Source organism: Podarcis pityusensis, assembly GCF_964106645.2.
Source record: "Podarcis pityusensis genome assembly, chromosome: 5".
Taxonomy (NCBI): Eukaryota; Metazoa; Chordata; class Lepidosauria; order Squamata; family Lacertidae; genus Podarcis; species Podarcis pityusensis.
This window is the reverse complement of record NC_138032.1, coordinates 20,260,164-20,367,158: the sequence shown is the minus strand read 5'-3', so window position 1 is coordinate 20,367,158 and position 106,995 is coordinate 20,260,164. Positions and strand designations below refer to the sequence as shown.

Below are 106,995 nucleotides of genomic sequence, written 5' to 3'. Positions count from 1 at the left end.
CTTGTGTCCTAGTTAATTTCAGCCAGTTTATAATGGTATTTGAATGAGTTTCTCACTACTTCCAAACAAAAAAACCCCTGTGGCTTAATTCCTCCCCCCTTAACTAACCAGGATATGGCTTTATATTCTACATAGTAAGCTAAGATAAAGGATCACCGTTTCCCATTCCAAATGTAACAGAGAACTGTGGTTAAAAGCAAGCTGGGTTATTATCGGTGCTAAAACCAGCATGCAGGAAGAGAGGTTAGCGGAGAACTTGTGGATCCAGTGCCCATTCTCAGCTTTAATAAAGCAGCTTTTATTAAGCAGAGTCATTTACGTTTTGAACTAGCCCTGTGCAAAGTATATGTGTGTGCACTTAGCCTACTGTGTTTCCCAAACTCTGGGTTTGTAATTCCGAGGAACGTGCTTGGAGTGAGAGAGATGATCGAAATTGGGTTTAGGTAGCCCAAGTCTAGCGCCTTGTTCTTGCAGCAGTCAACCCGCAGCTCAGACTAGCAGAGTGAGCAGAGTTTCACTCATGGGACCTCTGAATGTGGCTTGGATGCAATGTAGATTTCCTTAAATATGAAATAATCTCCTTCCCACCAAAATCTGTATCACATGCATTCTCCATTTGCCATCAGGTGCCGTTGAATAATATGTTTGGATATTCTAACGAACTGAGGTCGTGCACAGAGGTAAGTGAATATATAATTTCTGAGCTTATTTTTTAGAACAAACAAAACAAAACATAACATCTCTCTCTTGCAGAAAGCATTGTTGGCTTTTACTGTTTTTGGTGTTGTAGCCACATCCCTACTGCAGCGCGCTAAAGGTCCTTTGCGAGGATGGCGCTGTAGCCTTGGGCTACAGTGTTTGGCTGAGTTTTCTTAGCATCACAGAGCACCAAGGCAAGCAGCTCTAGAGAATGCGGGGTAGACTAAGTCTGGGAAGGAGACTGAAGGGGGAAGGCAAAGAATGTCTGGGAAAGCAATTCTGAGAAAGGAGGAGAAGAGGAAGAGACCAACGGAATCAAGAGAGGGGAAGGAAAATGGTGGAAGCAGCGGGAGAAAATGTGAAGAAAGAAAAGGTGCGGATGGGAAAGAAGCACAGAGGAAAGGGGGGTCTGAAGTGCTCATGCTGCAGGTTTGGAATAAACCACCAGATGTTAGATTGCAGCTGCATATCAAGAAAATGACAATGTTTGTGACACATGATAGGAGTAAGCCAACCACTACCTATGTTACATTTTCTGTCTGGAGGCTTTCTTAATCCATTATAATTAGCAACCCCCCCCCCATGTGTTCAATCCTTATCCCTCTAAACATAAGGTTACCAGATTTTTTTCCAATGAATCCGGGGACACTTTTCAACTTCAATGGATTTTGTATGGGGACTGATTTGTAAATCCGGGGACAGTCCCCGGGAAACGGGGATGCCTGGTAACCTTATGTTAACATTGTCCTGCATGTTTATCTTCCTGGTTTTAAACTGAGATGCTCTGAAGCTGACAGTGCCCTTGCTGCCTTTTATCGCCAGTAACTACGTACTGATCAGCACTGGTTTGTAAGCTCAGGCACCTGCTCAAGAGGCAGTTGACGGTTGCCGTGCCACTTCTGCATTTACTGGGTTTAGTTTCACGTGTTACATGGAAACGATGTCACGTTTTGCGTGATGCATAGAGTTGAGAATTTTTTTAATTTGTCTGTAATGTGGAGGTTCTCTTGTCTGCAGGGAAAAGGCGAATACACAATGGAATACGTCAAATACCAGGCCTGCTTATCCAGTACCCAGGAAGAATTAGTTAACAGATACCTAGAAGCAACAGGGCAACTTCCTGTGAAAAAGGGCAAGGCAAAGAGCTGATTCCCTGCATGTGAGCTGATCGTGAGGACCTGCCACCAAACATCTACTGCCGCTAAGCTCTATTGATTTAATGACTCTTTAATATTCAGAGCAGACTTCATCCTGGATTGATACATCGACTTTATTAAGTCACTAAAAGACTGTTGCTGAAATGTTCACATAGAAATTCCATTAATTAGTCACTGTCTTAATTTAATAAAATGTCTTTAGCTTTACTTTAAAAATTATATTGACTGCACATGTGAGCCCCATGATAGACAATGCCAGCTGTCCTGTTGCAGAGATACATGATATTTTTTAAATATGCTTGTCTTGATAAAAGAATTTAGAAAGGTATATATATCTCCAGCTAAAACTGAAGTAGATAATTACAAGATTGCTGGAGGCAGGTCAGTCTTTAGGAGCAAATTTATCATGCATCTCAGAAAGTGTCCCATGAAAAGCAGGTCATAATTTTAATCAGTTTTCACTTTCCCTGCATATTCAGTATCTTCTCCCTGCTACACAGAATAATTTTGAAATTGACCAATAAGACAGCATACACAAAATGTACCGGTATTCATTTTATTGGAGATGTTAAAAGTTAGCATCAACTGTTTTATTTTCAAAACTTAAAATATTTTATCAAATATTTATTTAAAATGGCAGTTTTAAGAACCTTAAAAGACATTTGTTTATATATTAAATTTGTCTCATACAAAGTTACCTCCTACCCGAAACTTGGTGACAAATCAGTAGTTTTTACATATATTCTTTTCTTTTAAAAAAAGTTTTCAGAAGTTTTAGCAAAAATATTTTTTTTCTTTTCAGAAATTACAAAGAAAAGAGGATATTTATGGAAGCTCAGAAGTGACTAGTGCAAAGCTTTGAAATATGCGGTAACAATTTATATAGAAGAATCACAACAGTGGTTTTGGAATATTAATGGAAGGTCATCTACACTTTCGCAAAAAAATGTTTACAGCTTTATAATGCAGGCGTTCTTCCTACTTAAAAATTACTTTCATCATATTTAAGTATGACCCCATTAGCAGATCCCTCTTCCACCCCAGAACCATCTGCAGATTCTGAAGAGTCGTTCTCTGAAGAGCAGTCATATTTCACTCGTGCCATCAAGCCAGGTCTCCAGGCAACACGGACGTGGCAGGAAAAGTTCTAGAGAAACATGCAAAAGTAATCAGTATTTATGTAGCACTGTTGAGTGCTTGAATGCCCAATTCTACACTTAAATACTCTGAAATCTTATATTCATTTATTTACTTAGATCCCACCTCCCCCCCCCCGACAGACAAAATAGAAAAAAAAACCCCAGTAATTAAAAAGCAATTAAATAGTAATGGAATTAAAACTAACTATTCAAGCATACAAATAATGGGCCGTAAACATTTCACAGCACAAACGCTTTGAATAAAACAGCCAATTCCTCAAAGCCTGTTGGCACAATAAAAGTCTTCACCTGCCAGTGGAAGGACTAGCTTCTTTTAAGCAGAAGTCCCAAAATCTGGGAGCAGCCACTGAGAAGGCCCTCTCCCACATCCCCACCAAGCCTGCCACTTATAAGTCCCGTTAAGTTTAGTGGAGATTACTCCCAAGTGAAAGGGTACAGGGTTGCAGCTTAAGATGATCATAGACACAGTCCCATTGAACACAAATAAGACTTGCTTCCAAGTAGATAAATAAGCCTGCTTACTAGGGAGCAAACCCTATTGAATTTAGGGGGACTGCTGAATAAACACATAGGATACTGAAGCTTTTTATTCTGTTAGTGGGTTACTGAGCCTGAGAGAGAGAGAACGACTTGACAGGCCACATAGTGAATTCATGGCTGATGCAGTTTAATTTCAGCTCAGTTTCTTAGCCACTTACTATGCTAGTTTTCAAAGTAGATTATTGCTGCACAATCACACTTATTACATGAGTGAGAAGCAAGCATATGTATTGTAGTATTCTTACCTCTGAGGAATCACTTGTCAGCTGAGCGGTGTAGTCAACTTCAAAGAAAGTGATGTACTTTCTTACCTGGGCAGGAAACTAAGTTAGAAAGAAGATGGTCAATCAAAAATTCCACTTTAAAAATGCAGTGATTTGCATTCAGTGAAATATGAAAGAATCTGTTATTTGATCCAGGGATGGTGGGGGTGGCTCTATGCAATTTTGTGTTTCACGTTACATCAGCAAAAACTACCTGTTTTTATTCCAAGTGCAGTCAAGAAGTACCATAGTATTTCTGGTATACACAACAAAGCTTCCTTAGGACATCCACACACCCCTCCACTGCTTTTGCAACTAGCTTGAAGCTACTGTTGTTTATCATTGCTTATTGCACTAAGGCTGTGCCCGATCTTGGAACTTACTGTATTTTTCACTCTATAAGGTGCACTTTTTCCCCTCCTAAAAAGTAAGGGGAAATGTGTGTGCGTCTTATGGAGCGAATGCAGGTGGGAGGCTCTGCTCAGCGCTCCCTTTAAAGAGCCGCGGGGAGCGTGTGTGCGGCTCTTGGGGGCTTTTCCCCGAGGAGGGAGAAGGGCTGCCCTTCTTGGGGGAGCCTTCCTCCCGCTGCCCGGGAGAGGCTGCGTGCGGCTATCCCATAAGCCAGAACAGCAAGAGGCTATCCCAGAAGTCAGATCCCTCTTGCTGTTCTGGCTTCTGGGATTCAGAATATTTTTTTTCTTGTTTTCCTCCTCCAAAAGCTTGGTGCGTCTTATGGTCTGGTGCGTCTTATAGAGCGAAAAATATGGTTCTTGATAGCATCGCATTTGTGTTGTTTGCATTTGATGGCAAAGAAAAGTGAATCACCCTTTTTTTTAAAAAAAGAAAAGCCCTACTGATTTGAAGCTTAAAACATACTTACCAGGGAGTAAGCACCACTCAACTGCGTCCAACCAGTCCATCACATACACACACACACACACACACACACACACACACACACACACACACCCTCCTCTGTACAAAGGTAACACCAAGACTAAGGAAGCTGACAGGTGCCGCACCCCTTAGACTGGCTGTAACTAAGGAGGCAGACAGATGGAAGGTTGTCCGAGGGCAGAATGAGCTTTGCCCCCACTGCTGCTGAGGCCTGCAAAATCTGCTGCACAAGGCCCGTTTTCCACTTGTGCAGGCGTAGAATTTCACCTACCCACGGCTTCAAATTCGTCACTTGTGTCACGGTGTAACTTCTGCGTTCAGATGATTTCTCCCATGAGATGTAACTGTTTCCAATGGCGGCCAAATTCTGCAGAAGATCCTGAGAGGGCTTTTTGCCATCTGCAGACAGAAAAGTAGTGGGGGTTTTGTGTGTGTGTGTGTGTGTGTGTGGATAATGAGATTCTTTCATGACAAGCAGACTGAGGCTTTCCTGGATGCTCAAGGCCTAGTTGCATATGTTGCAAGCTCCCCTCCCCCCCATGGGACTTTTAAGAACTAGGGTGAGAATAGTTGCCAATGTTAAGAATGGCAGAGCTGGCCTGATTGTGCTTCCATTTCTTGGAAAACAAAAATCCATTTATCTCGGGTGAACTTTGGAAAAACAGATTATGCGAGTTTTTGCCTCACTTTGGCTTCAGTGGGGGGAAGCTGACTGCAGAAAGCACCAATTTGACCACTATAGCTCAGTGGCAGAGCATCGTCTTTGCATTGAGAAGATACCCGTTTCAATTCCTGGCATATCCAGGATGGGATACATCCTTGTCTGAAAATCCTGGGAAGCGGCTGCTAGTCAATATAGACAATGCTGAGCTAGCTGGACCTCTAAATAATAATAATAATAAAATAATAATAATAATAATAATTTTATTTGTACCCCACCCATCTGGCTGGGTTTCCCCAGCCACTCTGGGCGGCTTCCAACAAAATATTAAAATACAATAGTCTATTAAACATTAAAAATTTCCCTAAACAGGGCTGCCTTCAGATGTCTTCTAAATGTTAGGTAGTTGTTTATCTCTTTGACATCTGATGGAAGGGCGTTCCACAGGGCGGGTGCCACTACCGAGAAGGCCCTCTGCCTGGTTCCTGTAACTTGGTTTCTTGCAGCGAGGGAACCACCAGAAGGCCCTTGGCGCTGGACATCAGTGTCCGGGCAGAACAATGGGGGTGGAGACGCTCCTTCAGGTATACTGGACCGAGGCCGTTTAGGGCTTTAAAGGTCAACACCAACACTTTGAATTGTGCTCAGAAACGTACTGGGAGCCAATGTAGGTCTTTCAAGACCAGTGTTATGTGGCGACTTCCAGAGTTCTTGAATTCTGCTAAAACATTTATCCCCCACCATGCCTTTTCCCAAATGTCAGGAGCTGATTTGCAACAGTCCCCCCCCCCTTTAAAAACGCTTTGAGTGTGGGAGAGGCGAAGGATGAACTTTTATACAAATGAACATATATGTGCTACTTAGAAAGGAAAGAAAGAGACAGACTGCTTCACGGACTCATAATCATCTTGCCAATATGCTTGTCTGTCATGCAAGCTGTGAACCTGAGGGAATGCCAGAGGTGAAGGACCTGCTGCGACTGCTCTTAACATCCTGCTTTTCTGCCCACAAAGACGCTTTGGCCAAGCACTGCGCTGGGCTGAAAGGAAGGAAATGGTTCCTCTTTGTGTGCAAATCACATAGAGGAACCGAGTTCCTTATTCATTGGGAACTCAAAAGGATTAAGCCTCAGCAACTTGGCTACCCTTCTGCCTTCTCCCACAGTCAGGAAAAGAAAGGGGAAATAGCTACTGATTACTAAAGAAGAAAACCTTCGTGTTACTGGACTTACAAACCACAGGCAGCTGTAACCAGTGCAAGATCACGGCATTCACCACTAGTTTTCCTGGCATCTCTTATCAGTCCAGGTTCATGCAACATTGATTAATTTTGCTAACTGGAATGAGAGATACCAGAGAGATCATTTGCAAGAGATATACCTCTGATGCTGTGGAACAAGGCGACGTCCTGTAGCATATTCTGCGGAACATGGCCTAGGCCCTCTGGGTCTTTGCTGTGTGGGCACACAATATCAACCTTCGGTTTAGGCTTTTCTCTCTGGTACCGAACAGTTGCAAGGCATGAGCCTAGATTTTGCTGAGGGGAAAAAACCAAAAGACAAAATTATGCTATTTACTTCCAATTGAAAGGCTTTTACATTACCACATGCCCGGTCCAGAGAACCCACTAGTGAGTCCAAGAAGCACATTCTGAGAATAAGTGCTGCGCAAGTAAATAATTTCTGGAGGCAAAAAGTAGGCTGGGTGTGTGTGCTGGGTCAGAAAACCCAGTGGGGGGGACATATTAACCCATCTTCCACATGCCAGAATGTCAATCGGGACCCCTAGTCTAAGGGCTTCTCTCCCTTAAAAGCACATGTGAAACAATCACTTTATTTAATTTAAGCTTGCAATCCTAGAGAACCATGACCAGTCAATGTGGACTACTGATCTTCAAATGGGTCACAACAGCAGCACACCTACCATACAAATACAGTGGTACCTCGAGTTAAGTACTTAATTCGTTCCGGAGGTCCGTTCTTAACCTGAAACTGTTTTTAACCTGAAGCACCACTTTAGCTAATGGGGCCTCCTGCCACTGTGCTGCCGGAGCATGATTTCTGTTCTCATGCTGAAGCAAAGTTCTTAACCTGAGGTAATATATCTGGGTTAGTGGAGTCTGTAACCTGAAGCGTATGTAACCTGAAGCGTCTGTAACCCGAGGTACCACTGTATAAAAAGAGAAGTGTATTAAGAAGGATATTGTTAAGCTGGAACATGTTCAGAGGAGGAGGACCAAGTCTTATGAGGAACAGTTGAGGGAATTGGGTGTGTTTAGCCTGGCAAAGAGAAGACTGAGAGCAACCTTCAACTATCTATTACATGGATGATAAAGCAAGCTTGTTTTTTGCTGCTCCAGACCTGAACCAATGGATTCAAATTACAAGAAAGGAGATCCCGACTAATTAGGAAGACCTTCCTGGTGGTAAGAGCTGTTTGACAGTGGAAAGACCCCCTTGGGAGGTTCTGGACTCTCCTTCCTTGGAGGTTTTTAAGCAGCGGTTGGCTGGCCATCTGTGATTCCTGCACGGCACTAGATATGACGCTTGAGGTCCCCTCCAACCTTACAATTTTATCCCAAAATGCATGTGTAGACTAAGGGTGGGCCCTTGCAGTGAAAAGATTGTAGACAATGTTAAGTTAGATGAACCAATGGTATTGGGCAGCTTCATGTGCGCTTTTATTTGTTGTTTAGTTGTTTATTCATGTCCGACTCTTCGTGACCCCATGAACCAGAGCACGCCAGGCACTCCTGTCTTCCACTGCCTCCTGCAGTTTGGTCAAACTCATGTTGGTAGCTTCGAGAACACTGTCCAACCATCTCGTCCTCTGTCGTCCCCTTCTCCTTGTGCCCTCCATCTTTCCCAGCATCAGGATCTTTTCCAGGGAGTCTTCTCTTCTCATGAGGTGGCCAAAGTATTGGAGCCTCAGCTTCAGGATCTGTCCTTCTAGTGAGCACTCAGAGCTGATTTCCTTAAGAATGGATAGGTTTGATCTTCTTGCAGTCCATGAGACTCTCAAGAGTCTCCTCCAGCACCATAATTCAAAAGCATCAATTCTTCGGCAATCAGCCTTCTTTATGGTCCAGCTCTCACTTCCATACATCACTACTGGGAAAACCATAGCTTTAACTATATGGACCTTTGTCGGCAAGGTGATGTCTCTGCTTTTTAAGATGCTGTCTAGGTTTGTCATTGCTTTTCTCCCAAGAAGCAGGCGTCTTTTAATTTCGTGACTGCTGTCACCATCTGCAGTGATCATGGAGCCCAAGAAAGTAAAATCTCTCAATGCCTCCATTTCTTCCCCTTCTATTGCCAGGAGGTGATGGGCCCAGTGGCCATGATCTTAGGTTTTTTGATGTTGAGCTTCAGACCATATTTTGCACTCTCCTCTTTCACCCTCATTAAAAGGTTCTTTAATTCCTTCTCACTTTCTGCCATGTGCACTTTTAAGGACATCACAAATCTGGGGTGCTGCCTTTCTTAAATCCAGACATGACCAGAGAAGTTGCACTTGCTGAATTGCAGGCACATGACACCTCCCCCCCCCCCAAATCTGGGACAAGAGATGGAGTCTTGCCTCTTTGCAGAATGTGGGAGGAAGATGCAGGAGGTGTGTTGTTGTGAAGAAGCACCAGGCAGTCTGTGCTTGGGTAGAAGTATTGGGGTGGGGGGTGGGGAGGAATCAGTTGAACCACCCAGGGAGTGTGTGCTATGTACTACTAGGAAGGTGGTGTTGAGCTATGACTAGTTGGAAGACCTACACATATCTTCCAGCACCACAGGGCAGCAAACGAATTCTTCTAGAACAAGCACCAGTGTTGGCCTGATTTATTTATATGCCATGTTTTAAGGCCCCCCCCCCCCCCCCCGTGGTGAACTTAATACATATCAATGCAAAAGTAATATACAATAAAGGTAAAAAAACATAAATTGCACCAAACAATATAAAAAATGTTTGGACTTTCAATGCCAGCACCATGACAAAAACAATAGTGATAGAAAATGGGTTCCCTTAGCTTAAGAACAGCATACACCATAGCTGTCAACTTTTCCCTTTTCTTGCGAGGAATCCTATTTGGAATAAGGGAATTTCCCTTAAAAAAAGGGAAACGTTGACAGCTATGGCATACACCTGCATGAAGCAGGGCAGAGGGGATGTGGGGGTGGGTGGGTTCCTGCATCTGAATTAACATTTATATCCTGTCCTTCCCCAAAAACAAACCTCTGCGATAGAAATACAACCAAAATTAAATTAAAAACATCCAAACAACAAATAAACTCAATGAAACGTGTTAAACATATTTAAAAACAGCTGCAACCAAGTCATATGTCTAGATAGGCCTGCTTATACAGAACAATTTTCAGCAGGTGTCGAGAAGGGAAAAGGGAATCCATTATAGCCAAGGGTTGCGCAGACCTTTGCTTGCAAATAGGTCAAGCACCAAGAAGCCGAGGCAGGTTTGTTGCTTTTGCTGTGGATAAGAGAAGTGACTTGGGCAGGAGCCAGTGATTAATCAAAGGAAGACTCAGCAAAAACATGTCTGGGAAGTACCACATGTGATACAAAGTTCCATTTTATTGTGCAAACTTACCCCAGACTTAGCATCTTTTGTAGCAAACTTCAGGGAGTACTTGCGCTCAACTCCTGGGATAACCTGGAAGATAAAGAAGCAACAGTTGCACTTCACAGCATTTTTAAAAAAAGAACAACAATGAACCCAGAGGCATAAAAAAGTCCCTTAGAAGCGTCACATTACAATAATACTTAGCATTCAAATAATGTCCTGCTGCAGGTTCAAAGTTGGAAACTTGTTTGAAAGAAATTGCTCAAATGACCCCCTTTGTGTGGCGATTTAAATCAAACCTTCCGAACAAATGTTGTGGGGTTTGTTTTTTAAAAAAGAATGATAAATATGTAGCGAACTTCTCCTTAATTTATACGTTGTAAGAACTTGTCTGCATGATCCAAAAGGAAAACTTCCTTTCCAACCCTCAGTAAAACTTTCAAATGGTCTTTTTTGGTTTCTTCTTGCCCAAGAGAGGCTGCATTCGTATGATTATATCTTGGCTTATGACTTCAAGGTATTCACAACCATTTTGTCTGCACACACAAACCCCTTCACATGAGCTGTGATTAGACCACAAAGTTTCTAACTGAACATCAGGAAGCACTGGCTGCAGTACCAGGCACAAGGGCAGAACGGGAGCTATCCAATTAATTGGCAGCTGTAGTCATCCAACTTCATAATGTGACTTGCCATATGTCTGTACAGGGCTTAATTTCCATGCATCTTCTCGGTTATTTAAAAATACCTGGTCATTTGGAAACAGTCCGGTGAACGACACTGGCCTGGTCCCTAAACTCTCGTCCAAAACTGCAGGTACATTTTCAAGCACCATTTCTGCATATCCCAAAAGGATGCAAGCTAGACAGATAAGGAAGGGTGAGGGAATTCCAAAACGGCTTGCTAGAGAGTTTAGACCTTGACAATGCAGCTTATAGGCTCCTCGCTAGCAAAGAAATGCACTGAGGAATCATTTTACCTCTGAAAGATTAATCTTTCAATACAGAAAAGAAGAAGAAGAAGAAAAAACACTGCTTCAAGAGTTATCTAGCTTCAGGCATTACATCTGGCCACTGAATACTGTTCAGGTTTTAATAAATGTCACTTATTCATGGATTTGTTTAACAGCATTTCTAGCCCTAGTAGCATCACATTGCTTAGACGCCCCTATCTGTAAAAATGATAGTAACATGGTGTTCTGTTAGGGCCGAACAAAGTAACCTGAGCAATCCTTATATAGCTTTTTCTAAGCCAAGACCCTGGTGTAGGGTTGCCATATATCCGGAATTTCTTGGACATATCCTGAACACTACATTTGGCAGCAGTGTCCAGGCAGAAATCATCCCCCCCCGAAAAAGCTGTCCGGATTTTCACTGTTTGAAACATGGCAACCCTACCCTGCTGGTTCAGATATAATGCTAAGTATGGTTAAATGCAGAAGGGACGCGGGTGGCACTGTGGGTTAAACCACAGAGCCTAGGACTTGCCGATCAGAAGGTTGGCGGTTCGAATCCCCGCGATGGAGTGAGCTCCCGTTGCTTGGTCCCTGCTCCTGCCAACCTAGCAGTTCAAAAGCACGTCAAAGTGCAAGTAGATAAATAGGTACCGCTCCAGTGGGAAGGTAAACGGCGTTTCCGTGTGCTGCTCTGGCTCGCCAGAAGCAGCTTAGTCATGCTGGCCACATGACCCAGAAGCTGTACGCTGGCTCCCTCGGCCAATAAAGCAAGATGAGTGCCGCAACCCCAGAGTCGGCCACAACTGGACCTAATGGTCAGGGGTCCCTTTACCTTTACCTTTTTATGGTTAAATGCAGAGGTAGTTTGAGGGTAGCACAACTGGTATGGCTGCACTGGGCATAGTTTTGCAGGGGGCACCAAAATAATGCTCTAGAACAGAGTGCAAGAGGCAGCAATGGGGGGAGGATTTTAGTGTTGCACAGGGTGCTGCTGAAATTTGAGAGCCCAATGTTAGCATCATGTGAGTCTCTGGCTTGTATACTCCTCCTCCAGCATCACTAGGAGAAGGCAATCAGAAGCCTTCATTTCCATTTCCAACCAACCATAGTTTGTCGGTGCATGCATTGGTATTCAGAGGTTCAGGGTCCCTTCCTGATACTCACGTCTCTGTCTAAAATTACCAGCTGAAAACCTAACTTTGTTTATATTAGTTAGAACAGGATGTTTAAACCTGCTGTGGTAAAACATAGTCAGCAGTCTTGATCAAATTTAGTGATAGGCTGATCATTAGAGAGATAAAAAGTCGTTCTAATAAAATCCTTTATAGAGCTGATGATCAGTGTAAGTAAAAACATACTATTGCTTTTTAAAGTAAATGCCTTGTCGTTATATACAACAGTTTTATAACAGTGATGTTTCTCAGGGCAGTTTATGTGATAAAATACAAGGTAAAAACACAACTAAATACTTAAAACAAAAACAACAAAACAATAAATGCACCACCACCTCAAAGACATTTAAAAGGTTGTAGAATATTAACCAGTCAAAAGGCCTGGTTGAAGAGGAACGTTCTATAAACAATATTATCCCCCAAAGTCCAGCCTCCTTTCAAAATTTAGAATATCAAGTCATACAGGAAGACAGACAAGTTTATGTATTATACACAGATGTTTGCCAGTTTCAAAAGATGTGTGCTGTTTAAAAACTACTTCTTTTTGTCAGTCTGTTACTAACAGCACATTATCCTCTGAGTGATAATGTATTGCTCATCCCTCAGTGACGATCCTGACTCACAAGCAAACCCCTACGACTGCATTACTATGTCTGACATTTTACATCAACAAGCAGACCACCTCTGGGTCAAACTAGACCTGACAAAGGAAATGGAAACGTGCGACTCTCTCTACGGTCTCATTAAAATGCCGTAAATAACAGCTGCTTTGGTAATGGGTGTGAAGTGAAACCCGCCAACTTTAGGACCACAGGGCTGCTTTCAAATTTTGTCATACTCAAAGCAGACCCACTGAAATCAGTGGATTTAATAGGAGCTATTCGCTGCTTCATAATAAACGATGGAAGCTAAGCACATCTCTTACAAGCCAGCCCTTATAAGGTACTGCCACATTAAAAAATACTCACCCTAAAGCAAGTTCCAGGAAATTAGCTTGTAAGAGCAGGATTGAGGTTGACGTTTGGGGAACTTGGTTTAAGGGACATTTTGTGGGGGGCGGGGTTGGGGGGAGGGGGAGTGAAAGTGGCAGGGCAGTCCCCCCCAAAATGCCCCTCTCCTCAGTACCTTCTTATATGGTAACCCTAGATACATTTGCATAGGAGGAATTCCCTTTGTGCCCAGTAGGGCTTTCTTCTGAATAGGAATGCCTAAGGCCGAGTTGTTAGTTGTGTTAGTCAATAAGGCCCACCGTTTACTTAATGGGACTTATTGCCTAATAAATATGTTATAGGACTGCAGCCTAAGTCAACTGAAATCAATGAAGTTTGCTTAAGACTTGTGTTGAATAATGCCCTAGGTTAGGGATCAGCAACCTTTTTCAACCATGGGCCGGCCCACTGTCCCTCAGACCTTGTAGGGAGGCCGGACTATATTTTGGGGAAAAAACTGAACGAATTCCTATGCCCCACAAATAACCCAGAGATGCATTTTAAATAAAAGCACACATTCTACTCATGTAAAAACATGCTGATTCCCGGACCGTCTGTAGGCTGGATTGGGCCGCATCCAGCCAACGGGCCTTAGGTTGCCTACCCCTGCCCTAGGTGTAGAACAGGAATTGGTAGAAGTCAGATTAAAAGCAGGGAGGTGGGGGGGGGGGAAGAGTTAAAAGACAGCCAAATTCTGTCCGGTATCAGATTCCTATCTTTTAAATAGCTGCTTACTAAGGGAAAGTTTGGCAAGCCCAGCTTCTAATATCACTGTGCTATGCTCTGCATCGGAGCACTCAAGGAATGGAAGTTCTGTCCAAGAGGAGATATGGCAGCTGGAGAGAAACAATAATGAATTTCACCACTGCAAAGCAAGCTGGATATCTGGGAAGTGAAGGAATCCCCATAATGAACCGTCTCCTTTTATATTTAAAAGCTATATCAAGGTTTTTACTGGAAGGGAAACTCAAAACATCCAAAAGGGAATCGTTTTCAAGATTGTTCCAGCATGAGAGAAAGAGATCAGTAATGGAGTCTACCGAGATGTGATTCGCACAGGTTTTTTCCATACAACCCAAGGATGGTTGTGCAAAACCTCCGCACAGCCAGTTGCCACTTCCTTTGTTTGCTGTTGGGTTAAGAGTTGTATACGATAAGATTGTGGGCATAAAACTAGGGCATTGCTTAGATCCGAATGGTATAGTTGATAGTGTATTGGATCTGGACTGATGAGGCTTGGGTTCAAGCTCAGTGACAAACTTATTTGTGTGATGTGGAGCAAGTCACACTCTTGAGTTATGAGGCTAATGTAATGTTAGAGCAACATGTCGGGTGAGGGTAATGTAGGTAAAATGGGAGGGGGAACAGAGCTATTTAGTAGAAGGGCAAGAGTTTAAAAAATGGTGGTGGCGGGATAAACTGATTTACCATGGCCACAAGGACATCCATGCTTGAAATACTCCCGCAGCAACATCCAGAAAATGGTGCCGACAAGCACTTGCAGGCTTGACGTTGCAACCCAGAGGGATCACATTGTAGACGGATCCTTCCTTCCATTGGGTATGTGAGCTGCAGGAACATTGTCTGAATCAAATGCAATTTCTATCAGAGGGGTTAGCTAGGTTGGTCTGTTGCATTAAAAAAAAAGAAGAAGGAGGGGGTAGCCGAAAGCCTTGTGGCATGTTGAGGACTTAACAGATTTATTGTGGCATAAATTTCCTGACGTGAAAGTGTAAAGAGTGAACACCCCTTAGGTTACAGGCTAGAAACTGCCAAATTCTAACCCCAACGAGGTCCATGCCTGTAAAAAGGATATGGTAGGTGGGCATAGGTTGGCAAGGTGTATGGGCAATCTTTTGTAGAAGATAATTGTAATTTCGAGGAGCTAGTGATCTAGCATGGTTATCTCTTCCTGCCTCGGTTTACTTCCCCTCTATCTCTTGTTCTGTTCTTTGATGGCTGAGAACAGCCTTTAATTTGTTGGAAAGAAGTGATAATGCAGGGTACCTTCTGACCTTCTTTGATGGTAGACATTGTTTGGAGGAATGTGCAGTATTGGAAGAGGGGACTAGCGAAATAATAATCTGCACTAGCTAGCAGAGCAAGGCACACAGGCTAACAAGTTAGCTATCTATAAATCAGATGCGTCTTGGGCATAGTTCTGAGAAGCTCATGCATGAACTGATGGCCAGTGGGTCGTGCAAACGAAGGCTACCTAGTCACTTTGCCACTTCTTGAAGGCTTCCCAGTGGCAGATCAAAGTCATTGCTTGGTAGTGTATATAATGCTTGCTGTTTAGAATAAGATCTTTAATCTTCTCACTCCCTTGTGTTTGTATTGCTTCTGAATCTCATTGAAAGAACCTCCTTGCATTTAGCAAGCCACAAGGTGACATCTACCATGCCAAGCAAGTATATATGGAGTCCCTGGAACTGGCAAGTATTTATGCCAAGCTGGAATCAAGGAGGTAGAATGTTCTGAATAGGTTCTTTGAGCACATGAAATTGTGCTGCGTCTTCCCCGCCCCCGCCCCCACCTGCCCTGCTCCCAAAGCAGTAGGTCTTTCCATAGAAGAATAGCTTCAGATCAAACTTCATCCAAAGAAACACACTTTTGATGAAGTCCAAAGGCTGGAAATGTTAACAAACACCCTTCTTCAATCCTGGCCAGACAGCTGGTTTGTTTTGTAAAACATTACAAAGAATGCTTACTCTTGTCTTTTTCTACCCAGCGAATACCTCTGAAATACAACAGAGGGTGGGGAGGAGAGAAAACATTGCCCCAGGCTTTTTGCTGCCTGCTTAAGAATATTTCTTCAGATTTTCAAAGGGATAGAATGAAATACAAGATTTATTATTCAAGTGGAGATTAGAGCCAGCAGCAGATCTTAGGAGAGCTTTGGTCTTAACCCACTTGGACTAGTTTTGCAGGCGGGTCTTTGAGATCTTCACAAGTGAGGCTGAATATGTTTATCCTCTGCTGTATACAGCCTCATCAGCACTTGGCTGTGCCAGAGATCCAAACAACAAGCCTGGTTTTTCATTAGCATGCTTGGATAGCACAACATACCCCTGGCTTTACAATTTTATTCATTAGCAAACATTGCCTGTTTGGATAACATAATTTTTTTGAAAATGTGTGAATGGCTTTCATCACGAATTCCCATTCTCTTTGCTGCTGACAACTGAGCCTTTGTATGGTTTTGAGTGGGTGGGGGAGGATGTAGACTTTATGCAAAGACCCTTCTAACTCCTGGATCCAGCAAGTGTTAAAATATAAGCCAGGCTAGTTTCCTGTGGCGATGGCCTAGGAGATGGGCCATTCCCTCCACAAAGGAAGGAGTCTCTGTGTGAGACGGCAGATGGGTGGGATCACCTTCCCAGCTAATGGTTAGTTAGAAAGAGGGTTTGGAAGTGATGTGACCTAGAAGGAAAGCAGCAAGCTAGAGAGAGTGAGAGCAGAGTTCGAGAGCAATGTTTGGTTTCTGTTTGAATCAAAGGTTGTGGCTATGGAAGAAATAAGACCCTTTTGGTGGTGTTAATACTGTGAACCCCTCCATCATAGGCTCAGGTTGTGTGTGTGTGCATCTTTAAATAAACCATATATGATAAAGACACCACAGTCTCCGCTGTGCCTCAAACCTGAAACCCCTGGAAACTCAAACCACTTAGATATTGGCACACAAGATCCTAAATTGAAAGTTCATTTAGGAAACATTGGGAAAGTGGCTACTCTCTCTTTGTGCCAAAAATAAATAAATTACTGTTAGCATTCTGAACCAGCTGTATCTCATTATGTGAGCATGGCTGTAAAATGTATGTTGTCAAATTCATATGCCTCTCATTATACTAGAAAACTCAGAGACATCCAATGGGAAGGAAATGCAAGACATACGAAAGGAGAGAATTTTACAAAGGAATTAATTAATTTATGAAATTCACTGCCACAAGATGTCGCAATGGACTTTAAAATATGATTAGGCTATCAAGGCCTTGTGGACTTCCCATAGGCATTTGACTGGATACTAAGGGGGAAAGATGCTGGTCTAGACAGGCCTCTGGCCTGACCCAGTCGGGACTATTCAATCACAAATGTACAAGGCAGTGCAAGAAGGAACCAATCACATTAAACCGATCCAGTTTTGCTTGGAAAAAGCCATTAGCTAACTTTGAATTATGGTTTTGTGCTAAACCCTGCCGTTCATACATGATCCAAAGTCATAACAATACCATTTTAATGCCATTATAACTGGGAGATGTTAGAACAATCAACAGCATCTCAAAATGTGTGACAAATGGCAGAGGGAATACCTGGTCCAATATGTCCTTCATCTCCCTTTTGTATGATGAGGAAGTGAGAACTTTGCCTGCATACTGCTGACTGGGAGTCTACCCAGATTAACTAAGGGGAGATTCATACTACAAGTTACTACAAGATTCATACTGCAAGTTAATTTATTCTGTAGGACAGAACGGACTGGTAACTTAACACCGGGTGAAACAGTATGTGATCAGGCTTAATAACAGGCCCCAATATGTGGCTCTTCTGGAATTTGTGATGGATGCGATTCATCTGCAAAACTGCCCCTTAAGAACCACTCATCAGGGTTTAAAGGGAGCACAGCAGCAGCCCAGTGTCATAAGTCAGAACAGCTGGGCGCTGCGGGGTGGGGGAACCTTCCTATTGATAGACCCTGCCCTGGTACCAGAATTTTTTTGCTGCTGAAGGCACTCAACAGACACACCTAAAGAGACCTAGATGCCTTGAAGAAGGAACTCCACCCACCCAGTAAAGTAGTTCCATCTGGCTGCTTGTAACCACTTCTGCATTTGATGGGGATGGGGCACTTCTGCTGAGGTTCACACATTCAATTGTCCCTTAGGGGAAGCTGCAAGCACCAGCCCTATTCCAGCCTGAAATATACTCAGAGTCGCAAAGTGATTTCATGCTCTTTATTCAGCTCATAGTGGTGAGGAGGAATGAATAAATGTCCCCTCACAGTATCTGCTTTATATACATTATTTACACAATGGGCTGCACATGATTGGCTAATTCTGGAATTCTACTGTAAGCCAATCAGGTTGTGGATTCACTTCTATCTGGAGCAGGATTGGGTGGTTCCTGCCAACCAATCATACTGCTGCATTGTTCTAGGACCAATCAGACTGCTGCATTCTGAATCCTATTGTTCTAGGACCAATCAGACTGCTGCCTTTTGGATCCTATTGTTCTAGGACCAATCAGACTGCTACAGTTTGGATCCTATTCAACTCAGTACATAACACCCCTCCCCTCTAAGTTCCAGTCCTGCCCGGGAGGTCGCATTCATAGTCCTCAAGGTATGCCGGCGGCCTACGTGTGCGTTGTGGCCTGGGGTGTTCCCTGGTCCGGGCTCCGGGTTCTGGCTCGTGTTCCAAGGATGCTGGCTGTGATGCGGCTGTTTGGTCTGGTGCAACCGGCTCGCTCAGTCGTGGTTCTGGTTCCGGTGTCCTTTCGGCCTCACGGGTCCTCTCTGTATTTACTGATTCTGCCTCTCCTGCTGGCCCCTCCTGCTCTATGGGCCTCACTGCCCCGCTGTTCCCTTGGGACTCCTCTGACCTGTCCTCCTCCTGGTTTTCTCCCGGGAATCGTCGCCGTATCTGGTCGCAGTGGCGGCGCCAGCATTGCCCCCCATCCGTTAGCACCTCGTACGACACGGGGCCAGTGACCCTGGTGATTGTGGCGGGTACCCATGCTGGGCCTGCCCCAAAATTCTTTGCGTACACTGGGTCCTGGGCCTCGAAGGTCCGGGGGTTCCTGCCTTCCCCCACCACTACCTCATCCTGAGCTCTATCGGGGTGAAGGCGGTCCAATCTGATTGCAAGGCGCCGACCCATTAGTAGTTCAGCGGGGCTCCGGCCAGTCGTTGAGCTGGGGGTGCTGTGCTGTGCTAGAAGGAATGTGGCAAGGCGGTACTCCCAGTCCCCTTGCGTCATGCGGCGAAGGGTGTCCTTGGTGGTCCGCACCATGCGTTCTGCTTGGCCATTGGTGGCAGGGTGGAACGGCGCCGAACGGATGTGGCGGATGGCGTTCTGCGCTGTGAAGGTTTGGAATTCTCCTGACGTAAATGCAGTCCCGTTGTCTGAGACGAGAGTGTCAGGGAGCCCGTGGGTTGCAAACAGCCTGCGTAGTACCCGGATGGCTGCGGACGTGGAAGTGGACGGTACCAGTGCGACTTCCAGCCATTTGGTGTAGGAGTCCACCACTATGAAGAATGTTTTCCCCTGAAAGGGGCCAGCGAAATCCACATGCAGGCGTGACCATGGTGCTCGGGCGGACTCCCAGGACTGGACTGGGGCCCTTGGGGGATCTGGGCGGGATTCTTGGCAGGCCTGGCAGTGTTTGACCCAGGCCTCTATCTCTCCATCGATCCCCGGCCACCACACATAACTCCTGGCAAGGGCCTTCATTCTTACTACCCCTGGATGTGTCTCGTGTAGGGCTGTGAGGACCCTTTTGCAGAGGGGCTGGGGAACAACGACTCTGCTTCCCCATAACAGGCACCCCTTGTGGGCCGACAGTTCATGTTTGCGGGTTGTGTAGCCGGCAAATTCTGGCCCGGGGCTGCTGCTGGGCCATCCCCTCCACACCCAGTCCAGGACCCGGGAGATGACCCTATCTTTCTTGGAATGGTGTGCAACTTCTTGTGCCTGAATGGGGCGGTCGGGAAGCAGCTCCAGGCTCATAACCTCTTGTGCAGGTGCTGGGTCAGGGCCTGTTTCCGGTAGTGGTAGCCTGCTGAGGGCGTCCGCATGGCCCATCGCCTTCCCAGGTCGGTGAATCAGTGCATACTGGTAGCTGGCAAGGAAAATTGACCACCTGAGGACGCGAGGAGACAGCACTTGGGGGGTCTGCTTTTCGGGGGCAAACAAGCCAAGCAACGGCTTGTGGTCAGTCACCACGGTGAAGGGCCGCCCGTACAAGAAATCATGGAATTTTTTTACTCCCTTTACGATTGCCAGACCCTCCTTGTCGATTTGCGAGTAGTTCCGCTCGGTTGTGTTGAGTGTCTGGGAAAAGTACGCCACCGGTACCTCTCTTCCATCCGGGAGTTGGTGCCCCAGGACAGCTCCAATGCCATAGGGTGAGGCGTCGCATGCTAGCACCACCGGCAGCCTCTCGTCGAAGTGTGCCAAGACCGAGTTTGAGACAAGCAAGTCCTTGACTGCCTGGAATGCGGCCTCCTGGCGCTGGCCCCACACCCAAGGGGCCCGCTTGTCCAGGAGTCTGTGTAGGGGCTCCGCTACCGCCGCCTTGTGGGGAAGGAAGGAATGGTAAAAGTTCAATAGTCCCAAGAAGGCCTGAAGTTCAGTCTTGCTCTTGGGCGCTGGGGCATCACAAATGGCCCGTACCTTGTCCCCAGTCGGGTGGACCCCTTCTGCGTCCACCATAAATCCCAGAAAGTCCACCTGAGGCACTCCTAGTAGACATTTTTCCCGCTTCACCTTGAGACCCGCCGTCTGGAAACGGTGCAGAACGGTGCGGAGGCGGTCCTCAAACTCCTCTGGTGTGGGGCCGGCAATCAACACATCATCGAAGAAGGGGGTGACGCCAGGAATCCCTTTAAGGAGAGAGTCCATTATATTCTGGAATATGCCTGGTGCCACGCTGACACCGAATTGCAGCCGCTTTACCCTGAACGCTCCTCTGTGCGTCACAATCGTCTGTGCCTCTGCTGTGGCCTCATCTACTGGCAGCTGTTGATATGCTTGGGCCAAGTCCAGCTTGCCAAAAATTTTCGACCCAGCCAGGGTGGCAAGGACATGGCTGACCACTGGCACTGGGTATGCGTGGGCCGTGAGGGCCTTGTTTATGGTACATTTGTAGTCTGCGCAGATGCGGACCGAACCATTAGGCTTGACGGGTGTGACGATTGGGGTTTCCCAGGGAGCATTAGGCACCGGCTCCAGCACTCCTTGCTCTACGAGTCGGTCCAATTCCTCGTCTATACGGGGTTTCAAGGCGAACGGGACCCGGCGGGCCTTGAGCCTGACCGGTCGTACTGCGGGGTCAAGCTGTAGCGCAATGGGGGGGCCCGTATACTGTCCCAATTTCCCATCGAAAACCCCTGGAAATTCCTTGCATATGGCGTCCACGTCCACTTGTAAGCTAGTGTGGTTCACCCCGGTGACAGCTAGCCCCAGTGGTCCAAACCATGCCAATCCCAGTAAGCTAATGTAGGGGCCCTTGACCACAAGCAAGTCCAGTTGCCGCGTCCGCCCTCGGTATTGCACCCTGAAGGTCCCCACCCCCATTGTGGGGACCTTACGTTTCTGGAAGTCCCGGAGGGTGAATGGGGCCGGCCTGAGTTTGGGACCCCCAGTGGGACACAGTTTCCTTAAGGTCCTTGCCGAGATTATGGATAGAGTTGAACCCGTGTCAAGCTCCATGCGGCATGGGGCCCCCTCTATCTGTACCTCTACATAAATTTTCTCTACGTTGGGGTGGGGCAACTGGTATACCTGGAAGTCCGTGAGCTCCGTCGAGTTGCCTTGGTGCGTTGGGCCCCGGGACCTGGGGCTCTTGGATTGGTCATCTGATGCCTGGTGTCGGGTGGGCCGAGCCCGACACACCCGGGCGATGTGTCCCGATTTTCTGCACTGCCTGCACTCTGCGTTGCGGAAACGGCAGGTCCTCCTCTCGTGACTCTCCCCGCAGCTTGCGCAGTTCCCTCCTTCTCGTCGAGGCAGCTGTGGTCTGTGCGCTGCTTGAGTGCGCTGCTGTACTCGGTGCACCTCCTCCCTGTCGGATCCTGAGTCGTCGGTGAGGTCTTCATGGTGGACCCTCGGTTGGGATGGCAGGCTCGGCCGTGCCTCTTGGGTCGACCTCTCGGCAGCTTCTGTTGCCAGGGCCTCCTCCAGAGCGACCTGGAACGTTAGGTCCTTCTTAGCGTAGAGGCGTCGTTGCAGCTTCTCATCCTTCAGGCCACCGACGAGGCGGTCACGAAGCATGTTCTCCAGCTCTGAGAAGTTGCAGAACCGGGCGGCTTGGCGGAGAGAGGTCACAAACCCAGTTATGGTTTCCCCAGGGGCTTGCCGCTTTGCGTAGAAGGCATTTCGACGAGCCACCACTGAGGGCTGTGGCGAAAAGTGCCCCTTCAGCTGTTCCATTATTGTTTTGTATGGAACAGTAGCGACGTCTTCAGGCGCAAGGAGAGCCCGGGCGATTTCAAACGTCTCCTCTCCGCAGACGCTGAAGAATATCGCCCTCTTCTTGGCGTCTTCTTCGTCGGTGACCCCTTTGGCTTCTAGGAGGAAGGTGAAACGGGAGGCGTACGCTTCCCAGTCTCCAGATGCTGGGTTGAATGGCGAGAAGCTGCTGTTGGCTGCCATTCTGAGTTCCTTGTGCCCCGGAGCTGAAGCCTGGATACACGGTGCGAGGCAGCGGTGCGGCAGTTGGCGGTGCTGCGGTGCTGTGTGTGGCAGTCAGCTCAGCGGGATCCCACCTTCGTCGCCAGTGAAATATACTCAGAGTCGCAAAGTGATTTCATGCTCTTTATTCAGCTCATAGTGGTGAGGAGGAATGAATAAATGTCCCCTCACAGTATCTGCTTTATATACATTATTTACACAATGGGCTGCACATGATTGGCTAATTCTGGAATCCTACTGTAAGCCAATCAGGTTGTGGATTCACTTCTATCTGGAGCAGGATTGGGTGGTTCCTGCCAACCAATCATACTGCTGCATTGTTCTAGGACCAATCAGACTGCTGCATTCTGAATCCTATTGTTCTAGGACCAATCAGACTGCTGCCTTTTGGATCCTATTGTTCTAGGACCAATCAGACTGCTACAGTTTGGATCCTATTCAACTCAGTACATAACACAGCCTCTTACCTCTTTTTTTTTTTATGAGTGTGGCTGTGCTCTGAGGGTTCTGGGGTTTTGTCAAACTAACTTTTGCCTCTCCATCCTTGAGAAGAAGAGAGTGCAGGATGAGAGTCACTTCCTTTTTCTTTCATCTCTTATCTGCAAAAGCCAAGGTATGACTCATGGTGCTAGGGCAGTGTCTTCCTCCGAAGACTCTCTCTTTTCATCTTTTATTTCAGATTAGACTGGGAGGTTGATCTTTTGAGGAGCGTAGGTGGTAGTTGTGGATTCTTTGGGAGTAGGATAACATCAGTTTGTCCATTGTCTGTTGGCCTAGGTATATCTTTTCGTAGAATCAAAGTTGGAAGGGAGCATGAGAATCACGTAGTCCAACCTCCTGCAATGCAGGAATCTTTTCACCACCCAACGTGGTGCCTGAACCCACAGCCCTGATATTGTGTCTCAAGCTCTGACTGAGCTATTTTACCTGCACTTGTAAATATAGTGTACTGATTGCTTAGATTACTAGAGTTGTATTTTTTTCTGCTTAGATCTTGACATTGGCATTATGTTAATTGCTATTTTAAGGCCATGAGGGTTTTGGTGGTTGTTCTTTTGCTTAGCTGCTTTAGGCCTTCTTTAGAAGAAAAAAGCAGGGTGCAAATTCTGAATAATATGTGATCTCCATCCCACAGTGTAGTATACGAACCTCAAATGTTATGGCTCCTCCACCCTAATGAAAAATGATTACAGAGTTCCAACATCAAGCATTGTGTTTGCAAAATACGGCATAATGGAAAAAGGAGGTCACCAAGATTTTCAACATAGAAAACTCATGTTATTTGAATTAAGCAATTTTCTTGCTAAGTATTCATTGTTTGACATAATAACTTAGCACTAAGGAAGCGGCTTCCACTAAGGTCTGCTAAATAAAACTGTAGCTCCTTCAAATCAAACACAGACACTGAAATATTTCACTGCCAAGGCAACACCAGGATAAAGCATCCCATCTGGAGCAGCTGTGTGTAACAGAAATTTTAGGACCCTGCCCCCTTGTCTTTCTAAATAGTTCACAAGTGCCCTCTTGGAAACATTCTTCAGGAACAATGCTAAAACTTGCAGTCTAGCAGCTTTGCCAATGACTCCTCAGAGTTGGGGGTACAAATTTCTGGTGAACTCATGATTCAAAATACCAATGAAAACAACATCTGGGTACTAGGAGTCATCAGTTCTCTGGAAATGTGCAGTTTCAGCCCAAGCTGTTCCCATCCTATCACAAGAACTTAAAGAGTCCTGCTAGTTCAGACCAAAGTTCTATTTAATCCTTCATTCTGCCTTCACAGTCCCTTTTTTTTTTTTAATGTAAAACATTTAATTTAAAAATGTTGACACTACAATATATGAAATAGCTATTAGAAATGCACATAGTGTATTCTATAGCTGCCAGGTTTACATTTTTAGGAAACTGTAAGTTACACTGTGGTTAAGACTTGTAGTTTTACCCTTCTGAAAGTCCACATTATATCACAGTGATGATGTATGGCCAGACTTAACAGCCCCAATTGTTAAACACTTGGATGAAGTTATAACCAGTTTTATTGCAAAAAGACCCTCTACACATTTACATCGATTCTAGTACCTTACAATTTTAGCTACCCAACAAGTCATTAACATACAGAAACATGCATGAAAAGCAAGAAAGATCACTCATCCCTTCTGCATATTAGCAACTTGTCACTGTTGAGCAACAAAGCTCACACCACTGAGTTTTTAGGTGAACAGTCCCTTCTATGGGAAGCTTGCAAGCAGGCCATGAGTGCAACATTACTCTCCCCAGCTGTGTCCTGAAGCAACTGGTGTCCATTTTCAACCATGTATAAGCTTATCCCGCATCCCTTTTAAAGCCCTTCAAGGCATTGCACACATATACTCCGCAACCAGTGTACTCCCACAGCTGATTTCAGAAGCAGCGTACACACAGCATTAGCCACAATCCATATCTCCCTGGGCACCTATCCTCTTGTTTCTTATGAAGTATTGTGTTTTGACGAGTTTTCCCCTAGGCCAGTTGGGATGGCTCACTCAGTAGAGAATGAGACTCTTAATCTCAGGGTCAAGGGTTCAAGCCCCATGGTGGGCAGAAGATTCCTGCATTGCAAAGGGTTGGATTAGATCTCTGACATTCCAGGATTCTAACCCAAATGGAGAAAAACGAACAATCTAGCTGCATTATAAGCCATTAATGTGAATACAGTTGGCGACCATCACTACAGCCTGCATTATGCCAGAGCATCACACATGTTGGTCACACTCCCAGCAGGCAGAGCAAACAAGTTGCCCTGGAGACCAACTGTGATGGCGAGACTTCTTTAAACTTTCCAGTTCCACTCTCACTAGCTTGAGGGTCTTCCTGCTACCTTGCACCAAGCAGCATTTTACTGCAAATCGAGTGCAGACGTCATGGACAGGACCCAGTGGGCTCATCGACATGGTAAACTTTTGCATGACAGCCTGCCTTTTCTTATGTTTACAAGAAAATTCCATAGTACTGTACATAGAGCAAGCAGAGTTGCCAACTTTTTTCCTAGCAAGTCAGACAGAAGTTTTACAGGTGGAACTTTCCCCAGAATGGACAGTCACACACAAACTGCCCACTATACATTTCTGCCACCTCAAAAGACACAATGGCTCTGCGGGGGGGGGGGCATTAACAGAGGATTTCCATAGGGGGAACCATTTCAGTCTGCTTTGCAGCAAAAGCTGTCTTGTGACGCCTTAAGGACTTGACACACTTATTAAGGAGTCAGAAGCTGCTTTCGTAGAATAGAGTCCACTCCATCTGCAAAGGACCACAAAAGGCTCTGTTCCAGACACTGCGCGTGGATTTTGGAGAAAGCCCCTCTCTTGGGTTTGGCCAGGATTGGGGGTGGGTGGGGGGCAGAACCTCAGCTAAGCATTTTGTACTGATTTAATTGATTTAGGGGGGCAGCCGCCCCTCCCTGCCCACGCCCATGGGCCCCACTCCCGGTACAAATGCTTACCCCACATGTTACTTAAGCCACGCCCCCTTGAACGATTCCCCCGGCGGCGTTCCAAAGCGCCGCGCCTCTGCCCATGTGCAGAGTGCGCTTCCCTGTCCCCCTAGACCATTCGGCCCAAGGATCCCTGCCCTGCCTTACCTTGGCGGACGCCTTCTTGACGTACGCCAGACTCCGCAGAGAGCTGGGCGAGCTCTGCAGGTAGTTGAAGAAGTCGAGGGCCGTCTGCGCGGGCCGGCGGGCCAGCGCGGTGTAAGGGTGCAGCGACAGCCGAAAGTGCAGCTGCTCCTTCCCGATTGCCTTCGGCGGCGCCGGGTCGCCTCCCGCGGGCCAGAACAGCGCGAGCAGCGCCGCCAAGACGAGGGTCGTCTCCGAGCGCAGCATCTTCTTCCCCGGCAGGAGGCGGCGAGCGAGTGACTGAGCCGGAGAGGCCGGCCAAGTACAAATAGTGCGGGCTTCCCTTCTCCGGAAGCCGGTCCCGCCTCCTCCCGCCGCCTGGCTCCGGCCCCAGACAGGAGGAGGCGCCCTTCGCAGCAGCGCCCACGCCCTGCGGCCTTCCGCTCGCCTCGACGGGGGCGTCGAGTAGGCCAGCGTGACCCGCGCCTGGGAGGGCTGGGGCGGATTCTCGGGAAAGGAGCCAGCGACCCCTTTCCCCGCAAAGGACAACGTGGTTTAACATCATCCTGCCTTTCTAGAGGAAGAGGCACCTGTTGGATTTGGTCATTTCCAATAGACATACACGCCAGGAGCGAGCAGCTGCTTTAAAAAGGCCTCAGTGCACCTTCCAATATTTATTTAACTGCTTCCTTTGTTTCTTGTTCACTTTTATATAATATAGGTAAAGGTAGAGGGACTCCTGACTATTAGGTCCAGTCATGGCCGACTCTGGAGTTGCGGCGCTCATCTCGCTTTATTGGCCGAGGGAGCCAGCGTACAGCTTCTGGGTCATGTGGCCAGCATGACTAAGCCACTTCTGGTGAATCAGAGCAGCGCACGGAAACACCATTTACCTTCCCGCCGGAGCGGTACCTATTTATCTACTTGCACTTTGATGTGCTTTTGAACTGCTAGGTTGGCAGGAGCAGGGACCGAGCAACGGGAGCTCACCCCATTCCAGGGATTCAAACCACTGACCTTCTGATCGGCAAGTCCTAGGCTCTGTGGTTTAACCCACAGCGACACCCACGTCCCTTTTATACAATATATATTACCCCTATTACACTATCAAGAGTCACCCCACTATAGGTTGCATCTGACACGCTCACTTAATTTGTAAATACAGCAAAAGAATAAAATTCATGAGTTTAAATAGTCTCAAGTGTAAAACAGTAGGCACTGGAAGTAGGTTAGGGTAACAGCCTAAACCGATTAGTCCTAATAAAGGTATTAACTTTTGCATTATAGTTTAGTTATTCTGTTTCATTTAGTCTTGATTTTTTTCAATGACTGCAGTTGTAACTTTTTATCAAACTTCACTGAACAACCTTTACAAAGTGGCATTTTTATATATATAAAAAATGACTTCAGCCTTGAGTAGTTTACATTTTAAATTACAATTCCCATCATTCACAAGCAATGTGTTCTAAATTTACAAAGCACGTGTAGTCACTCTCAAAGTACTATTAATTTGCCTTTAGTGATACGTATCCCTGCTTGAAAGCATAGCAAGAAAACAATATGGGCTCCTGCTGAGTGGTACTGAACAGGATGTTATTGGGACTCCAGCTCCCATCATCCCCAGCCAACAGGGATGATGGGACCTATAGTCCCAGGATTCCCCCCCCCCCATTGTTTTTATTAAATATTTTCTTGGGTTACAGAAGTACATACTATGTCTCTGGTTTCAGTTCATAGAGTCCTTTATAGAGATCTGTTATCAAAGTGAGACACTAATGTTTTTGACAGTATAAGATTGGGGGAGAAGAGAGGTGTGTGGGGGGGGGAGAGATCAGGGTTGGTATTGGTGGGAGAATAGGGCTGCCATCTTTGTTCTGGAAAAATACAAGACAGGTTGGCAGTGGGCAGGCCAGGAGCAAGGGGAAAGAGGGTGTTGGGGTGATTTTCTTTTCCACCTGGTGCCAAAATGACTTCAGAGTAATCCATTACAATCTAACCAGATGGCTCCTCTGGAAGTTGTCACACACACACACACACACACACACACTTGTAAAACTAACTGTTCTTTGCAACCCAGAGCTGAAATACATGACACACCCTTTCATACACAAGTACTATAATGCCATACATGCCGACTGGGGTAATAATAATAATAATAATAATAATAATAATAATAATATTAATATTATACATATTATAATTATATTATGATGAGGTGATGAGCTTTGTTCCGCATGCTAAATTTCTAAAGGGGGTGGGGAATATTAGGGGACAAGGGGAAAGGGCAAGCCCTGTGGGAAGCTACTTCTCCCCCACCCTCCTCTCTCAAATATCATGTAGATAACTCTGTTCAGAACTGGGGCTTCTGGGCTACACTGGCACAAAACCACTTGTCTCTAGAGCCTCAGGACCTGTTGCTCTTTGAGGGATGGGTCCCAGGCCAGCACTCCGGGGCTGCAGCTCTGCAGATGGCCACCTTAACCCAGCCAAAGCTTCGGGAAAGTGGAGGCGACAACAATGTCCAAAACGTTTGCCATTCTCCTGCCCTCTCCCATTAAATAAAAATGAAAATCCAGCATTTCTTATTATTTTTTATTGGTTGCAATCACTCTGCTAATAATTGCCAACATGTGTCTTTCTACTGTTGTGGAATTAATCTGGACAAAACCCAACGTTCTTGTTTTGTTCCCTGGCATTTCGCAACTAGATTTTACGAAACAAGCTGTTTTTAAAGCATCCTCAACTGTGCACACGATTTTCTTTTTTAAAGAGTCATTCAGAATTCCACCCTTTCCCCCAATCTCAGGATACAGTGGTGCCTCGCAAGACGAAAAGAATCCGTTCAGCGAGTCTCTTCGTCTTGCGGGTTTTTTCGTCTTGCGAAGCAAGCCCATTAGCTGTTTAGCGGATTAGTGCTACAGTATTAGCGGCTTAGCGGGCTTAGTGGATCATCTGATAAGCGGCTTAACGATAAGCTGATAAGCGGCTTAACGATCAGCTGATAAGCGGCTTAACGATAAGCTGATAAGCGGCTTAAGGATCAGCTGATAAGCGGCTTAGCATCAGCTGTTAAGCGGCTTAGCCATCAGCTGATAAGCGGTTTAGCGGCTTGGGAAAAAGGGGGGGGGGGAGGAAAAAAACCCCGCAGGAACTCGCAAGACATTTTCGTCTTGCGAAGCAAGCACATAGGAAATTCGTTTTGCGAAGCACCTCCAAAACGGAAAACCCTTTCGTCTAGCGGGTTTTCCGTCTTGCGAGGCATTCGTCTTGCGGGGCACCACTGTAATTGTTTTTCTTTCCATTTATTACACACCAAGCTTGACACCATGCCTGGTAAATGAGGAAGGGCCAAAGCTTTGTGGTAGGGGGGCATCTGCTTGGCATTTAGAAGATCTTAGGTTCAAACCCTGGTACCTCCAGGTAGTTAAAATGGAAAATCTATATTCAGAGGCAGTTATACCTGTGGATACTGAATCCTAGGAATAAGTAACAGAGTTTGTTTGTCAGCTTTTTGGAGAGCATATGGAAGGCACTTTTGAAAAGAGAGTGTTTAATCCGAAAAGTCATGACCAGAAGGAAAATAGCCACTTGCCCTGTTGCTCAAATGCTTGAACAAACAATGATATATTAAGACTTAGTTTCACTTTTCTTGTGCAACACTTGGGTGTGAGTTGCAAAACAGCCCTTCTCTAAGTGGAAGTTTTCACCCAAGCACAAAAACGTGCCTTTGATTGATAGAGCTGGATGTTGATATAACTGAACCTACTGTCTAATTCATCACAGTTTTTCTCATTGATTTACAATACATCTTGATGGCTGCCAACTAGGCACCACTCTGACACAAGGAATGATGGGCAAGGAAGAAAAGAGCTGATTTTCACAACCTTTTTTCTTTCTTTTTTTAAGTGGGCATGTTGCTATATGATTGGGCTTGTGTGTTTGAGAATTTTGGATTTTCCAGGATAGCAGATTTTACCATCAACTGTAATAGGGATGGACAATTTATGGATGGACAACCAACCACATTTGCAATTTTCCACAACTTTTACAGCAAAATATGGGTGATGTAAATGTGAATAGCGCGCAGTTGAGGGAACATGAAGAAATACATCATTTGCCTCATAATATGGTTGCAGAAGTTTGAAACAAAATAAACTACAGGTCATGAGAAAATAAATTGTATCTCTCTGCTTTAAAGCTCAAGCAGAAACTTAGCAGAGGAATTATCTTTATCCTCTTCTTCAATCTGCACTCTCCTACAATGTCCATTTAAGACAGGGGTCGGCAAACTAAGGCCCAGGGGCCGAATCCGGCCCAATTGCCTTCTCAATCCGGCCCGCAGACGTGTTTTTACATGAGTAGAATGTGTCCTTTTATTTAAAATGCATCTCTGGGGTATTTGTGGGGCATAGGAATTTGTTCATTTCCCTTTTTTCAAAATACAGTCTGGCCCCCCACCAAGGTCTGAGGGATGGTGGACCGGCCCACAGCTGAAAAAGGTTGCTAACCCCTGATTTAAGAGATACTTTGCCCAGATAGACACACTTACTGGATCAGTTCTGAATGATACATGAATTTATAAATGCTAGGGTCCCTCTTGAAATATGTGTGAGAAGAATCTAGCAAAGGGTTCCTGGTATGGATTAAATGAAAATGAATTTTGAATTGAAAAACTGGGATTTATCCCATGCACCTGCTTTGCATGCAGCAGGGACCAGGGCCAATTCCAGGGATCTCCAAATTGTACTGGGAATGACCTGTATGATATCCTGGAGAAACACTGGTTGGAACAGGCAATGCTAACCTAGATCATGGGTAGGCAAACTGAGGCCAGGGGGCCTGATCTGGCCCAATCGCCTTCTCAATCTGGTCCGCGGACGGTCCGGGAATCAGCGTGTTTTTACATGAGTAGAATGTGTCCTTTTATTTAAAATGCATCTCTGGGTTATTTGTGGGGCATAGTAATTCGTTCATTTCCCCCCCTTCAAAATATAGTCTGGCCCCCCACAAGGTCTGAGGGACAGTGGACCGGCCCCCTGCTGAAAAAGTTTGCTGACCCCTGACCTAGATAGTCCAATGATCTGACTCAGTATAAGGCAGCTTTCTATCTGCCTGGCCTTTCTTATTGACTCTGTACAAATGAATTTTGTATTTTGGACCCAGTGTGCATTGCATCAAAGGCCATGGCATTAAGATGAGAGGCAGGAAATCCAAGTTATAGATTCTGCCATGAAGCTCACTTGGGTAGACTGTGTCTCTTGGGCTATTTGCAGTGAGGCTAGAACATCACTCCAAGTCCTTGAATGGAATACAGGCGTAAAGATTCATTACATTGGAGTTCATTACTTTATCTTCGTTTCTTCTTTTTGCACTTTCAGAGGAAGTGTGCAGATTGCATCGCATCTAAATGAAACACCACGATTACTTTCCCAGAAATGTGGTTTTTACGCAGTTGCAAAATTATACATCGGTTAGCTGTGCGCTTCCTTCTGTCCAGACTAGCCCTGTTCCTCAGCCCCACTGCTGCTTTTGTACCCAGCTCAGTTTCTGTTCTCTCTTAAAGCCCTGGCAGGGTGGGGCTCAGTTTTATAGCAGTGGTGGAGGAGCTGATTAACCCTTCCCCTCCATTTTCTAGGTCTAAATTGCCCTCCTGAAAAACTACTAACAGTTTTTAAAATAAGTTGGTTTTGTAAAAAGAAGCGGAAGCAGCATATTTTTATTAAGCATTTTCAATATATGCAAATAAACAAGTATAAAGAACAATATGGTTTTTAAAAAAGAATACACGAACAACCCCCCACCCCACCCTTAGGCAACAGACAGCCTTGTTACAAAGAAACCCAAAGAACGGAGGACATACAGTACATGTGAAAAAGTTGACGAGAATGACTGAATTACATTATCAGATTATACCATGTCTTACTATTCCTTGTTTCCTGGCAAGAATGACTGCAGAAACATTCCCATGGAAGCAAGAAATCACAACCATTGATCCTTTGACCTTAGGACAGTAGGCTAAGTTCTACACAAACTCCTCCTCTCTATCTTTCATGCAGACAAGCAAGGTAAAGGTAAAGGGACCCCTGACTGTATAGTTAAAGCTATGGTTTTCCCAGTAGTGATGTATGGAAGTGAGAGCTGGACCATAAAGAAGGCTGATCGCCAAAGAATTGACGCTTTTGAATTATGGTGCTGGAGGAGACTCTTGAGAGTCCCATGGACTGCAAGAAGATCAAACCTCTCCATTCTGAAGGAAATCAGCCCTGACTGCTCACTGGAAGGACAGATCCTGAAGCTGAGGCTCCAGTACTTTGGCCACCTCATGAGAAGAGAAGACTCCCTGGAAAAGACCCTGATGCTGGGAAAGATGGAGGGTACGAGGAGAAGGGGACGACAGAGGATGAGATGGCTGGACAGTGTTCTCGAAGCTACCAACATGAGTTTGACCAAGCTGCGGGATGCAGTGGAAGACAGGAGTGCCTGGTGTGCTCTGGTCCATGGGTCACGAAAAGTTGGACACGACTAAATGACTAAACAACAACCCCTGACAGTTAAGTGCAGTTGTGGACGACTCTGGGGTTGCACACTCATCTCGCTCTATAGGCGGAGGGAGCCGACATTTGTCCGCAGACAGCTTTCGGGTCATGTGGCAGCATGACTAAGCCACTTCTGGTGAACCAGAGCAGTGCATGGAAATGCCGTTTACCTTCCCGCCGGAGCAGTACCTATTTATCTACTTGCACTGGCTTGCTTTCAAACTGCTAGGTTGGCAGAAGCGGGGACAGAGCAACGGGAGCTCACCCCATTGCGGGGATTCGAACCGCCATCCTTCTGATCAGACACTTCAGCTAGACAAAAACACTCATGGGATGAAGCGCAGCCTGGGAAGGATGTGGTCCGAGGACAGTTATGAGACTCCCCATCCTTGAATCAAAGAATTGTAGCGTTGGAAGGGACCAAGAGGCTCATTTAGTCCAATCCCCAGCAATGCAGGAATCTCTTGCTCAACATGGGGCTCGGACCCATGACCCAAAGATTAAGAGTCTCGTGCTCTACCAACTGAGCTACATCCATGTTGGTCAAAGGGGATTTGTGGAAGGACAGGCAAAGCTTGAGCAGAACTCAGCAGACATTCCCTGCCACGTCTCCATTTGTGCACAATATATAGATCAGGAAAGGAAACAGCCTGGCAGAGCTACAGACGTTTTCATTCAGGTATTTAATCAACATTTTTTAAATAAACCACACACCAGGCATATGTACCATGGAAGCATATTCCCACGGAAGCACTTTGTAAGCGCAAATACTATGAAAGGGAAATGGGAAGGTAGTCATTATGAAACTCTGTACATCTTCAGACTGCCTTGCGCTGATGATAAAGATGGGTTGGCAAAGCCCCCGATCAAAATCTTCATGCCCACATTGAGGTACAGACATTCATTGTCTGCGCAGTCACATTGGCATGGGAAACAAGGATCTGGCAACTCTCGGCATCACATTTGCATCTCTCCACTCTGAAATATTAATTTGGTCCCTGCTGGTGTTCCTTTTCTCCCTTTAAAGATGTCTGGACAGCAGCAAACCCCAAGCCCTTGATACTTTCGATTTTGTTTACAGACATGGCAGCAACAATTTGTCAGGAGCCATTGTAGTCTGCTCTGAAAGGAATTTCGCTAATGAATGGGCTGTGTTGTGCTGGTGATAAGACAAACCAATGTTTGGAAGGGCCGATTGCCAGGTAGCAGAGAAAGGCTTTTTAAAGGCTGAAAGAAGAACCTGGTGACAACTCGTTCGCATTGGCTGCGGCGCACAATGTTGTCCTGGCCCAGGGCTGATGCTTGCAAAGAGAAATGGGGAAGCAACTGTCAGCAGGCTTTGCGGCGATGCCTCCATTGATGCTGCAATAGAGAGAAGGATGCAAACGCTGTGATTCTTCTTGAAGTTTGGCAAAAGGAAATCCTGGGCCTTAGCAACAGGTGGGTGATTGCCAGAGAAGCCATTTCACTTTGGTTTGCTCTGTGTCTGAATAACACTCATCTTATGAGTTAAATGCCTAAAACTAGCACCAAAATTTTGGCATGAAGGATTCAGATTTATGTCTTCTTGCTCGTCCCTCAGATTGTTTGAACCAACTAGGGTGTGCTCTAAGATCTCATGTTTGGAAACACATGCACTGTGCACTCTAAACCAGGACACCCTGAAGATGTTGTAGGTGACAACTCCCATCATCCCTGACCATTAGGCAGGCTGGCTGGAGTGCAAAACACCTGGAGGGCACCATGTTGACTACTGCTGTTCTAATCAGTCCTTGAAGCATTAGGGTAAAAAGAGAGAGGAAAGATCCCCCTCTAATATATTATTTCATGCACCCCTCCAACATTTCTCTGATGAAAATAGGGACGTCCCATTCCATAATGACAACTGTTCTATTTATACTCCACACATCTTACTGGGTTGCCCCAGCCACTCTGGGCAGCTTCCAACCTATATAAAAACATAATAAAATATAAAATTTTGTTTTAAAAAACCCTTTCCTATACAGGATTGCCTTCAGACAGCTCAGGGGCTGGATAACTCAATACCCTCCAACATTTCTCCAGTAAAAATAGGGACATCCTAAGGAAAAGCAACAAGAGGAACAGCCATTTTAGATCTGGTCCTAACCAATGTTGATGACCTGGTTAGTGGGGTAGAAGTGGAAGGATCATTAGGCGTGAGTGATCATGCTCTTCTGAAGTTTACTATACAGCGGAAAGGAGCAGCCAAGCATACTAGGACTCAATTTCTTGACTTTAAGAAAGCCGACTTCATAAAACTTAGGGAAGTGCTGGGTGAGATCCCATGGACAGTAATACTAAAAGGAAAGGGGGTTCATGATGGCTGGGAGTTTGTTAAGAGGGAGATAGTAAAAGCACAACTTCAGGCAATACCAATGAGACGGAAACATGGAAGGTGCCTAAAGAAGCCAGGGTGGCTATCTAAAGAACTTTTAACTGAGTTAAGATTAAAAAAGGATGTGTACAAAAAATGGAAAAGGGGGGAAACCACCAAAGAGGAATTCAAACAAATAGCCAGCACGTGTAGACACAAAGTCAGAAAAGCTAAAGCACAGAATGAACTCAGGCTTGCTAGAGAGGTTAAAAGCAACAAAAAAGGCTTTTATGGGTATGTTCGTAGCAAAAGGAAGAACAAAGAAACAGTGGGGTCACTCAGAGGAGAAGATGGTGAAATGCAAACAGGGGACACAGAAAGGGCTGAACTCCTCAATGCCTTCTTTGCCTCAGTCTTCTCCGATAAAGAAGACAGTGCCCGACCTGAAGAATTTGGAGCAAATGATTCAGCAGAGGAAACACAGCCCAGAATAACTAAGGAGATAGTACAAGAATACTTGGCTAGTTTAGATGTATTCAAGTCTCCAGGGCCAGATGAACTGCATCCAAGAGTATTAAAAGAACTGGCAGATGTGATCTCAGAACCACTGGCAGTCATCTTTGAGAATTCCTGGAGAACAGGCGAAGTCCCGGCAGACTGGAGGAGGGCAAATGTTGTCCCTATTTTCATAAAGGGGAAAAGAGAGGACCCAAATAATTACCGCCCAGTCAGTCTGACATCAATACCAGGGAAGATTCTGGAGCAGATCATTAAGCAAACAGTCTGTGAGCACCTAGAAAGGAATGCTGTGATCACCAATAGTCAGCATGGATTTCTGAAAAATAAGTCATGTCAGACTAACCTGATCTCGTTTTTTGACAGAATTACAAGCCTGGTAGATGAAGGGAATGCAGTGGATGTAGCCTACCTTGATTTCAGCAAGGCATTTGACAAGGTGCCCCATGATATTCTTGTAAAGAAGCTGGTAAAATTCAGTCTTGACTATGCTACCACTCAGTGGATTTGTAACTGGCTGACTGACCGAACCCAAAGGGTGCTCATCAATGGTTCCTCTTCATCCTGGAGAAGAGTGACTAGTGGGGTGCCACAGGGTTCTGTCTTGGGCCCGGTCTTATTCAATATCTTTATCAACAACTTGGATGATGGACTCAAGGGCATCCTGATTAAATTTGCAGATGACACCAAACTGGGAGGGGTGGCTAACACCCCAGAGGACAGGATCACACTTCAAAACAACCTTGACAGATTAGAGAACTGGGCCAAAACAAACAAGATGAATTTTAACAGGGAGAAATGTAAAGTATTGCACTTGGGCAAAAAAAATGAGAGGCACAAATACAAGGTGGGGGACACCTGGCTTGAGAGCAGTACATGTGAAAAGGATCTAGGAGTCCTGGTTGACAGTTTGACGCGGCAGCTAAAAAAGCCAATGCAATTCTGGGCTGCATCAATAGGAGTATAGCATCTAGATCAAGGGAAGTAACAGTGCCACTGTATTCTGCTCTGGTCAGACCTCACCTGGAGTACTGTGTCCAGTTCTGGGCACCACAGTTCAAGAAGGACACTGACAAACTGGAACGTGTCCAGAGGAGGGCAACCAAAATGGTCAAAGGCCTGGAAAGGATGCCTTATGAGGAACGGCTAAGGGAGCTGGGCATGTTTAGCCTGGAGAAGAGGAGGTTAAGGGGTGATATGATAGCCATGTTCAAATATATAAAAGGATGTCACATAGAGGAGGGAGAAAGGTTGTTTTCTGCTGCTCCAGAGAAGTGGACATGGAGCAATGGATCCAAACTACAAGAAAGAAGATTCCACCTAAACATTAGGAAGAACTTCCTGACAGTAAGAGCTGTTTGACAGTGGAATTTGCTGCCAAGGAGTGTGGTGGAGTCTCCTTCTTTGGAGGTCTTTAAGCAGAGGCTTGACAACCATATGTCAGGAGTGCTCTGATGGTGTTTCCTGCTTGGCAGGGGGTTGGACTCGATGGCCCTTGTGGTCTCTTCCAACTCTATGATTCTATTCTATGATTCTATGAAAAGTGGGAAACTGGGACAGCTTCTCTAAATCAGGGACGTCCCTGGAAAACAGGGCACTTTGATAGTCTGCCACTTTTCTGGACAAGGTTGCTTGTTTAATGAAAATGTCTTTTGTTCCTGAAATGGGGCATCCCACCCTCCATCAAGGTGGCTGACAATCGGATAATTAATCAAATATTAAAATAATAAAATTCAATGAAACAAACAATAGAATATAGCAGCAACAGTCAGCAAAGAACCTTGAGGAGATAAAATCAAACAGTGCGCTAAACAAACAGTGGACGTAACAAGGCGGATGACCACGGAAGGAAAGGAGGCAGGAAAGGAGTTTCAGAGAGCCCTGTTGCCACAATGAAGGAGGCAACCTTCCAAGGCCCCCATGCCAGAGGCAGGTGGAGCCAGAGGCGAAGGTGGGTGGAGGCATTAATGAAAATGTCGCCATTGTGCGGTAGGCTACCCTGGCTAGCTTCTACACACACTTGCACACTTCTCTATCCAAATTAGCAAGAGGCACTGTGAAATATACTCAGAGTCGAGAGTGGATTTCATGCTCTTTATTCAGCTCATAGTGGTGAGGAGGAATGAAAGTCCCCTCAAAGTATCTGCTTTATATACATTATTTACACAATGGGCTGCACATGATTGGCTAATTCTGGAATTCTCCTGTAGGCCAATCAGGTTGTGGATTCACTTCCATCTGAAGCCGGATTGGGTGGCTCCTGCAGACCAATCATACTGCTGCATTGTTCTAGGACCATTCAGACTGCTGCATTCTGAATCCTATTGTTCTAGGACCAATCAGACTGCTGCATTTTGGATCCTACTCAACTCAGTACATAACACACTGCCAGAGTTCAAGGACATTTCCAACCAGGCAAAAAAATCTAGGGGGGGTAGGTGTGCAAAGCAGGGCCAGTTAGGGGCGGGGCCTGGGGAGAATTCCCCAGGCCAGGCCAGAGTTTCCCAAACTTGGGTCGCCGGCTGTTTTTGGACTACAATCCCCACCATCCCTGACCGCTGGTCCTGCTAGCTAGGGATGATGGGAATTGTAGTCCAAAAACAGCTGGAGACCCAAGTTTAGGAAACCCTGGGCCAGACGGACAGGCCTGCAAGGCCATGTTTTCGCCCTTCAAGCCTGAATTTTCCCATCCCTGCTTGAAAATACAGTGGGATAACACAGCTGCCTTTTTATTGCAAGAAACTTACTTCATTTCTAAAGAATTATAGAATTGCCAGAGTCATGTAGAAACTAGGCTCCATCCCAGAACCTCTTTGAATTTTGAAACGCTGATTTTTATCTATTTGCTCTTCTTACTTTGCTTTCCTGAATGATGTTTCCGAAAAGCAACAACTAGTCATGGTCAAAGAACTTGTGCAATAATTCTACTCATTGCAGTTTTGTTCTTGGAGGAACTTGGCTTCTGTATCTGACCACACTTATTGGGAAATCCAGAAGACTTATTGGGTAATAGAGAGGATGTTTTGCTAAAGAACAACTCGAGATGGCTACTGGTTTTTCAAACTTTTATAGCCATGCGGCGATGCTTTTGAATGCGCAGTGCAGCCCGGCCCTTTAATTTTCCTGTGCATTGGTGAATGCGGACCGCAGTCTTAAAACATTTTCATTCTGAATCAAGGACGCTTCAGACAAGATGATCACCCTATATGGATTACATTGTGTTAGTGCAAGTGAGAAGTCTTGTGATGTATGGCAGATGTGCATACTAGACATGAGGCGCATAACCTTTGCCAGGATTCATTGCTGTTTCTGTTGCTGTGCTTCATACGACGAAAACTCTTTTATTTTCTTCTGAGGCACAGCTCATATTCAGTGCTTAAATTCCCCATATGACAGGCACCACCTGGAAGCCCTCTGCTCCTAATCTCAGGGATTTGGAAGGGGGCTGGATGCAGTTCTTTAGAAGTAATGAATGTATGTCCCCCTTCACAGGCTGTATGCCTCAGACCCTCCAAGTAGTCCTCTTTTTCAGGCACGGTCCTGGATTTACAGATCCTGGAATGTCCCACTTTTAAAAAAAGGTAAAGGTAAAGGACCCCTGACAGTTAAGTCCAGTCACAAATGACTCGGGGGTTGCGGCGCTCATCTTGCTTTACAGGCCGAGTGAGCCAGCGTTTGTCCGCAGACAGTTTTTCCAGGTCATGTGGCCAGCATGACTAAGCTGCTTCTGGCGAAAGCAGAGCAGCGCACAGAAATGCCATTTACCTTCCCACCGGAGTGGTACCTATTTATCTACTTGCACTTTTGGGTGTGCTTTCAAACTGCTAGGTTGGCAGGAGCTGGGACTGAGCAACGAGAGTTCATCCCGTTGCGGGGATTCGAACCACCGACCTTCTGATCGGCAAGCCCAAGAGGCTCAGTGGTTTTGATCACAACGCCACCCCTATTTTCATTGGTGAAATGTCGGAGGGTATGGTAGGACGTACCTATTTTCAACAGAGAAACGTTGGAGGGTGTGCTTCTTGAAGGTATCTGGTTGGTCACCATGAGAATAGACAAGCTGGGCCATTGGCCTGATCCAGCAAAGCTCTTCTGGTGTTATTAAATAAAGCCGGGATATTTGGGATGGAGGACTGGTTTTGTCCTCACTGCAACAAGTCTTTTTCAGCAGGTGAGTGGAAGGCAGTTATCACTTTCCATGGCAGGAACACAATTATACTGAACTGCACTGTAATGTGCTGAACTGCAGCAGCTCCTTGCCCTGAGATACTATGGGTGGAATTGGTGGTCATTTTCAGACAAAGGAAGTGCTCCACCACCAATAAAACAAAGGCAGGATGGGCTGCAGGCTTGGCTTAATATCCTCTTATGACATTTGGCTACCCTGATGGGCTTACCCAGTGGCAGCAGTGGTCCTTCAATTGCCACGACACACTCACAATTTTAATTTCCCACTTTGTCCCCGATGTAGCATGGGGAAACAAAAGGTTTCCAAGGCATCCAGATCAGATATCAGTGGTGGACCATTCTGGAGCAGTGCTCCCCCCCGCCAGCTGCTTGAGGAGGTTTCGTTGCGACACCAGGTCTGTTTCAGGAACAGCCTGTGGGTGAGAGATAGAGCAGCTTACCTATCCCTGTGTTCTTGACAAAAGTCCACAGGAGGACCAGGAAGGTGAAGGAAGAGTTCAGGTAAGGAAGTCAGACCATGGACAGCTCTGAGTAGATAGGCAAGCAGAATGCAGAGCAGGAGGTTCGTATGTTGCTCCAGCAAAAATGCCACCACTGAATAGGCCCTGTCTTCAAACATCACTCACTGCACCTCTGAAGACAGTGGTATCCAGGAAGGACCTCTGGTTTCATATGCATATAGTCAAAATCTTGCAGAGCTGTATTTTTACTATGAAGCAAAAGCTCCAACTCCCCACTCTTCTTGGCCCTGGTACTCAGAAGATCATTCGCCCCACTGACCAAACTCTTTCTCTCTTGTAGCTCCTTTTGACCTTGGATTACCCAATTAAATGTGTAAATTTAATGGCTAAAGCAAGTGGAACAGCTGGCTCTATAGACACCTCCGTAGCTCAGTCCTGTAAATCTCTTTTAGCAAACTGTCCTTGCTTCTGCTGCCACAGCTGAAGCAACATTCCCAACTGGCAAGAGAGCAGAATTGTCTAGCTTTGCCCCTTGCCAGGGAAACTCCCACCTTTCGCCTTCGATTCAGACAAAGGCATGTGCAACCGGGGTTTTGTCTGGTTTCCTAAGTTCCTTAGCAGCCTTTTGGCAACAGCAAAACCATCCATCGCAGCACCCTCTTCCTAGCCCTGCCAGTAAACTTAGTGAGCATGACAAAGGGAGGCTAAAATATTTGCTTACAAAAAGAGATGGCTAGGAAGGATCCCCCCCCCCATTTTGTTAAAAGAAGAAGAAAAAACACCAGCACACAAACACACCCACGTTATTAAACCTTTAATGAATTTGGCTGATTTGAGATAAGCATGGAAAGCAGAATAAAAAGGGGGAGGTGTTTGTGAACCCCCAGTGAAATCTATGCTTGGTATTTCTCAGGTGCCAGGCGATTTGGGATGCCAATGTATTAGAGATGGGGCCCAGTTAGGGTGAGAGGGACAGAGCGCATGCTTTGCATTCAGATGGGGCCACAAAGCGTATCCATAGATCTTAAAGCTAGGAAAGTGTGCAGAAAAAGCTCTTGAGATGCGGCCATTCAGACAACAGGGTTCAGCTGTACCATTAGGCAGAGTGGAGTGAAGACTCCTCAAACCATATGGCTCACCAATCTTCCTCTGAGCCCTCCTTGAGTGATTTTGCCTGGCTCTTGGAGAATGGAGAGAGCAGTTTCCCCCTCACAGAGCTGCCATTTCCAGCACTCTTAACAAATTGCAGCTCCCAGGATTCTTGGGGGCAAATCATGCACTTTAAGTGTGTGTTGAACACACTTTAAATGTGTGGTGTGAATCTGCCCACAATAAGCCAAAGATGACTGGCTAAATGGGTGCCATGTTCATTACCTGACCCCCTAAGTTTCCTGGGATTGTGGACTGTATAAACCCTTTTTGAGTGAAAAATAAATGGCGAAGCAGCAGCTGGTGAAGGGGGAAGGAATGACTGAGAAAAGGCCCCTCCTTCCCACACCAATACAAGAGGGCTATTTTACCACATTTTGCAGTAAGTGAGTCTAAAATGATCTATCTGTACCACTGTGGACTGCTTAACCCCCCAAATGTCAACCTCCGTATCAAAACTGGAACCTTGTAAAAAGTTCTGTTGTAAAACTTCAGCGCAGCATGAATTCTAACCTCGTTGTGGGCAGAACAATAAAAACCATATGTTCCTTTCAGGAAATGATGCGTCGCCCCCACGCCTGCCGCTTTTGAGAAAGCAGAAACGAGAGTTCAGCTCATTTATTTAAATTCCTTCTAGCATAAGACTTGATGCTTTCTATAGGTTATGTCTGGATCTAGGGGGGACGACAGAACCAGATATGGATGCACATGCTTTACCTCCTTGCATTATTGCCCAAACCAAACAAAGCAGAAGGCCTCAGCAAGGTATTTTTTGCCCACAAATGGAAATGGGAATTTGCCAGCACAGGACCAGGGGTTTTCCTGCGCCATTGGGCTGTGATCACCACAATTCTGAATTCCTAATGACATCAGCTGCTGATTTCTGTTAATATCAGCATTTGGGTTCAGCACAAAGGCTTCCCACAGGCATCTAGTTTGCCACTGAGAGAAGCAGATGCTGAACTATATGAACTACATGGGTCATTGGCCTGAGCCAGCAGGCTCTTCTTATAGTCTTATGCTTCTTTGTTCTCTGCCGTGGCCAGTGGAAACGGTCAACTCTATAGAGTGCTTCCGAATTTCTGGCCTCCTAGACTTGCTTCTGTTATTCTGACTTTGAAAACCAGCCCAAATAAACCCAATGAGTCTTAGTTGAGTGTCTGGTGCTAGGGGTGGGGCTTAAGGACCCAGAGGCTGCAACACAGGGTTTGTTTTGCCGGGGCGGACTCCTCCACATATGGAAACCTGCATATTAGGAAGTCTGAGGACTTCACACAGACTCCTGATTCCAGCATCTCCGCACAAGTGATGCCAGAGGTCCTAGACTCAGAGGGATTCCTGATTCACCTCCATAACTGCCTCGCCTACCGTATCAGGGGGTCAAAGTACCTCCAGCCTCAGGAAACACTGGTGTCAGAATCTTCAAGTAGCCCCCCATATATTGGTACTCATTCTATACATTTTTGCTTGTTTTACTGGGGTTAAGTACCCCTGATACATCATTTTCATATTGTTTTCTTTCAGTGAAGAACATGCTATAGATTTCAGATCAGTTTTCCATAGCATAGCCTCTCCCAGTCTGTCATTTGTATATTATGTCCCACATCTTTTGCCGATTTTATCATCACTGATTTCACCTGTTCACCTTTAGTATCCCATTCCAGGAGCAAATTGTACATCTTTGACAATAATTTAAAATTATTTTCCAAAATCTCTCTTTGAAATCTTGATAATTCATAACAGAAACCTTTCTTTTTATCTGCTTTTAAAAAGTAATTTAATTGATGATATTGTAACCTGTTCTCTCATCTCTTCAAAATCTTTCAATTTTACCTGGTTTTCTACCTCAGTTAACAGCTCTCTATATGTTGGCTAATTTGTCCACACATGTACTTTTTTCACAGATAGTGCTTCTAACAGGGAGAGCCATCAGGGTGTTTTTTGTTCTAATAAGTCTTTATACCTCTCCCATACTTTAAAAATTCATTTTCTTATTACAGTGGTACCTGGGGTTACATACGCTTCAGGTTACATACGCTTCAGATTACAGACTCCGCTAACCTAGAAATAGTACCTTGGGTTAAGAACTTTGCTTCAGGATGAGAACAGAAATCGCGCGGCAGCAGCAGGAGGCCCCATTAGCTAAAGTGGTGCTTCAGGTTAAGAACAGTTTCAGGTTGAGAACAGACCTCTGGAACTAATTAAGTACGTAACCAGAGGTACCACTGTATATGATTCTGAAATGATTGTCCCAATTGATCATGCTGGCTGGGGTTGATGGGAGTCTGAGGTCAACAACATCTGGAAGGCACCATTTTGGCAATCCCTGTTGTAGCCTATGTTTTCCTCTGCCACTGCTGCAAGCCAGAAGCCCTTCTGGGCTCTTTGCTTCATTTCAGTCCCTCTCTGCTGCTGCTGCTGCTGCTGCTGCTGAATCATAGAACTGTAGAGTTGGAAGGGACCACGAGGGTCATATAGTCTAACAATGCAGGAATCTTTTGCCCAACATGGACAGGGCCGTCTGAAGCATATCCGGCGCCGTGGTGCAAAGATCCCTCCAGCACCCCCCACCGTTTCCCAGAGTTGTCAACCTTTTCCCAAGCCTCTGCAGGGATCGCTCTCCTCCCACGGAGGCTTGGGAAGAAGCAGCACACCCGCCAGCCATATAGTTGACGGGCACAGCTGGCGTGCGTGCAGGGAAAGGGGAGGCCACTGGCAAAGCCGCACAGCTCCTCCACTCGCTGGGGCGCCCCTGAGAGGCCAGCGCCCTGGCGCAATGCACCAGTAAGCCCAATAGGAAAGACGGCTCTGAACATGGGGCTTGAACCCACAACCCTAAGATTAGGAGTCTCATGCTCTACCAACTGAGTTACCAAGAGGGAGCTACCGAGAGGGGAGGAAATGCTAAATGGCTCTGCTCTCAGAGACCTGTCTTGTTGAGTGTGGAAGGGAAGGAAGCCACTGTGGGTTTCTTTCTTTCTTTCTTTCTTTCTTTCTTTCTTTCTTTCTTTCTTTCTTATCCCTTCTTTTTCTGCAAGGAGCTCAAGGTATCATACATGGTTCTCCCCCTACTCAATTAATCACCACAACAACTCCATGCGGTAGGTTAGTCTGAGAGAGGAAGGTGAGCTTCATGGCCAAGTGGCAATTTGAACCCTGGACTCAGAAGTCCTAGCCCAACACTCTAACCACTGCACCACACTGGCTCTCAAACAAGTTTTCATGTCCTTTAGAATTCTCATTCTGCCCTTGCAAATGCTCTGAGGATGTTAACACAAATAAATCTGCAATACAAAAATCAAATCGAAATGAACGTCCGAAGTGCAAATTTAAAATATAGCAGCTAGCACTGAAATAAGAGCTAAGCTCAAATGTCGTCAAGCCCAGCAATCAAAAACACTTAAGCCGCTAAGTGGTGGAAGAAACAGATATGCTTTGCACTGTTTCCAAAAGGCTAATAAAGATGAGCCTTTGCAAATTTCCCCAGGCTAGACATTCCAAAGTCTTGAGGCAGTCATAGGAAAGGCCAAAGCCTGCCCTGCTTATGAGCTTACTTCTCACAGTGATGGGATTTTCAACAGAGCCTTTCCTTTGGGTGGGGAGCAGTTCATCTGGGACATATTTCCCAGAGGCAGAAGAGGGCTATTGGAGATCTGTTCACCCTTCCCACCCTATCTACCGACTTTAGGGAAAGGGGAACTTGTGAATCACTCCAACTTCCATGAGCTCTGGACAGCATGGGCAATGGTGAGCGATGATGGGAGTTGTATTCTATGGAGGGCCACAGGTTCCCCAATGCCTTATTTAGTCTATCTACAGGATGCATAACTCTGGCTGCCTTTTTGGTTCTGCTGGAGTATAACCAAGGTAACATATGAAATCCACGCTGAACACTTCAGATGCTACAGAGACACGGAAGTTATACAGGCAGGCACTGCTATTCAGAATGTGATCAGTGTGGTGCTTTGTAGTAAGTGATGCCAGATGTGCTAAGATCCCACGAAGATCAAAAAACGAGAGGGAGAAAAGTAGCTCATATATACTATCCCAGACGCCTGAATTCCCTGTAAAATGCAACAAATGGCATTGCCCTCCAAAATCCAGATCCTTCAAGCGTCCCTATTTTCTAGGGACAGTCCCAGATTTACAGAAGCTGTCCAGGTTTCTGCTTTGATCCTGGAATGTCCCGCTTTCCCTTAGGTAAAGGTAAAGGGACCCCTGACTGTTAGGTCCAGTCGTGGACGACTCTGGGGTTGCGGCGCTCATCTCGCTTTACAGCTTCTGGGTCATGTGGCCAGCAAGACTAAGCCGCTTCTGGCGAACCAGGGCAGCGCATGGAAACGCCATTTACCTTCCCACCAGAGCCGTACCTATTTATCTACTTGCACTTTGACATCCTTTCGAACTGCTAGGTTGGCAGGAGCAGGGACTGAGCAATGGGAGCTCACCCCATTGCGGGGATTCGAACCACCGACCTTCTGATTGGCAAGCCCTAGGCTCAGTGGTTTAGATCACAGGGATGCCCCTATTTTCATTGGAGAAATCCTGGAGTGTATGGAGTTATGCGACCTCTGAGCCAAGGAGGTAAGTAACTCTACAACCTTTAGAAGACATCTGAAGGCAGCCCTGTATAGCAAAGTTATTTTTATTATGTTTTATTATGGTTTTTTATATGTTGGAAGCTGGCCAGAGTGGCTGGGGCAACCTAGTCAGATGGGCAGCGTATGATGATGATGATGATTGAATAGGACGTCCCTATTTTCATCAGAGAAATGTTGGGGGGTATGAAAATCCCAGATGAATGTATCAACATGATACATAAATTCTGAACTCTCTTAAAGCTGTATCAGCATAGGAAGAAAACTAGAAACTCCTGCCCCAATAAAAATGGATTATTATTTATACTGGCCCAGGCAAATCCAGGTTCTGGCCCCTTGATGGCAGGTAGAACCCCAACACTTGCATAAAATGGGTTTATTTAATTTGCTGCAATCAGTTTCCCATTGGTATCTGTTCTCTCTCATCAATGAGCAGGCCAGGCAAAATCCATTTGCCCCCACTGATGAGTGGGCTGGACCAAAGCCTAATGAGAGCCACACTGCATAACAGGACAACACAGCGCACCATAGCAAAGAGCTGTAGTAACTACCTACTGCTGCTTCCATGCCCTGTGCTTGAGAAACTGGCTGGAGAATCTGGTACAGAGCTTCTACGCAATGAACCAAGGTGTGGATTTGCACCTTCCTGACTCCCCATCAAATGTAGGACTTTACATGGTTCAGGACATGTCCACTGGGATGTGAACAAACACTGGGATTGGGACGACATTATGTGGATGCCCCCTACATTAATGGAGAGACAGGTCTTTGCAAATCTACATTTTGTTCCAGTGTGAACAAGTCCACAATTGGATCCCTGCCTTTACCTGCTCTCTCACATACGTCCATTGGTTCTGCACACCAGAATAGGTATAGTCAGGTGCTCCTTAATGCAACGTCCATCAGGAAAAAGTATGCATTTCCAAAGACTGTGATGGTCCAAGATGGTGGTGCGTTTGAGAAATGTGGAAGACCTTCATCGTCCTTGTAGCTGTGCAACCCCCCCCCCTTTTTTTTGAGGATCAGGCTATGATTCAGTTTGAGTTTTCAAGAAAAAGAAGCAAAACCTATTGCCACTTTTGTAATAATGGTCTATATGGAGATACAATGAGAAATATTTTTAGAGCAACATGACCTTCCAGTTTCGTGTAACTTGCCTTCCATGAGTTAATATAACTCCATGCTTATTTATTTATTTTTTAAAAGAGCAGTTTGCTTATTAATTTGTTTGGCCTGCTTTAATTCACTTTATTCATTGTCCTTTACTATAAAAAAGCTGGGCCATATATACACGTTTCTCCTAATGTAATGACTCATATTTATGAAGTTATTTGGAGCTTCTAAACCGCGGGTGATGAACTCGGAGATATAAAAATTGCAAAGCAATGCAGTCTCTACGGAATGAAAATTTTAAATCAGCTGCCGAGCTAGATGCCCTTAAGGGAAATAAAATATTCTGTGATTTTTTGTTGCTGTGTTAGCATATTTTTCATTTTCGGCCTCTGCAGGAAATAAATATGCTGCTCTATAACACAGCAAAGGAAGCACTTGGTTTGTGGATTGGTTGAGAATTATATGCCACGAGTCCCTGCTGCTTTTTATGATTGCTCAATCAAAGTATCGTCGCTTGCTTAACTTTATTAAGTAATTTGTTCTGCCAGCTTTTTTTTTTTTATCCCTCCTTTGTAACAACTGTTGGTTTTCATTGCATTGGGTAGCTGCTCGCAAGATCACCTTAAGCCATATCAAATGCCACTCAAATACTTTGATCTCAGGAACTGGTGCTTGTTACGGCTGCCACATAATGCTCGTTCTGCGCTTGTAAGAAGTTGATATTTTAGTGTGGCAGCAATTACATTTCAAAACTCCTACTGACATCAGGCAAGCGCCTCCGCTGTACTCTTTTTGGCACCTGCTAAGTACAGGCAAGCCTGTCTCGACCTGTGGAATGTTGACATGTGTTTTAATCCGGTCTTTTCTTCTTGCTGATTTTAGTTTTTAAAAAATGTTTTAAGTACTTGTTTTTAACATTTTACTGAAAATGTCATTGCTTTTATTCTTTTCAAACACCACCTTGAAGCTTTCATACAATGAAGCAGTATATAAATGTTGTGAAATAAAAATAAATATGTAAGTAAAATACTTGTCTCTTCTTTCCCCAATGTGTAGCAATTTTAAGCATTTAACTTCCCTGAGATGCAGATTAACAAATTCACATTATTGATTGATTGATTGACTGAAGCTGAAGAGGTAACAGGGCTTAGTGAGCTGCAGATTTAGAGAAGCTGTCCTGGTTTCTGATTTGACCCGGAATGTCCCACTTTTCCTTTGTTGTTGTTGTTTAGTCGTTTAGTCGTGTCCGACTCTTCATGACCCCATGGACCAGAGCACGCCAGGCACTTCTGTCTTCCGCTGCCTTCCGCAGTTTGGTCAAACTCATGTCGGTAGCTTCGAGAACACTATCCAACCATCTTGTCCTCTGTCGTCCCCTTCTCCTTGTGCCCTCCATCTTTCCCAACATCAGGGTCTTTTCCAGGGAGTCTTCTCTTCTCATGAGGTGGCCAAAGTACTGGAGCCTCAGCTTCAGGATCTGTCCTTCCAGTGAGCAGTCAGGGCTGATTTCCTTCAGAATGGAGAGGTTTGATCTTCTTGCAGTCCATGGGACTCTCAAGAGTCTCCTCCAGCACCATAATTCAAAAGCATCAATTCTTCGGTGGTCTTCTTTCTGGTTCAGCTTTCACTTCCATACATCACTTCTGGGAAAACCATAGCTTTTACTATACGGACCTTCCTTAGGATGTCCCTATTTTCATCAGAGAAAAGTTGGAGGGTATGGAATTAGCCAATCCCTGAGCAGTCTGAAGGCAATCCTGTATAGGGAAAGGGTTTTTTAAAATGTTTAATGTTTTCTTATGTTTGTATATACAGTGGTACCTCTGGTTGCGAACAGAATCCGTTCCGGAGACCAGTTCGCAACCTGAAAAGAACACAACCCGCGTCTACGCATCTGTGCATGCACAGGTCACGATTCGCCGCTTCTGCACATGCGCGTGACGTCATTTTGCTCGTCTGCACATGTGCGAGCGGCGAAACCTGGAAGTAACCCGTTCTGTTACTTCCGGGTTGCCGTGGGACGCAACCTGTAAACGCTCAACCAGAAGCAAACGTAACATGAGGTATGACTGTATGTTGGAAGCTGCCCAGAGTGGCTGGGGCAACCCAGTTTACTGTGGGGTATAAACAGTAAATGTATCATTATGGAATGGGACATCCCTATTTCCATCGGAGAAATGTTAAAGGGTATGGAGCTGGGAGAGTCTGGGGCACAGAGAAATCCAGAATCAGAGGGAGAAGGTGAAGTAGGCAAATGGGATGAGGGAGGCCAGGAGGAAGAGGTGAGTCAGGATGGTGAAGAGTCACAGGTGTCTCCCCACTCCCCACTTGGCTCTCAGAACCAGAAGAGGCATGAAGTGGGCAGAGGTGAAGTTGGCTGCCTGCAGGAGCAGTCTCTGATTGCTTGAGAAAAGCCTGGGGGATGAGGTGGGGACTTTCGATCTCTGCAACTCATTTTCATGGACAAAGACCACCGGGAATGAGCTGCTCTGCTCAATAGGCTTGACATTCAACCATAAGAGTTAACTCCATTTTCGAACAACAGTGATTCTAATACAGTCCAGACTTCACATAAAAACCAGGAAATGATTTACAGAAAAGGGCTTAGAGAGGTGCCAGAACTGAGTTCCAGAGAGTTCCGGCTGAAAAAAGCCCTGTGTATAAAGATGTGTGGCATATCATCAATTGGAAGGTACACACAGTTCCTTTTATGTATTTTTCATGAAGGAAAAAAAGTTTTTATTGGATTAGAAGGGGCGTCAGTCAGCTGCTTTCATTTTGGCTGAAGCCCAACATAAGCAAAACAATAGAAGTGGCAGGAAGGGCGTGAATTTCCTGCATTTCTGTAGACTCATAAGGTTTGTCTTCTGCACAAGGCAGCATCTCTGAAACGGATTTTGACCTAACCTCATTATACCAATGAGGCCCTGCGGAAGTTTGCGTTTGTGCATTTAAAATGGCATGACTTTGAAGATAGACAAATGTTCCTATCTAATAGCAACAGGGTCAGAAACGAGCAGATTTGGAAAACCATTAGGTTTTTGGCCATGCTGGTTACATTGTGTTATTTTAGCCGACCTGTTCTGTTTCTGTGGCCTCCTTTTATTTCCCCTGCAACCTTTATATATCTCAACTGGCACAAAATGCTGTTATGTACCAGACAAGCTTGTTTTCCAGATGGTTTGTGCAGTTGTGCTGCGTATATCTGTGCAGATGGACCAGAGAGCTGGTGTTTCTTACATATCTATCCATTAAAAAGTTAAATAATATGTAAGAAGGTGCGGGAGGCAGCGGAAGACAGGAGTGCCTGGCGTGCTCTGGTCCATGGGGTCACAAAGAGTTGGACACGACTAAACGACTAAACAACAACAACAAGAAGGTGTCTAATAGCTAGGACAGTATCTTTTATTGGCCTTACTCAGGATGGTCCAAGGTGTGACAAAAGGGCCGTACAGTGGTACCTCGGGTTAAGTACTTAATTCGTTCCCGAGGTCCGTACTTAACCTGAAACTGCTCTTAACCTCAAGCACCACTTTAGCTAATGGGGCCTCCTGCTGCTGCCGCGCTGCCAGAGCACGATTTCTGTTCTCATCCTGAAGCAAAGTTCTTAACCTGAAGCACTATTTCTTGGTTAGCGGAGTCTGTAACCTGAATCATCTGTAACCCGAGGTACCACTGTATGTGACTCTCAAGGGTATTTTTTGGTGGCCTTTGGTAACATTTGATGCCACCCAAGCCCTATTGCTGCCTTACCAAAGTTGGGTAAGCGAGGTGCTGGGTTTTTGGAAGGAGAAATGAGGGATCTGACAGGATCCTAGAGTGCTCCCTCCCCCTTCCCAAAGCCTAGTTAGTGCTTTCCCTCAGTGATCCTTACAACAATCTTGGATAGCAAATTTGATCATTCTTTTACTTGAAAATTGTTCATGGATAAGTTGTACAGTATAACTATGTAAAAAAAAAGTGTCGCAAGAATGTCATTGACATCATCTCTGTATATAACTGCTGTGTACTTACTCTTGCTTTCAGTAAAAAAATGTTTGAAAACCAAAAGCCACAACAGCAACCTTGGATAGCAAGACATGGCTGCTACCCTCAGAATTTCTGCTGGGAAGCTGAGGATGAAAAAATGCCAGCTGGCCTAAGGACTCTTTGGCTGAAATGCTAGGTCTCTTATTAGGAAGCTGAGCACAATGGGACTAAGATTTATTTACATCCCTCCTTTTTCTAAGTCCGGCGCTCAAGGCAGCTTACACAGATAAAACAGAACTAGCTGAAAGACGATCATTAAATTGTAATTAAGCACTAATACAATTAAAATAGTATTAAAAATCCATCAAACACAGATAATAACAATAAAAAAAATCACAGCACCAGCCCTTTCCTCAAAAGCAGTCAGTTCCCTGTTGGAAGGCCTGTTGGAATAGAAAGGTCTTCACCTTTTGGTGCAAAGACAACAAGGAGGGAGCCAGTTTAACCTCTCTAGGGAGGGAGTTCCAAATTCTGGGAGCAACCACCAAGAAGGCCTGAGAATATGTTCAGGGTTGTGCTGTTAAAATGCAAGCCCATGAATGTTTATTTAGGAGTAAGTTCAATTGAGTTTGATGGCCCTTATGCCCTAGTGTGCTGGATTGCAGCCTTAGTGAGACTGGTCTCACTCATTTGAACAATGAGCGGGCAGTTTTGACATATGGGGTTTTCTTAGGTAGGTCAATAAATCTGATTAATATGAGATTTACAGTGGCTCCTGGCCACGGCAGACTTGGAACGAGAGTCTAAAACCTTAATTGGACAGAGTGCTGATTTGCTTTCCTCTTGACAACAGCTGGTTCCCAAAGACCAATGTAATGAAAATGCCCCCTCATGATTCAGGGGAGATATGAAGGCATTCTGACAACTCACCCTCTCATCTGTGATCAAGCAAAAACTGGAATAAAAAGAACAATGGAAGATGTTATGTCCCCAAGCTGGGCTATGCGTTAATGCAACAGTTGTGTGTTCAGGACAATAAAGCTGAAAGGCTCAGAAAGGGACTGTGTTGTCTGCATTACAAACTGGATCCTCCTGAAGGGATCAGATTATAGTCCCTATAGGTCAACTACACATTACACTTCTAAGCCTGACAAAGGGGAGAAAGGACAGGACAAAGGAAATGCGTTCCCCATCAGTCACTTTTTGCCAGAAATGTATGCTGCGGCTGATTTTACCTGTATTGGGTTTCAGACTTGTGTTTGCCATGTAATGTTAGGCCTGGAGGAAGACAGCTTGGGATAAAAGATAGAGGAACATAGGATTTCAGGGTGCTGGAAGGGTTACTGTTAAGCACTGTCTGTCTTTCTCCCATGCAAGTTTTCTTCACTACTTTGCACGGGGAGAAGGTGTACTTGGACTTTGCGCATGTGGCTGCAGTGCAATGTTTAGTTAGTTCAGTGACAGAAAGACCCATGTGGCAAGGAGGAAAAAGTTGATGAGTGCAGTTGGACTTGGTGTCATGTAAATGTGCATAGCTGTGCACCTTTGGGCCGCACCCTCCTATGTGCTATTTCCTAGGTCCACTGAATGCAGTGAAACTTACAAATAAAAATGCATAGGTTTTCACTGCAAAATTGTATTGGCTACCCTCAAAAAAGGACTACTGCTTTATTGCCGTTTTGTTAAATTTTGCAACATATTTGCTCGAGACCATAATAATTTTTTTAAAAGAGTAACTCTGAAAGCTAATAGTTGTTTCAACTGAGTATTTATTATCCGGAATGCCGGGAAAACTCTGATTGATTAGGGGTGATGCAAAAATGTGAGACTGCAGGCCCACGAATTTTATAGCTCCTATAAAGTGCTGTATACAGCTTTTGCTCAATTTTATGCTGTTAAACCAAACATTTGGTATCATATGGCACTTTGAGTGCTTTGATTTATGTAAAGACAGCAATTGCTTCAGTAATAAACATTCTAAAGTGTGGGCTTAAGAGTAGTCTACTGTATTTATTTGTGACATAAACACTTACCTGCAATGCATTTGAGAATCATCTTAGATTTAACTCATACCGTATATTAAAGACATTAAGCTTCAGACACAACAAGGTCATCTCCAAGGTAAAGGCGGCCGTGATGGAAAATCAGGCAAGGATAAAGTGGTAACTATTTTGAATTTAAACTGATGGGGAGAGCATACTATTTCTCCTGAGAGATGTTCTTTATTGAACTGAATTGAAAAGCTATAGTGCAAGCTATTATACTTGATTTAGTATTTAACCTAAGGATATAATAGTGCATTTCCAGAGCAAATTAACTGTATCTGAAAACTGCCTTTAATTATCTGAAAAGAAAAACACAGGTGACTTTGAAGTGGGCATAGTTACAGGAGATGTTTTTTCGTGTTGCTCAGTGTTGAGGAAAAATAAGAAAAATCCTTCCAGTAGCACCTTTAAGACCAACTAAGTTAGTTCTTGGTATGAGCTTTCGTGTGCATGCACACTTCTTCAGATACCACTTCTTCAGATATTCTTCAGTGTTGAGGAAAACTGCTTTTATTAAGGGCCATTAAATAGTCATTTCCTTATTTTTGGGAAACCCTGGAGTAGTTTGGGCTTGGGGTGTGTGAAGTCAATGTTTCCCTTTTTAAAAGGAAAATTCCCTTATTCCGAATAGGATTCCTCGCAAGCAAAGGGAAAAGTTGACAGCTATGGTGTGAAGTGCCCTTGTGAAACTGCAATATCCCAACATTCTTTGAGGGAAAACCATGACAGTTAGCAGACTTTAAGTTTGTAGTAGGTAGCGTCTATTTGTGGACTCTCCTTCACTGGAAGTTTGTAAGCAGAGGTTGGCTGCCCGTCTGTCATGGATGCTTTAGTTGAGATTCCTAAATTGCAAGGGTGTTGGGCTAAGTGACCCTCGAGATCTCTTCCAACTCTATGATTCTGTGATAGGATATTAGAGACGTGGGCCCTGGAACTGCTCTTTAAAATAGAATCCCATAACCATAAGACTTTAGGCCAGGGATAGGGAACTTGTGGCCATCCAGAGTTTTGGGACTCACTCTCATCAGACCCACCGCTGATTATCTACACATTGCATCATGAGTGGAGAGGATTAGGTCCCAGAATGGAAAGGAATTGGGGAAACGATCAAGTGGCCTCACCCTTCCTGTTGTATGGTGAGTGCAAGAGTTGTGACACCAAACACGTGAACAAAATGTCTACATTAATCTGGTGGTGTTCATTGCTTTTCTCAATCCATAGGCTGCATTGGCAGGATGATAGCTGCCCAAAATGGAACCTAACAAATGTTTAACAAAAGTAAGCAACCATTGAAATTGACCTTGGGAGTGTCTGTAGGGCAGGTCTTGCTGTAAGGAAGGAGATAAGTCTTTCTTTCTTTAGGCCTATACCATTCAGTCAAAACTTTAAACTGGGCTTTGTAGCCTATAGACAGCCAGTGCAGCTCCCAAAGGAATGGTGTCTCCATATTTACTTCCAGTAGTACCTTAGTAAAGGTAAAGGGACCCCTGACCATTAGGTCCACTCGTGACCGACTCTGGGGTTGCGGCGCTCATCTCGCTTTATTGGCCGAGGGAGCCGGCATTTGTCCGTAGACAGCTTCCGGGTCATGTGGACAGCATGACTAAGCCGCTTCTGGCGAACCAGAGCAGCGCATGGAAACGCCGTTTACCTTCCCGCCGGAGCGGTACCTATTTATCTACTTGCACTTTGACATGCTTTCGAACTGCTAGGTTGGCAGGAGCAGGGACCGAGCAACGGGAGCTCACCCCGTCATGGGGATTCGAACCACCGACCTTCTGATCGGCAAGTCCTAGGCTCTGTAGTTTAACCCACAGCGCCACCCGTGTCCCTTAAGAGACCAACTAAGTTTGTTATTGGTATGAGCTTTTGTGTGCATGCACACTTCTTCAGCAGACCAACATGGCTACCTTCCTGTAACTAGAACTATCCATATTTACTCTCACCCATAAAAAGTGTCAGGGATCTTTTTGGTTTTTCTAGTATTTTCTATGTAGATTTTATATCACATTTGGCAAAGATTAATTGATACTTTGAAGTACGGGTGAAGAACAGTTTCTGAGTCTTAGGAAGAATCTACTTCTTTCCTCTTCCTTGTTTTCTTATTTTATTAATCACCTTCTACGCAAGTGTATCAAGGAAATGGGCCATAAAAAAGCAAGAAACAGTTAAAAACACAAAAAAACCCCAGCAGATATATTTTTAAATGATGCAAAGTGAAATTATTTATTTATATGTTTGCTTATTTGTTTGATTTATATACTCATCATAAGATCTCAGGGCTGTTCACAGAATAAAATCAATACAAAATCAATACAAAATAGACACCCATGATTGAGACCCTTTCACCCAGCAGGAAAAACCTCTCAGAACAAAAATGTTTCAATTGCTTACAGAATGCGCATGCCAAGATCCATTAATATAATAATAACAATAATTTATTATTTATACCCTGCCCATCTGACTGGGTTTCCCCAGCCACTCTGGACAGCTCCCAAAATAATATTAAAAACACGATAAAACATCAAACATTAAAAACCCTAAGCAGGGTTGCCTTAAATGCCTTAATATCTATCTGAGGGTAAGCGGCCGAGATGAGAATATAATTTTTAAATGTTAGCAACAATCGGATTGATCTTTAAACATTTCCCCTCACTGCAAGGACTGAGACAGCATCCAGATTCTAGAACAGGGATGAGGAACCTGCAGCCCTCCAGATGATGGACTCAAACTTCCTTTAGTTCCAGCTAGCATGGCCAAATGTCAGAGATGGTGGGAACAACATCTGGAGCACGACTCGGCTCCCTGTCCCTGTCCTATAATATATACAGTCCTCCTACCCAAAATACAAACATGAGGGTGCATGATGTTAAAATTCACCAGGGGCTGGCTGGTATTTGCCTGGATAGAAAAACGATTAAGCCATCCAAAGTAGAGTGGGATAAAAGCACAATAGAATAAACAAGCAATACAGAATGCCCCCAGCTGCTGTAGCAGGGGCTGTAATTTCCAACGCAGTACAGTAACAGAAGCCTATTTATTCAGTAAGGTTCTGCTAGCAGAGTACTTTGATTATGAGGCTACCAGCTTTTAGTTCTCAGAATATAGATTTCACACTATAAAGTTTTACTCGTGTTAATCATTTAAAGGAAATACGGACATTTTGCCTGGGTTTTTCTTCTGCAAGCCCAAAGGTATACAGCTCTAGAGTGACACCATCTGTTAAAAGACCAGTATCAGCGTCTCAAAAATAAAAGATATACAGTGCTCAAGCCAGGCCTACGCAGTACCGATTTCCTCTTTTCCAGTGGCATATGATCTTATGCCTCTTGCAAAAAAGTTACACTGAAAGAAATTGAATTTGCATTCCAGAAAATGTGTTTGGGAGAAGGCACCAAAGATGCTGCAATTACAGTAATTCCTCCATCTCCCGAGCACACAAAACTGACCTCCTAGTAGTGCTTCTACTTACTTAGGAGTGAGTCCCAATGTATTCAGTGGAAATGACTATCGGGTAACAATATCCATAGGACTGGGCTCCACAACTCTGATTTCTTAACTTTAGATACAATCCCATGCACACATACTAGGCATGGTAATCATTGGTTGAGAGTCACTGCATTTTCCTCTCCTGCAGTTCCAGCAGCTGGTATTCAGAAGCATGCTGCCTCCAACAGTTTTGGGTGATTAATTTTTTGGTATTTTGTTGCTAAATTAGATGTGTTTCCATAAAAAAATATATAGCAGCAAGGGCAGGGCTGTCTTAAGCATATGCAGCGCTGGGGTGCAAAGATCCGCCCAGCGCCCCCCCCCCCAGGTTGCCCAGTCCCAGGTGCACAGGAGGGCAGAGCCGGCTGGCCGCCTCAGCGTCTCGCTGGCTCGGTCGCCCCTGAACTCGTGGCGCAGAGCCGCCCGCAGCAGAAGAGTCCGCCGTGGCGCTCTGACCGACGCACAGGCTCTTTCCCGGACTCAACTCTTGGGCCCCGGATTCTCGGCCTGGCGCCCCTGAGAGCCCGGCACCCGGGTGCCCCACACCCCTAGCACTTATGGGTAAGATGGCCCTGAGCAAGGGCAGGATTTCCTGCCATTTCTGTCACAGGTCTTATTTTGTGTGATGTTCATTATAACAATACTAGTAATACAAAAACAAAAAACAACCAAACAGAAATTATGAACATAGATAAGACAGGAAGAGAATAGAAATTGCTTTTAAACCTTGCCTTTACTTTTCAGGTATGTTTTTTCCCCTATTTGAATAAACTATTGTAAAAATAAGTGTTTCTGGGTCATGGTGTAACATGCAGGGTTCTGGTGATGTTTTGAGGGTTCTAGGCTCTGTTCCAAAGTGATGTTGAGACCAGTGGAATTTTCTGAGCTTATTTAACAACTGCTGAGAAACAATGCCACACATAGAAGTGTAGGTCTCTGGTGAGACCCTTCGTATGTTTCAGTTGATATGTCAATTTCTGTGCCATTGCAATATTCCACGTTCTGGAATGCCATCTGTACAATATTAAATGTTCAACATCGTTCCAGCGCCAGGTGAGTTTCATGTGTGCCACTAATTAGTCACTTAAATGCCAAAGTATTGTTATCTCCTTCCTAGATGTTAAAGAAAAGTCGGTGTGAAAATAGCTGCATGTTTTGTTTGGTTATTTACTTATCCAATCAAATAGTGTGCTAGGCAGTTCCAGAAGATATGTGCCTCTCTGTGAACATCCTATCCAACAGAAGGTGTTGCCAGTTTTTGAGATTTGTGTCACCTTCAGTGGGGAGAGATACCATATTTTTATCAGTTTTAAGGAATTCTCCCTCACAGACTCAGAGCAAATTAAGGGAGCACAAGACTTCTGAATGTGATTTACCCTTAATTTCGGCTGGAAGTGGATGGGGAGAGGGGTTTAAATGGGGTGTCCTTTGCTCCAGTGGTGGATCTGAAATAGCAGATTTTCTTCAAACCAACTTTGGCCCTATTTCTAATCTGAAAAGGCCTACGAAGAACATGCAACAGCCAGAATCTCAAGGTGGTTTTAATTTTCCAGATACAGTGGTACCTTGGGTTAAGAACTTAATTTGTTCTGGAGGTCCGTTCTTAACCTGAAGCTGTTCTTAACCTGAGGTACCACTTTAGCTAATGGGGCCTCCCGCTGCCGCTGCACGATTTCTGTTCTCATCCTGAAGCAAAGTTCTTAATCCGAGGTACTATTTCTGGGTTAGTGGAGTCTGTAACCTGAAGCGTCTGTAACCCGAGGTACCACTGTAGTAGCCTATATCGTAAGTCATATTTGTTAAAAATGATTGACAATTTTCTCCTTCTATACTCTAGCTTGGGTAACTCCAGAGATGGTTTATTTAACCGCTCTCTTTGGCTAGATAGTGTTGGGGTCTAAATATAATAAAACAAAGTTTTAGCAACAACACAGGATGTATGTTGGCTGGTCAGTTTTGATCCATATACCTGTGCTAAATATATAATGTGTGGTAATGCAGATCTGAAGATCGTGAGAAAGTCTTTTGTGGAAGAAATAGGTGGAACTGATAATGTTCAGATGGATTTTTTTTTTAAAAAAAAAACATTTCCTGTTTTACAGCTTAAGTACAAATAACCCATGAGTGTAGAATGGCAGTATTTTCAATTACAACATCTGTTGGTGTCTATTCATGGGCCATCTACCGCCACTGTTAGATCCTTACAGAAAACTAAAACCTAAAACTGCTGTTTATAAATTCTTGATGGATTTCGGTAAGGTAAAAAAGTTTAGGTATGTAGAGAAGCGGGGGGGGGGGTAGGCAAGTAGAAGGCACGCTATTTAGGGTCCGAGGTGCCACACAACGGGACTCATTTGCATTTGTGCTTTTATTTTGCCTTTCCCTGCTGTGAACCACCCAGAGACCGCCGAAGGGCGGGAAAACAAATTTAATAAATACAAAATCATAATATAATAATTGACTTTGCACGGATACCCTTCCACCCCATGCGCACCCACTCCCAATTTATTATTTCCTGGGTGGGGTACTACCAGGGCCAAATTTAGGTTCGATGAGGGCCTTTATATGTCCAGCTGTCCTTTGGCAACAAATTGTTGCTGTTTTTTGTGTTAAATATATGCTATATGGTAATTTATGGACCTAACAGGTATCTAAAGCCATTTGCACATAACAAATAGGAGCTTACGCAACACAAAACGCTGTTGCTGTACGTAGGTTTTATTTCATTTGGTTTTTTATCTTATATTTTGGAAATGTACATCCAGTTTTTCCCCCCTTTCAATTTTTTTTGGGGCCCCGCCAAGAGAGTGGGCCCCTAAGCTACAGCTTGTTTAGCTTCTACGTGGGGAAAATCCGAAACCTCTCCCTGCCTTGCCAGTTCTGCACTGCCAGTTGTCCTGCGCTGGCAAAGCTTTCCCACCAGGCTCTCCCCGGACGCGTGTCACGTGACCCGCGCCCTCACGTGACCGCCTCGCTCCTCGCCCCGTCGAGATGGCGGCGCCTGTGGAAGAGGAGCAAGCGCTGCTGGACGGGGACTCGTCGCCGGAGCACGATGGCTGCCCTGCGAGGAAGCCGATGTCGGCCCTGTGCGACCCGCAGCGGCTGGCTCATCGGATGCTGGTCCTGGCGCTCATGTGCTTCCTGGGCTTCGGTGAGCGAGGCTCCCGCCGCTGCTCCTGCCCCCTTTCTCGCCCGGGACTGGTCTGCAGTTAAGGGGGCTCTTGGGGAGCGTGGTGGGAAAACCTGCCTTGGGGAAAAACAAAACAAAACCCCGACAGCTGCTTGATCGTGGGGCCGGCAGGGCGGCGCGAAGCAGATCTTTTTCAGGAACTATTGACCTTTGGGGAGTGATCTTGGGAACGTGCCAGAAAATGCTAATTTTCTTTACTGTGTGTTTCAGGGTGAAGCTAGACCCCGCCCTGAGAACTGGGGTTTTGCATTTTAGATTGCAAAAAGCAAAAGCAAAACTTGCATTCCTGGTGTTCTTTGCTGATTGCTGTGCAAGCACCAGAATGGGAAAGCATCTATATGCCATGGGGAGGAAAAACCCTAAGCAAACAGGGAAGTCAAGCACCCTGTGGTTGATGACTCGCTGAAGTGGAGTTTCGCTTTTTAAATTCTCCCTACGTAAGGATTTGTAGGAGGCGGTGGAAGCTTTTAAGCATGTAAAGAGGATATAGAAAACTACTTTCTGCTGAGGCATGCATTTGATTGGTCTCATTCAGTACTGGTTATGCCAGCCTTCTCCCAACCTGGCATTCAAATGTTTAGAATTACAACTCTTATCAGTGCCATCCAGCCTGGTCCTGCTGCTGGAGTCCAGCTAATAGTCATGCCTGAGTGAGGCTAATCTGAGTTATAGTTCAGAAGGTCTGGAAGTTGCTAGGCTGGGGAAAGCTGGCCTACCCTTCTGACCAACTTCCCTCCAGGGTTTCAAACCGGGATTCCTCCTCTCCCTGCTTAGAAATTTCAGGGATTGAATCTGGGCCCTTACACATACCCTTCCAATGAGAAACATTACCTGTTGCTGTAAGGCTGCTGAATCTTGAGAAGGGAAGGGGAAGGTGGAGGTGTAGCTGCTCCTTCTGTTGCTTCTCAGTGGACAGAAAATGGAGGGCATCTTTTCTCCTGCCTCTTCCCATTGTGGTGGTTTGGTATGATCCAAAATGTTTACCATTATTGCTATTAATACAGCTTTTCCAGGTTACTTTAAAAGGGGGGGGGGGAGAGTTCATGTTTAATTTTGTTGTCTTAATTTTCCTGTATAGGCAGCTATTTTTGCTATGACAACCCCGCAGCGTTGCAAACTCAGGTCCAAAAGGTGAGTGATGTACAGAATATCTGCAGTATGGTGGATTTCCCCCTTTTCCCTCCAGAGAGGTTACCTTTTTAGTCATACGTTAGATGACTAGCAGTAACTGAGGGGGAAAAAATTGTGCTGATTTTGCTTAAAAAAAAAAAAAGGACCTAAAACTGATTGCTGTTTCACTCTCTGGTAACAAAAAACATTATGGCTAAATACGATGTGATTTATGTGTTAGGTTTGCTTTTGTTTGGCCATGAGTGCTAGAGGTTGATGTTCCCCACATCGCACTTCCCGCCAGCCCTGATGGGTCTTTCCTGACAGACTGTGAAGGGTGACCCAGGAGTTTAGAGGGGTGTGGTAGAGTACAGGCAATCAGCCCCCAATGTAGACTTGCATGGTGCTGTAATGAAAAAGCATTTCACTGGATAGATGTTTCTCTATGAATGTGTCATAACACAAAGTGGTGTCAAAAGATAGTAATTCTTCGGTGTGCTCTTCCTTTTAGGATATGAAGGTGAACACAGCTGAATTCATGGCACTGTATGCCTGGTATTCTTGGCCCAATGTGGTTCTCTGTTTCTTTGGAGGCTTTCTGATAGACAGAGTCTTTGGAATAAGGTAACTGTGTAACCCAGGGGTCAGCAACCTTTTTCAGCCGTGGGCCGGTCCACCATCCTTTAGACCATGTGGTGGGCCAGACTATATTTTGCGGGGGGAAATGAATGATTTCCTATGCCCCACAAATAACCCAGAAATGCATTTTAAGTAAAACGACACATTCTACTCATGTAAAAACACCCTGATTCCCAGACTGTCCGCGGGCTGGATTGAGGAGGCGATTGGGCTGCATCCAGCCCCTGGGCCTTAGGTTGCCTACCCCTGGTATAACCCATCCATCTCGAAAGTAACAACTTGATCCACGTTTTGCTTATGCCCAAATAATGTGATGTTTTGCTAATATTTGTTTAAATTTTTCAAAACGCAAGTGAGGAGAGTGATATTGCACTTGGCTCCTCCCTTCCCACATGGCATCTAGTTGGCCCTTGTGAAAACAGGATGCTGGACTGGGTGGGCTGTTGGCCTGATCCAGCAGGCTCTTCTTACATTGGAGTTTTGCAGGCTTGTCTCCAGAGATGCAGGAGAGTTTTATTTCAGTCCTAGTCAACAATAACTTCAACATTAGTCAGGTTTTGTATAGGGACAGTTCTGTGTAATAAGTTAGCCATGTGAAACTCCTTGCCAGTAGAACTTCAGGAGGAGTCATCTCTGCTTTCAGGTGTCTTTTAGAAACTGTTGCTCAGACACGCCTTTAGAACATTTTTTTTTAATCAATCAGTTTTCATTGACGTGCTATTGATATTTTTACTATAACCATTGTAGCATTGGATTTTTTTTACCCTAACCCTTGTTATATTTTCTAGTTGCAAATATTAAAATAAATATTTTTAAAGTCTTCATTTTCTTGCAGGTGGGGCACAATAATATTCAGCACCTTTGTCTGTATTGGACAGGTGAGTGAAACAGATAATATTCATGTACTTTTCAATAGCTAAATACAGAAAAATTAATGCTTATGTCCCAAATATGGAAAAATAAATGCTTACTATTTAATCTGCTTTTTCAGTGTAAGATTCCCTAACATTGCAATCGTATACATGTCTACCTAACTGAGTTCATTGGGGCTTACTCCTAGGAAAGTGTGTAGGATTGCAGTCTGAAATATATGCATATGGCATGGCTCCAACACTTCATTGAAATGTGATATGCATTCCTTTTTTTACAGGTGATTTTTGCTGTGGGAGCAATATGTAACGCTTTTTGGTTGATGGAAGCTGGCAGATTTGTATTTGGGTGAGTTCACACCTCGGCTGTGTCTCAACATATGCTATATACCCTCTCTCCCTCTTAAAAAGCAGGCAGCCCATACGGAACTATATGTTGAAAAATACCCTGCACTCTTGCATCTGAACAGCTGGATTATTTGCCTTTTGGTTTTCTAGTTCTTGCGTTAAGATAAAACTTATATATCAGCATGGATACAGTACTGTCATTAGAAGGCCGGAGTTTCATCCACGTTGCTTCAAATATTTGTATTCATGAACTTTCTTGCTTCATTTAGGATTGGTGGAGAGTCCTTAGCAGTGGCGCAAAATACCTATGCTGTCAGTTGGTTTAAAGGAAAAGAATTAAACCTTGTGTTTGGACTGCAACTCAGCATGGCTAGAATTGTAAGTCTAAAAACATTTTTTGTGTGTGTTCTAATTTTAATCATTACTATCCCGACATTTGTCATCCATCAGTGTCAACCTTTGCTTGTAAAGTGGAACTTGCCCATCCCCTCTCTGTGTCTGACACTCCCCCCCCCCAATATGCCCAAAAATGTTGGGAGACCCTTCAAAACAGGTGGGTGGGTTTCATTACAGGAGAAGGGGAAGCCACTTGCATAACATGGTGATGGATTTTCCTGTTTATTTCTCTCTATGCACATTAGAGTGGGGAGAACAGTTCTTAACTAGGGACATAGGGATTGTTCTGCTTGGAGAACACCCATTGAGATTAATGGGCATGACTAACTTAGATATTTAAATTAATTTCTGTAAATCAGATACAGTGGTACCTTGGTTTAAGAACAGCTTAGTTTATGAACAACTTGGATTAAGAACGCTACAAACCCAGAAGTAGGTGTTTTGGTTTGTGAACCTTGTCTTGGAATCACATGTTCCACTTCCTGTTGAGTGTAAATTGAGTCCCCCGCTGCTATGGGAAAGCATGTCTTGGTTTAAGAAAGCTTTGGTTTAAGAACGGACTTTTGGAACGGATTAAGTTCTTAAACCAAGGTACCACTGTATTCAAATATAGATCTTCTTTTAAGGTTTTTTTTTGCCTATTTGTAAAATTGGTTGGAAGTATATGTTACAGTTCCAGATCATCTCTCTTCCAGGGGAGCACTGTCAATATGAACATTATGGGATGGGTGTACTCCAAAGCTCAAGATTTGATCGGTTCTACGGGTCACACCACTCTTGGCATAGCTCTCTTGATAGGTTAGTAAATGCTTTCAGTATTAACTTTGTACGAACATTTTGGTTTCCTCTTTGATGAATTGGAAGATTGTGGGTTGTTAGACTCAGATTAGACCCATTAGAATTAGTGGACTTGCGTTAGTAATCACTAACTTAATGTCCCATGATTTCAGAAGGCCTTCTCTGTGTATGGCTTAATTGGATAAAACACTAAGGCTTGAAATTCACTTCCAACTCTGTAAACCCACTTTTTTATTGTAAACTACAAAGTTAAAAGCTTCAGTTTGAGGCTAGATAATGAGAACAATGGAGGACTTTCTGATCTTGACATCAGAAAGGTTGCTACCATGGAATCATTTTAACTCTAGATCTGAGAGAAAGAGAGAATCTCTTATTTGCATATTGCATATCTGCTGCTGTCTGGCACCATACACCAGGGACACGGGTGGCGCTGTCGTCTAAACCACTGAGCCTCTTGGGTTTCCTGATCAGAACGTTGGCAGTTCAAATCCCCACGACAGGGTGAACTTCCGTTGCTCTGTCCCAGCTTCTGCCTACCTAGTAGGTCAAAAGCACACCAGTGCAAGTAGATAAATAGGTACCACTGCGTCAGGAAGGTAAACGGTGTTTCCGTGCGCTCTGGTTTCCATCACAGTGTCCTGTTGTGCCAGAAGCAGTTTAGTCATGCTGGCCACATGACCCAGAAAGCTGTCTGTGGGCAAACGCCGGCTCCCTCGGCCTGAAAGCGAGATGAGCACCACAACCACATAGTCGCCTTTGACTGAACTTAATCGTCCAGGCATCCTTTACCTTTTTTTTCTTTTTTTACCTTTTATACAAAATGACACAATGAAAGCAAGGCTGCATTAGAGTTGCGGCATATACATAGCCTTTGGTGAACTTTTTCAGGGCAATAAAGATCGAATGATTCAGTAGTTTACACATGACCTGCAGCAAGTGGTGATGCAGCTGTTTCAATGGTTGAATAACGAGTAGAGCATCTTTACCAAACACTGAATTATTTGTGCTTAATCTGTGGTTTGCTCAGCACTGAACTGCACAAACATTTTAGTAAAATCTGGAACTCCTTTCCTTTTAATTTGGCAGAAGACTTGCTTTTATTCATTTATGTGTGTTTACAGGATATTCATAAATATAATACTTAGTAAACTTTTGTAAATATTTGTATTTATTAGTATTTAACCATCTGACACCTTGGATTAAAGTATTAAGCTGTTTTACGGCAATTAAAATAGAAATTAATTAGAAACACACTGGATAATTGGGAAGACAGCATTATGAATAGCGTTGTGTGATGACATAACTCAGATTCTTGGACTAGAATGGTTCTGTGTTAACTGTCTTTGTGCTTCATTGTAAGTGCCAAGCCATGCCAAGTTACAATGATGAAGCTCATGTTCTCTAGCTCTGCTAATGAAGGGACTGAGTCAGACATGTATGAATATCACTCAAATGATGTCACAGCTAAATTTGTGAACTGTCTATATTTCTCTAAAGTACCTTGAAATCTTTCTTGGATGAACGGCAGTATACCAATGTAGCAGTTAGTGATAAAAGTAGTGGTATTTAACGCTGGCTGCTTCACCCATGTAAGTCATTGTTTAATTATACAGTCACCAGATAATAACATGAATGGATTTTACAGTTCCGTAAATGGTGAGTAGCTTCTGCTGGTAACACTGAATTTCTCTGCATTGCAGGCGGTGTGTCATGTATCTTTTCACTACTTTGTGCTCTCATTCTTGGTTATCTGGATAAAAGAGCAGAGAAAATTCTTTGCAAAGAGCAGGGAAAAACTGGTAAGTGGGTGTCAGGCTTCAATAATGGAACCTTAGGCTGCAGTCCATAGTTTTTGAAAATGTATGTATGTACAGGAGGAAGCAGAGACGATCTTTTTGAACATGTTTTCCCCACTTGCCAGAATGCATGTGTAGGTTTCCCATAACGTGATAGGAAAACTCAAAACTCATTTTGAAGTGACCCAGCTTCACTTTTCTCACGATTCTAGAGTTTTTTCCGTTGAGAAACTGCAGCTTCTGCTTCCCACCAGTAAAAAAAACCAGCTAGAATTAGTCAATGACGGGAAATGGGGTTTGCTGATTTTAGTTGGCCTTAATATAGAAATGATTGAGTTAAAATAGCGGAACTGATGTTTCTCTTTTCTCAAGGTGAAGTGATAAAATTAACCGATGTGAAAGACTTCTCGCTGTCCTTGTGGCTCATATTTATTATCTGCGTTTGCTACTATGTGGCCGTCTTCCCTTTCATTGGACTTGGAAAGTAAGTGCATGCTTTGACAAAGACTTGCCACTTTGTAACTTGTTGCAAATGTTTGATATACCTGATTATTATTATTATTATTTATAAAAACTGTTTATGTTTTCTACTGTTTTGATTTAGAACTTCCCCTAAAATGTGTTGCTGTTCTGATGTTGTAGGCTGCTTTGGGCACCTCTGTGTAGAAAAGTAGCCTATGAGTTGAAGAAGTAGTAATTCCACTAGCAACACTCGGAGGCCCAAAGAGCTATATAAGGCAGGAAGCCAAATAAGGCACTCCAACCTCTTGAAAATCTTTCTCAGCACCTTTTCATCCACCCCACCTTTTTTCTGGCTTTGACATGGCACCGAAATGTGCAAACACGTGCATTGTAAGTGTGCGCCCTGTTTTTATGGCCTAGAAGTTTGTCTAACATAAACGGATGTTGCCGTTAGGTTTCCGAGTTCCAAATTTTGTGGCTCTAGAGTGTTGACTACCGAATTGAAACATGCAAGACGATCTGGGCGTGTGCCATTTCTATGACATATTCCATTTTTGGCTCAAAATCTTTTGAGGCAAGGCTTGAGGAAGGAGTCAGTGTGTCAGTTTGCAAAGTCTTGCTTAGGGGGTATATTTTCTTCAACTACGTAATCTGGTTCTGCTTTGACACGAACTTTCAGTTCTGCACTTAAAACTTGGATATTCTTCAGAATCTAATAATTTATTAATTAATTAATTAATTAATTAATTAATTAATTAATTCATTCATTCATTCATTCATTCCCCGCCCATCTGGCTGGGCTTCCCAGCCACTCTGGGCGGCTTCCAACAAAATATTAAAATACAGTAATGCATCAAACATTAAAAGCTTCCCTAAACAGGGCTGCCTTCAGATGTCTTCTAAAAGTCTGGTAGTTGTTCTCTTTGACATCTGGTGGGAGGGCGTTCCACAGGGTGGGTGCCACAGCTGAGAAGGCCCTCTGCCTGGTTCCCTGTAACTTGGCTTCTCGCCATGAGGGAACCGCCAGAAGGCCCTCAGCGCTGGAACACAGTGTATCCTATTTGATACTCTTGGATTAATCTTTTAGGGAGCAATCCTAAGTACAAGGAGCTAGCGTATAAAGTTGCTGGAGATCCAAACTCTGATCGCCCCACCCAGAATGTCTCACCTTTTTTGTATTTACTGTGGCCTTAGTTTGGCCAGCTTTAGCTCAGGCATCTGACCTCTGGCTGAACCAAGACGAGCAAGTGGACACGGAGCGGACACGGAGCAATGGATCCAAACTACAAGAAAGAAGCTTCCACCTAAACATTAGGAAGAACTTCCTGACAGTAAGAGCTGTTCGACAGTGGAATTTGCTGCCAAGGAGTGTGGTGGAGTCTCCTTCTTTGGAGGTCTTTAAGCAGAGGCTTGACAACCATATGTCAGGAGTGCTCTGATGGTGTTTCCTGCTTGGCAGGGGGTTGGACTCGATGGCCCTTGTGGTCTCTTCCGATTCTATGATTCTATTCTATGATTCTAAGTTAAACCAGCATGTCTTCAGCGGAGCCAGGTTTGAGGACCTAATGCCAGTTGAGCCAGAAACCGGCTAGTAGAGCTGGAGATCCTCTACATCCTAAGCTTCTCATGCCAACTCACCTTGACATAGGATTGCCCCCTAAATGTCTAATGTGGTGCATGTTCTAGTTATCTCCCACTTGGACTGCTGCAATGCGCTCTACATGGTGCTACTTTTGAAGGTGACCTGGAAACTACAACTAATCCAGAATGCGGCAGCTAGACTGGTGACTGGAGCGACCGCCAAGACCACATTACAGCAGTCTTGAAAGACCGACATTGGCTCCCAGTACATATCCGAGCACAATTCAAAGTGCTGGTGTTGACCTTTAAAGCCCTAAACGGCCCTGGTCCTGTATACCTGAAGGAGCGTCTCCACCCCCATCATCCAGCCCGGACACTGAGGTCGAGCTCCGAGGGCCTTCTGGAGGTTCCCTCACTGCGAGAAGTGAGGTCACAGGGAACCAAGCAGAGGGCTTTCTCGGTAGTGGTGCATGCCCTGTGGAACGCCCTCCCATCAGATGTCAAGGAAATAAACAACTATCTGACTTTTAGAAAACATCTGAAGGCAGCCCTGTTTAGGGAAGTTTCTAATGTTTAATAGACTATTGTATTTTAATATTTTGTTTGAAGCCACCCAGAGTGGCTGGGGAAACCCAGCCAGATGGACAGGCTATAAACAACAATAAATTATTTTTATTTTTATTTTGCTCTGTCTTGCCTTAATTTTCACCCCCCCTCCACCCACTTTTCGTTTCCATTAAAAGCCAAGTGACACAACCAGGGCTTATTTTGGGTAAGAGTGTTTCTTCCTAGCATCAATCTATGAGTAGCGTCATGTCCAGTCTACTTCATACTGCTCTCACAGCTTCCTTTTCTGGGGAGTATTAGCAGATATTTATTGTATACAATTTCCTATTCCTCATTACTTAATAATCAGCAGTCCTCTTTCAACAGAGCTTTTCTTATTGTGGCCTAGTTACGAACCAGCACTATTAGAACTGCAGGCTGGTTTTCCCCCATAGTTATTGTAAGTAGGTATAAGATCGTAAAACTTTTTATATGGATTTTTACAGGGTTTTCTTCATTGAGAAATTCAAGTTTTCTCCTCAAGAAGCAAGTGCAATCAACAGGTAAGTGTTGTCCATTTAAGTAAAAAAAATAAAAATAATTGCATCGTGCGTATTTTTTCAGCTCAAGAACCTTGACTTTGAGCAGCGCACCTAAAGCACACACACTTGGTAGGATAAAAGATCAATAAAAGAAACGGAATATTTGCTCTGAAGCATATGTATGCAGTATACAGTTACATACTTGCAGCATTCCTTCCCCTTGAAACTTCAGATTTCTTACTTAAAAAGTTAAATCTCTAGCCGTTGCGATTACAGAAAAGTGTGCCGAAAACAATACAGTCCTTTCATGTAGATCGCTTCCTTAACTGCCTGGAAATGGCATGATCTTCTAAGATAATATATACTATAATGAAAATGAATAGAAAAGATGCAATTTAAAATGTATTTTATTTGTGAATTGTAATTCCACCTCGCCTTGACTGCTAGCGTAGCTTTTCAGTGGTAATTCGATTTTTTATAAGAGTTGACCAATCCAATGAAATCGCCATGAATTTATCGATGGGCATGACTGCATATCAGAATATATCAGGTCTAAAAAATAATTCAGGAGCTGAATTTTTGCGGGTGGGGGAAAGAGGAAAGTCGCATCACACTGGAAAACCCAGAGCGGTTGTAGCATTTTGTATCGTGATTGCCTTGCTTTTCTGAAATAACTTTCCTTTGTACAGCATTGTCTATATCATCTCGGCACCCATGTCTCCTGTCTTCGGATTCCTGGTAGACAAAGTTGGAAGGAATGTCACCTGGGTTATGTGTGCTGTAGTGATTACTCTGGCTTCTCATATAATGCTGGCCTTTACCTTCTGGAACCCCTGGATTGCCATGGTAGGCATTTACCCCAACTTTATTTTATCTAATGCAGTAAGGCGCATTTATAATCATTTCCCACAATAAACCACATTTCATGCATTATATGGGATGTAAAATAATGGATACTTGTGTGTAGCCCTGATTCTTTCCTCCCAAAGATGCAACATGTACGCCAGAAACTATTTTTTTATGGCAGTCCAGGCTGCTTTAGGACATTAGTATACTCTGTAAGAATTTTGGTACTCAACAACTCGGCAGCTGTGCTAGATGTCATTTGTTGGGCGTTGCACGCCTTGTACACTACATTATCTCCTTGGAGGAGCTTTAAATATGCACACACTGTTTCAACTTCAGAGCAAGCTAGTGTAAACATCCCCTTAAAGGGTAAAGGGACCCCTGACCATTAGGTCCAGTCGTGGCCGACTCTGGGGTTGCAGCGCTCATCTCGCTTTATTGGCTGAGGGAGCTGGCGTACAGCTTCCGGGTCATGTGGCAGCATGACTAAGCCGCTTCTGGCAAACCAGAGCAGTGCATGGAAACGCTGTTTACCTTCCCGCCGGAGCGGTACCTATTTACCGGTATCTACTTGCACTTTGATGTGCTTTCAAACTGCTAGGTTGGCAGGAGCTGGGACCAAGCAACAGGAGCTCACCCTGTTGCGGGGATTCGAACTGCCGACCTTCTGATTGGCCCCCTTACAACTGGGCAAACTGGATAGAAATGGGACACCTAATTTGTGAAGCCCGTATAACTTGTCCCCTCTGGAGCTGTTGGTAGATCACGTTTAATGTGTGTGTGGTTTTTTTTAATGCTGTTTTCTGCAGTGTTTCCTGGGAGTGGCTTATTCCCTGCTGGCCTGTGCCTTGTGGCCTATGGTAGCTTTCGTTGTCCCTGAACACCAGCTCGGAACTGCTTATGGCTTGTGAGTAATAGATATTTGAATCTCGATACTTTGGAGTAAGGATTTGTCTTTTAAACTTTGGGATTAATAGCACGATACCGACTTGTTCTCATAAAGCACATCCTTTCACTGCAGGTCATTTAGGAATTTCATTCAGACAGTGGTTCTCAAAGGATGTGGCAGGAAGATTCAAGGGCAATCTGTATTATATTATGGGAATAATTCATGTTCTTATGTAGCTGGGGTGTTTTATACTTTATAATATGTCCCATGATCATATTGGAAAGTAGTTGTGTTCTATGTTATGAATCAAGCACTGCCAGGAGTTGTTTGCCAATGTATTTTTTATCATTTAAAAAATGGGTGTGGCACGAGCATGTTTTTGTACTGAAAGGGTGGCCCAGAGAAACCACTGCTTTAAGATGTCTTTCACTGCACCTGGTTCACCAGTTCAAAAACATCGAAACTTATTTTCTTGGATTTAGTCTTGGGAACGGAAGACTTGATTTTTGAAACTGGGGCTGCTCAATGGATTTTCTTGGCCTGATGCAAAACCAGTGTCCAGGGCCTTGCCCTGTTTTACAGGCCTGATTCCAGGTATATCGCTTTCAGCTTGGAAGAATGGAAACCTAGCCATCTGAGATAGCGTGTGTGTGTATCAGATAGCAGGTGTCCATGTATGTGAGATCTTGAACACGTTTTAAACCTTCCTCTCCTGTGGGCCACCTTGAGAGTATATTCCTGCCAGCCTGTCTAGGTCAGGTTGTGGGGCTGTTATGAGTGTGTCTCCCTGGAAGTGGCGTTGCTTTGGAAGGCAAATTAACCCGCCACTTTTTATTTTATTTTACCAGCTATATCTCATTGTTTAATAGATGCATATGGCTTTTTATTTGCTCATCTGTCAGCTCGTTTGGATTTTATGAGCAAGTGGGGGCAATATCTTTCAATTGGTTTCTTTTTATTAGTTGAAAAACTGAGCTTTGTAAGCTAATCGCCTTAATGCTTTTCAGCATGCAGTCAATTCAGAACTTGGGCCTGGCTATCATTGCCATCGCAGCTGGCATGATCCTGGATTCCCGGGGCTACCTCTTCCTAGAAATCTTCTTCAGTGCTTGTTTGTGCTGTAAGTACAGTCATACCTCGGGTTACAGACGCTTCAGGTTGCGTTTTTTCAGGTTGTGGGCCGCCGAAACCCAGAAGTACTGGAACAGGTTACTTCCGGGTTTCGGCGGTCACACATGCGCAGAAGCGCTAAATCGTGCTTTGCGCATGCGCAGAAGTGCCAAATCGCAACCCGCGTGGGCGCAGACATGGGTTGCGAACGTGCATCCCGCACGGATCACGTTTGCAACCGGAGCGTCTACTGTATGATGACATCTTGTTGGAATAGCTAATAATTCGCATGAAGCTATTGCTCAAAAAGAACGATGCCGAACCACATGGTGGGTTCTGTGCTAGGCCCACAATGTTCCTCTCTCTTCCTAGACATGCATAAAGGCCAATGTACCCTAGTTCACAGGGATTCTTGAACTTGAGTGATTTCACGTAGTGATTGGACCTGTGTGTGTGTCATGCCCTGGCTGGACTTGAGAGGGGTGGTGGGAGGCAGCAGCTGGGGAACCCCCAAAGGAAGAAGGCTCAGAGCCGGGGGATGGGTGGTGGGACAATGATGAGTGGTCAGAGGGAGAAGAGGGAGCAGACTGGGAAGAGACAGTGTTGGAAGCTGAAGAGTTAACAGAGTTAATGAGCAGGAAGAGTCTGTGGCAGAGCGAAGTCCAGAAGCAGAAGCAGGAGAGGAAGGAAGCCAAGAGGCAGTGATCAGGCAGCCTACTGAAGAATCCAGGGAGTCTCTCCCTCCTGCTGTGATTAGCTCCCCTTCACCCTGTTTTCCCAGAACGTGCAGAGGTATGAAGAGGGCAGAGCAAAGACAGACAAGGCGAAGAAGTCTCGGGTTGCTTGGAATAGGATGTTGGGGAGGAGGGGACTTAGGCAGCAGCGACCTTCAGTCCTCGCAGCTTCCTCATTGGGACAAGGCCTACTGGGAACAGTTGCTGTGCTCGCTAGATCTGAGCTGTTTTGTGTCTTTGACTAGACAGCTAACTTCACTGACACCTTGTGACTTATTCCTGACCCGTTCCTGACTCCCGCTTTAACAGTGCGGGCTTAACTGGGGAGCTGCTGTAGGTAAAAGCAGGTGAAGGGGAAATGCCTAGCTTTGTGAGTGAAAACCCTGATGTTACTTATTAGTGACTGGGACCAGTGTAAATGCATAAGCGTCTAGTTGGGCTGGCATCCTGATCTGAGCCACAAGGGGGTGCTACTGCTCCTCTGGGCTTTGCCGCAGACCTGTTTTGTTTTCAATTGCCTTGTTTTCATTTAAATATTTGTATACTGCCCGGACGCTGCTTCCGACCACAGTATTCTGGCTATGTCGGGGAAATTCCAGATGTCTGGCAATCCTACTGTATAGGCAGTTCTCATCAAATTTAAAAGGAGGAAACACAAGTCAACATTACAGTATCAAACAATTTAATCTTAAAATAAAGGCAGCAATAAAACATTGCAAGTTTAAGAGTCTGAGCCAGCCTCAAATTAATCAGTTAAGAGCTGGTGTAAGCAGATAGGTCTTTAGAAATAACCAATGAGGGAGCTATACACACTTCCCACATAATGTTACTTTTTTATTTATTTATGTCCTACCGTTCCTCTCGAAAGAACCCAGGGCAACAGACACAGCAGTGTTAAAATATGAAAAAACAAAACAATACAAAAACTATTCCAAAAAGCAGTTAAAAACATTTTCAACCACTGATCTTGGGCTTGTCAGGAGTCTTTAAGCCATCAAATGCCCAAGTAAACAGGAATGTGTTTAAATTTCTCCTTAAATTCAATAATGAGGGCGACAGATGCTCCTCACCCGGGTGGGAGTTCCACAAACAGTGTAGTGCTACTGAAAAGTTATGGTTCGTGGGCTGTTGGGCAGTCCCCAGTGGTGGCACTACCAACAAGTCTCACCTACAAATTGTAGAGTCTGAGATGATAGATGTTAGGGATGATAGATGTTTATGGGCTTTATGTGTCAACACATATATGCTAGACCTAGTAGCTCACTTGCAGTGAGAGCAGTACTTTCAAGACCCACTGCTGTGCCCCACTTGCCAGCCTAGCAGCCACATTCTGCACTAGCTGCAGCCTCTGGATTGCATAATGTTATGGGGCCACCACTAAGAAGCCCTTGTCTCTTGTACCTGCTGGCCTGATAGACGCTGGTGGGCTGTGAGCAGGGTTTCTCTGTCTCATAAGGGTTCAATGAGTCCTTCATATAACCTGGCTATTTGTCTGGAGCCTATTTAATCTGCTTTCTTTCTTGATTTTTGCCTTACCGCACTGAAAACTCACTATTGAGACTTGCCTGGTTTGTATACTTGAACTTTATATAACTTCTTTTTTGCTTTTTAGTGGGCCTCATTGCTGTTGTCATGCTGTACTTTGTGAATCTCCTCAGGGGTAAGTCTTGCGACTAGTAAATTTCTTTTTTTTAAAAGATAATAATATATATTTTTATTTGTTTTTACCAGTACAAATTTACAATCAAACAATTTATATAATAATCTCTTGAGATTCTCTGAGTCTCTTGACTTCCCCCTGTCCCCTACATGGTTCCTTATTACAATGTTTGTAACTACATATTAATCCATTCTCCAAATTTCATTTTTTCAAATCATCCATAGTTTTCATTACATTACAAGTGAGTGTTAGATTCCAAGTAAAGTTTTAATTTGCTTACAATGGTCTCCTAAGTAAATTATAAATTTTCCCATTCTTTTTCAAAATTCTGGTCTTCTTGATTCCCGAGTCTCCAAGTTAGTTTTGCCGTGTCGGCGTAGTCCAGCAGCTTGACTTGTCATTCTTCCCTAGATGGGATTATTTCTTCCTTCCATCTTTGGGCTAATAGCATCCTTGCAGCTGTTGTCGCATAGCAACTCTGTCAGAACCAGCAGAGGTGGAGCAGAGATGGACAAGATGTCAAAAGTCTCCAATTGCTTGGGAAAACCTTGAAGAGGAGGGAACTGTAGGAAGGCAGGGACCTTCAGTCCTCACAACTGTCTCATTGGGGCAGGATCTTCTGGGAAGGGGTGCTGGGCTCTCTGGGCCTGATCTGTTGTATTTCTTTGACTAAGGAGTTGATTCTCTGACAAGAATTATCTGTGAATTTTTGCTGACCTGCTCCTAACTCCCACCCTGACATGGGGCGGGCCCAAATCTGCCTTTTATTCTTCATTTCTAAAGAGAAGGCAGAGGAATGTTATTTCCTGATCTTGGCACTGAACCCCACAGTACTTGGTATGGGAGCACTTCAGGGGAGATTTCCTTCTGTCTAGAGCTGCTTCTGTCTTCTTACTTCCTATAACCTTCTAGATTTTTCATGTAGCACACAATGCTTACACCAAGTTAACTGTGGTAAATACTTTAACGGCCCTCATGGTGTTGTACCCACAATATACATGGATTGTGACTGTTTGTAAAAACATCCATGCACTCTGTTAAAAGACATGCATATATCTTTTCTGTCGTAGGAGGTGACCTTAACTGGTCTGCAAAGAAAAGGGAAAAACTACAGAAACTAGCTGTGGCTGAGTAAGTATGTCACTGTGTTTCTAGCCTAGAGTATGCATTGATGTATTACAAAACAATTAAGACTACAGGGGCAGATTGGTTTGGAAACACAAAACAGTGTAGCGCCAAAGATCCAGGAATGGATATGGTAAACTTGAGTGAATGAGGCGGAAGTATTCTTCAGCAGTGGGGCAACTCTCCTTCATGTCTTGTTGGAGATAGCTTAAAGCAGGCCATTAAAAAATCAGTGCTGCGGTTCACTTTTATATGGCGCAATGTGTTTTGCCAACAAATTTAACTTCTGTGTTTGAAAGGCGCATAGGGTAAAATAGTAATTGTTGCAACATGTTAAAAGTTGCCTGGTGTGTGGTGTTTAAATATAGTCTCGAAGCAAGCAGTTTATGCAGCTTAAAAATGAGATTTTTTAAAAAAGCACTTGTTTAGCGTTTTCACGGTGCTGAAAAAAAAATGACATTTTTGTCTCTTGAAACATTAGCAAGTGCTCGCTGGGCTTTGGGAAGGTGATGGAGCGCTCTGGGATAAGCAGCCCTCCACCTTGCCTGGGGGCTGGTTCTGGGGGGCCCTCCTGGCTTTACACATTTTTGCATATATGCCTAGAACCCCAGAACACAACCCGAGTTATCTGTATGTTGCTGTGATCAGACTGCTACTTGCTGCAGAGCAAAATTCCCAGTGTACACCATGTGGAGATTGCTTTGTATGTAAGATGTAAGCTGGAAACTCACTCACTCTCAAACGACAGATGCAGCGAGGGCCCTTCATTCCTGGCTAGAAAAACAGAGCTTTCATTAGCCAAGTTTCCAAAATAGTTTCGGAAAATATTTCCATTACTTAAGTTAACAAAAGTTATTCATTATTTTGATATCTATTCATAGTATATGTAGTCAAGTTGATACTGTTCTAAATAATAAATTACTAAGGAAGCATCTGTAAATCAACCATTAATAAATCATTTATTACTGAATCAAGTAAAAAGCAAATAATTTTAAATGAAATTGAACCATGGGATATGTTACCTTAACTTGGCAGGGATTGGCCACCAATCCAGTAGGCTTTGGTTCTCTTTTCAATCACCTGATGGGTGGCTCCCTTGTCAGTACACAATTAGGAATACACCTTAAGGTTCCTGACTGTTCACTGGCGTTATTACTTGCCCTGCACATGACATCACAGGTAGTGGGTATGTTTGGGGAGAAACTGGAACCCAAATTTGGAACCTTTGGAGGTTGGATGTTCCCCACCCCGTTCTAGATGAGAAGTTCATTTGGGATACTGGATTCTTGGGCCTCACTGCCATTCCAACTAAACTGTGACAACAGTACATAAAACATTTGACACTCTGTAAGAGAAGCCCTGTGAATGCTAAGCTCTCGGGGAAGTGTGTTGGTAACTGAATGACAGCTGGGAATTTCTGAGGAAGCCCAGGGTTCCTCAGAACAGAATTTGAAATTAAAAGAAATTAAACTCTACAGAGAGGTCACTCTAGATGTGCCAGAACTGCCATATGAAAATCGTTTCCTTGTAGGAAAATAGCCTGGCCATAACCTTGAGAAGAAAGCAGATGATGCCGAAATGCCGTGATGCACATGGTTATAATTCTCCGTGTTTATCCTCCCATTAATAGCTATAGGTGAAATGTGTAGGAGCACTAAACTGAGATAACATAACTTCACATAAAGAAGGAGGAGTCCTGTGTTTGTTCAAATATATTCCCCTGGAAGGTGCTTTACAAAGCAAAGATGCTGGTGAAATCAGCAGGTCATTGCAAATATTTCCTTTGAGGGGGAGGCCAGTTTGCTTTCGTGAAAATATCTAGATGCAGGTCTTGCAACATGAAGGGACCAGTGTGATTAGTGGCAGAGTGTTGGGCTGTGGAAAACTAGGGTTTAAATTGCTAGTCAGCCACAGACCTCACAGGGTAATGTTGGGCTTTCCTCTCAGTCTATCATATTTCACAAGGTGGTTGTGAACTTACAAGTAGGGGGAAGAGGGAAGGAGCAACTTATATGCCTCCGTGAACTTCCTGGGTGAAAGTTGGGATATAATCATAGTACAGTCATACCTCGTGTTGCGTTCCGCTCTTGTTATGGACTTTCAGCTTACAAATCCGGAAGTGTTTACTTCTGGGTTTGCCGCCCGTGCATGCGCGGAAGCGATCTTCATGCACTCACAGAAGCACTCGATCGTGCCGTGCACATGCACAGAAGAGGCACTCTAGTTGCGGACTTTTCGGGGTGCGAATGGCACCCTGAAACGAATGACCATATATACTTGAGTATAAGCCAACCTGAATATAAGCTGAGGCATCTAATTTTAGGACAAAAAACTGGGAAACGTATTGACTTGAGTATAAGCCGGTTCACCACACCACAAACCTGGTGGCGGAAGAGGAGGAAGAACAAGCAGCTCAAAAGGGCTCCTTTCGGGCTGCTCGTTCCTCCTCCGCTGCCTCTGCCGCTCGCAAGAGCAGGCTTAGGAGCCCAGCTGGGAGAGGCATGGGGCAGCAAAGCGCCTCTCCCAACTGCAGTTCCTGTGCCTGCCCTTGGGAGAGGCAGGTGGCGGCGGAGGGACGAGGGGTGAGAAAGGATTCCTTTCTCGCCACTCGTCCCTCCGCCGTCACCCGCCGCACTCGAGTATAAGCCGAGGGAGGCTTTTTCAGCATAAAAAATATGCTGAAAAACTCGGCTTATACTCGAGAATATACGGTAAGTCCGCAACTAGAGGTACCACTGTAAATAAAGCACTTGCCATATACAAGAGCTGCTTCTGGTGTCCTCAGAATCTCAAAAATACTTGCAGTTTGTCTGCTGGACAAGATTTGAAATGTGTGGGAAAGACACTCTTACACTTGGCACTTTCAAATGACGGGAACCTTGTCTTTTACTTTTGTACAAGTCTATTCAACATTGCAAGCAGAACCTCAAAATTCATGCCAACCATTTCCTCAGCTGTTGAAAGCGAGCTTTTCTTAAATGTTTCCCTATTGAAGACTGTGCCCTTTTGTTTTCATATTTCTTGTGAATATTTTGAAAATGGTTAGGGGTGCTAAAAATGTGTTCTGTATATTTCCAGCCCCAGCCAGCCTAATGAATTAGCCACAGCAGAGGTTCTGCAGAGAGAAGCTGCAGCCTCATTTAGCACTTTCAAAGGAGTAATAGCTAAATGCAAAAAAGTATTAAAGTCTGTAATAATGTGTCACCCCACCACCGCTTTCTATACTGGAATAGCTTTACTGTTTTACATGCTTTTTTAACTGTATGATTTAATTGCCACCTGCCATGGGAACTTATGGCGAAGGGCAGGCAATAAACTGGATGTATAAAGTTAAATGCACCAACTGCACCTCTTGCACCAGCTCCCATTGAAATGAATGGTTGGCGTATGAGAGCACACAGTTCTCCCTTCATGCTTCCCATTTATTTAAGTGAAACATGTACAGGAATGTTTCCAACTGCATTGTTCCCTTAAGCCAGAGCAGACATCTCAACATGAAAACAGTTGCTTACTTGTATCTGAAGCTTTGTCTGGGAAGAACCAGCTCCTTTGTGATGGATTATCAGTTGATATCTAAAAGCTCAGTATAGCGCCGTGACACTTCTGACAAGCGACGAAGAGCCTGTAAGCAAACTGTTACAATAACCTTTTGCTAAACTATTTCTTGCAGAAAAGAAATCTGAATAGGAAATACCTACCGGAAGTGGGGAGCGCTTGATCAGCAGCTTGGCCAGTCGAAGAGTGGTTTATTGTGTGTGTGTGGCGAAACTTTGATGCCTAGCGCTTGGACAAAGTAGTTGGAAAACTTAACTAACTTGCATAGAACTTTTTCGAGACCTGGACTTGTGTAAATTGTCAAACTTGCTTCTTTGTCAAAGCACTTTGACCGCAGTTGGAGCAAAAACTCGTGTATTTGGTGTATCCACACATCGCTGAAGAGACGGTTGCTGTTGAACTGAAGTCGTCTTCCAACTTGTTGGAGCAGATCTTTTGGTTTATGGGCTGCAGTTTTTAATCTTTCTATTGTGGAACGACGATGGTTTGCCTACTAATAATGGCACCTTGTTACTCCATTACTGTCACTTGTGTTCTGAAGGGGTGATTGCCTTACTAAATGTGGTATTAATCTTCAGTTTCTTATTTGAAATTCTGGTTTCATAATAAAAAAACAAACATGGTAATGACTTGCAAGGATCATGAAATCTTTGTGTGGTGGTAGACTGATTTGGATAAGTTCTGCAAAAGCAAATACAGTGTCATTTGAGAGAAACAAATCTGGATGGATTTTCTATCAGGCTGCTAGGCAGGCTGTCTTGGTTAGGGGCATTTGTCTCTGCTTTTGTACTGGAATTGTATTTGTTTTAAAGCATTTTTGTTGTTAAAGGCAAAGCTTAAAACTTGACCGACTGTGTCAAAACTTGCACTTTGCACTCAATTTTTCAACCTTTATAAATAAATAAATGAAGATAGTGTCTGTCTTTACTGCCTGTCAAATTTGTATGACTTACTCTGCCTCCATTTATCTGGCAGCTGCACTTAACTGTAACCCTGATCTCGGTATAACGTGCAACGAAACTTCTGGGCACATTTGTGTTAATAGCAGTTCCCTTTTTTTTACAGAGCAAAAAGACGGGAAAAAATCAGACGTCAGAATGAAGATGACTTAGCCAAATTGCAACCAAAGAATGACTTTAGTTTGAGGAATAGGTATCTCTCCAGATTAGGTGCTCAGGTACTGATAACCAAAATATTTCTTTTTAAAAGATTGCAATATGTATTGCTCTAGATAAGGATATCTTACCAAACCACCTTTTGCACTAAATACTAGCCCAATAGAGCAAGTCAACAAAATGTATAGTTGGTGGCAAAGCATATTATTTGCATTCAGAAAATCTCAGTTAAATGGACTTCTGGTAGCTAGGGCCACGTAAAAACTTTGGTGACACATTGGATTTGGCTTGTCAAAGCAGTCTGTACAGATCAACTTTGTATGCTCAGCATAATGAAGTACAGTCATACCTCGGCTCCCGAACGCCTTGGGAGTCGAACGTTTCAGCTCCTGAACAATCGAAAACTAGAAGTGAGTGTTCCAGTTTTCGAATGTTCTTTCGGATGCTGAACGTCCGACAGGGCTTCCGATTGGCTGCAAGAGCTTCCTGCAGCCAATCAGAAGCCGCACTTTGGAAACTGAACATTTCAGAAATCGAACAGACTTCCGGAACTGATTCTGTTCGACTTCTGAGGTACGGCTGTATGAGCACCCATCCAAAGTAAAATATTTTTCTCAGGTTCACAGCCTTTTATGAGAAATGGCCACAAACCGTGACAGTGTCACATGTAGGGCAGAGACAAGGTGTGCTTGATCCTTTTGCCAAACTTCACTGTAGTAACAAAGGACAAAACCAAATGTGAGATAAGTAAAGAGCTGTGAATAGACTCCACTGAAAAGCGTCGCCTTTAAAGGGGTTTGAAAGATGCAGCTGTGGTGAATATGCCTTCCCATTGTACATGCCCATCGTGGGTTTGCGCTGCGCTTGCCAGGGGGTGAATATGCATGTGTGAACCTGCCCTTCCTTGCTTAAAAAATAGCTGATAAGCTGGAAATACTTGCTGATGAGATGCCTTACTCTTTCTTGCTTTTGCAGCTGCCAGACACCTATGTTTGCCACTTAGCTGCACTGGCACACAGAAGTGTGTTGAAATAGCAGAATTGTGTTCAAGATGTGGAAATGGCAGTGTGAAATTTTGTGCAACGCAGGACCCCCCTACTCTTCTGTGGAAGAGAGCGGCAATATACAGAATGGAAAGCGGTCAATATTAGATCTTGTGCCAACAAGCATTTAGCTGACCTCTTGGAAGATTTTTAAGATGCTACATTGAATTCTATGACAAAGTGGGTGGGATGGAACTATTTTATTTTTTAAAAAGTTTCCATGGATTTACAGCTGTTTGCAGTCACCTGCTTTACTTAGAACTCATATCCGCTTACTGTTTTCCTGCACTTCAAATAGAATTTCATAAACAATATGAATTTGGGGCAGAAAACAAAACAAAATACCTGTTCAGTATAACCACACTCTGAACTCTCATATCTTTTATCTACATTCTAGATTTCTTTTGCTCTTAAGAAGGAAGCAGTGGAGCCTTAATTCACTAGACTATTTATTTCTGTGAAATTTTTAGCTTTTTATCGGAAACCTTTTAAACACACTACTACCTTAAAAGTGACTTCTTGAAAATGTAGGAATTTTCATATTTTGTGTTGGTGAAAAGCAGAAGCATGACATTTCCTATGGAAATAGCTTAAAATGTATTTCTTCTTCTTTATTAAGGTAATGGTAGCAATAAAATGGTAGAACTTGCTGTTGCAGTTTGCTGCAATAAGAAAAGCCATTTGTTGTGGCCATAAATGAAATGGGTTAAAATTCCAGGAGGAGACGGGCCTCAGGGTCATCTTCAGGCTTCTATCGCTGCAGAAATGTTTTAATATGAAGCTGTTAATAGTTAAATATTGCATTACTAGCAATGCAGTCATCAGTTGGTTAACACTGGATGTTACCGGTGGTTATATAAGCTGGTGCACCTTTCAACTTGAATGTTGATCCCAAGATAGTACAGTGGTATCTTGGTACTCGAATGGCTTGGCTCCTGAACAAATCTCCCGAACCCCGCAAACCTGGAAGTGAGTGAGCGTTCTGGTTTGCAAAAGTTTTTCGGAAGCCGAACGTCCTACACAGCTTCTGCAGCTTCCAGTTGCGTGCAGGAAGCTCTTGCAGCCATTCGGAAGCTGCGCCTTGGTTTTCAAATGGTTTCGGGAGTCGAACGGACTCCTGGAACGAACTGAGTTTGAGAACCAAGGTACCACTGTACACAAATGTACTGTGTGGAATCTCTTCGGCTACAATCCTTTACATACTTAACTGGGAGCATATCCCATTGAATCTGGTAGGTTGAATTCCTTTAGGTTGGCATGCATGCAATTGTACTGTTCATTTTCCATTGTCTGACAGTTTAATGTTGCCTAAGCTATAACAAAGGGGCTGGCGGGTGGCGCTGTGCTCTAAACCACTGAGCCTAGGGCTTGCCGATCAGAAGGTCGGCGGTTTGAATCTCCGCAAGGGGTGAGCTCCCGTTGCTTGGTCCCAGCTCCTGCCAACCTTAGCAGTTCGAAAGCACGTCAAAGTGCAAGTAGATAAAGAGGTACCGCTTCACTGTTTCTGTGTGCTGCTCTGGTTTCACCAGAAGTGGCTTAGTCATGCTGGCCACATGACCCAGAAAAACTGTCTGCTACAAACGTCCGCTCCCTCAGCCAGTAAAGCGAGATGAGCACCGCAACCCCAGAGTCGTTCGCGACTGGACTTAACTGTCAGGGGTCCTTTACCTTTAAGCTATAACAAGCAGTATCTACACAGTCTTGGAAACTCTGCTGAAGGCTCTGGAACACAGTTCTCTTTACTCAAGCACAAGACTTGTTTTTAGAACACACTATACCGGAACATTGATGACCTAAAAAAAAGTCATATACTCCCAAGTCAATTGGATGCATTTCTTTTACTACTTATTTCATGAGAAATAATAATAATAATAATAAAATATTTTAGAGGAAAATGTAAATTCTAAATGGATGGCTTATTTGTAATTGTAATTATTCCCCCTTCTTGCTAATAAAGCCAAATAAGCACAATAGTATGCTGCCTTTTAATATTTGTTTTCACTTATTTTATAGCAAAATACTCAGGTAGATGGGAAGACAAGTGTTGCAAGCCAGCTTATTATGTTGAGCTCTTTATGTTTTATTTGAAGTAGTAACAAGTTAATTTTGTATCTGGAGAAACTGTGCTGGTGGGAAATAATATGATAAAGCTATTCTTTTATGCAGATAGAGATTGTAACTCTGCCTTTTGCTCAGATATATTAATACTCTTAGCTGTGCGCTGCAACTTCCCTGCTTTCCTCTTCCCATGACGCCCCCCCCGCCCATCAAGAGGGGATCCCACCATTTTCTGAAGCAGATTTAGGGGTTGTGCTGGGAAAAAAGGTCATTCTAGTGGCCCAACTGCTTCGTTGGATACTGTCCTACTCAGGAAGTTTTTCTGGTGTAAATACCTACTTCCATTGGCTAAAGAGCCAGTGTGGTGTAGTGGTTAAGAGCGATAGACTTGTAATCTGGGGAACCGGGTTCATGTCTCCGCTCTTCCACATGCAGCTGCTGGGTGACCTTGGGCCAGTCACACTTCTCTGAAGTCTCTCAGCCCCACTCACCTCACAGAGTGTTTGTTGTGGGGGAGGAAGGGAAAGGAGAATATTAGCCGCTTTGAGACTCCTTCAGGTAGTGATAAAGCAGGATATCAAATCCAAACTCCTCCTCCCGTTCTTCTTCTTCTTCTTCTTCTTCTTCTTCTTCTTCTTCTTCTTCTTCAGATTAAGCTTGATTCTACGTAAAATGACCTGGTTTTCATGAAATTGCATATAAGCAAATGGGCCAAATGCCATCCTTTACAACCTCCCTACTTGTTGATTTTCAGTTTCAAACCTTCCATTGGGTTTTGACTTCAGAATTACTTTTTGAAGCAGGGGTGGCAAATGTTTTCGGGGCCAAGGGCCTGATTGATCCATGGCCAACCATTGGGGGGCGGGGCGGTAAAATGGTTCTGTCCAATACCTTTTCTTCCAGGTCAAATTTTGGTGTTATTGGCCACAACGTTCAGAGGAATACTGCCAGTATCGTGAATAGCTGTCCTGAATGGTAGCCAGCGACAGCCTCATCCTCCAGAAACTTATGCAATCCCCTTTTAAAGCTACCCAGTTTGGTGGAAACCACTACAGAGAATTGGTTGCTTGTTATGAAAAAATGCAGTGTGCAACATTTTAAACAAAAAGCCCATCAAAGCATAATGATTTCCATAGTTTATGCCGCTTGAGGCGGATTCCTTTTGCCCATTCAACTTCTCTGGGTGTCCTTGGGTTCTAGAACTTGGCTTCATGAAAATATGTGGGTCGCTGGTCCCTTTATGAATATAGGCTCACTTACGGTATATTATTCTGGAGGTGATGGCCGCAGGGGAGGTGTGTGTTTCTCTCTCTCTGTGTGTGTGTGTGTGTGTGTGTGTTCTGGCTTGATGGCTTTTGGTTTTGGGACAACAGTCACCAGCTCCTCCAAGTGCCGATAAATTTTCTGCTGTTTAGAAACTTGCGCCATTGTGAAGCTGGTTATTAAGGCTTTCCTACTGAATGCTGCCAGAAGCAAATGGGGAAACATTATACTCAAAACAAATTACTCTGTATGAATTTTATGGTTCCATTATGTCTCAATGAACAAGTTATGTTTGATGGCTGGCTTGAATTGAAAGGTAATTATCTGAAATGGCTGTTCCGTTGAACTATGGTGCTCTTTGTTTCCCCAGCAAAGCAGCTTTGCAGTCTAGGGCAGGGAGGAAGCCCTATTGGATTGGACCCAAAGATCCGTCCAGCATTGACTTCCAAAACGAGATGCTTCTGGAAAGCTAACAAACAGGGTGGGATGGCAGCAGCCTGCTGCTTTTTTGTCTTCTAGCACCTGTATTCAGAAGTACTTATTTGTGGTTGCCGAGTTTTTTATTGCTTACCTGATAACATACAGTGGTACCTCAGGTTACATACGCTTCAGGTTACAGACTCCGCTAACCCAGAAATAGTACCTTGGGTTAAGAACTTTGCTTCAGGATGAGAACAGAAATCGTGCTCTGGCGGCGCGGCGGAAGCAGGAGGCCCCATTAGCTAAAGTGGTGCTTCAGGTTAAGAACAGACCTCCCGAAAGAATTAAGTACTTAACCCGAGGTACCACTGTAGACTGTAGCTGATTATGCTGATTAATAAAAAGTGATTAGGTAATCAGTAAAAAAAAACCAGCACCATTTTTAATCCTTGGACCTGTATGAACAAAGAAGGTGACTTGTACTGAATCAGACGGTTGGCCCATTTTGCTCAGGAGGGTTTATGCTGACTGACAAGAGTGCACCATACAGTCTGAAGAAGAAGAAGCCAGCTGCACTCACTTCAGCTTTTGGGAAGGCCTGATCGCATGAAGGAGCTGCGTGAGTACAGCTATTTTCCATTCAGAGCTTTGCTGAATGCAGAGGCATGGAGCCAGCCAGTGAAGAGCTAGGAGAACACCTCTTTTTCTGTATGGGACAAAAGTTAATATATTTTTGTGAGAGAATATCCTGTATCCTTTATTTATTTATTTTTTTAAAAAAGGTTTCTCCATGTGAACCAGGAAGCTACTTCTCCAGACAAAGGAATGACTCTTCTTTTTTTATCTCTGCTCTCTGCAACTGCAATCTCTTGGGTGTTGTGGACACCGTTAGGCAGTTGAATACACATGTGTATTCTCCTGTATTTCCCTCCCTCCCACTCACCACCAATGCGTGGCCTTGGGCACTGGCAACCCACGCTACGCCACTCCTCAAATCTTTGTTTTGTTTACCTAACAAAATTTATATAGAGTGCTTTTAAAAAAAGCAGCTTCCGAAAGTGGTTTGCAAAAATATACACCGGCAAATAAACTGGTATAAAAATGGAAGAAAATGAGAGGCTGTATTTGGTTTTTAGTCAGATACATATCTTCCAGCACACCACAGTCGTTCCTATGGGAGGCCAGGATAAGGATCACTATTTGCACAAAGCCTTTCTTGATGAGCAAGATGGGCTTTTTTTTGCTTATTTTGAAGCAGGACGGTTAATACGTGGTGTAACTCAAGCTGCTGCTTGGGTTGTAAAGAACAAAGAGTTGGTTTGATAAGCCCAGGTGGAGGTGCTTCTTGGTCTATAAATAGGTTTACATAGCGGTGCTGCTTTCGGGAGGACTTTTTTGTGGTGCAGAGGTAGGTGCTTGTTGCAGCCTAAGGAGACTTGAGATATTTATTAGGCTTCATGTACAACCTAGGGAACGCTTTGCATATTTTTGCTTTCCAGCTTCCTTTCCACATCTTTGCAGTATTCACATCTAATTAGGGAAGTTCATGAAACAAGTTTTTGATATTTAACCAGTGGGTCCCTTGTGTGAGACCGCAGGGAGTAAGATTTCTATTCATCCAGGAAAGAAAAGATGTTAAATCTGCATCCCACTTCAAATAAGTTTTTAAAATCTCTCTCCCCCACCCCGGAAATACTTCAACTCATAGCATGGAATGAATTGTGGGGGAAATCAATTAAGCCATCATAGGCTGGAGCTGGAATATTAACTATAACACCAACATTTAACCAGGATTAACTCTTCTTCTTCTTCCTAGTAGGTTACTATACCTTTCATGGCAGGAGCAAAATCCATCAGCTGAAACATTTTCCACCATTACAACTGCAAGTATTTCCTCTTCTGAGTTTCTGCCGATTGCAGTTAAAAATAAAGAGTCCACCATACAGCGAAAGTGTTGGGGAGCCCTATAAATAATATGGTACCTGAATACCAGATGTAGGACCATAAAGAATGCTTTAGCACTGGCTTTTCAGAAAACACCAGTGTTGTTATCTGCTGTTTAATACCCTACTTACCAAATAGATGGTTGCACAATAAAGACTGTAATGGAAATCGATACTGCATACTCTGTTTCTGACACCCTCATGAGAGTCCCCTCAAAGTTGTTTCAATAATCCCAGAGATTGAAAGCGAGTGCACTGCCTCATCTGTCAACCTGTGGATCAATGTTTTCCAGTGGTCACTTCTGAGAGTCTGAATCATCATGAAATACTTTCTGGATTCCCTTGCCAGCATTTTTGTCAACAAAACCAAATTGGTTGTTAGAGCCTGCGTAGTGTTTTCCTTTCCTTTCCTTTCCCTTTTAATTTGTACACCATCTTTCTATTTTACAATACCCAAGGCGGTTTACAAGCTGAAGAAACAAAGAATATACACCTTGCAACAATCTAATCCAATACAAAAATGTGATAATAAGACATAACTTTAAAACAAGCAACTTATATCAAATAAAGTAATATTCAACAATCCATTAGAATAGAATAGAATAATATTAAATACCAGCATATCAAAATTAAACAGAAATACACTCTTGACAATTACAATAAATAGTTTCTAAACTATAATCAATAAAACAATGGCGGGTCACAGTGCATAAAATAATACAATACAAACTGAGAAGCAGAGACTGGAGGGTGTGGCAAGGCAGGTGGAAGAAGGCCTTGCCTGATGAAGTCTCTCCCCTCACAGTTCTTCTTCCAGGCACAGCTCCCTTATGAGGACTTCCAGGGCTGTGGGGTGTATAACAGGGAGCATGCTGTATTTATTTGCAGATTAAAGATTCTATACACTAGCAGTTTTAGCAAGTCTTCAAGTAGCATCTGGTTTTATTTTTACCCCAACCCAAACCCCTTGTTCATACCCACAGCTGCAAGAACCACATTCCCACATGGTGTTATTGCTTGAGGCTGCAGTGCGTATGAGTAGCACGATTGCTTGAAACGTGGCTGACTGCATGGGTCTTTCTCATGGGCTCATCCTGCTGGTTTAGCACTGAAATGCTTGCATGCCTCCAGAATAATGAAGTTCTACTTGACTGGAGGGCTTCTTAGAGCATAGCTTAGCCACTGATCCCCATTACCGATTTTCCATTTCAGTGTATTTTGGAGTATAGCCTAGAGACTCAGTTCTGGTGGAAACATTTGTTGACGTGCACTTGGTCCCATGGCTTGTCCTAAGAGTGTTGCTAGATTGGAACCTTTAACAAGCCTGTGGAGAACTGCGATGTTATTTTACATTTCAGAAGTGAAATCCCAGAGTTACTCACACTGGAGATATGTTATTAAGCCAGCCACTAGATGTCACCAGTATCCTATTAATACAAATCAATGAAACCCGCCCCCCCCCCCACTATTTCATACAGAAAAGTGACAGTCTATATAAATAATGACAACTCCTGTAGATGTAATCACTGAAGTAGAGCGCATCTCTTGGACTCACTTCACAGTATCACTTAATTTCCACATTATCAAGAGTTAGCTCAAGCCAAATTTGGCAACATCTTTACCCTGAGAGAGGACGACCAGTTTTTAAAAAGTCAACGTGTGGGAGCCTTTTATTCAGTAAAGCAAAACCCACCTATGAATAAGTCCCCTTCATTTAATGACACTACTACTTAAATCTTGTCACTAAGCATGGGATAAATTGCCATAGGAGTAAAGTCGCAAGTTGGCCCAGCCATTTCTGATCAACCCAAATCCTTCTAATTTTAAGTTCTGACTCAGTTCTCCCATTGTTTTTGTGTAGGCAGTCAAGAGTGGCAACAGCTTTGGACAAGACAGGTAGCAGCATACTTGGGGAAATCTGAAGAAATACAAAAGTTTGGGGGTTATAATAACAATAATTTTATTGTTTGTACACCGCCCATCTGGCTAGATTTCCTCAGCCATTCTGGGCGGCTTCCAGCAGAATATAAAAACATAATAAAACGTCAAACATTTATAGCCAAAGCCGCAAAAGGACTTCCCTTTACCTTCCCTGTGTTCCCCACATCTGAGGGTGCTTCTATTAGCAGAGCCAGAGAGAAAAGCCCTGATAACACTTTACTGAGCAAATGGAAGAAAAACCAGTGTGCAGTTTGAGGACAAAGGAACAGAGAGCTTTTGCATTTCCTGCTTCAGACCTTGTTCGTTCAGCCAATCATATGGAAGGAAAGACTCCCGCAGAGCTACTTCAATGAAGACCATGCTTGGTCTCTGCTGGGTCACTAGCTTCACCTCCACCCAACACCCCTTGGTTGGCTGACAAATAACAGAATTAGCCCTTAAGTCACAAATAGAATGATTTCTGCTCTTGCCTTTCCAATACCTGCAGCCCTCCGCAGCAGATTTTGAGGGGGTTCTAGGACTAGAGAATGGGGGGATCCACTGCACAAGTAGAAACTTGTTGGTGGAGTTAAATGGTAGTGTTGGATGCAGTCATTTGAAAAAGGAAAAGCTAATGAAGGACCCTGCCCAATACCCTAGCAAGGAGTGAGCGTGCTCAGTGCCTACAGATACTGACCAATGGTCAAAAGGGGACGACCCTGAAAACTGGATGGGATGGCTGGAAAAGGTGGATGCAGGAGAGAAATAAAATTAGTGACTCACAGAGTGGACATGCAGGGCAGGAGCACACCATATATTTTAAGCACATCCAGTGTTCATGTAAAGCACATGACTTCCCCTAAAGAGTCCTGGAGACTCATTTCCCCCCTCACAGATCTACAATTCCCAACAATCATAGCAAACTATGAACTTCAATTGTGTGTTGGATATTCTTTAAATGTAAGATTAAAATACAACATTAAAATGCAGCCTCATTTCAGTAGAAACAAAAACTTTTTAGGGGATGAAAACGTCAAAATTTCACCAAGGCCAAACTATCCAGACTGGTTCTACGTGGGCCAGAAAAAAGCCAGGGAAGTCCCCAAATAGGAGTTCCATCACAGAAGGAGAAAGGAAAAAGAAAAGAGGGGAAGGGGATCAAGTTGATTCCAAGCCAAAGGCCAGGCGGAACAACTCTGTCTTACAGACCCTGCAGGGCCCTGGTCTCATGAGACAGAGCATTCCACCAGGCTGGAGCCAGTGTTGAAAAGGCCCTGGCTCTGGTTGAGGCTAATCTGACTTCCTTAGGGCCCGGGACCTCTAGGGTGTTGCTATTAAAGGACCTTAAGGTCCTCTGTGGGGCATACCATGGATGACAGATTCCCATAAGAGTTGTGTGTGCTCCTTAAGATGTATTGTTGATCCAGCATTTAGAAATAATTACTGCACTTGAAATAAAAATGCAATATATATATATTGATGGGTAAGACTGTGGCCAGGCAACCTGTGTGCCTGCTCAGTCTGCTGTCCAGCAGCTGGCCGCCCCTGTGATCTCCCTTGTTGTGCTTGTTTATCTTTAAACAAGAGTTGGACTGGACAACCTTCCAATGGAGAACACATCTCTGTGACGCAAGACACAGAGCCACTCTCATTGCTCATCCAGCATATGATATCCTACTGGGATACAAATTGTGACACTGGGACTGATCACACTCACTGCATGTAAAGAAACCACAGTCCTCTTTGAGGGGCTGTGGCCTAAAATATCCTCCCCCTTCAGGAAGATTACATGCATGCAGTCCTGCCCTCAGTTTGACTTGCCAGATTATGGAATTGACTGTGTGTGCAAGATTTTGTTGCCTTACGTTTTCTTGAAGAGGAGACAATTGAAGCCTAAATTAAATATATTTAATTTTCCGATGTGCCTGGAGTTCTGTAAACACGAAGCTATAATGTGCTCCAAATTACTGAAATGCTCTATTTTTCTAAGAGCATAATCACTGCAATTAATTGTGCTGTTTACATGTTTACAAAGCTTGCTCATGGAGCTATTATGCAGCTGTTAATGTCAGCAACGGGGAAGCCAGTTAGCTACTACTTTGCATTTGCCCTGCCTGGGCAATTCAAACTGAAGCCTTCCTGACAAGCAAGGGACCCTTACTATATTGACCCAATTCTGCAAAGGTATTCTGGGCATGTAATGTTACCGGCATGAGTAATGCCAGTGAAATCAATGAGGCTGCTGATTGACTCATTATTGTCAGATTGTCCCAGAGCTGCAGTCAATTAGATCAGGATTTAATTGTCTTAGGTACTGATACTGCCCAGACATGTGACTCGATGATGTTTCATTCCTCAAAGGCCTTACTGATTGCCCAAATAATACAGCTGATGGAAACAAGTGGATTGGATGTAATATCATGAGATAAGACTGTATTATGGGAAAGGCCTCGGTAATGACAGTTTAGCTGGGACGAGTTCGTATAGTCTGTTGTAGGAAAACCAACTTAAAACTTAACAAATCTATCACGGCCAAAAATTATGAAGACCAAAGTCCACTTTAGCAGAAGTAGGAAGTGGTCTCCTAGGTAGACAGTAGTAGTTGTGTGGCTTGCAGAAGTGGTGGTTTTGACCCATTTCCTAGATACGTTTTCATGGCTACTACTTTTAGAATACATTACCAACTTAAGGTATATATGCTGATGCCAATTAGCTGCAACTATCCAAGAAACCGATCTTGGGGTCCTAATGGGCAGCTTGTGGAGAGGCATTGGTTTGTTGAAAAGGGCAAGTACAATGCTAGGAATTATTAGGAGGGGAATTAAAAATAAAACAACAATTACTGTCTCAATTAAGTCACGATAAACCATGGTTTATGAGCCTGAGGACAAACAATGCACTCAGGGGCCTTCTTTGTTCATGTGCTCAGTTCCCTGTGACTTTTTAACTGAGAAACTAGCTTAATCACTGCTTACAAGCCGGAATATGATCAATCCAATGAGGAATGAGGAAACTGCAATTTCCTCATTCAGACGTTAAAGGAAACAAGCGGGGACAGAAGTGTCGGGATCTCCGCTCGGCCAAGCTGATAAAGCTCATCTCCCTCCGGAATCGCCCTCCCGACGAATAATTAACGACCTGAGCCTTTGATGAGGCCTCAGGCACATTCCCATTCAGCAGAGAATCAAAGCAGCAGAAGTGATGAGATTTATGGCTACATCGCTATGCTTTTTTCTTACTACGCAGACAAAAATACATCCTCTTCCTGTGAGAGCAGAGAGCAACTCAACAAAGGAACAAAGGAACAGGAAACCACTAACGTCACATCCCATCTCCCGTCTCCCATGAGACTTCCAACAGCCTGGACTGTCTCTGGAATGTAAACAGAGTCCTGTGACTCTAAGCAGCTGCACAGTGGCAAACAGAAACTAACAAGAAGCACCAAAGTGGGCACAGGAGGGCAGGAGGGAGCATGCGGGCCTGTGGCTTGTTATCAGGTTGATGAGCCATTGGTTCATTGTGTGCTATGTCTGAACCAAACTATTATTAAATAAGTCGAGCTATCACATCTCTGCAGCCATGTGTGAATTGCTTTCTAGAGGAGATAAACAGTTCAGACAAGGTTCCAAGTCCCAGAAAGTTACAGATGGATAAGGTTTTTTAAAAGACTTTAAAAACAGCTGATAAAACCTTTCTTGGAGGAACAATGCAGAGCCCCTTTATGCAACTCCCTGCCGAGCCGCCATCTTCTGACTCTTTTCATTATTTGTTACTTTGTCACCACAAGCCAGAAGTTTTTTCCATGGAGCTAAACTGTGTCTGGACATATGGCAACCCTACAGTTTTCATATTGGGCAAAAAACCTCAACAACTTTTGTGCCTGGATTTTTACCTTTTGAAATATGACATACCTTACCTATGAGAAGTAACAAAAAAAAAAAGCTGAAGCTTTTAGTTCAGAGAAAAGTTGACTAAGGTCAGGGAGTATGTGACAGAAGATTATGCAATTACAAATGGAGTAGATAAGAGATCCGCCCCCCTTCCATTCTCATCCTTTGGGTTGCCCAGTGCAATTGATTGGAAGTAGTTAAGGGCAGACAAAGGAAATGATTTTTGCACAATGCATGAATAACTTAGAATTTACTATCACAAGAGACAACATGGCTATCATTTTATAGCCTATGTAGACATTGCTGTCACTGGATAATCCATGGCTGCTCATGCATGTGGTCAGAGTAAAGTAGAAAGATGAAACTCTCAAAAGATCATTAGTTCCAAGTTGTGATTTTCCTATTTGCAGAAGAGGAGCTATACTGCTACATATATTTATTAACCTAAGATGTTTAGTTGACATAAGTAGGCCATTCATGTGAGTAGGTAGTTACAGGGATTAGCCTGCTGGACTGATGACCTAAAGGGATGAGAGGGCTTTATGAAGGTTGAATCTATCAACATGCCTGGTAATTCAGATGCACTAGTGTTGTATTAAGATCCTTGGGACCAACTAGGAATGATCTGCTTAATGCCTTTCTAATTTGTGCCTAATGGAACTTTGTTTTGATTCTGAAGGGTACCATATTTTTCCGTGTATAAGACACCCCCATGTATAAGACGCCCCTACTTTTGGGACCCCAAATTTAGAAAATGGGCATATGCACTATCCATGTATAAGATGCCCCAGATTTTAAACCTTATTTTAAAGTAAAAAAAGTATGGTATTGACATTCTTGCTTGTCTAATGCAGAGAACCAGTAACCGTGTGTGTGTGTGTGTGTGTGTGTGTGTGTACACCATTGGATACAATTCTTTAGCTGCAAATTCAGGTCCAGATATAGGCATTTATTACAGATGTATAGAATCAGCTAGCCAAGATCTGACTTCCAGTTTTCCTCTGCAGAGACTTATTTAAAAATAGTAGTTTTGGTTGCTGACAAAAAAGAGAAAGATGTTAAAATCATTACCTGCGGAACCTGTCATTTAAGATCAGCAGAGCGAAAAAGATGAAGAAAGGAATGTGGAATCGTAAGGTTTAATTTAAACTTAAGACTTATCCTTAAATATTTTATATTATTGATGTATTCTTGTGCCAATACGTTCTGACATAAATATGGCAATCCATAACGAATCGACTGCAATGTCAACATTATTTTAAAGCTGACTCAAGAAGAATACCTCATTGTTGCTGCTGATATATACATGCTAAGTTTTATGAGAGGAGCAAACATTTTTAAAACCATTGAAAATACAGCCTGGATTTAACCTTTTTCTTTCTGTTCAGTGTGAAAATCTTTCTGAAGGTTTGTATAGAGATACTGCATAACCCTTGGCCTCAATATCTCTTGGTTGTATGTAAAATATCTTTTACATTCAATAAGGAATCTAGGGGAGCTTATCAGATCCAAGCAAAGCGCAGATGCACGTACTCTCTCACTTTATTGAAAATAGTGTATCACAATAATTTACAGGTGCAAAACTTCCTCGGAATTCTGTAGCTAGCAAAAATTTGAATGTCAGGCCATATTTCAAATGTGGTAAAATTGTGATATGCAGGCCTTGTTACCTCAATTCTGTGCCATCAAAAATGCCAGCATCTCTGCTTTGGTGTTTTAGAAGAAGAGAAGAAGAGTTGGATTTGATATCCCGCCTTTCACTCCCTTTAAGGAGTCTCAAAGCGGCTAACATTCTCCTTTCCCTTCCTCCCCCACAACAAACACTCTGTGAGGTGCGTGGGGCTGAGAGACTTCAGAGAAGTGTGACTAGCCCAAGGTCACCCAGCAGCTGTATGTAGAGGAGCGGAGACGCGAACCCGGTTCCCCAGATTAGGAGTCTACCACTCTTAACCACTACACCACACTGGCTCTTATATATATATCTTTTCTGAGGTCTTTATGGATTTCTTCCCCATAAGTACAAATCAGTGCCTTTAGCTCCAGACCGCAGGGATTTATTTGCCCATTATGAAGACCTGGGGGGTGTTTCTTCCATCTGTGACGTTCCAAAGTCTTTTTATTCTGTGCTCAGCTCAAGCTGATATGGAAATTCTAGCTTGTTCAAAGAGGGATATTGCCTGAAGAGACTATCATGCAGTCGTTGTCTTCAGACAACCTCGTTCAATGTTCCTGCAAATTCTCAGAGCTGACGTACACTACACTGGCACACACACACACACCCGAATTAAAATTGTAAGCATACCACATTTACAGCTCAAGTGTATAAATGTAAATATGATCTGCTTTCTGAGAAACTCTATTTGCATTTTGGCATGATTCAGAATTTGGGAGGAGGCAAGCCCAGAACGCTGGGAATGACTTAATTATTTTTAAAAAATATAGTAGACTTCTATCCTGGCAGGTGGCTTCAAAGAGCCCTCAAGGTGCCTTGCAAAATACCGAAAGAGTACAAAGATAACCTGAGAACATGAGAGCCCTGTTGGATCAGACCAAACTTCGATCAATCTTATACTTTCCCCACAGTGGTCGTCTTGTTGCCTCTGCAGAACCCAGAAGCGGAGTCTCTAAAAGGAGAGGAAAAAGAAGCAGACCAAGTGCTTTCAAGAGAGATTCAGGCTGCCTTGGTTTTGCAAGCTGCACTGCTTTCCATTTGAACTGTTAGCTGGGGGAGAATCGGGTGAAATTTGTTCTCGAATGTGCTTTGTGCTGTTGAAAACAAGGCTGGTCGATGAATAAAATTCTGTATGGAGAGAAACGTAAGTCTTGGGCTTATGGAAGGACCCTTCATATGATAACTTGAAAGAGGGAAGTGGGTTAATGGTGTAAGTAATAAATCAAACTTGCAAGGAGAAAACTGTCTGAGGGTACTATATTCACTTGGGGAATTAGTACGAAGAATGTAGAAAGGGTTCGGTGTGTCTTAAATAATGAATCCCAAATAATTCCAAACTAGCTAATTGTTTACAGTGTAAGAAGAAGAGTTTGGACTTGATATCCTGCCTTTCACTCCCCTTAAGGAATCTCAAAGTGGCTAACAATCTCCTTTCCCTTCCTCCCCCACAACAAACACTCTGTGAGGTGAGTGGGGCTGAGAGACTTCAAAGAAGCGTGACTAGCCCAAGGTCACCCAGCCTCTGCATGTGGAGGAGCGGAGACGCGAACCCGGTTCCCCAGATTACGAGACTACTGCTCTTAACCACTACACCACACTGGCTCTCAATGTAAGTCTCAGTGTAAGTCATTGCCAGTTTTTATATGTGGATATCTTGTTATTTCTAATTTGCTCTCCATTACCTCCCCCCCCGCCTTTTCCATTATATTAATATTTTAAGGTATTATTTTAAGGGTCATCTCTAGCTAAGTTGCACTGACAGTAGGTCCATTGAAACTGATGGATCCATGTTAGCCACATCTATTAATTTCAGTGGGTCTACTCTAAATAGAACTAACATGCTAACTTACCCAAAATTAGGGTGTGCAGGAAGTAGGGAGACCCCAAAATTGTTGAGATTTTTTTGGGAACAAACCCAAATTGTTGAGCATTTTTGGGGAAACAAAAATAGCGATTTTAAGCTTATTGAGCTGTTTCCGCTGCTTTCCCCACCATGTTGCCATACATCCAGGTTTTCCCATAAATTTTACTGATTCCCCCCGACGCCAATTTTACACCTGAAAATCAGAACATGTCAGGAATTTTCCTGACGTATGGCAAGCCTACCATAAACCTTTCAACCAATTTGTGCACTGGTATTGCTGGACTGATGCTGAAAGTAGCCTCTCTACCTATCACTGGCGGAGGAAGAGGAGAGCGGGGGGAGCGCACCGCCCCCGGCAGCATGATCCTGGTGGGGTGCCATCGCAGCTTCTCCCCCCATATGCTGGGTGCCACGCCCCCAGGACACATGCCAGCCCCGCCCCCACCTGCTCTCCGCCCCCTGGTGCTGGAGCATGAAGCTCCGCCACAGGTACCTATGAACTAGGGGGCCAAAAATGGATTTGATTCATAAGATCTGGACTGTGATTTGCTGTCCTCCCCCCCTTTAGGAACTTCAACTTTTATTGGGGCAGTAGCAGTTCGAAAGCACGTCAAAGTGCAAGTAGATAAACAGGTACCACTCTGGCAGGAAGGTAAACGGCGTTTCTGTGCGCTGCTCTGGTTCGCCAGAAGCGGCTTTCTCATGCTGGCCACATGACCCGGAAGCTGTACGCCGGCTCCCTCGGCCAATAAAGCGAGATGAGCGCTGCAACCCCAGAGTCGATCACGACTGGACCTAATGGTCAGGGGTCCCTTTACCTTTACCTAGCTTAAGGTGGCAGGTGCCGAATCTTTTCTCTGTGCTATTTCCCCTGTGAAATTCATTTGCCCAAAGCTGCTATCAGGTTTGTTGGAGGAGAATATATACTGGTAGCAAGGTACTGTGCCTATCTTTATTCCCCAGTATGGCTAATACATTTCTTTAGGATATTTGTTTGTAGTGCATGATTTTGATTAAAGCAAGTGGTACAGAGAGAACAGCTAAGTAAAACCTTCCTCAGCATCACATCTCAATCAAATTCTTCTGTCAATGAATGCTAGAAGGAGATGCGGTTTTGGTTTAACTCTTGGAACCATTTCCCCTGATGAATATGTTGAAATGCAGTTGGGAACTATTTATTAGATTATAGTTGTTCCCCATTTGCTTTGACTCTTGCATTTTTTATTTTCTCTTCGCAACAACCCTCAGCTGCAACTTGTAGTTTAGAAAGAGGGACATAACTCTGCCGGACATTATCTTGAAATGCGTCTATGTTTGCATGCATGTTTGCAAATGCACATGTTGCACCATTCTCACTGTTCAGTTCTCATGCACAGTCATGCTTTATTGGCATGTTCATTCAGCCTTGCTGATCTAATAAGCAAGATCTCAGTTGGTATCGCAGCCCGGGTGCTGCAAGAAACAGGCGCTAAGGTGAACTTATTGACTTGAAGCATTTTTACTCTGCCTTCCACATACCAAGAAATCAAGCAATAAAAACAAAAATGGATTCATTCATAGAGCACTCCTATCCTCTGGGTGGTAAAGCTCTGTCAATCCCACTGATCAAGAAGGAAAATGAGGTGGCAACAGCTGCCACGCAGAGGCCACGGAGAGGCAACAGGATGCTCCTTCACTGCCGCTGCTATTTGGGACAAACGCCGGCTCACCCTCCTTCTTGAACTTGGCAGCAGCAGCCCTGGCAGGAAAAACAGGGACATTCTGGGATCAGATCAGGAGCTGGGATGGCTTTTGTAATTCTGGGAATGTCCCTGGAAAATCGAGACACTTGGAATGGAATGGGAATGGTGTGCTTGCAGATGGTGCCTCCAGGAATGTTAGCAGCAAGACCACTGAGCATGTTCCCCAACCCCTAATGGTGTTTACCTATCCTATTCTGGCACTAGTGATATATGGAAGTGAGAGCTGGACCATAAAGAAGGCTGATCGCCGAAGAATTGATGCTTTTGAATTATGGTGCTGGAGGAGACTCTTGAGAGTCCCATGGACTGCAAGAAGATCAAACCTATCCATTCTTAGGGAAATCAGCCCTGAGTGCTCACTGAAAGGACAGATCCTGAAGCTGAGGCTCCAATACTTTGGCCACCTCATGAGAGGAGAAGACTCCCTGGAAAAGACCCTGATGCTGGGAAAGATTGAGGGCACAAGGAGAAGGGGACGACAGAGGACGAGATGGTTGGACAGTGTTCTCAAAGCTACCAGCATGAGTTTGACCAAACTGCGGGAGGCAGTGGAAGACAGGAGTGCCTGGTGTGCTCTGGTCCATGGGGTCACGAAGAGTCGGACACGACTAAACAACAACAACAATTCTGGCACAGCACCTGAAGAGGGCTTCATTCTTACAACCGCTTGAACGGATATGCACAGGACATGAATATGGATATATATGATTTAATATCACAGGTCAAGTGACAGGTCCATAACTAAGTAAGGATTTGAACATGAGTCTCGGGCTAAGTCCAACACACTTATCTCTAAAGCAGCCTCTCAGCGTTTATATAAAGCTCCACTACTGTGGGAAAGATTGAATATGTGTGTGAGTGACTTCCTGTGAACAGAAAGTTGATTTGTCTGGAGAAAAAAAACACCCCAATCAGCCTGCATGATCAACAGTTAATGGATATCTTTATTAATCCACCTAAATTTGCTGACTCTTGTATAATGCATACGTGAAGCTGCACTTATACAGCCCTCATGTCAATAAAACATTGTAAATGTTGCATTACTCTGAACCGAAACAGTGGCACTCTTGGGACTTGAGATTCAAATTAGCTGATCATTAAAGGAATGAATGGAGGATCTAAAACCAATCTCCTCTTGGATAGAAAGCACGTTTGTTACGGAGCTAGGAAAAGTAATTTTTGCTCATTTGGAAGCCATTTACAAACTTTATTAGGCAATACTCAGGTGATGGATTTCAAGAGATATACCCTGTACAAGCAGCTATGGCTTGGAACGCCACAATTAGGTTAAAGGAATGAATGCACTTTCCCCCATTAATTGCATGCAAAAGGCAAAAGCAAAACACTGGGGACAAATTCATACGTTGGTCCATTACATATATAGATGCTTTATGACGTGGGCATCTGGTTGGATGCTGTGAGGAAGCTGGAGTAGATGGTCCAGCAAGACTCTTCTGATATTCATATCTTCAGAAACTCCCAGAAATCTGGGGAACACATGATCAGAGTATTGACCAGTGCTTTTAGGGAAAAGGGCTTAATTTTTTATTTTTATTTTTGTAAAGGGAGATGTGACAGCGCTTGCCAATGGACTGAATATGAGGAACAAAGGTGAGAGAAGAGTATGGCAATGTGTGGCTTCAATATCTCAGATATTTCTGCAGGACATGCAATTTCAGCGAAAGGAAGAGAAGGAACGAAAAAGCATTGTCTATAATTGAATTGTGCTTTTGAATATATGTAGAGCACTTATACCAGAGGCACTGGTGTGAACTAGAAATGAAGATTCCTAAACAGTGTTAGATGGGGGGCAGGGCAGGCAGGAAGGGGAAGGAGAATTATTTTATTTGGGAGAGGAAAAAGAAGTCGGATGGTTTCATTTCAAATTAGGCCAGGCTCCATTTTGCCCATTGAAAAGAAGTGGGATGGTTAGGCTCTCCCAACCCACTTTGAGCACTGGTTGCTAAACATAAGCAGTTGCCTTATATTGCATCTAGAAACCCATTTTATTTTTATGTTTAAAACTATTCAACCAAGGGGACTTAACTCTGAATTAGATCTCAACTGTCTTATTTGATTATCTGTATCTTTGCTGTTACTTTGTACTGTGTCTTTAAACTCAGTCTACTTGTTATTAGTATCGCCTGGGGTTGGCTATATATATTTTTCAAAAAATGATGTTAGTAACAGTGACTACCTGATAGCATGAGCACTGTTTCAGAGTATTTTTCATTATATCTGTTCGAAAAAAGATTGGGTATGTAACTTTTTTATGTTACAGTTTATAATTTCTACGCTATTTGAAGTTGTTGTTATGAATGTGCAGGTCATTGTTTGAATATTTTATTTTCAGTTAATGAAGAAATTACATATCTTTCTACTTACAAGTGTTGAACTAATTGGCTGATGAAGAATTCAATGAAACAGTAGTTGTTATCCAGAAACACTGTTCAGCAGAGTTCAGAGTTGGACATCAAAATTGGACATTTGCTGATTATACAAAGCTTCACAGCTTGCTCTGCCGGGTAAAGTCTGGCACCGTGATTCATTTAACGACTTTCAGAGACTTCAGTTTGTTAGTTCTGATGTTTTGAATTATTCCATAAAGTTGATCACATTGTTATTGTTTCTGGCCATTGTGTTGCTTTTGATATTGCTGACTCATATTTTGCAACACAGGGGTTGGTTTGTTTACTACTTATATTGCATCTAGCCTAGGAGTGGGGAAACTCTGCCCCTCCAGATGTTGTAGAACTTCAAATCCAATCAGGCCTAGCTAGCTAGGAACATCTGGAGGGCCAAATATTACCCACACCTGGTCCAGCCCTCCAAATGCCAACTGATAACCTTTCTCCAAGGTCACATAGAAGTTTTCCCGTTCTCCTACTACCAGAGATACTAACTGCAGGGGCGGCCCTAACATTAGGCAGGGTGAGGTGGCTACTTCAGGTGACCGATGCTGGGTAGGCAGGCTGTGGCAGTCAAATGTGCCATGCAGCCTGCCTTACAAGCCCTAAACTAGCCTGCTGCCCTCAGGTGCAATGGAGGATGCTATCCTGACACAAGAAAGGAAGGAAGGAAAATTTGCAGTTAGGGTGGCTCCTTTACTTACCCCTCACCAAAAAAGAGGGCACAGATTTGCATAAAAATTGCATATGCTAATTGACGTGTATAGGTGCAAATTTAGAAACAATTCCTGTAATTTAAATAAAAAATATGATATACCTCACCATAGTGGGGAGGATTAAGAATACAGGCTCACACACATTAATTCTGCATACAAGATTGGATTAGTTAGCTAATTTTTCAGTCCATGAAGGCACAAGTAATTTCTTGAATAAAGGAAAGGAAAAACTGTGTTTCAGCAGTTCTACAATGTTGCTTTTTTGTGCCCTGTAGAGAGACCTTTTTAAGGCTTAACGGGATCCTTGACTTGTGAATAGGAAAACGATTACTTTAGTTACTTTCCAGTAGTTGCCTGGGTTTAGAAAGAGCTTCTAAATTAACAGAAAATTGGACATCATTGCATATTACCTTAGTACGCCTGATGTATTGGTTTTGTTTTCGGCAATAAGTAGCTTGTCACAATGTGTTATGACACATAATGAGGCTCTCCCCACCTCAAATAAGCTGTAGTCCTTTGAGCCAATGAAAGGGTCTGCATGCCAATATAATAAGGATCGTGCATCAGTGGTGAGTTATGGACAATCATGAAGCATATTTGGGCACAATAACTTTCAACTGGCAAGTGAAGAAGCATAAACAAAAGTGTGTGTTGCTGCTAAGCTGCTGAGAAAGCTGGCCTGCTATTCTACCAAAATGCCACTGCGCCATGTGTCTTTTTTGTGTCTTTCACCCCCATGTAGTTACACACTTTTTCTTGCTTCAAAAGCATTTCTATAGTGAATCGATCCAACTGAATCATAGCACCGAATGTTATGGCGAACAATATTTATTTGCAAGTGTCACACTGGGGTGCCTAATTTGTCCCCAAGAGAGAGGTTTTCTGCTCAGACTGCAAAACACGGCGATAAAATTCCTTGATTGATGCTGATTATCAGATTAAATGGCTTAGCTCTGGGGACAAAAGTTATAAATTACAGCCACCCAGAAGTTGTGATTGGCGACTGGAGATCTTTCCAAGTGCCAGCGGTTTTTTTTTTAATGAGATCATATATTTTCAAGTCTCTATGATACATCAACTTTTTGAAGCTTATCGAAACAGTGTTTTAAAATAACACTGTGTCAGCTTTTAGAAAATTCAGATACATTCTTGATTTACTTGGCCAAAGATTCAAAGACTAAACAAAACACACCAACTTTCTGTGTAATGCAGTACTTAACAGCTGAAAACTCAAAGCGGGGGTTCCATACAGGGCATGTTAATTTAAGGGCAGATCCACACCATGCATTCAAAACAGGTTCAATGTACATTGGCTTCCTCCAAAGATCCCAAGGAACTATAGTTTGTCAAGGGTGCTGCGAATTGTAACTCTGTGAGTGATAAGTACAGCTCCCAGAATTCTTTGTGGGAAGCCATGTGTGGATTTGCCCTAAAGGTGTATCCTGGTAACATTTCCATCAACTGAAGAAAGTGGTGTAAATATCTTTTAGTGAGGTGTTTCCCCTTCGTAACTTTATCTCCATAATTTACAACTTTCCTTCATAATTTCATTTTCAGGTACACAAATAAGGCATTTCTATTCCTGACAGCAACATCCCCTTCAAATATACCCTAAGCGGTTTCTAGAATGTTCTGGAACCTATGTCTAAACCTCTATGATTCTGACAAAGCTGGTAAAGGGTCATATGCTCAGTAAACACCACTTTTCCATATCTAGCTTTGCGATCAATATTTGATTATATATAGACACCGTGCTGATCTAGTTTGCAATTCTTCGGTTTCTCTCTCAGCAGGCTTTGCTGGTCCTTGAGCAATGTACAGCCAGCAACTGCTGATTTATACATTTTCTGTATTGTTACACACCACTTCCAAAGGCAGATGCGAATTGGACGAGATGACTCAAAGTTTTCAGCTTCCATAAAATATGACGAGTTGTAGTTACAACTGCGTGTGTGCTGTTTAGGTAGAGGTTGGGCATAGTGGTTGTGTGGTATGTAGCATGAAACTGGGAAATAGAGAGTTTTGAATTTGGAGATACTTGTTGCATGGCAAGGCCCTGAGACCTCACCCATTTCTAGAAGAAGAGGAGGAGGAGGAAGAGGAGGAGGAGTTTGGATTTGATATCCTGCTTTATCACTCCCCTAAGGAGTCTCAAAGTGGCTCACAATCTCCTTTCCCTTCCTCCCCCACAACAAACACTCTGTGAGGTGAGCGGGGCTGAGAGACTTCAGAGAAGTGTGACTAGCCCAAGGTCACCCAGCAGCTGCATGTGGAGGAGCAGGAAACAAACACGGTTCACCAGATTATGAGTCCACCGCTCTTAACCACTACACACACGGACACCAATATTTTGAGTTAATGGGATAATTAAGGCCACAACTTTATTGGTTACAGATGCGAGTGGTATTGGCTTAGGCATTGGAACTGAACCAACTATATCTGACTCCTGCCTGACATGCAGGTAGTCTCACAAGGGTCAACCACCAGTAGGGGGAGCCCTGTTGATGTACATCTACTGCAAGCTCCCCCAGGGTCCTTGATGGGGTTATGGCATGGCCTAGCCCTTACCCGGGCTTTGGGCAGGATCCACACCCCCGGATCCCTTTAATGGAATACCCTTAATGAGGAGGAGCAGGTGAAGGCCACAACCGCCCCTCCATAAATCAGGTTTTACCAATGCCTAACTGCTAAACCGCACAAAGTTGTGACGATTGCTACGAGGCAGGCGAAAACCACATGGCTGGAAGGTGGAAGTAAGGAGAAGGAGCCCTTGGCCACACAGCAGTTTAAATAGGGCAAGCCATGCCCCCGGTCGACCGGAGTGGTCAGCCAGGGGGCGTGACATGGCTGGGACTCCCAGTGACACGGGAGGCTTCACCATGCCCCCCCACTGTACACGGGGAGTACATGTGGCCTGCCTGCAACCCCGCCCCCCTGGGAAGGGGAGCAGCCTTCCCACCCCACCCCCTGCTGTTGCTAGACCAAGCTGACATGGGAAACACTCTTTCTGCAGATTTTCAGGCAAGATAGAGTATACGTGCTCTTTTCATTTCTCTGCAGTGGGGATAGGAAGTTTTGCGACACTAGCATGGGCGTTTCATTAAAAAGGCAGGGCAGGCTTTATAATCCTACCCCATACCTCCAACATCTTGAGTCTCAAAACCGGGATGTGCGTCTTCCTGCTTGTGCTCCCATGTGGGTCACGTGACTTGTGCGAGATCAAGAAGCCCCAGTGATGCATTTTTTTTCTGGGGCTGTACTCTAAGATGGTCTTTTTTGGGTGCCACATAAGATTGTGGCAACCCAAAAGTTCTTTTTCTGGGTGAGATCTTGGTGACAAAATGGGATGTCCCTTTGCGTGGCGAGTTCCCGTCTCCCCCCCGGTGGAAATAACGACACATGACACAATCATTCAGGTTAATGGGCCAAAAATTGGCCACAACTTTATTGGTTACAGGTGATGAGCGGTATTGACTTAGGCATTGGTCCTAAGCAACTATCCGGCTTCAGCCTGTTTGCTTGAAGACCGGGAAGGGTTAACCACCAGTAGGGGGAGTCCTGCTGATGCACGTCAACTAGGAACTCCCCCGGGATTACTGCTCAGGGGCGTGCCTTAGGCCCTCACCTCCATAGGTTTCAGACTGGGCCACGCCCCCCGGAATACCCTTCGAAATGTGGGGGAGGTGATGGCGCTTCCTCCCCACCTTCATCTACATAACAATACCCATATCAATGCCTAACCGCCAACGCCAAGGAAGTTGTGATGATTTGCTACGAGGTAGGCGAAAAACCAAGTGGCTGGTGCCAATTTGCCAAGTGGAAAAAATTCCTACCAGGCCCCTTAAAGGCAACCAACCAAGTCCATAGCAAGGTCAAAGGAAGCCTAAAGGGCAGGAGGGTGGGGAACCAGATGAGCTGCGGCGGCAAAGAGGGAGATCCCTGGCTGCGCCAATGTTAAATAGCGCAAGCCACGCCTCCCCTAGGCCAGCCATCGGCTGGCCAGAGGATGACGCAGCCGGGGATCCCCGCGCGGAGGCTGAGAGCCAGCCCCTGCACACGTGGAGCTTCTGTAGAACTCAGAGATGGCTTTTTCCTGGGATATTTGCGGGGTATACTACCCATCTCTTACCCATACAGAGAAAGCACAGACAAATGGCGCTGGGCTTAAACAACCAACTGCAGCCTCTAGGCAGCAATTCTGATGCTTTTGAGAAAACTACAGAGGTGTCCATGCCAAGGGACACCTCATCCCCTTCATCTGCCCTAATGTCCACAATTCTAAATTCCCATTTCCCCCTTGCTTAGGGTCTTTTTCCATGGTAAGAACTGGGACGGGGGCGGGGGATATTTCAGTTTTGTCTCTACTCGGCTTATACTCTTTTTTTCCTGTTCCTTATGCACTGTCATAAACTAATTGCAAATCCTTTTAGTTGCTAAGATGTAAAAAGGAAAATGTACTTGGTAGAAGATTACATCAGACGGAAACAAACAGCCGCAGTTATTATAATGAATTATAATAATTGTGCCTGGCAACATGCAGCAACCTAAAAGAAATTAATTTAGCATCCTTTAAATATGAATAAGTAATAAACACTGTCATGCACTGGGACTCTTATTTGTTTAAATTTTGCACATATATTAGCAGCTTTTTGCAAATTTACAGGAAAGCCCCCCTCCAAACCATATACAAAGTAGAATATAAAAAGAAGCAAGCTAGTTCAAGTGCGAAGCGTCACATATTAGTTCTTACTTAGAACATAAGAACATAAGTTCCATGGAAGGATACCATTCAATGTTTTCCAGCAGGATTTGATAGTTTGGCTACCTCTAACCTCCCTGCAACCAAGGCAACATACAGTAAAAATTACTGTACCAGCAATGAGATAATAAAATAAAGCTACTAGGATATGGCATTACGTAAGTTTAGTAAAGGTAAAAATAAATCAGGAGTATAAAAGGTTTGAAGGCTACCAGCACTTGACCCCCCCCAAACATTCTCACCCTCTGGATTAGGGCCTCATTGCTGCTTTTAATTTTTGGGAGGGTTCGTACACGAAAAAGAGCTCCCTTCACATACTCTTTGTTTTAAGCGACATTTCAAAATAGGCTTTCTGCGGTGGGTTGAAAAGAAACCCTTCAAATAATGGTTGCTGAAGGCCTTTGGCTTCCTTTTAAAATTTGGTTGATCTTTTAACCTAGAAGCAATTTTGTGTGGTTGAGATTTGCTGATACTGTAGTTAGGGGAGTTTCTGTAACCCGAGAGAGATTTCTTCAAGATCTCTTAAGAGCAGAAATGTCTCATTGTTCTGTGCTATATATGGAAAAGGAGGAGAAGAAGAAAAGCCCTTTTCTCAGGTTGAATGCCAGCACACACATTTTACCTCAGAAAATGGAATGACACTGGCAAAAGGCATTTGTCTAAGAACCAGAAAAAATGAGTCGGGCAGAGTAGGAAGAATTGAAATGAAGGGCAGAGGAGACTTGAAGGGAAGTAATTCCTCATCTTATTGAGGCCGGCCTGCTTGCAGACTTGTGGAATTATATTTATATTGATTTGGTGAAGATGTCAGAAATAACAAATAAACTGCTTCGGCACAGTAAGTAAAGCATCTGATTATTGTGTGAAAGATATTTTGGCGCCCAGCAGGTTGGTTTGTCAGCAGACGATCTGCAATTCTGTCTGTGCTTCAAAGGGGAGGTTCGGAGTGTGGATAACTGCAAACTTCAGTGTTGTCATTTTGGCTTCCATTTTGGGGATCAATTTAAAGCCCACTGTAATTAACTAGAAAGGACAACATCGGGGCCTTCTGCTGTCAGACTGTTGACTCCAAATCACAGGGCCAGCGGACGCCATCTGCCCTGTGGAAAGGAAGAAGAGAGGGAGAGATACAGGCAAACAGAATATCAGGGCCGGCTGCAGATGGACTGCCCTCCCCCCTTGCCCCGGGGCCAATTTTACATTTTATATCATTTATTTGGTTTAGTGTTTGAAAAATTATAAGCTGCCTGGGTGACCTGGCAGAGATGCAGCACAAAAAATGCAAGTCATTTACTTATCAAGTGATCCTACCTGATAATTCCATACCTACCAACCCTTCTAAATGTGACATGAAGCTACATGTGACCTGCAGTAGCATCCTTTCTCTCATTTTTTTTAAAAACCAAAACCATCTCAAAGATGGTTCTTGAGCAAAGGACCACCAGGAGCTGCATAGTTGGTCAGCCAATTAACTCCCCTCCCCCTCAGATCATTTCACCCCCTAGTGGAAAACGTATGGGCGC

The 106,995-nt window shown here is 44.1% G+C and overlaps 3 protein-coding genes across 6 annotated transcripts in view; 2 read left to right on the top strand and 1 right to left on the bottom strand.

Moving 5' to 3' along the window:
• The window catches only part of GFM1 (G elongation factor mitochondrial 1), a 36,231-nt gene extending 34,156 nt beyond the window's left edge, over window positions 1-2,075 (top strand). The window contains exons 16-17 of the mRNA XM_081006366.1: window positions 537-680; window positions 1,717-2,075. Of these exons, the coding sequence (XP_080862492.1) occupies window positions 537-680; window positions 1,717-1,848 (276 nt within the window). The 3' untranslated portion in view covers window positions 1,849-2,075. The remainder of the gene's footprint in view (window positions 1-536; window positions 681-1,716) is intronic.
• Window positions 2,076-2,398: 323 nt separating this feature from the next.
• Window positions 2,399-26,367, bottom strand: RARRES1 (retinoic acid receptor responder 1). The gene is made up of 6 exons (XM_081008319.1): window positions 26,089-26,367; window positions 9,971-10,033; window positions 6,757-6,913; window positions 4,988-5,115; window positions 3,802-3,867; window positions 2,399-3,003 (listed from the first exon to the last, which is right to left on the bottom strand). The coding sequence occupies exons 1-6, from the start codon at window positions 26,329-26,331 to the stop codon at window positions 2,839-2,841; spliced, it is 822 nt and encodes a 273-aa protein (XP_080864445.1). The 5' UTR covers window positions 26,332-26,367; the 3' UTR covers window positions 2,399-2,838.
• Window positions 26,368-59,428: 33,061 nt separating this feature from the next.
• On the top strand, window positions 59,429-99,325 carry MFSD1 (major facilitator superfamily domain containing 1). Of its 4 annotated transcripts, none has more exons than XM_081008045.1 (17): window positions 59,429-59,614; window positions 60,732-60,784; window positions 61,275-61,387; window positions 62,238-62,280; window positions 62,553-62,620; window positions 62,889-62,997; window positions 63,711-63,813; window positions 65,514-65,612; window positions 65,982-66,093; window positions 68,705-68,761; window positions 69,430-69,586; window positions 70,396-70,493; window positions 71,483-71,595; window positions 73,932-73,979; window positions 75,050-75,110; window positions 79,725-79,836; window positions 99,155-99,325. In XM_081008045.1, the coding sequence occupies exons 1-17, from the start codon at window positions 59,455-59,457 to the stop codon at window positions 99,308-99,310; spliced, it is 1,662 nt and encodes a 553-aa protein (XP_080864171.1). In that variant the 5' UTR covers window positions 59,429-59,454; the 3' UTR covers window positions 99,311-99,325. The 4 variants fall into 4 exon arrangements, with proteins under 4 accessions (XP_080864171.1, XP_080864173.1, XP_080864172.1 ...); XM_081008047.1 differs by lacking the exon at window positions 99,155-99,325 and adding an exon at window positions 86,375-86,674 and having other exon boundaries at window positions 59,430-59,614; XM_081008046.1 differs by lacking the exon at window positions 99,155-99,325 and adding an exon at window positions 80,750-82,790 and having other exon boundaries at window positions 59,430-59,614.
• The last annotated feature ends 7,670 nt before the right edge of the window (window positions 99,326-106,995 follow it).

What these genes read in the sequence shown, in the direction of transcription:
- RARRES1 (XM_081008319.1), bottom strand. Translation starts at nt 26,331, where the DNA reads ATGCTGCGCTCGGAGACGACCCTCGTCTTGGCGGCGCTGCTCGCGCTG. An exon ending in CTTGTTCCACAGCATCAGAG is followed by an intron (nt 5,116 to 6,756) that starts GTATATCTCTTG and finishes TTCTGTCTGCAG; the next exon opens with ATGGCAAAAAGCCCTCTCAG. An exon ending in TGACGAATTTGAAGCCGTGG is followed by an intron (nt 3,868 to 4,987) that starts GTAGGTGAAATT and finishes TTTCCTGCCCAG; the next exon opens with GTAAGAAAGTACATCACTTT.
- MFSD1 (XM_081008045.1), top strand. Translation starts at nt 59,455, where the DNA reads ATGGCGGCGCCTGTGGAAGAGGAGCAAGCGCTGCTGGACGGGGACTCG. An exon ending in CAAAGAGCAGGGAAAAACTG is followed by an intron (nt 65,613 to 65,981) that starts GTAAGTGGGTGT and finishes TCTTTTCTCAAG; the next exon opens with GTGAAGTGATAAAATTAACC. An exon ending in GAAGCAAGTGCAATCAACAG is followed by an intron (nt 68,762 to 69,429) that starts GTAAGTGTTGTC and finishes TCCTTTGTACAG; the next exon opens with CATTGTCTATATCATCTCGG.